The 121,896-nt window shown below is 37.0% G+C and overlaps 17 protein-coding genes and 1 pseudogene across 28 annotated transcripts; 12 read left to right on the plus strand and 6 right to left on the minus strand.

Annotated features, from left to right (window-relative positions):
- Window positions 1–2,073: 2,073 nt before the first annotated feature.
- LOC111490137 (putative serine/threonine-protein kinase) lies at window positions 2,074–7,880 on the plus strand. Its single transcript, XM_023138644.1, has 7 exons — window positions 2,074–2,440; window positions 2,811–2,900; window positions 3,023–3,135; window positions 3,462–3,672; window positions 3,981–4,218; window positions 6,778–6,928; window positions 7,334–7,880. Exons 2-7 carry the CDS (start codon window positions 2,825–2,827, stop codon window positions 7,655–7,657), a joined length of 1,113 nt encoding a protein of 370 aa, XP_022994412.1. The 5' UTR covers window positions 2,074–2,440; window positions 2,811–2,824; the 3' UTR covers window positions 7,658–7,880.
- A 480-nt stretch (window positions 7,881–8,360) lies between these two features.
- On the plus strand, window positions 8,361–15,890 carry LOC111490088. 2 transcript variants are annotated; one of them, XM_023138567.1, is made up of 13 exons: window positions 8,361–9,139; window positions 9,824–9,923; window positions 10,119–10,458; window positions 11,075–11,187; window positions 11,580–11,675; window positions 12,268–12,361; window positions 12,453–12,557; window positions 12,666–13,273; window positions 14,071–14,336; window positions 14,614–14,761; window positions 15,010–15,107; window positions 15,191–15,272; window positions 15,514–15,890. In XM_023138567.1, the coding sequence occupies exons 1-13, from the start codon at window positions 8,616–8,618 to the stop codon at window positions 15,595–15,597; spliced, it is 2,658 nt and encodes an 885-aa protein (XP_022994335.1). In that variant the 5' UTR covers window positions 8,361–8,615; the 3' UTR covers window positions 15,598–15,890. The 2 variants fall into 2 exon arrangements, with proteins under 2 accessions (XP_022994335.1, XP_022994336.1); XM_023138568.1 differs by having other exon boundaries at window positions 12,684–13,273.
- Window positions 15,891–18,346: 2,456 nt separating this feature from the next.
- LOC111490189 lies at window positions 18,347–20,622 on the minus strand. Of its 2 annotated transcripts, none has more exons than XM_023138711.1 (4): window positions 20,482–20,622; window positions 20,223–20,338; window positions 19,419–19,618; window positions 18,347–18,773 (listed from the first exon to the last, which is right to left on the minus strand). In XM_023138711.1, the coding sequence occupies exons 2-4, from the start codon at window positions 20,307–20,309 to the stop codon at window positions 18,518–18,520; spliced, it is 543 nt and encodes a 180-aa protein (XP_022994479.1). In that variant the 5' UTR covers window positions 20,310–20,338; window positions 20,482–20,622; the 3' UTR covers window positions 18,347–18,517. The 2 variants fall into 2 exon arrangements, with proteins under 2 accessions (XP_022994479.1, XP_022994480.1); XM_023138712.1 differs by having other exon boundaries at window positions 20,223–20,364.
- Window positions 20,623–25,817: 5,195 nt separating this feature from the next.
- On the plus strand, window positions 25,818–27,684 carry LOC111490108 (polyphenol oxidase, chloroplastic-like). Its single transcript, XM_023138601.1, has one exon. It carries the CDS (start codon window positions 25,818–25,820, stop codon window positions 27,522–27,524), a length of 1,707 nt encoding a protein of 568 aa, XP_022994369.1. The 3' UTR covers window positions 27,525–27,684.
- Window positions 27,685–29,426: 1,742 nt separating this feature from the next.
- Window positions 29,427–36,079, minus strand: LOC111490082 (uncharacterized protein At4g04980-like). Of its 2 annotated transcripts, XM_023138559.1 has the most exons (10): window positions 35,619–36,079; window positions 35,437–35,496; window positions 34,962–35,156; window positions 34,580–34,675; window positions 34,332–34,458; window positions 32,300–34,256; window positions 32,034–32,199; window positions 31,780–31,944; window positions 29,987–30,139; window positions 29,427–29,913 (listed from the first exon to the last, which is right to left on the minus strand). In XM_023138559.1, exons 1-10 carry the CDS (start codon window positions 35,682–35,684, stop codon window positions 29,704–29,706), a joined length of 3,195 nt encoding a protein of 1,064 aa, XP_022994327.1. In that variant the 5' UTR covers window positions 35,685–36,079; the 3' UTR covers window positions 29,427–29,703. The 2 variants fall into 2 exon arrangements, with proteins under 2 accessions (XP_022994327.1, XP_022994328.1); XM_023138560.1 differs by lacking the exon at window positions 35,437–35,496.
- A 3,240-nt stretch (window positions 36,080–39,319) lies between these two features.
- On the plus strand, window positions 39,320–40,004 carry LOC111489938 (vesicle-associated protein 1-4-like). Its single transcript, XM_023138342.1, has 2 exons — window positions 39,320–39,822; window positions 39,908–40,004. Exons 1-2 carry the CDS (start codon window positions 39,320–39,322, stop codon window positions 40,002–40,004), a joined length of 600 nt encoding a protein of 199 aa, XP_022994110.1.
- Window positions 40,005–46,976: 6,972 nt separating this feature from the next.
- On the plus strand, window positions 46,977–48,208 carry LOC111489940 (annotated as a pseudogene).
- Window positions 48,209–48,934: 726 nt separating this feature from the next.
- On the minus strand, window positions 48,935–52,932 carry LOC111490124 (serine carboxypeptidase-like 31). Of its 2 annotated transcripts, XM_023138625.1 has the most exons (10): window positions 52,617–52,932; window positions 52,046–52,153; window positions 51,838–51,933; window positions 51,124–51,216; window positions 50,953–51,035; window positions 50,579–50,869; window positions 50,365–50,495; window positions 49,598–49,693; window positions 49,377–49,482; window positions 48,936–49,285 (listed from the first exon to the last, which is right to left on the minus strand). In XM_023138625.1, exons 1-10 carry the CDS (start codon window positions 52,888–52,890, stop codon window positions 49,139–49,141), a joined length of 1,425 nt encoding a protein of 474 aa, XP_022994393.1. In that variant the 5' UTR covers window positions 52,891–52,932; the 3' UTR covers window positions 48,936–49,138. The 2 variants fall into 2 exon arrangements, with proteins under 2 accessions (XP_022994394.1, XP_022994393.1); XM_023138626.1 differs by lacking the exon at window positions 50,953–51,035 and having other exon boundaries at window positions 48,935–49,285; window positions 50,579–50,829.
- A 6,621-nt stretch (window positions 52,933–59,553) lies between these two features.
- LOC111490147 (caffeoylshikimate esterase-like) lies at window positions 59,554–65,654 on the plus strand. Of its 2 annotated transcripts, XR_002719495.1 has the most exons (2): window positions 59,554–60,717; window positions 65,643–65,654. XR_002719495.1 is itself a non-coding variant. In XM_023138655.1 (1 exon), exon 1 carries the CDS (start codon window positions 59,675–59,677, stop codon window positions 60,650–60,652), a length of 978 nt encoding a protein of 325 aa, XP_022994423.1. In that variant the 5' UTR covers window positions 59,554–59,674; the 3' UTR covers window positions 60,653–60,724. The 2 variants fall into 2 exon arrangements, 1 of the variants encoding a protein (XP_022994423.1); XM_023138655.1 differs by lacking the exon at window positions 65,643–65,654 and having other exon boundaries at window positions 59,554–60,724.
- LOC111490172 (protein GID8 homolog) lies at window positions 61,623–64,643 on the plus strand. Of its 3 annotated transcripts, none has more exons than XM_023138688.1 (7): window positions 61,623–61,799; window positions 62,050–62,166; window positions 62,385–62,544; window positions 62,665–62,771; window positions 63,521–63,652; window positions 63,833–63,989; window positions 64,309–64,643. In XM_023138688.1, the coding sequence occupies exons 2-7, from the start codon at window positions 62,116–62,118 to the stop codon at window positions 64,428–64,430; spliced, it is 729 nt and encodes a 242-aa protein (XP_022994456.1). In that variant the 5' UTR covers window positions 61,623–61,799; window positions 62,050–62,115; the 3' UTR covers window positions 64,431–64,643. The 3 variants fall into 3 exon arrangements, with proteins under 3 accessions (XP_022994456.1, XP_022994458.1, XP_022994457.1); XM_023138690.1 differs by having other exon boundaries at window positions 62,061–62,166; XM_023138689.1 differs by lacking the exon at window positions 61,623–61,799 and adding an exon at window positions 61,831–61,849.
- Window positions 65,655–72,345: 6,691 nt separating the features above from the next.
- Window positions 72,346–76,126, plus strand: LOC111490191. Its single transcript, XM_023138714.1, has 2 exons — window positions 72,346–72,869; window positions 75,534–76,126. The coding sequence occupies exons 1-2, from the start codon at window positions 72,549–72,551 to the stop codon at window positions 75,714–75,716; spliced, it is 504 nt and encodes a 167-aa protein (XP_022994482.1). The 5' UTR covers window positions 72,346–72,548; the 3' UTR covers window positions 75,717–76,126.
- Window positions 76,127–76,570: 444 nt separating this feature from the next.
- On the minus strand, window positions 76,571–77,917 carry LOC111490165. Its single transcript, XM_023138678.1, has one exon. The coding sequence runs from the start codon at window positions 77,636–77,638 to the stop codon at window positions 76,811–76,813; it is 828 nt and encodes a 275-aa protein (XP_022994446.1). The 5' UTR covers window positions 77,639–77,917; the 3' UTR covers window positions 76,571–76,810.
- A 4,993-nt stretch (window positions 77,918–82,910) lies between these two features.
- On the plus strand, window positions 82,911–89,953 carry LOC111490084 (katanin p80 WD40 repeat-containing subunit B1 homolog). Its single transcript, XM_023138562.1, has 18 exons — window positions 82,911–83,260; window positions 83,602–83,732; window positions 83,937–84,054; window positions 84,300–84,526; window positions 84,610–84,712; window positions 84,887–84,957; window positions 85,125–85,199; window positions 85,307–85,450; window positions 85,549–85,732; window positions 86,007–86,549; window positions 86,632–86,688; window positions 86,783–87,348; window positions 87,835–87,960; window positions 88,691–88,765; window positions 88,891–89,003; window positions 89,106–89,222; window positions 89,307–89,375; window positions 89,490–89,953. The coding sequence occupies exons 1-18, from the start codon at window positions 83,236–83,238 to the stop codon at window positions 89,548–89,550; spliced, it is 2,805 nt and encodes a 934-aa protein (XP_022994330.1). The 5' UTR covers window positions 82,911–83,235; the 3' UTR covers window positions 89,551–89,953.
- A 1,224-nt stretch (window positions 89,954–91,177) lies between these two features.
- Window positions 91,178–94,532, plus strand: LOC111490126. Of its 2 annotated transcripts, none has more exons than XM_023138630.1 (5): window positions 91,178–91,602; window positions 92,071–92,120; window positions 92,292–92,369; window positions 93,130–93,679; window positions 93,810–94,005. In XM_023138630.1, exons 1-5 carry the CDS (start codon window positions 91,453–91,455, stop codon window positions 93,876–93,878), a joined length of 897 nt encoding a protein of 298 aa, XP_022994398.1. In that variant the 5' UTR covers window positions 91,178–91,452; the 3' UTR covers window positions 93,879–94,005. The 2 variants fall into 2 exon arrangements, with proteins under 2 accessions (XP_022994398.1, XP_022994396.1); XM_023138628.1 differs by having other exon boundaries at window positions 91,182–91,602; window positions 93,754–94,532.
- A 2,418-nt stretch (window positions 94,533–96,950) lies between these two features.
- LOC111490131 lies at window positions 96,951–103,492 on the plus strand. Of its 3 annotated transcripts, none has more exons than XM_023138635.1 (15): window positions 96,951–97,273; window positions 97,862–97,967; window positions 98,090–98,197; window positions 99,089–99,124; window positions 99,334–99,444; window positions 99,583–99,666; window positions 99,740–99,858; window positions 99,976–100,077; window positions 101,000–101,116; window positions 101,199–101,264; window positions 102,279–102,345; window positions 102,432–102,485; window positions 102,703–102,789; window positions 102,912–102,956; window positions 103,041–103,492. In XM_023138635.1, the coding sequence occupies exons 2-15, from the start codon at window positions 97,923–97,925 to the stop codon at window positions 103,215–103,217; spliced, it is 1,218 nt and encodes a 405-aa protein (XP_022994403.1). In that variant the 5' UTR covers window positions 96,951–97,273; window positions 97,862–97,922; the 3' UTR covers window positions 103,218–103,492. The 3 variants fall into 3 exon arrangements, with proteins under 3 accessions (XP_022994403.1, XP_022994405.1, XP_022994404.1); XM_023138636.1 differs by lacking the exon at window positions 96,951–97,273 and adding an exon at window positions 97,461–97,713; XM_023138637.1 differs by lacking the exon at window positions 99,334–99,444.
- Window positions 103,493–103,829: 337 nt separating this feature from the next.
- On the minus strand, window positions 103,830–106,123 carry LOC111490128 (PAP-specific phosphatase HAL2-like). The gene is made up of 3 exons (XM_023138632.1): window positions 105,737–106,123; window positions 104,503–105,193; window positions 103,830–104,297 (listed from the first exon to the last, which is right to left on the minus strand). Exons 1-3 carry the CDS (start codon window positions 106,050–106,052, stop codon window positions 103,994–103,996), a joined length of 1,311 nt encoding a protein of 436 aa, XP_022994400.1. The 5' UTR covers window positions 106,053–106,123; the 3' UTR covers window positions 103,830–103,993.
- A 3,751-nt stretch (window positions 106,124–109,874) lies between these two features.
- Window positions 109,875–112,061, minus strand: LOC111490156 (syntaxin-124). The gene is made up of 2 exons (XM_023138667.1): window positions 111,402–112,061; window positions 109,875–110,494 (listed from the first exon to the last, which is right to left on the minus strand). Exons 1-2 carry the CDS (start codon window positions 111,878–111,880, stop codon window positions 110,062–110,064), a joined length of 912 nt encoding a protein of 303 aa, XP_022994435.1. The 5' UTR covers window positions 111,881–112,061; the 3' UTR covers window positions 109,875–110,061.
- Window positions 112,062–118,114: 6,053 nt separating this feature from the next.
- On the plus strand, window positions 118,115–120,534 carry LOC111490106 (armadillo repeat-containing protein 4-like). Of its 2 annotated transcripts, XM_023138598.1 has the most exons (2): window positions 118,115–119,810; window positions 120,280–120,534. In XM_023138598.1, exons 1-2 carry the CDS (start codon window positions 118,265–118,267, stop codon window positions 120,291–120,293), a joined length of 1,560 nt encoding a protein of 519 aa, XP_022994366.1. In that variant the 5' UTR covers window positions 118,115–118,264; the 3' UTR covers window positions 120,294–120,534. The 2 variants fall into 2 exon arrangements, with proteins under 2 accessions (XP_022994366.1, XP_022994365.1); XM_023138597.1 differs by having other exon boundaries at window positions 118,115–120,509.
- The last annotated feature ends 1,362 nt before the right edge of the window (window positions 120,535–121,896 follow it).

A 121,896-nucleotide genomic window follows, 5' to 3' on the forward strand; every position in this document is an offset into this window, starting at 1 on the left:
TTTATTTATCAAAATTATACTATAAACTCATAAATAAAAATATATATATTTTAAAAAGTTACAATATAGTTTATCAAAGACGTGTTAAATACTAAATATAATTAACCTATATTATATTACTATAAATTATTTTTCCATGGTATACCCGACATCATCATTATTAATTGAATTATTTTTGTGATATTTTACGATTGTATGACTGACGACGATATGTAATGGGTCAAAGTGGACAATATCTGTTAGTGTTGGACTTGAACTATTACAAATGGTATCTAGAGCCAAATGTCGGGTAGTGTGCTAGTGAGTATGGTGCCCCCAAATGAGCTAAGGGAGTAGATTGTGAGATCACACATTGATTGTAGAAGAGAACGAAATATTGTTTTAAAACCATGAGGTTAATAGCGATAAGTAACAGATCAAAGCGGACAATATCTACTATTGGTAAGTGGGTCAAAGCAGACAATACCGGCTATGCATGGGCTTCGAGTTGCATTTTTATATATATATATATATATATATATATATATAAACAATAAAATGAAAATGTATGGTAGATATTTTTTTAAAAAATTATAATAAATAAAAATGAAGAAAATAATTGGATTGAAAGATGGTTTGAAAATGTGGTGTATTATTTATTTAGTGAGGGTAAAAGAAAAAAACTAATAAATCCATATACTTCAACTATATATATAAATAAATAAATAAATAGTTTCTAAAAAATTAAAATTTAATGCTACAATATACTATTTAATAATTAAAAAAATATAATTTAAATATTATAATTAGAGCTCAAAATTAACTAATTTATTATTTTTAATATAATAAAAAAGAAATTATATTTATGCTAGAGACAGACAGAATATAAAATTAGATAGAGATGGGAACATGGTCGTATAATTTGGTCCCGACCTCATTTATCTAAGGTAAAAAATGTTCCTCATTGTCTCACACATTCTTTGTAAATAGGAACTTTTTTCTATTTGGGACGGGTGTCGGAATAAAATAGACATAAATTAGAAATGAGTATTTATAACTTTTTCTAACAAACAAATTTTAATTTCACATAAATAATAATAATAATAATAATAATAATAATAATAATAATAATAATAATAATAATAATAATAATAATAAGTGTTATTTATGTTTGGAAAATTAAATCTAAATAAAATATATTTAATAAAAATTACAATAAAAATAATTGGATTGCATCACCTTTTCGACCAAAAAACCCTCTCAATACGCAAGAAACAAGAGAGACACGACAAAATGAAGTGAAAAAATAAAAAAAAAACTAATATTGAATTTTTTTTAACGGAAATATTGAATTTTTAGGTAGAAAGTTTGAATTTTCGCCGGAATTAAAAATATAATTAAAATAAATGGATAGCAAAATAGAATAAAATAAAATGAATACCTAATTTTTATATCTTTGACAAATTTTTTTAAGACCAGTTAATATGAAAATCTTTTATTTAGTTATTTATATGAATTATGTATTTTTAATAAAATTTAAAATTACAAGACCAAAATAGTATATATATATTATTTATTTTAAAAAAAATCTAGAAGTATTTTAGAGTTAAGTTTTGAATTCAAACTTTTATTTAAGAATTTTATTTCTTGAAAAGTCAAAAAATATCATATTTAAAATATATATATAAAATATAACATTAACATCTTTAACTTTTATTAAAAGAATTATTTTTTTTTATTATTAATATATGAAAAAAATTAGACTTAATAGATTATTTTTAAATCTTTTAATATTATTTTTGAAAGTTATGAATATTTTTTAAATGTTTTTAAAGATATTAATAAAAAACATATTTTTGGAAAATTTTCAAAGTTTTAAATAATATTTTTGAAACACTCACAAAAATTTGAAAGTATTTTTGAATTAAAGTATTAACGGTATTTTTATTTTTATTTTTAAAATTTAAAGGTGTTTTTTTGTGAGATTTTAAAAATAAATTTTTATTAATTAAATTTTATTTATTCCCCAACAGTGAGATTTTGTTGTTTAGTTTACTGTTAAAGCCATCACTTTCGCTAAGAGGGGGAAAGGCGTGAGTGGTTTTTGGCGAACCGAGCAGGTGCAGGTGAGAACACGCAAAGATAAGCAAGGCGACATCGCGACGGATTCTTACTTACTGACTGAATGGGGTTGGTCGAGCTTCGAACCAACGAGCGCCACACCGCCCGCCACCCTTTGTCAAACCAAAAGAGGAATTCTTTTTATAAACAACAAACCAATTACTTGACTGTTTCTTCTTCCGTGAAATCGGGACAATTGGCTGCATCCGGTGATCCCTCTAATTTCTGCGCGGTCTATTTCTTTGATGAAAGCAGCAGCAGCAGCAGCAGCAGTCCGGTGAATTGGAGACAGAACTGGCTTTGAGCCTTTGATGGAGTATTGATTTTCGTTCTTCAGGAGGTAATTCTTCTTAATCATGCTGTATTTTATCTGCAAATCTGATGGCATTGCCGGATTTTTGGGGGTTTTTGTATAATATCCGTAATGGATTCAAGATCGATTAATAACTTAGTTCAGTTTTATGTTTGTTTTTTAATCTCATTTGACTTGATGTTCAAGAATCGACGATTGTTCCCTTGGTGGACTAGCGTATTCGTGTGGTTATTTGGTTACTAAAATCTCATTTCCCTTCATAGTTTAAAGATTTTGGTTAAGTAGTTTTGAAATTTTAAGTTGGCCATAGGAATATCATAGTTGCAATCTTCTCAATCTGTGTGTTATGGTAAACTATCTGATCGATATCATTTTTGCTTTCCGAAAATGCTTACAGCAATACGGCCAAGTATGAGTTGCAGCTGCTTCGGCTCCTCTAATTTGGAGAAGAAGCGGATCTCTACTCGTGCTGATAAGGATTTGGACAGTAAGGACTTGAATAGGATTTCAATTTTCCGTCATATTTTGTAAAGAACTTATGCATGCTGTTGGGCTTAGTATTGTATGTTTGATGTGATTTTCTTTTTGCTTTGTTTTTCTTTTGCCTAGCTGACTTGCCTGAGAATGTTAAACAATTCTCCTTCAATGAATTAAGATCTGCTACAGAGGATTTCCATTCAAATAATAGAATTGGACGCGGAGGCTTTGGAGTTGTTTACAAGGTAAAAAGAATTTGTTTATGTCAAGTGAATGCTCAGTCGTCTAGTAATTCGATCATACGAGGGGAGATTGTCTGCAGGCACTTCAACTTTTCACATGGTTTTTGCATCTTTTTGTAAATTCTTTGCTTCTGTCGGTTGTCAGTCTGATTTTGTGTTGTTTAGAAGTTATAATGGAGGCATGTAAGAATCGAGCTGATATCAGTCATCTGGCTAACCTAATGATGTGTAATTTGAGTTACTTTGATATTATGCAGTACTCAGAAGTTATTTCTTTCCCTTCTTCCTGCATGTGTATTGAATCTTACTGTACGGAAATTTTTTGCCAGGGTGTATTACGGAGAGGAGTACAAGTTGCAATAAAGAAACTTGCTATAGAGTCTAAGCAAGGGGCTCGGGAATTTTTGACAGAGATCAAAACCATTTCAAATGTCAGGCATCCAAACCTTGTTGAGTTGATTGGATGCTGTTCTCAAAATGCTAACCGGATTTTGGTCTATGAATATCTGGAAAATAATAGTCTCGACCATGCCTTGTTAGGTATTTAAGATGACTTCCAATCAAACAACACTTATCTTTGCTCTTCTTTATTTTATTTTCCTTTTGGAGATGAGTAGGCTCTTTGGGGTGGGGTTGGGAGAGGGAGGACAGCATAGGTCTGTTTATGTTATATGCCCTTTGAGCACTTTCCATGTGGTTTGGGAGGATGCTACCTCTTTCTACCATTCCACACTCAAAGGAATCTACGAACTTGCAGCTTTGTAGTAATTGTGATACTCTTAGAATTTCCAAATACGTGAATAAGCATTGCAGGCAATAAAATTATTTTCTTCTTTTCTTTTGTGTAGATCATAAGAATACGGGTGTTGTACTGGATTGGGGGAAGAGGTCCTCAATTTGCATTGGTACTGCTAGGGGCCTTCAATTTCTTCACGAGGAAGTCGTTCCACATATTGTGCATAGAGACATCAAGGCTAGTAATATACTCCTTGATAAGGACTTCAATCCGAAAATTGGTGACTTTGGATTAGCTAAACTTTTCCCGGATGATATTACGCACATTAGCACAAGAATCGCAGGAACAACGTATGTCATATTACGAGCTTTTATTTTGTTGTTCTTTGTTTTTTAATTCAACTATCCATACTTCTATTACATTGTTTTCTTAATGCTTATGTTACATCTTACTTTGATATTGAATTGTATTAATGTTTGTAAATCAGTCAGTTGTGGATAAAATTGCCTCGATTTGGTTTTGGAGAGATTATTTTCTATATTGTTTCTCTTGATTAGAAATCTACATTTACTTAGTATATGGGTTGTAAGGAGGAATATTGGCTAGAGGTTTATATTGACGACTTCAAGTATGTAGCGTAGAAGAGAATACAAAGAATGCAGAAAGTACATTCTCAAAGCACTGCCTAAGGTGGTTAAGTTTACTATATATATATATATAGCTTTACTAGATATAACCATCTACTATATATAACCATCTACCATATATAACTTTATCAGGTATATCCATATACTATATATAACTATCTACCATATAGTATAGCATTTTACTATACATATTTATTTACTACTTATGACCATTTACTTTATATGTCATTTACCATATATAACTTTACTGTGTATAACCATGGAGTAAGTTATAAATAAGCAGCAGACTCTATAACCTAACCGTTTGAAGCTAGGGTAAGGTTTTGGGGGAAATTGTTGTGTGGGGAGCTTGGCTATGGAATTCTTTGTTCAGTTCCCAATAACATGAAAACACAAAATATAACTATATTGCAATATCAAAAAGAAATTACAATATTAATAGCCTTTTGAGAGGGCTATCTTTTTCTCAAAGTCCCAGACTGAACCATCCCCAATATAATCCTTCTCTCTAAGATCTTCAACTCTCCCTATTTTATAACCGAGCCACCCTTGGCTAATTACTAATATGCCCTACTACTATCCTATTGATATTCTCAATATACCCCTAGTATGTACTCTCACATTCTTTCTCAAAAGAGTTTTGTAATTGCTTTTCTCTTTGATTTTCCGAATTTGAAGTGTTCCTTGTTGCACCTCGAAGATTTTTGTATATTTTATTTTCTCTAACGATGTATCAGTTTGTTGTTTAAGTAGAAAACACCAATTTTTGTCTAATTTCTTTCATTGCTTGAGGTGAACTTACTCGGTCCTTTTTCTTTGTATGGATTGAAATTTTTTTACTACCAATCAAGTTGCTAAGTTTCCTTTCTAACTGATGATTATCTTGATAAATTGCATCTATTACAATCTATTCAAGCCATGGAACTTCTTGAAGCTATTTGTAGTGGTAAATTATTGGAATTGGTGAAGTGGTTCTGGTTATTTCAAAAATTTCTATCATCTTGTTTGATTGACAGTCTTTTTTTTGGATTCTCCTTCATCAATTCAGATATAGCGAAGAGATGTAGTGTTATAAATTTACAACAAGTCTTGGCAGTAAGGGTGAAAGAGAAACGGTTGCCATTGGGTAGTGAAGAAAGACAGGATTGGAAACTGTTGCCATTGGGTAGTGACAAAAGACAGAATTGGAGGAGATTTGATTCTTAGGTTATGGAGTCTGCGCGAGATTTATAGTTTACTCAATGATTATAGTAAAAACTATACAATATATCATAAATAGTAAACAACTATGTATAGTAAAAAGTTAGTACTATATATGGTAAATGATATAAAACGGTACTAAATAATTATAGTAAAAAACTATATCTCCATAAATAGCTTATATTACTAGATGGCTATATATATTAAACTGAACTATATATATACCCCTGATTTATATTTATATTTATATTTATATATATATATATATATACTCCAGTGCTTTGAATGTACTTTCTGTATTCTCTATATTTTCTCGTACTGGACGTGTATTCTCTATATTTTCTCGTACTGGACGTACTTGAAGTCATCAATATAAACATCTAGTCAATATTTCTCCTTTGACATATTATAAAATTTGTTTCTGCATCCTTTTTTTCATAAATAAAACTTTATACATTTGTGTGGTTTATACATGACACGGCAGCCCTACAAGATAAGGTAGGGAGTGGGAAAAGCATAGCAAGACAGGCTAAAAAGAATGGTAAAAGAAAAAGAAATCTTATCTGGAACATCATTCAGGTGCCTTCAGGAAAGAATTCCGAGGTTCCAACAGATTGGGTTTCATCTGTGGGTCTTAGATTTGCTAATTTGTTTAGAACTGAATTACTCCAATTCCTTGAGACTGATATGATAGACAAGTCGTGCATGCATTACGCCCCACACCCTTATTCGGTTGTGGTTGAATTAAATTTTGGGTGAGTGTGCATGGAGGGGTGTTTTGAGTTTACCAACAGGATGTGTTCCATAGACTAATACATTATACAAGGACCACTGGTTTCGACCAGTGATCAATACGACAATTTTTATGTGACGATTTTTATTTTCTCCCCTGGAGAGTCACACTAAGAACTCTTGAATGGTTTGCTGTCTCAACCAGGTTTAATTCAATCTCACGTTTTTGAGTCATATATCTTTGTTATGCTGCAAGATCTCAGCCGATGAAGAGAAAATTCATCATTTAATGTGTTTTGTTGTATTGATGTCATTTCTTATTGTCTGCAGTGGTTACTTGGCCCCAGAGTATGCACTGGGAGGTCAGCTAACTCCAAAGGCGGATGTGTACAGCTTTGGAATCCTCATCCTTGAAACAGTTAGTGGTAGACGTAGCAGTACAGTTTTCGGGGGAGGAATACCAATACTCTTGCTGGAACAAGTATGCTCGTTCGTTCATATCCAAATTTACACCGTCCTTGCGTTCTTATATACTGCCCATTTCCACTAGTATTTAACTGTCTTAACATAGCCGTTGGCCTGGCTTCGGGTACGCAATATACCCGATCGTCGCCTAAGACTCAAAATTTATGAATTTGTAGATTCTCGTTTCGAGTTTTGAGTTCTTGAGCATTGAGTGATTGTTCCATGCCTTAAATCTGTTGAAGAACATGCCAAATAGATCCTATCTAGATAGAAATTTTCAAGTTCAACACAAAATCTTGTATGAAAATTTGATACTAGAATTCTTAGTTCAGAGCATTTTGTTTTCTGTTCTTATATGGAATCTATTGTTTTTCTTTACCAGCTATGTTGTTGCTTACCATCAGTAATTGCCGTGAAACAGGTGTGGGAGTTATATAAACAAGGAAAACTTTTAGAAATAGTGGATTCTAGACTAGGAGATTATCCTCAGGAAGAAGTGCTTAGGTACATGAAAGTGGCTCTTTTCTGCACACAAGGGGCTGCAAGTCGACGGCCAGTGATGAGTCAAGTCGTCGACATGCTTACGAAGAAGATCAAGCTTAACGAGAAGCTACTTACCGCACCGGGGTTCTACGGAGGCTCGAGTGACGTTCCTGGTAGTAGCAAGAAGACGATCTCCAGCACTTCCACCAGCAACACGGCTTGCTCTGCAGTCGTCTCTATAACTCAAATCACCCCCAGATGAAGAGGCTTAAGCCACAACTTCTGCAAATTATTACAAGTTAGCTTGAGTTCATGGATATTAGTTTAACTTGATTCTGTTGTAGCATCTCATTGTTCAAATTATTGGGTAAATATTAGCTTTGTTTTGTTGGTTGAGACACCAAGTTGCTTTGCAACTTATTAAGAACTTTTATCACCTGGCAGTGGCATTATGGTAATTTTGCTAACATCGTTCACCGTCGAAATGAATGGCCTTCACCTGACCTTTCGGAAGTTCGAAAATGAACAATTTTAGATGATTTGTTTCTAATAATTGACGATTTTCAAATGGAAGATCTAGAGTCGTGTATAGAAATTTACACAAGGACGATTATATATTTATATAATGAGAGACAAAATTCATAATTCAAAAACTAAAACGTTTATCAAATTGATACACTTATAAAAGTGGATAACATTCGTATAAAACTTAAAATTCAGTCCTTATAATTTTAAAAATTAGAAATTTGACCCTGTAATTAGATAAAATTTCATAAATATTCATTATATATACTATTTTTTTAAATATTTTTATCAAATTATAAAAATTAATTCTGTTATATATTTCAAAAAATTATCCGACAAAATTCGTAATTAAAAAAAAAAAAAAAAAAAAAAACATAGCAGCAAAACATACAAGGTAGTTTAGAAGAGGAAATTACGACATTAGCCTTATCTCACGCCAATTGAATCCAAAAATCAAAACCCTGAACCAAACATATTCTTCATTCATACTGAAAGATTTCTGAGAGCAGGTCTTCGATTGTTTTCACTCTTCCACCAACTCCGTCGGATTTTTTTTTGCTCCGACGATCCTCCCGATTTCAGAACTCCGGATTCCCTCTAATCGCCCTCAAAGCCCCTTGCTTTTCTTCAATGTTACGCTCCAGAGCTGGAAGATAAGCTAAGCAGCTAGCTAATTGGTCGCCTGGGATCCAGCGATGATAGTCAGGACGTACGGCCGTCGGAATCGTGGTCTTCCGAGGTCTTTTTCCGACTCCTCTAGTAACGCCATTCACGATTCCTTCGGTGATTCTCTATCTCAGGAAAGTTCTCAGGACCCGCTATTTGGCATCGCTTTCTCGTCACAGGACTCCTCCACTAAATGGTCCACTTACGATTCTGAGCCCTACGGTACAAATTCCTCCCAGGGTTCGTTTTCAGCGAAACCTGTACGGTCCTCTTTGGACGATTCACTCAACAGAGGCAACAAGAAGTCCAAGAAAGTCAAGATTGATAAAAGGGAACTTGAGATTCTTCAGTGTTCTCAGCCGGCGATTCCTTCTACATCGACTTTGATGGAAGCCCAGGAGTTTGGGGAGATGATGGAGCACATGGATGAGGTGAATTTCGCTTTGGATGGGCTTAGGAAGGGTCAGCAAGTTCGGATCAGAAGAGCAAGTTTGGTATCTTTGTTATCTATTTGCTCTACTGCGCAGCAGCGGCGGCTTCTACGGACTCATGGGTATGTAAAATTGTTATGCACTTTTGGTTACTCACAGTTTATAGGTTAGGATCGGAATGCAGAAAACTCTTCAATTCTGTAATTTGTTTGCTAATGCTCAAGTCATGCAAGGTTTTTCTCCTTCATTAGAAACGCTTTTTGTTCCTCATCCTTTCCCCAAATTGCTCTTTAGAAATCTCTTATGATCATGAATTCTGTTGATTTAATGAGAATTACAGGAGTTAGTAGTGAAAAAAATTGAAAAGGTTAGTGTGTCCTTAAATTTGAATTTTACTGGTAATATATCAAAACTGCGGGGAAACATCTGTTTAGGACCGTTGTAGTGTTCCTTTTGCTTTCTCGACTACGCTGGGCATGACATTGGCTCGAGATCTACCAAAATTTCTCACATGGTTATTCCCCCAACTCAAAATGTTGGATTTATAAACGAAAGTTCTTAGATTGGGCAAGGAAACAAACCTTTCATTGGAAAGTTCAATGGAAAAGTGAAGGAAAACTAAAGGACTTAACAGACCCCTCCATTTGAGACGCCTGCAGGCACCTCGAGTGCTCTACATTCCGCGTTGCCTTTCTGATGGCCACACAGATTGTACTTCTGGTTGCTTTATCTTATATTTTATGTTACTTCATTTTTTAGTGCTAGATGTTGCCAATTTATATCTGAACTCAGGCATATTCTTTTAGGATGGCGAGGACCATAATTGATGCTGTTTTAGGTCTTAGCTTCGACGACTCAGCCAGCAATCTAGCTGCTGCGACTCTCTTTTACATTTTGACCGGTGACGTAAGTGATCCTGCTCTTTAACATATTATATTCTTATTAATAATTGATATCGACGATCTATGGTTTTTAAGATTATGGTTCCGTTCGCTGAACTGTAATCAATAATGTTTACTTCTTTTGTGTTAAGCTCTCGAATCACAGACATGTTTTCTGATAATGATAAGGCTCTGAAAGTATTTCATTTCACAATCTCAGGGTCAAGATGATCACCTTCTGGAATCACCAAATTGTGTTAGTTTTTTAATTAAATTGTTGAAACCAATTCTCTCTATGGCTACTGAAGTGAAAGCACCAAGAATTGGCCATAAGCTTTTAGCACTTCGAATGGATTCTGATGCGTTACAAAGTACAACAAAAACATTGGACTCCAGTTCTTCTGCAATTTTTTCAAAAGTTGAAGAAATTCTTGTAAGTTGCAAGGAGATAAAATCAAGATGCATAGACACCAGCACAACTGATAGACCAGAATTGTGTCCAAAATGGATTGCATTACTGGCTATAGAGAAAGCTTGCTTGACTACCATTTCCCTTGAAGGTATCTATCTATCTATCTATCTATCTATCTATCTATATATATATATATATATGAATTGAATAAGTCATTAACCACAATGAATGAAGCCTCCTGATCCGGGCTTGATCAACGAGCTTGAATATATAGATGCTCAACTATTGTTCAGATACCATTTTTGGATTTCTATCCTGCTAACATTTGAAGAGTTTCTTTTTAGACGTTCGACTATGAATGCTCTGTTTGCTAAAAGTTCTTTCTATCCGTAACATCATGCCTTTTTTAAAGATCACGGGGATTGGGTTATTGACAATTTTCTATGTAGTTTCTGTATATGATCTAATTACTAATTTTATATTATCAACTCACTTTCTTTGAGGGTAACTAATTTCTCGTTTCTTTGAAAAAGTTATGGATTTGAATCTACGGCTTGAATGTCATTATCTTGCAAGAGTTACTGCAGATGGTTTAAATAGTTCACTATCGTTCTTGGTGTCGTAGCTAACTTCACAACCATACGTTCTTTCTTTTTGGTTTTTAATTTTACTTCGTATGTTAGCCATGATGTTTCACATGTCTGAACTATGCCAATACAGTGTTCTATATGCTAATTCTTGTGAATCTTCTGTCATCCTCTCAGAAGCATCTGGTGCTATAAGAAAAACTGGAGGCGACTTTAAGGAAAAATTACGAGAGCTAGGAGGACTTGACGCTGTCTTTGAGGTTGCTAAGGATTGCCATTCAAATATGGAGGTGAGCTTGTATGTTTTTTGGGATCTCATTACTGTTTCATTATACAAATCTGCAGTAGCTACAATGTGGGGAGGGAAATTTAGGGAAGGATCCATGCCAGTTCTTTGTTTGGGAGGGTGGGGATGAAAATTCTTAGTTGCAGTTTATGTGACAAGATGAGATTTGCATTGGTGTCCCTTTTATTAGGCTCTTTTTTGAATGCCTTGTATATTCTCACAATTATATTTAGTTAAATCAATAGGTATTCATCCCATTCCCTTTCCATAACATTGAATATAGGGGTTTTCCTTTCTAACCATTTTAGATCAAATACTTGCGGTGTATGAGAAAGATCGTCTTTTGGACGCACTTTATTTTAGAATTGTGTAAAACGTATTTCGCTGTCTACACAGGATGCAAGACATGAAAACTCTCTGCAGAGCTTGGTGCTACTTTTGAAGTGCTTAAAGATAATGGAAAATGCAACGTTCCTTAGTAAAGATAATCAGGTATGCAGAAAAGTCATTTTTCTCTTCATAAATTAACCAAATTCTCGGTTCTTAGGTGTGATATCCCACATTGGTTGGGGAGGAGAACTAAACACCCTTTATAAGGGTGTGGAAACCTTTCCCTAGCAGATGTGTTTTAAAGTCTTGAGGGGAAGCTCGAAACGGAAAGCCCAAAGAGAACAATATCTGCTATTGATGGACTTGGACTGTTATAAATGGTATCAGAGCCAGACACCAAGGAGGCTGTTCCTTGAAGGGGGTAGACACGAGGCAGTGTGCCAGTAAGGACGCTTTACCTCGAAGGGGGGTGGATTTGGTGGGAGTCCCACATTGATTGGAGAAAGGAACGAGTGCCTGCGAGGATGTTGGGCCCTGAAGGGGGGTGGATTGTGATATCCCACATTGGTTAGGAAGGAGAACGAAACACCCTTTATAAGGGTGTGGAAACCTTTCCCTAGCAGACGTGTTTTAAAGCTTTGAGTGGAAACCCGAAAGGGAAAGTCCAAAGAGGACAATATCTGCTAGCTGTGGGCTTGGACTGTTACATTAGGACTTCGTTTCAATTCATTTCTCTAATTCACATTAATGACAGAGTCATTTGCTTGGAATTAAAAGAAACTTGGAGCGACAGGGAACACCACAATCTTTCACGGAAATCATGTTAAATATCATCAAGATTCTTTCAGGTAACTAATTACTGGCGGTTTTCTTTTCAGTCTCATCCAATATTTCTTTTTTCATAGCTATGTTATATGGATCGATGACATGTACTTGTAGGTCTGTATTTACGCAAAAGTTCTCCTGCTGGTTTAAATAATGAGAAGTCGGCTCATCTCCTTGATGGGTCCTGTAATACGTCCAAAGTGTTTGCGGAGGCAGATGGTGAATATCATGGTTTTCCAATTTGAACATGCTGTTTTTATATATCATAGCGCAATATCTCTTTCGAGATGCAGCACCTCATATTCCATCGCGGTAATTTCCATGTAGTTTCTCTTACATTTGCAGCAAACAGAAAGATAACTCTATCAAGCAGTAATTCAAAGACATGGTGCAACACCAAGAGTACTACGTTTGACACGAGCTCCATTATATCCCAGAACATGAGGAGTGCCACGACTCGGTTAGACAATTCTCTAACAACTTCTGGAACTACCAGGACTTCGTTGGTGAATACCAGTTTCTTCAAGATGAGTCAGAGATCTTCCACATCTGGTTCATCCAGTGTAACATCAAGAAGCGCGGATACTGGAGCTACTCCTTTGAATAATCAACCTGTGGGGAAAATTAATCATCTTGATTTCATAGAAGGTTGTGAGCTTGCCCTTTCAGAGGACCAGGATCCGTTTGCTTTTGACGAGGGTGATCTTAAACCCTCGAAATGGGAGTTACTTTCAAAGAAAGAAAGTAAATCTCGGGCTAAAAAAGCGGTGGTCAAATTTAGAGATCTCGAAAATGGACGTAATTCTCAGGTGATGACACGTGAGAAAGAATCAATTGGCGGAGAAAGTCATCACTTCAATGAAAGTTCGTGCTTAACGCCCTTTAGTGAAGAGAGGTTCAGTCTAGTAGCTGACTGCCTTCTTACTTCAATCAAGGTTTACTAATATTATTTGAACTTTTCTATTGCATGGTTTACGCATTCATACAAATTGAGGTTTTTAATGTTAAAGTTCACGGTGATTATTGAGTCGAATACCTTCTTTTTGGATGCCTTTATTGATTACTGTAACGGCCCAAGCTCACTACTAGCTGATATTGTCCTCTTTGGGCTTCTCCTCAAGGCTTTAAAATGCGTCTGCTAGGGAAAGGTTTCCACACCCTTGTAAAGTGTATTTTGTTCTCCTCCCCGACCAATGTGGGATTCTCACAATCCACCTTCCTTCGGGGCCCAGCGTTCTCGCTGGCACTCGTTCTTTTCTCCAATCGACGCGGGACCTCCACCAAATCCACCCTCCTTCTAGGCCCAGCGTTCTTACTGACACACTGCCTTGTGTCTACCCCCTTCGAGGAACAACCTTCTCGCTGGCACATCGCTCGGTGTCTGGCTTTGATATCATTTGTAACAGCCCAAGCCCACTGCTAGCATATATTGTCCTCTTTGGGCTTTTCCTTTCGGGTTTCCCCTCAAGTCTTTAAAACGCGTCTGCTATGGAAAGGTCTCCACACCCTTATAAAGGGTGTTTTGTTCTCCTTCCCAACCAATGCGAGATTCTCACCCTTACTTCCTATGCCAATTGAAATTTACAATTCGTAGTGGCCATGATTTGTCCTTCTTGGAGTATGATCTGCCTCAGTTTTAAATTTATGAAAGATTTTCTACTCCCATGGATTTGGATAACATATTACTAGTTACTCTGTACACATTCTAACTAGACTGTCCTCTCTTTTACAGGTTTTGATGAACTTGACCAATGATAATTATGTTGGCTGTCAACAAATTGCTTCCTGTGGAGGAATGGAAACTATGTGTTCACTGATTGCCAACCATTTTCCTTCATTCTGTTCCACTTCATCCACCTTAAATGACTTAAAAATGCATACATCATATCTCAAATTTGAGCCTTCGAACGACAATCACCTAACCGATCAAGAGCTTGATTTTCTTGTTGCGATTTTGGGCCTGCTTGTGAACTTGGTGGAGAAGGATGGTCATAACAGGTCCATGTTGCTTCAGTTTTTAATACATTCATTGGGCTTTCCATCTATTATCCTCTTCATCGATTCATGTGTTTTTCGAAGTTCATTGTACATTACTATTCAGTAGGACGATAACGGTTCCTCCCATCATAAGCACTTGTATCGCATTACTTGAATGCTCCTGAATTAAGCATCTGGAAAAATGAAAAAAAAAAAAAAAATGATTGCTTGCTAATGCGTTTGATTGTTTAACTTAACCTTCACATATCGTCTAATATAACTAATATAACCGTCGCAGGTCACGGCTTGCTTCGGCTAGTGTTTTGATACCCAGCAGGCATGGACTAGAACAGGGTCATAGCAATGTTATTCCACTTATATGTTCCATCTTTCTGGCTAATCAAGAAGCAAGCGACGGAGTCGGAGACGGGCAGTCTTTGCCATGGGTCAGTACTTTTTGATTACTTCTCTTTTATCTTTTTTGTTAATGGGCTAGTTAATAATTTTTTAGTTAGTTTAGATTTGTGTAATTATGGCTATGTGGGTAGGATTAGACTGTAGTTCTGTGAGGTAAAAAACCGTGAGGCTGATGCGGATACGTAACGAGCTAAAGTGGATAATATTTGTTAGCGGTAGGCCCATGTGTAAATCACGAATGGTAATGGTTTTGGATTGACGTGATATCATTGAGCAGAATGAGGAGGTAGCTCTTCTTGAAGGTGAAAAGGAAGCGGAAAAAATGATTGTTGAGGCTTATTCAGCGCTACTTCTAGCATTTCTTTCGACTGAAAGGTTAGTGCCTTTCTCTTAATCTTACAACTGAATAAACTTCTCTTGAGGAATTTGTTCATGGATTTTTGTTCTTGTTTTCTCAGCCATGGCATACGCGATGCAATCGTCGACTGTCTTCCAGAACACAAACTATCAATTCTCGTGCCAGTTTTGGAGCGATTCGTGGTATGCACATATTCATTCGACTTGCCATTCCTAACGAACACGCATGAATCTGGCATTAAATGAAAACATGAAATACTCCCAAGATGGATGATGGGTTTTTCTGGGAATGATTATTTGATTGCATATTCATCATCCATTTCATGGCAATCTGTTCGATCTAACACGATGCATAAACTGTGTGAAATGACTGAAAATTCTTGTGTAGATAATATCATTTCTTGTTCTTGTTCTTGTTCTTCAGGCGTTTCATTTGACATTGAACATGATTTCCCCGGAGACACATAAAGCCGTAACCGAAGTGATTGAATCATGTAGAAAGTCCTGAGAATTGAATCATGGAGATTCTGTAAATTCTTAACCTCCGTAGGATTTCTTATCCTTAATTCATACCCCCACAGAAATAGAGAAAGCAAGCGGCAACATACGGACGAACCCAGAGGGCTTATCACTCATGTTGCTTTCTTTCTTGTTTAAAATTTTCAGAGGTGTCTCTTTCTCTATCCGTTTTGAGTTCTTAATTTTTTTTTCCTTCTAATTTTTTGGTAGCTTTTCTTCTTCCTTGTATACAGAAAAAACTATAGTGAATGAAATCATTATTCGTTTTCGAGTTCGTAATTTTTAACCCGTCTCTTCGTTCTTCCATATCTTTCAAGAACAGGTGCCCTCGATTGTTCCAAAAAAAAAAAAAAAAAAAGGAACAAAGGAATCATGGCCCACCAGAACTATGGCATCCAAGTCAAGTTGAGTAAAGTCAAACTGAGGTAGGTCGATTGAGTAAGGTCAAACTCAGGTAGGTCGATCATCGCTCATCCCTTGTGTTCGGAAGAGAGGACTGATTTTAGTTTGAGCTCATTGTTTGATGATTCATAATGAATTTGATTCCTAACCCTTTCTTCTACGGATGAATTTAATTAAAATAGCATCATAAAATATTTTTTTAGTTAATTAATTATTGGAAATGTGATATACAATTATGTAAATAAAAAAAATATTAACAAAATTTCTCTGATAACAATAATTTGAACTTATTAAAAAAATGAGATGCTTCTTTGTTAATTTTAATTTTTTTTTTATGATATTTTAAATAATTTTTCTAAAGAATAAATTTTGGGTATTTTACATTAACATTGAGCTAGTTGTTCTTTGAAGTCATCCCCTAATGTCAAAGAAGTGTCGAGATCAGCATCTACTCAAGAAGAGAGCATAAGGCTGGACAGGACATGGACAACACAATGAATGAAGTTACAACATGACCAGCAAAGTGTTAGCGTAGCATTTGTCACATGATGGAGGCCAGTTGAGAAGTTGGCTGAAATGTAGTGTCAACACGGGACTGAATAACAAGCTTCTAAGTCTTGATTTCAAAAAGAGATGTGGCTCTAACGAGAGAATGTCAAGTTACAAATCTCTAAGAAATTCATTGAATATGACAGTTTGGGCTATGATGGCAAGCGCGCTCCCCTAGCTAAGATGATGAATGTCGATGCTAGTTTTTTTCATAGTTTGTCTGGTGAGTCTCGGGCCGAGTCCAAAAGTGGGTGAAGTTACGTCCATGGAAGGATAGCCCACAACCATTGGGCAACTTGTTTTTTGTCGTGCTTATATTGCAAGTCTCGGAGACTGAGAGAAGGTCTGACAGTGGGATAACCCATAAGTTGTGCACAAATTTCTGTTTTCATTCTGAAAGCACGAACCAGTCAACGGATAAATCGAACAACCAATTTGATATTCGGGTCATCATTCGAGACGATGTCGAGATTAAGTGGGGGAGAATGTTACAATCAACGATACGACTGTGCCTCGAGAAAGTCATCGAGGACGATGACTAGGTTAAGTGGGGGAGAGTGCCACAACCTTACTAAGAGAAAGTAAGTTGTGACCCCCACACACAAGACAAACAAGAACTAGCCCCCATCCAGCCATGTGAGTGCCAAGATTGAGAAGTGCCACGATGCAACCGAAGAGGATGGTGCATCATCTAACACACCAAGAATGTGCATTGAAGCTAAGCCGAGACATATGCAAGGTTTGAGAGAAAGGCGACACAAGTGTCGAAGACAAGCTCGAAGATGGCTGGGTAGGGCCTCGAGTCATAACCTCATAAGTTAGGTTTCAATATGATTTTTGGCATGTGGCTCTGCATTTAAGTCTCTTTGTATGAAAGATGAAAACTCACCAAATTTTGTGTCAATCGGATACTTGAGGGACTACGCACGGGGCTGTATGTCCGCTCGCCAAAATATCGTCTACTCGAGAAGGATTGAACATGACATAGTATGTATTATAGAGGGAGGCATGATGTTAACTCTCCACCACCTCTGGGCCTTGTGACCTAAGTGAGCTACCTGTGGCACATGCGTGTCACAGTGAGGGCAAGTGGTCCAAGACGAGTGTCTTGGACGACTTCCTTTGAAATGGATTTTTCAGGGACAGTACCGAACGACACGAGTGTGTCGGTATTGCGTCCCAGCCCATGTGTTGGAGGTTGGATTATGCATTCGCTATCCGAAATGTATGCCATAAATGGTTTAGCATGGACGCGGGAGAGTCTAATGCTCTAGCAAACATGAATGAATGGATGTTTGGGATGTCCAGCTAATATGATTGACACATGGGTCAATTCCCCACGGATGTGTCCAAGCAAGCCAAGATGGGCCAAGTTGTCCCGAGACATGGGATGACATCACGATGCATGGGTCGTGTTGTTGGAAATTGAGATGATGATGAGATGCGACATTGTTGTGTTCCAAACGATTGAACATGCACGCATGTATAAGCGGCGTGTGAGGCCGAACAAGTTTGGATTCCACATAAGTGATGTTTGAATCGAATGGAGAAGGCAAACATCACAATAGTCACACTCAATGACATTTTTCCTCGGACAACAACTTTGAATGCAAGCTTCCATGATCTATAAACGTTTTCGTCGATAAATATCATTGAAGTTCAAGGTTCAACCTAATATGCAATATGAGGTACTGAGACGGGTGATCGACACGCTCACGATGGTAGTAAGAGTAAAAATGAAGACAAGGGCTAGCTCAAATACTAAAGAAACATAGTGACACAGCATATAACACAAACCACCACATGAAATCTTCACTCAACTATAAAATGATCATATTTGTACATCTGAGTTCAACAAGTAATCTATCTCTCTCCGTTGTTCATTTTTTCATATCAACAAGTCACACATACTTACCAAAATCCTATAAATCCCAAATTGATAAAGAAGCTCCTAGCCTTTACATGCTTGCCATTCTAATGCCAGTGTCCTTAGCAAAGGAGGACGTCTGGTTATGAGCCTTGGAAAAGCTAACATAGAACAGCTCTGATGCTACACATGTGAAGACGATAAAAGCAGCCCCAGCCCCGAATATTCCTCTCCTCAGCATCTTGCACGAAATTCGCTCGTTCATTATAGAACTCACATACTTGGTATGGTACGCATTTCGAACCGAAGCAGCCAACAGACAGATCTCAGCAATCAGAAAACATACCCTGAAATGTCCATGCAATGCAACCCACCAAGCATAAAGTTCAGAGTTTGACTTTGATCCTCAGAAATTGAAAACAAACAAATGTTTTGTATAGCTCAAATTTAACAAGTAATAGACCAGCTTCATGTTTTTCTGTACATTCTAACATGTTTAATGATCTTGAGTGTCATAAAGTAAGCATTTCAAATAAGAGTATAATGATTTTGACCATTTACGAACACATTGAAGAGCCATTAAAGAAATATCATAACATGAGGGAAAGTTGCAACATCCTCCAACAAGGGAATGAACTCGTAGTTACTGTGAATTGATGTGGTATATTCATATCATAACATGTGAACAGTAAGAACTAGCATTCGTATTGAGACTCGAACTCATAGGGAAGAAAATTTATGGATGGAATCAAATAAGCAGTATTTATAGACCAAGTATACTTGTAATGTCGAATTGGGATCAACTAGGACAAAAATAAAGCATTGAGTCAAAATCTTCTTTGATCTCAAGGTAATAATTATGAATAGTCATCGACTCCCGAAAAAGGATAGAAGAATGGGACCTATTATGGGACAAACAATGCATTACACGATTTTGCAAAGCCAAGCACAACAAAACTAGTAAAATGTGAAGGTTAAGCAATCATATGTACCAGCAAGTGATGAAAAGGGTAATTGCCCAAGCCCTCGAACCGCTCGGTCGCAAAGCTTTCCCAAAGCATAAGCATCGACTTGCCACCATAACGATCACTTGGCTGGCAAACAGGACCAGAAGTGAACCCACACCTAAGCCAGTTGCAATATCAGAGTCATAGGCACAGAATTTAGAATTGCCTGATGTAACGACCGTGGCCTGCCAAAGGAGGTAAGATACACACATCATACTCATACTCCACTCCTATCTTCACTTCCAAATAATATTATGATCATGTCATGAGCCCTAACCTAATATCATTATGCTCAACTCGTCTCACAATCAGAAACCATGATGGTTTAAACTCCTAACACAAAAATGATTCATAAGGCTTAAATTACTGCAGGCCACAGGGTGCAGAATATATCAATAACCAGATTTGCTTTCCAATTTGATAAATAATAACCCATTCCATCTCATATCAAGCAGAATTATTAGCTAAAATCTGTCTCTTCATTGTATTTCATTTCAAGTTCATCCAAAACATTTCATGAGTCGATTCTCCACGCATTTGATTCTGAAGATTTGAAGAAGTTCAAAATTTGTAGCTAATAAACAAATCATGACCTAAACCAATCAATAGAGAGTTTCTATACAAAAGCTACCCATTTGAAACTAAACCCAGAAGTCACCAGCCATTTGAGCATAATCCAAAATGAAAATCACTAAGCGTTTCAAAATTCCAATCACAGTTTTCATAAAAATAAGATTCACCGAAGAATAAAAGATTAATAGATTGTTCCAACAAATACATAAAACTTACAGTGGTTCTTCTTTGCTCTGCAGCAACAGCAAGCGCAAAAGCAACCAAATCAAGGACAAACACCACAACTACAACCAGCATACCCATGTCTCAACGATCCGACAATCTAAAGAAACCTTACGAACAGAACAAATTCCGGTAACTACAACGAGAAATCCAAGAACGAAAACAACAAGAAAAACTTGGTAATCGTCGAACAAACTGAAATCCAAACTCAAAATTCAAAGAAAAGAGAAGGAAAAAAAACTTCAAAACTTACTGGATTTCACTTAAAGATTGGATTATAAGGAGAACGAATGGGAAAATCAAAGGGCCGTGAGCTCTGCAATAACTCTGTTTTCTGTTCGCCTTTTCTTTAAGCGCGGGTAGAAGAAAGGAAAGTGAATGACATTTCTTCCAGCCGATTATTTTTTATTATTTAATTTATATAATTTCTTATTTTTACCTTTTTGAACGAAAGGAAGGTTCGTTATGTTTAGTCGCGTGTTTGACACGGCTTCGAAAGATCGTCAATTCAGTTGACAAATGGTGGGGGCGTGAGATGAACGTAAAGAAAAAATCGCGTGGGATTTTCTTTGGCGTTAAGGAATTGATTCTGAGCCGTCGATTCGGATCATTCGGAAATCAATGCACGTAATTGCACAACACAATTTATGTGATCCTTAATTGGATAGAAAAAAGTTATTGGACTTCCAATTTTACAGTTTAATTTTTTCTTAATAATTAATACTCATTAAATATTTTTAAATATACTAAATTAATAAAAATATTCATAAATTTTATATTTTAAAATTTTAAATAATAATTAAAAAAAATTCATAGAGACCATTAATAGGTAAAAAGGGTTGAGTAAAGAGAAAAAGCTAAGGTAAGTTGAAAAGCTCTTGGAGTAGAGAAGTGAGTGGAATTTGTGGACTAAAGTTGATGGGGTTGGATTTCTTCCTATCTACTCGAGGCTCGAGCATACACTGACGTTGTCTGCAAAATTCAAAAGTTTCATAGTTTATTTGTTCGTTGGGTTAGAATAAGTATTACCCAATCGCTGTTCTGCTACTGTAAGTGTCATGTCCCACATTGGTTGGGGAGGAGAATAAATCACCATTTATAAGCGTGTGGAAACCTTCCCCTAGCATACATGTTTTAAAGCCTTGAGGGGAAGCCCGAAAGGGAAAGCCCAAAGAGGACAATATCTGCTAGCGGTGGATCTGGGTTGTTTCTAGGTCGTTACAGCAAGAGTGCGATTGTGACAAGTGGCAGCGGTGGATTTGGGTTGTTACAAATGGTATTAGAGTCAGACACCGAACGATGTGTCAGCCTTCTCGCTGTTCTCCAAAGGGGGGTAGACACGAGGCAGTGTGCTAGTAAGGACGCTGGGCCCCAAAGAGGGGTGGATTTGGGGGCGGTCCCACATCGATTGGATGAAGGAAAGAGTGCCAGCGAGGACGCTGTGCGTACCACGGAGGAGAACAACCGAACGATGTGCCAGCCTTCTCGTTGTTCTCCAAAGGGGGTAGACACGAGGCAGTGTGCTAGTAAGGATGCTGGGCCCCAAAGGGGGGTGGATTTGGGGGCGGTCCCACATCGATTGGAGGAAGGAAAGAGTGCCAGCGAGGACGCTGTGCGTACCACGGAGGAGAACAAATCACCATTTGATTGTGGGGGGTAGACACGAGGCAGTGTGCTAGTAAGGACGCTGGCCCCAAAGGGGGGTGGATTTGGGAACGGTCCCACATCGATTGAAGGAAGGAAAGAGTGCATTTATAAGGGTGTAGAAACCTTGTGGGGGGTAGACACGAGGCAGTGTGCTAGTAAGGACGCTGGCCCCAAAGGGGGGTGGATTTGGGAACGGTCCCACATCGATTGAAGGAAGGAAAGAGTGCATTTATAAGGGTGTAGAAACCTTCCCCAGCCGTGTTTCCAGCTTTGAGGGGAAACTCAAATAAGGTAATATCTACTAGCAGTGAATCTGAGTCGTTTCTGGGGCAAGAGTGCGATTGTGACAAGGGATAGAGTTGATAAGTGAATGAATAACCCATAACAGTGGGCCAAAAAGCCATATAAAATTCTTGGAATCTCATACCCATGAGAAAGGAAGAAAATACCTTTTGCAATTTTAATTATTAGGTTATGGGAATCTTCAATCTTCACTTTGCATCTCAACTTAATAGCTATAGAACAATATGATCCATATCTCTTTATATTTGGGGTCCCATTTTGTATGCAAATCTCATTAAATTAGGTTTTTGTTCCCTTCTCCTTATCAATCATTATTATTATTATTATTATTTTTTTAATGGGACATTACATTACTTATATAATAAAGCCATTATCTACTTGCATATTAGATCATGTTTAATTTAATTATTATGATGAAATAAAGCACTTTTTTTTATTTAAAAAAATGTAGTGGGTTGTTAATATCAACTAATTATTATCTAATTATTATCACAAGGTTTTTGAAATAGCATGACATGATTATTAACTACACAAATATACCTTTAAAATATTTATAAATGTTAGGGATAGAGATACAAAATAGATATAAATGCAATTATTCAACACTATTCTATGCCGTCACGACAGAAGATAAAAACACATAGAATAGGGTGGGACCTATCCTTTTAAAATATTATAGCATGACTTTAGATAGTCTAACACTCGCTAACACCTCCTCTCGAACAAAGCACGCCTCCACTTAATCGAGGCTTGACTCCTTTGGAGTCTTAGTCATTTTTTACTGCCTTCGTACCTTCAAGGAGGCTTGACTCCTTTTTGGAGTCCTTTGTTCGACATTTGAGGATTTGCCAATCTATTGGCACGGCTAAGTTTAGGGCATGGCTCTGATACCATGTTAGACGAACACGACTCTCCACAATGGTATGATATTGTCCACTTTGAGCATAAGCTCTCATGGCTTTGCTTTGGGCTTCCCAAAAGGCCTCATACCAATGGAGAGTGTATTCTTAGATTATAAACCCATGACCATTCCCTAAATTAACCGATGTGGGACTTTCATCATCCAACAATAAGTTTGTGAATTATGCACAGATAATTTCTATACATTCTTTCATACCTAACATAACTTTCATAACCTAGTCTAAGAAATTTTATGAATCATAGATTATCGGTTTCATAAAAATTTTATACAACATGACATGATCACATCATAGCATGCTGGACCATAGAACACACCTCATCATATATAATACAGTTCATCCACCCAAGCTGATAATAGAGCCACATACTTGGTTGACCTAGGTCGAACTAGTATAGCTTTTATACATGACATAGCTTATCATAACATAACATAACATAGTATCACATATCATTCATATATATGAAACGTGTTAGGTCACGAGGCACGCGTCATCATACATAATACAATTCATCCAACAAATCAATAGTATAGCCACTTACTTAGCTGGCCTACGTCAAAGTCACTACTCTCTTAATGCTATCTTAACGCTGTTCTTCCAAATTTAATTCATTAGGCATACTAACTTTAAATGCCTTTGAAGAGTTGAAGTTAGTAAGGAAGGGTCCGGACCCAAGTTGGATCAGCTGAGAAGCCAACTTGAGGCCATCAAAAAGTGTACTTTTCGATTGGCTTCGAACCGTTGAAGAGAGCAATTGTTGTAATTTAGTAAGGTACAGAGTAGTCCTAAGTCTCAATTTGAAAAGAATTTGGGTAGAAGCTCAAATGCCACTCCTCACTTTGGCCTCATGGTCCCTTGTTGGGTCGAGTGGTTTAAGGTTGAACATAGGTATTTATATGTTATTGGGTTGGGGGCCTTTGTCAATATGACTTTAAAGTACTTTTATGCATTACTTATTCACTTTGACCGATAGTTCTTCCTTTTATAAAAGCTATTTCAAATAAGAGGCTATCATATATCTCACTCGACGGTGATGTGCTACAAATCATTATATCTAGCTACTCATGATTCCGCTTCAAAACAAATCTTTTCTTACTGCATCGGCTCCATATAGGTCAAAGTGAGATATTGAGTGCAAATAACTTATCTTTTGACGAGTAATCAAATTCCTAAACTAGAATCATTTCTCGTTGGGAAGCAACGCTCCATCTTAAGCACAAAGGAATAACGACATGATCTCATCTAACCCCACGTAGCTAGCTTGAAAATCGTAGTCTTAGCTTAGTTTAACTTAGCTTGCGTTTGGTTAACCAAACTTTACTCAAAGTTATAGACGGTTATTTATTAGCAAACACATAATCTTGTCCCCAAAGTTCATCTCAACCTACTACTACGCTTACTTCTTCCAACGCAACCTAACTAAACTAATTACTAGGGCTAAACTAATTTAGGCTACCAAACCACAAAAGTCAAAAGAAAAAATGTAGAGCTTGAACTTGATATGAAATTACTTTTAACCCGTTGAAATTTTTATATAATGGATAATATTATACTACAAATAAAATAATTCAAATAATTATAATTACGAGACATTAGGAATAATTTTTCCCGTTTAGCCTTTAGATATATATATATATATATATATATATATATATATATATATATATATATATATATATTATATAAAATAATTGTATGGAATTAGTTATATTTGTATTATACATTTAGATATAAAAGTGATAGTGTTAGGGTTGGCAATACTAGTAGTAGTAATTAAGGGCATTACTATAGTATTAGTACTATATAGTAATTAAAGGCATTATTATTGTACTATTTAGTAGTAGGAATAGCGGTACACGGGCAGTCCTATTGTCGTCGAAATTAGTATATTGGGAAGGGTATTATTGGTATAATTTACAATATTGTTTGTTCCGAGTCAAATATGTTTAAATTTCAAGTTTTTTGTTTAAGCCATCGAAAAGTCATGTTTGTTGTTGGTATATATATAGTAACCATACCATCTAGCACTATCTAGACGACTCCTCTTTTCTAGAGCACATCGCTAGTTCAAAATATAAAACTCTACTACGATTCTTTACTATGACTACACATTCGAGGCTCGTAAAAAGCCATTCGAGGCTCACAACTTCTTTATTTGACTTTAACACTTGAATCACTATGATTATACTTCCGAGATTTACAACTTTTTTGTTCGACACCTAGTCACTATTGACGGGAGTATACCTTACTTACCCTTGATCTTCATCTTAATTAGCTTCACTATGATTACACATTCGAGGCTCATAAATAGTCATTCAAGGCTCACAACTTCTTTATTCGGCTTCGACACTTGAGTCACTATGACTATACTTTCGACACCCATAACTTCTTTATTCGACTTCTAAGTCACTATTGATAATAGTATACCTTAATTACCCATGATATTCATCTTAATTAGCTTCACTATGATTACACATTCGAGGCTCACAACTTCTTTATTTGACTTCTGCACTTGAGTCATTAGGACTACGCTAATTTCGAGACTCACACCTTGTTTGTTCAATAACTGAACCACTATTAGACATAGTATCCCTTATTTACATACCCAGTACTCGTTCTTAGTCTTTGTATCGGCTACTCGTTTAAGTCATTGGCATTGCAATCACACATATGTGTATATATATATCCCATCAAAATCTCCAACATGCCACTCAAAACAATGGCTTCTATATCTCCTCTTCTATCCATTCTCCCATATTCCCAAATCAAAAACCAAACATCCAACCGTCAAAACAAAAGCCGTGGCATCAACCATGTTCCATGCAGAGCCTCCAATGGAGACTCCACAAGCAAGTTTGATAGAAGAGATGTGCTGTTTGGACTGGGCGGACTTTATGGTGCAGCTGCTCTAACCAACCAACAAAGCCCTGCGTCCGCAAAACCTTTAGCACCCGACGTCAACAACTGCGAGCCAGCCACAATAGTTGGCAACGAACACATCCCATGCTGCCCTCCCAAAATCCATGATATCATTGATTTCATCCATCCACCACACACAACAAAACTCCGCATTCGACAACCCGCCCATTCGCTTACTCCAAAGCAACAATTCAACTTCGAAAAAGCCATTCATATCATGAAACGCCTCTCCCCCAACGACCCTCGTAACTTCTACAGGCAAGCCGATGTTCATTGTGCCTATTGTGATTATGCCTACAAACAATTAGGCTTCCCAAACGCCGAAATGCAAGTCCATTGGAACGCTTTGTTCTTCCCATTTCACCGAGCTTACCTCTACTTCTTCGAGAGAATCTTGGGCCATTTAATCAACGAACCAGATTTCGCCATACCCTTTTGGAATTGGGATAATAAAAAGGGTATGCAAATGCCAGAAATCTACGACCACCCAAATTCGCCACTCTATGACAAGTTACGTAATCAAAGGCATAGGCCGCATAAATTGCTTAACCTTAACTACCATGGAGACGACAACCCTCCATACGACGTCGTGGATTGTAATCTCCGGTGGATGCATAAGCAAATGATAACGGACGCCGATACTGCTGAAGGGTTCCATGGAAAGCTACTCGTAGCATCTCAAGAAGCTAATGAAGAAACTGGCATGGGTACCATTGAGAGATCTCCTCATAATAATATTCACAATTGGGTTGGCGATCCAAACGCCAAGAACAATATGAACATGGGAGTGTTTTACTCGGCAGCTCGAGATCCGTTGTTTTATGGCCATCATGCGAATGTGGATCGCATGTGGAGCATTTGGCAAGGGTTAAAGAATGGGAAGCCAAGAGATTTTAATAACCCCGATTGGTTGAATTCCTCGTTTGTGTTCTATAATGAGCATAAACAAGCTGTACGCATCAAAGTTAGTGATTGTTTGGACACTAGAAGGCTTGGATATGTTTATCAATATGTAGATCTTCCATGGCTGCATACTAAGCAAACCCCACGTCTAAAAAAGCAGCTAAAAACAACGCAAGCTCCACAAGTTATTAAATTTCCTCAGGGTCTCAATTCAATGGTAACCACAACGGTGAAGAGACCGAAGAAATTAAGGGATGAAAAGGAAAAGAGTGAGAAAGATGAGGTATTGGTGATAGAAGGCATTGAATTGGATAAGAGATATTGGGTTCATTTTAATGTGCTTGTTAATGTTGTTGATGATGGCTCCGATGTGTGTCCGGGGAATACTGAGTTTGTAGGAACGTTTACGACCGTCCTGCATGGTCACAACCACCGTGGAAAGACGTCTTTACGAGTTGTGATAACGGAGGTGCTTAAAGAGTTGGGAATAGAGGACGATGAGAGTGTGATTGTGAGGCTTGACCCTAAGGTTGGTGGAGACAAGGTCACCATTGGAGGGATGAAGATCGAACTTCAGCCAAAAGGTCAGCCAAAAGGTCAGTAGGCGTGGTGTTTCAGTTACTTCTAAGGACTTTGTGTAGGATATGGAGGCTGATGACTATTTATAATAAAAGATCGAGCAAAAATATATAGGGTAGATATTTCAGTTAAATATGTTAAAACTATATGTAGTAAACTGAAACCATATATATAACCCAGGAAGGCACTGCTTTCAAAATGTATTTTCTTTCATTTTCTAAATTCTCTTAAAGTCATCAATAAAACATTTAACTAATATTTCTCATTGAATTTTCTCTCTTTTGTACTTTGTGTTCATCTAAATCGAGTGTGTGCATTGTTGTACAATCCTAACAAGTAGATGGTAGATCTCTCTTTTATTCTTTGTGTTCATCTAGATCGAGTGTGTGCGTTATTGTGCGATCCTAACAGGTAGATGATAGAGGAAGTAATAGAGTTAGAGGTAGCAATACTAGTAGCAGTAGTAATTAAAGGCATTATTGTAGTATTAGTACTCGTTAGTAGTAGGAATAGTAGTAACGACATTATTATAATAATTGAGATTAGTATATTGGTGTAAGAGCTCAAACCCACCGTTAGCAGATATTGTTCGCTTTGGCCCGTTACATATTAGCGTCTGCCTCACAATTTTAGAACGCGTCTACTAGGGAGAGGTTTCCACACCCTTATAACAAATAGTTTGTTCCCCCTGTCCAACCAATGTGAGATCTCACAATCCACCCCCTTGAGAGCCTAGCGTTCTTGCTAGCATACCATTGTCCAACCAATGTGAGATCTCACAATCCACCCCCTTGAGAGCCTAGCGTTCTTGCTAGCATACCATTAGAAGTCTAGCTCTGATACCATTCGTAACAGCCCAAGCCCACCGCTAGTAAATATTATTCGCTTTGGCCCATTACGTATCGACGTCTATCTCACGATTTTATAACGTGACTACTAGGGAGAGGTTTCCACACCCTTATAAAGAATGTTTCGCTCCTCTCTCCAACCGATGTAGGATCTCACAGTTGGTAAGGGTATTATTAGTGCAATACATAATATTGCTACCTATAGATATGGATAGGTTTTGTAAAATACAAGTTCTTGTTTCTCCTTAACGTGACATGTTGTCGTTTGAGTTTATTGTGAGCGTCCACTACTTTTCGAACCAGAACTAACAATCCTTCTCCTATCTCGTCTACTAGGGAGAGGTTTCCACACCCTTATAAGAAATAGTTTGTTCCCCCTGTCCAACCAATGTGAGATCTCACAATCCACCCCCTTGAGAGCCTAGCGTTCTTGCTAGCATACCATCAGAAGTCTAGCTCTGATACCATTCGTAACAGCCCAAGCCCACCGCTAGTAAATATTATTCGCTTTGGCCCATTACGTATCGACGTCTATCTCACGATTTTATAACGTGACTACTAGGGAGAGGTTTCGCTTTGGCCCATTACGTATCGACGTCTATCTCACGATTTTATAACGTGACTACTAGGGAGAGGTTTCCACACCCTTATAAAGAATGTTTCGCTCCTCTCTCCAACCGATGTAGGATCTCACAGTTGGTAAGGGTATTATTAGTGCAATACATAATATTGCTACCTATAGATATGGATAGGTTTTGTAAAATACAAGTTCTTGTTTCTCCTTAACGTGACATGTTGTCGTTTGAGTTTATTGTGAGCGTCCACTACTTTTCGAACCAGAACTAACAATCCTTCTCCTATCTCGTCGTTTGAGTTTATTGTGAGCGTCCACTACTTTTCGAACCAGAACTAACAATCCTTCTCCTATCTCGACTTTCTTCTCGAGCTTCTTGATCGTCTCGTTTTTATAACTACAAGATAACCACTATAAGCATGAGTTATAAAGCTCTCATATAAACCTCTTTAGAAGTTCAATATATAATAGGATGATGAAGCTTAAACATAAGAAATCCTTCGCATGGTTATGAACTTTACGTATACATTCGAACTCATGATTGGTTTTCAGTACATATTTCGAGTTCGGAGCAGTTGTATTTGTAAATACGTACATATATATGTATATACACGGTACGGATAGCATAACTGACATTAATTACATAATTTTTACAGGGTCCTATCCGGACAGAGGAAAAAAGTTAGGCAACGTAAAGGCCATGCTAGATATGGTGTAAAACCAACTGCTAATCTCGTATGGTTCAGTGATTTGTAAGCCAAAAATAAGAAAGGAGAAGAAAATCATTGGTTCTGAGATTCACTCTCTATTTCTAGAGCCAATTCTCGGGTTAGCCTATCAGCTCGCTCGTCGTGTCCACCGGCGAAGGTGTAAACTCGGTATGCGAATTGAAACGCTTTCCATAGCATCTTAGAACTTGCAGTGTTCTTATTATCGGGTTTGGCTCCATTTTTTGCCTTCTCCTGTGCTGCTGCCTTCAACTCTCTTGCTTCCTTTATCAACCACAGAAATGAAATTAGTTCATTTTTTTACTTTTTTTAAGTGCCAAAGTTTCAGTGAGAGCACCTTCAAAGCCAACTCCATGCAGCTGGAAGAGAGGTCCACCATTGATTCCTTGATCCGTATCAACACGTTGAAGTCGAATTGAATACCGTGACTCTTGAATCTCTTTGCTTCGTCGTCCTTGGTTCGTTCAAGTGCATCGAGATCTCCTTTAATCTGTATGTTTATAGCATAGTCAAAATGTGAGGTCCTAATTGGTTGGGGAGGAGAATTAAACATTATTTATAAGAGTCTGGAAACATCTCCCTAGCAAACGTGTTATAAAAACTTTGAGAAGAACCCTGAAAAGGAAAGCCCAAAAAGGACAATATTTGTTAGCGGTGGGCTTGAGTCATTACAAATGGTATTAGAGTTAGAAATCAGGAGATGTGTCAGCAAGGAGGTTGAGCCCGGAAGGGGGTGGACACGAGACGGTGTGCCAGCAAGAACGCTAGGCCCCAAAGGGGTTGGGGATTGGAGGTCCCACATTGATTGGAGAAGGGAACGAGTGCTAGCAAGGACGCTGAACCCCGAAGGGAGGTGGACTATGAGATCCCACATTGGTAGGGGAAGAGAACGAAATGTACTTTATAAGTGTGTGGAAACCTCTCCCTTGCAGATACGTTTTAAAAACTTTGAGGGAAAACCCGAAAGGGAATGCCCAAAGAGGACAATATCTGTTAGCGGTGGGCTTGGGCTGTTACAAACGGTATCGAGCAAGAAACCATATGATGTGCCAGAGAGGAGGCTGAGTCTCGAAGGGGGTGGACACAAGGCGGTGTGCCAGCAAGGACGTTGGGCCCCGAAGGGGTGGATTGGGAGGTCCCACATTGATTGGAGAAGGGAACGAGTGCCAACGAAGATGCTAGGCCCCGAAGGGGGGTGGACTGTGAGATCCCACAACGGCAGGAGAGGAGAACGAAATGTTCTTTATATGGGTGTGAAAACCTCTCCCTAGCTCCCTAGCAGATGCGTTTTAAAAACCTTAAAAGGAAGCCTGAAAGGGAAAGCATGGAGAGGACAATATCTGCTAGTGGTGGGCTTGAGCCATTACAAATGATATCAAAGCCAAAAACCGGGCGATATGCTAGCAAGGAGGTTGAGCTCCAAAGGGGGTGGACACGAGGCAGTGTGCCAGCAAGGAAGCTAAGCTCCGAAGGGGGTGGACTCGAGGCGGTGTGCCAGCAAGGCTGCTGGGCCCCAAAGGGTGTGGATTGAGGGGTCCCACATTAATTGGAGAAGGGAACGAGTGCCAGCGAGGACGTTGGGTCTCGAAGGGGGGTGGATTGTGGGATCCCACATCGGTTGGGGAGGATAACGAAACATTTTTTATAAGAGTGTGGAAACCTTTCCCTAGCAGAGAATATCTGCTAGCAGTCGGTTTGGGCCGTTACAAATGGTATCAGAGCCAGAAACCGGGCAATGTGCCAGAAAGGAGGCTGAGCCCTAAAGGAGGTGGACATAGGCGGTGTGCCAGCAAGGACGCTGGGTCTCGAAGGGGGTGAATTGGGAGTGCCAGTGAGGATGCTAGGAGGGTGGATTGTGAGATCCCACATCGGTTGGAAGGAGAACAAAACATTTTTTATAAGAGTCTGGAAACCTTTCCCTAGCAGACACATTTAAAAACCCTTGAAGGGAAGCCCAAAGGGAAAGCTTAAAGAGAACAATATCTGCTAATAGTAAGCTTGAGTCGTTACAAAGAAGCAATGGATCTAATGGTTCATAGATGACATGGTGCAATATCTCAAGCACTTTTCTAAAAGAGAAACTCGTTAAAAATTATAAATTTAATCTTATATCAATACTTCAAAGACTACCTTAGAGAAGTAGTTTTCGATTCGATCGAGAAGCTGTCCCGCAGGCGAAACGATCTTCCAATTCTGTAACTGATTGACAATTGCATCTAACTTTAAGTATAACGCTGCTGCAGTCCTTAAATTTTCCAACTTCTTACAGGGAAATCCTTCGAACCTTGCTAGTACCTTCAACAATGAGAAAGTGCATCCTATTCTTTTGAATAACACTTTGAAAGCAACAATTATAAACATGGCAACCCACAATTCTTACAAACCTGTGATTCATCAGTTAAATTCTCCAGGACAGACTCCACGCTCCGGTGGAAATCGATCAGCTCGTTCATGTCCGATGACTGGAAAGTTGAAATTTTCGGTTTAAGCTGGTTGATTGCTTTTGCGTGGTTTTTAACATCTTCTTCAATTTGTTGGAAGTATGCTGATCTGAAACACCCCAAAAGAGACAACATTTGTGTTAAGCTTCATGTTTCAGTGTTCTGTTTCTTTAAGATGTTTGTTAGTGTATGTATGCATAGTACGTTACCTTTTTGTCATCTCCGCCAATGCATCAGCCATTCCTTGTTTTCCTCCGGCACTGCTACCACCACTGCCTTTTTTCCCACTAGATCCCCTAAGATTTTGATTGGATCCCTCCACCTTCCCTTTGAGTGTCCTGTACAGATTTCCCAACTGATGAGACCTCTTCAGTCTAGTAGCGGCTTTCTTGGAGCGCAGGGATCGAGCTGCACCACCGGGAGGGGGAGGTGGTGCACCCATGCCACCGCCTTGGGGCATTGGAGGTGGGGGTGCTAGAGCTGCACCCCCTTTTGAGGGCGCCATCGGTGGAGGTGGGGGTGCTAGAGCTGCACCCCCTTTTGAGGGCGCCATCGGTGGAGGTGGGGGTGCTAGAGCTGCACCCCCTTTTGAGGGCGCCATTGGTGGAGGTGGGGGTGCTAGAGCTGCACCTCCTTGTAAGGACGCCATCGGTGGAGGTGGTGGTACAGCTCCTCTAGCATTTGATGGTGATGGTGGAGGTGGGGGTGGCACAGTCGCAGCTGCACCCCCATGTAAGGGTGCCATCGGTGGAGGTGGTGGTATAGCTCCTCCAGCATTTGATGGTGATGGTGGGGGTGGGGGTGGCACATCCAAAGTTATCAGTGTTCCTACTCCCTTCGATGGTGGAGGAGGCGGAGGAGGTATCATATGAGCTGCTGCATTTGGGACTACCTTGATCTGAGGCAATGGTGGTGGAGGAGCTAGATGTGGAAGTTGTTGAGACAGTACTGCATTTTGCTGCATCATTGGTGGCGGTGGTGGCGGCGGCGGTAATGCTGACGGTGTCGGTAGTTGGAGGACGACTGCAGAGGGTTCCGGAGCATGTACCGGAGGAGGCAACACCAGGGGTAGAGGTGGTGATGGTAATTCTGGTGCAGGCATCTCTTCAACAGTTGCAGCAGCTTGGGAATCTATATCATTAGCTCTCTCAGTAAGTTCCTTTTGGCTAGCTGCCCTGCTCAATATCAACTTCTCTTCTTTGATATCACTCACTTCCATTTCTTCATATCTATCAGCCTTTTGGCTAGCCACCCTGCTCAAATCCTTCTCTTCTATGGCAACACTGACTTCCATATCTTCATTTCTATGAGTCTTTTGGCTAGCCACACTGCTTGAATCGCTCTCTTCTTCGGCAACACGGACTTGGATATCTTCATTTCTATCAGTCTGTTGGCTAGCCACCCTGCTCGAATCGTTCTCTTCTTCGGCGACACGGACTTGGATATCTTCATTTCTATCAGTCTGTTGGCTAGCCACCCTGCTCGAATCGTCGGCAACACGGACTTCCATATCTTCATTGCTATCAGCCTGTCGGCTAGCCACCCTGCTCAAAACGTTCTCTTCTTCGGCAACACGGACTTCCATATCTTCATTGCTATCAGCCTGTTGGCTAGCCACCCTGCTCGAATTATTCTCTTCTTTAGCAACACTCACTTCCATTTCTTCATTTCTATCAGCCTTTTGGCTTGCTACCCTGCTCAAATCCTTCTCTTCTTTGGCATCAGCCTTTTTAGAGGAGATGAGCTTGTCATCCACAGCAGTCATTGATTCCTCAACGATCGCCACTCTATTTGGGGCGGGGCAGACGTTTACTCCATAATGACATAACTTGGGGAGCAAAAGATGCTTAATATCAATGGGGTTCAATTTTTCCACTGCTTGTACTCTAAGAGACCACAAAAGGGGAGAACTACAAGATATTTTCTCCTTTTCATAAGATTTTCTTAGACTGTTTCGAATGTTTGTAAGAACGGATGTGGGCGTTTCGGGAGAAGAACAGCAAGAGCTATTGGTTTCAGAGCAGGATTCGATCGAGCTCGTGCTCTTACCAAACGAACTCGTCCGTGAATAAGAGGATTCCTTTGCATTAACGTAATCGTCCATCACATCAAACCTTTCGTTCGCCATACTAACGACACAATCAATGATAGCCAACACAGATTCAACTACATAAACGAAACGCTTTTATCAACTATGAACCTAATATTCTCTACAAAAACACAAAAAACTTGAAAACTCACCAATTTCATTGAAGCTAGAGTTTTCCTGCAATGATTTCAAATTATATTTCGACTTGTCCTTCCATTCATGATTCATCATCCACGAATCTCCAATCAATTTCAATGCCGTGCAGAAGTACGACAGACTCTGTACATAACATTATTTCCTCAAGTTTCAAACAACCAACATCAGATAAATTCAAGAGTTCATCCCATAATCCAGACACCAATGCTTATGCTTATGAAACCACAAGATCTTCGTAACATACCTGTTCGATACACGTCTCCTTCATTTCGGAATATTGGATATCTGAAATGATTTCCGGATAGAGCTTTTGAAGATCTTCCATCGTTCCCACCACGAGCTGCCAGAATCCATCACCAATGAAAGATATTTCAAACAAAAGATGAACAAAATAGTCTTCAATGAATCAAACAAATAGGAGAAAGTTGTTGGTCTACCAAAGCAATCTACAAGTTCTTGGATTATAAAAACATCACAAATAGTGTCGTTTTTACAACTCTGAAAAGTTCTTGATGCCTTAGCCATTAAGCAGCTGGAAATTTTACTTTCCATTAATATTGGATCATTGGGTGTCTTAAAGTTTCTCAAACAGATTGAACTTGAAGAACAATTCAACCAAAACTTACCTCATTTATAGAAGCAGAAGCTTCTAAAGAAGGCAAGTCAATGATATCTCTTAGAACCAAGATTTTCTTCCTCAACTCCATCACTTGAACAAAATTGTCTTTGCATCTCGACGATTTCTTCCTTCTAACAACTTTAGAAAGCTTTGATTTCTTCGAATATTTCTTCGACAATGCGTAAGACGAGCTCCTCATTGTCTACAAAAGAAAAAAAACATAACCCATGTCAAAGGCTTTTGGTTGTTTTTGTTTGATCTTACGTTAAAGCTTCAAAAACAAGATGAGGATGCATCATTAAGTTGAAAAGTTGTGAGGAAAATGTTTCTAGGAAACCAGACAAACAAACAACCCTTTATGTTTTTTTCCATCCAGCTCAAGTCTTCGTGTGTGCTGATCATCATAAAATCTGAGGGGCTCATAAATTTATGAACAATACAAGGAAAGATGAAAGGAAAGAACGGAAGAAAAAAACTTCGACCTTATTTAAGCAAACCCAGTTCCCGAAAGGACAGATTGAAAGGGAAAGAGAAGAATGGCTCTGGAAATGGATTGTTGAGCATTAGAAGAACATAAGAACAACAAGAACATCAAGAACAAGAACAAGCCATGGATTGTGAATATACATATAAGAAAAAGATGCAACAAAAGTGAAGAACAAACCTCGAGGCCATAGGCCTTCTTACGAAACAGCAGAGGACCTAAGCCACACCAGCCACCGGTAGCCATAAAAATGTGGCCAAAACAAGCCTTGAAAAGACTTGATTGGCACAAAAAAAAACGAATCCAACGCAAATGAAATAATGGGTATGAAGAGGATTTCAATTTTGAACACCAAAAATCACGTATTCTCTTGTAAATCTCTCTCTGATCAACGGTATTTGAAGTTTTCTCAAAAGGGTTTTATGTACAAACAACAGAAAAGAAAAGAAAAGAAATGTTCTAATGATTATGAACAAACAACGAAACAGAAACAGAAACGGCGTAGGAATGAAGCATTTGGGTTAGGATTGATGGAAGATTCCAATGAAGAAGAAGAAAAAAATGAGCAAATGGAAATCAGAGCAGGGGAAGTTTGTGTATAATCAGGGAAGGCAGAGGAGTCGCGGGGGATGTGAAGGAGAGGTGCTAAAGCTTTGGGGCTTTGGTTCATAAATTTAGGTTTGGTTTAATTAATCCATTTGAATGACCTCCTAAATTACGGGAATTTGACAGCCAATTCCAAAGTAAACTGATTCTCCGAACTTTTTGGAACACATTTTTGGTGTTCTTCTTAACAGTTTCTTTCGTTTTTTGCTAATTTTTTTGTTCCCTCCAACCTGATTTGCTTTAACTCTCTTCTCTAATCTACTTGGAAGGATTCTCAATCTAACAAATCTCTTCATTTTAAGTTCCAACTCGTGAAATTAATAAAAATATTCTTATCTTTGACTGTGTTTTAAAAATATTCTTAAACTCTTCAAAAAAAAAAAAAAAAACATCTAGGTATTGTCTATTTTTGTCGGTTAATTACCACTTTCAACATCAAAGTTTTTAAAAAGCGTTTGTCAGATAGAGATTTCTACATTATTATAACAATTTTTTATTCCTCTTTCTATAATACTCATGTCATTAATATCTTATTTCAAAAATGCCTTATTTGGTTAATATCTTTTAAAGAATTTTAAAACTTTTAAAATACCTTTTAGTTTAAAAAATAATCTTTTAAAATTAATATTAAAAATGAAGATAATCTATTGAAGGTAAGATTTTTTTTTTTTTTTTAACTTTTTAATGCTAATTTAAAATTTTCATTGGTATTTTTTCAAAATAATAATAGTAAAGGTATTAATGAATTTTTTATAAAATTTTTAAGGATATTATTAAAAGAAATTTAAAATTTTAAAATTTTAAGACAAAAATTTATAAATATTTTATTTTCTTAAAATTTTTCACAACCGACTTTGTTTTGTCGGACAATTGTTGTCCTGCTGTCGCTGTAATTAATATGTATAACAAAAATATATTAAAATTATAGGATCATTATTTAAAGTAGGATTTTCATTCTAAGTTGAATTTTCACGCATCAGTCAAATCAAGAATTCCTATTTTTTCTTTACTAAATCAGTGACATATTTGCACGAAAAAATTATTTGATAAAGTTACTATAATGTGACCGATAATTTTATACCATTACTCGATCATAAATCGGGAATTTAATCAAATACAAACGCTAAAAAAAATAAATAGTAAAATTGCGATAGTTTTAAAAGTTAGAATTCATCTTATAATTGCAAAAGAGATCATATCACTCAGAGAACTTGACCAACTTGGACTATCCAACCTAAACCATAAATGTTGGATTCGATTCACTAGTTGACATTTTTTTTGTTTGGTCAACCCGACCAAACTTAAAATAGAAATACAACTGAACCCTACCCTACCATTCTTTTAAGATTATTATGAAGACTAAAAATATTTGATGTTTATGATCGATGTTACTGATGCATTATGACTTGGGAATGTATAATATTTTATGAAATTTTAATTATTAAAGTAATAAGTGAATAAATAGGATTTTTTTTAATTTTTTTTTTTAAAAAAGACTCAACCCAAAAAAATATATAGAGAGAGAGAGGGTTGGGTTGACTTATGAACTCTATTCAAGTTATTCGTGTAATAACTTGAGATCACTATTACCAGATATTGTCTACTTTGATTCGTTATGTATCACCGTCAGTCACTGTTTTAAAATAGGGAGAGGTTTCTACATCGGAATTTTCGTTCCTCTCTCTCCAACTAATATGAGATTTTACGATCTACCCTTCTTGGGTCCAGTACTCTCGTTAACACACCGCCTAATTGTGTTAAGGTTTGGAAGCGGTTGAAAACAGGAAGTTGCGGTTGTTGTGATACTCGATTGGACTTATCACGAAGAAACTTATCACAATGGATGATCAGTGACTGTAAAGGCTTCACTGATTGAGTTAGAGTTTGGCTTTAAGTTTAATACTCTCCTTTGGTATAAGGGGGAATATTAGGAATACCAAGATCGGTGTTCTATACCATGTTAAGAATGAGAAATAAAATTGGGATGATGTGATCTTCATTGATATTCATAACATTTAAATAGGATAAAGTTACTAATTAATATCAACCAATAACAAAAATATAAATTAACTAAATCTTGATAAAAATAAAATAAAATATATTACTAATCAAATCGTAAATAAAAATATTTAAAATATATTATATAATTAATTATTATAATATATTCTAATAAAAAATCGTACTTTTTTTTAGATCTTCCGTACAATAGATTTTCGTCACCAAAATATACGATTAATGAAGGCCCCACCCCCTGTTGATATGACGCGCCCCAACCATTAGGCCGATGCCACGTGGATCCACGTGGATCTTCTATAAATAAAAGTTAATATCAACTATATACAATGTATTAAATAGAAAATTTAGTGGAAATTTCTTCATATATTTAGTATACATAAAAACCAAATTGTTTTTTAATTTACATTTAATGTATAATATATGCCCATACATTAAAATATATTATTTTAATGTTTATTCTAATATGTTGTCTCTAAAAAAAAAAATTTGTAACGACCCATGTCTAGAATTCGAAATCTTAATTAAATATTTGATGATCTCGATATCCTCTTGCATCTCCTATGATATGGTTACGTTATCTATTCCTCGTTTTTTAATAGTGAAGACTATACCCATATACTAGCACGAGTCCTTATAGCATGTTTTTTCCTCATTCACTCATAAAACAAAATTCCTATGATTGAGCTATAAAAAAGGGGGCGTTATGCTAATACTTACAGACTAACACGAGTTCTTAGTCATCCTATTCTCATATTGCTCTCAATCAGATGCGGTCTCTTTTACTCGGGTGTCACAAAAAGGTAAAAAATTTCCTCATCCAACAAAATGTAATAGAAAATATTTAATAAAAAAAAAAAACTAAAAACGATATAGTGACTCGAAAAATCTCATTAACACAATCCAACCTAATCGGTAGTATTTGAGTTGTAATTGTCAAAATGGTCATAAAACAACCTAGGACTTTGTCATAGGGACTCTTCATGTTCTTTCCTCTATATTGGGCGTGTTTGAAGGATTTAAGTGAATATAATGTTTTATTTTAAGGAGTCAAAATTACAACTGCGAAAGGACTCACTTGAATCTCTTATAAAAGAAACATGCAACGAAATTCTTGTTCTTAATATTCTAATTCAAACCTAATTTCCTTTTGAATCCTCTCCCCAATTAAACTTCCCATGAAACTCAAACCCTCTAAGCCTCTCCTTATATAAACTTCTCTTCCATTACAAGTTTCCTCGAACAAAAACAAACTCAAAAACATGTCTTTTCGTTATGTTCAAGCACTGCAACGTTCTTTTTCGCCTGTGGTTAGGTCGAGAATCCTCAGCCACCCGAGCGACTTTCGATCGATATCACGAGATTGTGACGTGTTCATAAACCATCGAGGCATCGACACCAAAAAAAACGTAGCTGGGTTGCTCTTTGATCATCTTACTCGAATTGGGCTCCGACCCTTTTTAGATAGCAAGAACATGAGACCTGGGGATAAGTTATTCGACGAGATTAAAGAAGGGATCAGGATTTCTAAGATCGGGATTGCAGTGTTTTCGCCACGGTATTGCGAGTCTTATTATTGTTTGCATGAACTTGCCATGATGGTGGAGAATAAAAAGAAGATCATACCAATCTTCGTCGACATTCGACCGTCCGAGCTTCATGTTAAGTATAGCCATAGCTGCCCGGAAACTGAGCTGCAAAGGTTCAATTGGGCACTTGGAGAAGCCAAATACACCGTTGGACTCACTTTCGACTCCATTAATGGGTAAGCTTTGTTATCAAAAACAAGAAATCTTATTGCATAATGTTGAAGCTAAGATCATTCATGTTTATTATGGCCATTTTTTTAGGGATTGGTCCAAGCTGTTGAGAAAAGCTTCAAACGCCGTCATTGATAATCTGATCGCCGGCGAAGGTGTTCTGATGTCGGAAAATCAAGCAGCGTAAATATGATAAAAATTCGTTCAAATTCTTTGATAAATTAAGTTCAGGGATCATTAATTTCTCCGAATGTGGAAGAAAATTTCAAAATTCCCATCAATGTCTATCGTTACAAATGAATGTATATTGAATTCAAATTTATTTTTCAAATATATTTTCAACTCTTATTTTCTATGACTTGACTATGAGCTTGAACGTGTGAATTCCATATTCTAACAAGAATCCATACGTATTAATTATGTTTGATAAGAAATATATATATATATATTCTTAGTTCGATAAGAATTAAACCGAAAGAAAAATAACAAGTAAATGGGAAGGATTTATATAAGAAAAAGATACATAATATACCATTTTCATCAATTTAACCTAGTTTATCTAGTCAAATCTGTAACGACCCATGTTCAAGATTCGAAATTTGAACTTGGTACTTGATGACCTCAACATTCTCCTGTATCCTCTATGACATGGTCACATTACTTACTCTTTCGCACCTGAAGGTCTTGACATTTCCCATGTACACTCTATGACATGGTTTCGTTACTTACTCTTTCGTACTTGATAGCCTCGACATTTCTCATGCACCCTCTATGGCATGATCAAGTTACTTACTCTTTCGCACTTGATGATCTCGACATTCATCTGTATTATCCTCTATGACATGGTCACCTTATTTATTCTTTTGCACCGGACAGTCTTGACATTCCCCCTATACCCTTTATGACATGGTTACGTTACTTATTCTTTCACACCTAATAGCCTCACTATTTTTCTATATCTCCTATGATGGTTACGTTACTTATTCTTTTGCTACTAAAACTTTATTACATGTATTAACATTTTTGTTTATGAATAGTATAGTGAAACATCACTAATGTAGAAATGATGGAGAATATTCCTTTTGAGTTAAAGTTATAGTTAAATTAGTTATGGAGTTGACTTTATATGAGATTTGATTGACATGAACATCTCAATTTAAGGTTTTTATGTTCATATTTTTTGCAATTTCAATACCTTTTCATGGTAAATGTCCACCTCCCAAGTGTATGCTAAACAAGTTTTTGTTTGACATTTTTGTTTGTCAACCCTTAAGTCCTTAACAAACTTAACTTTGTTTTTTTCTTTTCTTCTTTTTTTTCTTTTTTTTTAATTTTTTTTCTTTGACTTTTATACCTTTTATATGGTTAAATTTAGAGAAAAATTATTATTTCTCTAAAAAAAAAATGAATGGATTATTTTTATTTTTTATTTTTTACACTAATCAGTTGAGTTTTATTTAGATTAAAATTTTGAATATAATAAAATATTTAATTAAATATAATTTAAACCCTAATCTTATGTTTTTTTCTAGAAACTTCGGCAGAATATTGTTTTTTTTTTTCTCTCTCTTTTTTATAATTTGGAAATTTAAAAGGAAAATTTGATTATTCAAAATATATTTTCGAAATGTAAATTAACTTAAAAAAGAAAAGACGGCGGATGAATAAGTTTGACTTTTAAATTTACTTAAACTACAAGTTTATTTTCATACTTATTTCCTCATAAAGTTTTTTTTTTTTTTAAATCTTTTTTAAATAAATAATCAAATTTTTAGTCAAATTTCATCAATAAAAATAAAATTTAAAACTCGGGTCTAATTTGATAACTATCAAATTACATTGGTTTACCCACCACGACTTCCATACTCATTTACCCACCACCTTATTGATATAAGCCGTCATTTTCACTTCATTCATTTTTCTTAGTCGTTTTATCTTTAGAATTACGTTCATTTGGATGTAATTTCGATTCATTCATGTACCTCTCATCTACTTAATGTCAGTAATTTAATAGAAATTAACATTTTTAATATAAAAGTAATTGAAAATTATGTAGCTCTTAATTTTTATTCATATTTTAATTAGCACGTGCTAAATTCTACATGACCATGTTCCTCAAAATGAATTGGTGGATGTTACGAAAAAAATGTATGTTTTTTTTCGTAGGAAAAGGAAAGTTTTAGGTCGATGAGGTGTGGGCCCGTGGCGCGTCGGGTGTAAATTGGCTGGTGGATTTAAATTATTATTTTTAAATAAATTATAAAGTCGTGGATTAATCAATATCTTAATTTAGCCGCATTACAATATTTAAATCCATATTATATTATATGTTTTTAAAATAAATGTAAATTGTGCGCCAGGAATTTCGGAGAATTATTCCAGAAACTTCCAAGAATTATGGAATGAAAAAATAAATAAATAAATAATTCCAGCGATAATCTCCCATATTTTCCGTGGAAATTGCCTTATTAATTTATTAGTATAAATATCAACTATTTATTTATATATATATACACACACAAAAGGTTAGAGTTATTTATTTATTTAACTCCATCTACAAAATTCTAGGATGAATTTGAAAATAATCTTTAAAAAAATCAAGTTAAAATTATTTTGATGATCAAATATGTCGAATCCGAGTAAAAGAGATGTATGTGAATAAACCGAGATCACATCTGAATGAGAGGTATTGACAATGAAACAACCCAAGTCCACTACTAGCAAAATGTACGGAGAAGTTTCCACAACTTTATAAAAAATGTTTCGTTCTCCTCGTCAACTAATGTGGGATCTCACAATCTACCCTTTTCAAGTTGCAGTGTCTTACTGGCACTCGTTTACCTCTCCAATCGATGTGTCGGGATCTCACAAAAAATTATTATCTATATCAACAAAATGCATCTTCTTTTTCGGTAGCTCAATTGTAGAAACTCCATAGTTAAACGTGTTTGGTATGAAACAATTATTAGTTGGATGACTTCTTGGAAAATTTTCTAATATGCAAGTGAGTGAAGACAAAACATACTAACATAATCCTAAACGTGGGACGTTACAAGTACCAGAATTCAACGCTTTCGAGAGGGTGTTCAAAAAGTAGGCGAATTTTGCAGCCCATCCGAATTCAAAATGTGGCCCGTGAGATTGGGCCAAAGCCCTTGGGCCCAGGCCCATACATCTCATGGCCCATGAAATTGGTACTAGGTTTTGGTAAACAAGAAATAAAGAAAGAATAATATCACAAAAGCTTGTTTCTTTTTACAAATAATAATGAAATTAGAGATATTCTTTTGAATTACTATACTCTTTATTAGAATCTAGATTTAATACTTAGTACTATCCGAAAATATTTATATATAAATTTATACAATGAATTTTCTTCTACGTTCTTACAATTCTGATATTCATTCGGAGAAATTTTATTATTTCTACATAATTTATTTAACCTAAATTGAACAATATTGTATCATCAACCGTTCGATAAAACGATAGCTAAAATTTACCGAAAACGAGTAGAAAGCAATTTGGAAAATAATTTGATAACTTTAAGCGAAGAGGAGACTCACGAGCGTCCCTACCCATTTCCTTTTGTTTTGCATACTGTGTAACTCATTGTGAAATTCCACCTGGATTGGAGGGAAGAACAAAATATTCTTTATAATGGGTAAATTTCTCTCATAGTAACGCGTTCTAAAACTATGAAGCTGACAATACGTAATGGGTCAAAGTGGACGATATCTACTAGTATTTGGCTTAAGTTATTGCACCCATTATCTTATATTTTTACGTCACTAATGTAACATCTTAAAGCTAAATCGGGTTTGTGTAGATTACATTCGACTAGTTAAAATACAATAGATTATCAAAACCTAACTTTATGGGATTAAAGAGTACTTGAATTTTTATCATTCCTGAGATCGATAAGCTTATAATTAATACGAATCAATCAAACTTACACATTATTTCTAATCCTCGAATTCGACGCACTTAACTCGTGAATAACATACTCGATCGAAGTTCATAATAAGAGGTTTTAGTATGCGACTTGTGAAGCATGCCATATCTGCAGCTCCTGCCGGGTTTCCGATTGCACCCCACCGACGAGGAGCTAGTGGTTCACTATCTTACATGAAAGCTGTCGTCTTCTCCTCTTCCAGCTCCGATCATCGCCGAGCTTGATTTGTACAAGTTCGATCCATGGGAGCTTCAAAGTAATGAACTTTATCGCTTTTTCTTAGCTTTATTTGAGGTTAAAATGAAATGGGGTTTGTGGGTTATAGTATTAAAATATATTTTATATAGCCGTTAAAATTTTTCCCTCGTTTGGTTAGTAGTATATTAAATAAGTTAGTTGAGTAATATATTTAAATGTTGTAAGCATTAATAAAGATTGGACCTTCAATCTCACTTCTATTTCTCATTCTTTAACATGATAGGTAAAATACAGTGTTTGGAAGCAAGAATAGTATCTTTTTTATTCTGAGAGAGCGAAAATATCCGAATGGGACAGGCCGAATAGGGTGACAGTTTCTGGGTATTGCATGGCGACGGGAACTGATAAGACTATTGCGACCGCTAATGGAACTTAGAAAGTTGGCGTCAAGAAAGCCCTCGTCTTTTGTGGTGGAAGGCCTCCTAAAGGTGTCAAAAACTAATTGGATCAAGCCTCTCATTCTCAAGTTTTAAAAATATTTTTGAACTTTCAAAATTTAAGAATGAATCATGGACATTTTCTTTGTATGGATTGTGATCACATAGTATTATTGGAGTCTATATTGGCTAATTTAAGGAAAGAGCATGAGTATATAAGTGAGAAACACTCCTAAGGAATCAACCAAGAGAAAAACTCTTGATGTTAAATGTTAAGAAATCAACTCAGAGGAAAGCTCTATACCAAATCCTAAGGATTCGGATTATCTTGTTCATCAAATATCTCAAAACAATAACATTTGTTTAAAATTTGAATCAGTACACAAGTAAGATTGATCATGTCAAACTTGAATGATTCTAAAATATGTCATCTAAATTACATAAAATTGCAAAGAAGAAGCTCAACGAAGATTAGCTCTAGAGCGGCAGCGGAAGGAAGAAGAACAATATCATGAGTTCGAGTTGATTCAGAAACAAAAAGAGGAGGCAGCTCAGAGAACTAAGCTAGATGATAAGAGTTTTAGTTGTGTTTTGCTCGAAGTTATTGAAGAGTCAAAAACTTACCGATTCTATGATATAGAAGCAGCAAATTAAAATATTGCGGAGGAAAATATTTGGGTTATTTCCTCTGATTCTTTGGCTGACGATGGCTCTCCAAGCTTGATGAATAAGGTCAGGAATGGGAGACCACCAGGATGAGAGACTATGCAATAGGAGAAGATTTTTGTGAAGGAGATGATGAAGCTCACTCGGCCATGTTTACCAAACTTAGCTCATGGCTAAAAGAAGGCACAAATGCTCATTTTACTACGTTTTCAAGTCTCTTTTACCATTACAACATACATGGTTTTATATAATATCAAAATGAAACCCTTCCATTAAGCATTTAAGAGTTATAACCTTAGTATTTTTGTATTAATGAAACAGTGTAACAATCCATTCAAAATTTATAACCATGATTCTTGCATCTTTTTTAATGGGGCATGAATTGAAACATTTTTTTGATAATTTTAACAACATTTTCTTCGCGTCTTCCTTAAAGTTTATATTGCATTATTGATGTCTTGGTTCATATCAGATACTATCTCTATTGGTATGAGGTCTTAAAGCAAAATCATAATAGCTTATATTCAAAATGAACAATATATACTAATGTGGAGGTTTGTTATTTCCAACATGGTATCATAGTCATACCCATATCTTAACTTAGTCACGCCAACAGAATCCTCAAGTGTCAAACAAAGAAGTTATGAACTTCGAAGGTATACGCATAACGACCAGGTGTCAAACAAACGATGTACTTTGTTTGAGAACTCGAGAAAAAGAGACCTCAAAAGAGTTGTTCTTTTTAGCTCTCACATTTGTTTTAGCAATCATAGAACAAATAGTATCTTTATAATGGAGTAGAAACATTATGTTATACACTAAAATTTCTCTTGTTCAGCCAAAAACATCATTAATTAAACCTTGTAATACGAATACATTAGCTAAAACCACTTCCAAATCAATCATCTAGAAGAAGGTAGGGTTTGTCCATTCAAAAACGAAATAAAGAACGCTAATGAACTGCTTGGCATGTTAGATAAAACCTGGGTTTTTTCAGTTGTTCCTAATTTAGATTCACACGTTTGCAGAATACCTCCGTTTGACCATTTGACAAAACACGTCAAATGGATCACCAAAGTTTTAGACGGAAATTTTTGTAGGAAATGACACAGATTTAGTTGGCCACTCTCCCACCATTTTTAGGATAATTTATATTTAAATAGAAAATCGGTTTCCTCTCACCGAATTTCTGTAGCTGATTATCGAAAAACAACATGGCATAAAGGATGGCACTGCATGCCCAGCTCCCCTAAATGTTGCAAACGTTAGGCCAGCATATTCCTGGTACCACCCGCTCACCTACGCCCAGTCGAACACGCTCAGCTTTATTTGATAATGATTTTGTTTTAGTTTTCGAGTCTAAATCCCGTTTGAGAATCGAAATCATTACCTGCTTCTCATGGTACCAAGACCTCCATGCCTTCGTAATTGGTAGACCGAGTGAACTAAGACTGTATCTTGTCGACAACACGGGAACTCTTCCATCGGTATCTCCACTGTTTCCATAACCAAATTTAGTTCAATTTATTTGATGAACATACTTAAATCTCTCTAATTCAAATTAGATCTTAGTTAAGTAACGTAGAAATGTGTTTAAGGTGTTTTAATTACCTGTAGATCCATACCCTAAGCCCAGCTGCAATTAGCTTCTTGTATATAGGAATCATCGAAGGCTTTGAGTCTGACCAGTTTTCGAACATGGTGATACTGTTTTTCAATCTCATCAATGTCAGTGCACGTCAAAAGATTAACCCGAATGGGTCGATGTCACGAACTTCAAAAAGTTTCATTCTTTTTTTTATAAATTTTATATTTTATTTCGAAAGATATGCTAGAAAAAGTTCTTTCGTTGAAATAAGATGAAATTTGACACTACAGTTAAAAGTATACATCATTTACAACGTAAATGGATGTGGTAGTTCACGGGTCAAAATTGGTTTGTTTAGATGATTTACATATCGCTATTAGTCTCAGGGTTTTAAAACATGTTTGTTAGGGAGATGTTTCCACACCCTTGTAAAGAGTGTTTCGTTATCCTCTTCAACTAATGTAGGATCTCACAATCCACCCTCTTGGGGCACAACGTACTCGCTAGCACACCGCTTGATGTCTTACTCTAATATAATTTGTAACGGTCCAAGTCCCACCGTTAGCAGATATTGTCTGTTTTGGCTCGTTACATATTGCCATTAGCCTCATAATTTTAAAACGCGTCTGTTAGGGAAAAGTTTCCTCACCCTTGTAACGAGTGTTTCGTTTCCCTCTCCAACTGATGTGAGATCTCATAATTATCGAAAATACTGTAATGGTATGGTGCTTTATTATTTCCTTTGTTATTTAGCAAATATGATTGAGATTAAAGAGAGATAATCCATGAAATGTAGATAATTGTTATCGTGCATACATTTACAGTAAAAATCTTTAGAACTCCCTTTTATAAGTGCTAAGAGTTTAATATTACTTTTAAACATTCCTGAATATTTTAAAACATCCTACTGATAATTTGTGGGTATTTAAGTTAATTTGGGATATTTGAAATTTAACAACAATTGGACAAAAATGGTTTTGAGGTTTGATTATACTATGTATGATGTAGCTTGATGATTGGGTTTTATGTCGAATTTCATGAAAAACACTGCACAAGCATAGATAATCATAGAGTGCGAAATGGAGAAACTTTCTATGGCGGCGGCGGCGGGGAAGCAGCTGAATCCGGTAGTTGGCGGAGGACACAAAGGCGGCGGGAACTGTTACTTGGACATTGTCGCCTTATCAGGCGGAGGTGACGAGATAATTAATCATCAAAACAGTTCGAATATCTCGCAGTTACCTTCGTCGAGATGTAGCTCAAAAGCCGCCAAACGTGGCAACCTTTGGGGCGGCGGCGAAACCGCATCCAACGGCGGCGGAAAGCCACACCGGCTCGATCTTATCAATAGCTACAACGGCGGCGGGACAACCGGAACTGAAGAAAATACGATTTCGTACGTGTCACTTCTCAACCAGCTTCCGGTGCAAAACGCAGCGTTTCAACTGGCTGCGCCGCTTATTGGGTCGTTAAGCGACGGCGTTTTGAGGTAACAGTTTCATCTTCCGACCACCATGAATTGGAACTCTTGGATCAATTTTAGGCACTAATGTAAAAATAATAATAATAAAGCAATTTAGGAAACAAATTTAGAAAATTCTCTCAATAATAAGAGACTACAGGTGGGTGTAGGGTTGTAATTATGATAATATTAGAGATTTATGATATCATTTATCTTATAATTAGTGAAATTAAATTAATTAATGACGCATCAAAAATATTTATTTATCCGTTTTTTTTTTCATCATCAAAAAATGAATCATTGATATTTTATTTGTATAGACATTTCCCATAGACTATCACCTTGAGGATTGTTGAAGTCTTGCATTGATTAATTTTAAGAAAGATCATGAGTATATAAGTGAGAGACACTGATAAGGAATCAACAAAAGGAAAAGCTCGGGTGTCAGATGATAAGGAATCTAACACAAAGAAAGTTTTGATACCGAAGGAAAATTCTTCAATGTGGCATGAATTAAAACATCTTTTGATAATTTTAACAATATTTTCTTCACATCTTTCATGAAATTTATATTTCACTATTGATGTTTTGGTTCATATCATACACTATCTCTACTAGTACGAGGCCTTAAAGCAAAATCATAATAGCTTATATTCGAAAAGGACAACATCATACTAATGTGGAAGTTAGATGGTATCATAGTCATACCCATATCTTAACTTAATCATGTCAATAGAATCCTCAAATGTTAAACAAAGAAATTATGAGCTTCGAAGGTATAGTCATAGCGACCCGATGTCAAATAAACGGTGTACTTTGTTTGAGAACTCGAGAAAAAGAGATCTCAAAAGGGTTTGTTCCTTTTAGCTCCCACGTTTGTTTTAGCAATCATACAACAAACATATCTATAATTGAGTAGAAACATTCTGATACACTATAATTTCTCTTGTTCAGCCAAAACCATCATTAATTAAACCTTCTAATACGAATGCATTAGCTAAAACCACTTCCAAATCAATCATTTAGAAGAAGGTAGGGATTGTCCATTCAGAAACGAAGCAAATAACGCCAATGAACTGCTTGGCTTGAAGCATGGCACTGCATGCCCAGCTCCCCTAAATGTTGCAAACGTTAGGCCAGCATATTCCTGGTACCACCCGCTCACCTGCACCCAATCGAACACGCTAAGCTTTATTTGATAACGATTTTGTTTTAGTATTCGGGTCTAAATCTCGTTCGAGAATCTGAATCATTACCTGCTTCTCATGGTACCAAGGCCTCCATGCCTTCGTAATTGGTAGACCGAGTGAACTAAGACTGTATCTTGTCGACAACACGGGAACTCTTCCATCGGTATCTCCACTGTTTCCATAACCAAATTTAGTTCAATTTATTTGATGAACATACTTAAATCTCTCTAATTCGAATTAGATCTTAGTTAAGTAACGTAGAAATGTGTTTAAGGTGTTTTAATTACCTGTAGATCCATACCCTAAGCCCAGCTGCAATTAGCTTCTTGTATATAGGAATCATCGAAGGCTTTGAGTCTGACCAGTTTTCGAACATGGTGATGCTGTTTTTCAATCTCATCAATGTCAGTGCACATCAAAAGATTAACCCGAATTGGTCACGAACTTTTAAAAGTTTCATTCTTTTTCTATAAATTTAAATTTCATTTCGAAAAGTAGACTAGAAAAAGTTTTTCCGATAAAATAAGATGAAATTTGATACCACAGTTAAAGTGGAAGGAATTACCTAATATCATTTACAACACCATTACGTAAATGGATGTGGTAGTTCACGGGTCAAAATTGATTTTTTAGATGATTTATGTATCACCGTTAGCCTCACGGTTTTAAAACGGGTCTTTTAGGGAGAAGTTTCTACACACCGTTATAAAGAGTGTTTTGTTTCCCTCCCCAATGTGGGATCTCACAATCCACCCCCTTTGAGGCCCAACGTTCTCGTCGGCACATCGCCCGGTGTCTGCTATGATATCATTTGTAACAACTCAAGCCCACAACTAGCAAATATTGTCTATTTTGACCCGTTACGTATCGTTAGACTCACGATTTTATAACGCGTTTGATAGGGAGAAGTTTTCACACCCTTATAAAGAGTGCTCCGTCCTCTCTCCAACCGATGTGAGATCTCACAAATATCGATATCTCTTTTAAGATGATAACAACGATCTTAATTTTGGACCCAAAAAATAAAAAAAGAAAGGAAAAATGAACTACATACTTGCAAATGCTCCAATTTTTGAGGCGATGCCCATCACTCACATGGAGGGCTTCTTGCACATCGGGTCTATTATAAAACGTTTTCGCATAGCCATCAAGGCACGGATCGTATCCACCCATCATTCTCGGCATCTGTTTCATCAAACAAAAACACATTAACTACATGATATCATCCACTTTAAACGTACTAAAAAGACAAGAAATTTCTCGACGACCATGGTATTGGAACGCTTGATCATAAGCGTTTGCATGGAATTGCCATCAGCAGATGCAGAATTGGCCATGCAAAGAGACGTATAAAGACTATAGATATCAATTTCTTTGTATTGGCTAAGCAATTCATCAACAGCATCACTACAAGTATTATTACTCCAAGTATCATTGCTATTAAAATCACAGCTTTCTCTTATAATTTTATGAGTTTCATCAGAAATAACTGCGTGGCTCCATGCATAATCCACCATCCCTCGCCAATCATCACCATCAGAAGTTTCAGGGTTCCCCAACTGTGAAGAATCAATCAAAAATCATTATAAAATATGAACCACAAATCAAAGATTTAGTGGAATTATATATACAATGAACATACCAAAACCCCATGCAAATCGATGTGAAAGGAGGAATCTTTATTCCTATCATGGATGAGCTCAGCCAGCTCAGGAACATATTTGCCTGTTTTTTTTTACAATACATTTGATGTGATTAATAAAAAAAACACGACATGAAATCAAGTGATTATTGGTGGGAAATCGATGAAAACCTGCGTAGCTTTCTCCTGCGATGTAAAATGTATGGTTTCTGTAGGATGGAAACTTGAGGAACCAGTTTTGTAGAAAGGTATAAGCATCGTTTGCTGTCCAAAAACATCACATAAAATCATGTTATATTTGTGAAAGAAAGAATCTTTCGATTATAATACTCAAAAGTTAGAAATCACGATTCTCCACAATGGTATGATATTGTCCACTTTGAGTATAAGCTTTCATGGCTTTGCTTTGGGCTTCCCCAGAAAGCCTCGTACCAATGAAGATGTATTCCTTATTTATAAACCCACGATCGTCCTCTTAATTAGCAAATGTGGGACTCCCTTCTAACAATGTTCGCCTCGAATCAAGTACACCATAGAGTCTCCCCTGAGGCCAATGTAGCTCTCGAACAATTTCCTCTTAATCGAGGCTTGACTCCTTTCTCTGGAGCCCTCGAACAAAGTACACTTTCGAGACTTGAGTCGTTTTTTACTACACTTTCGAGGCTAGCAACTTCTTTGTTTGACACTTAGGATTCTATTGACATGACTAAGTTAAGGGCATGACTCCGATACAATTAGGAATCACAGACCTTCACAATGGTATGATATTGTCCACTTTGAGCATAAGCTCTCGTGGGTTTACTTTGGGCTACCCCAAAAGACTTCGTATCAATGAAGATGTATTTCTTATTTATAAATCCATGATCATTTCTAAACACCCATTACCTGTAAATTCGTTGCCCAGATTATGGTAATCGGTAGTTGTATTTGTGTATGAAAAGCCGACACCAATGGGAGATTCCAAAAACAACATATTGGCCTCTACATCATATCATCATCATTAAAGTGTATTCTTTTCTTAAATTTTCAAAAAAAAAAAAAAAAAAAATTGAAAGATTTGGATAGAGATTGATAATGTTTTTATTTGAAATACCTTTATTCCAAGAATAGTCATTTAATTTGAGTCCATTTGCATCATTGTCCACTATGAAAGGACCAATCTCTTGTGTTGCTCCATAACCCACAGAGGAGCACCCAGGACCTGAAACCCAACCAAATAAACAAGAATCGTTTGTCACCTCACCTCAGAACAACATTGAAGCAATGGAGCATTCATTTTTATAATATAAATAGTTTGTAATGGCTGATCGATTGTAGTAGAGTTTTATTGGACTTAGAATGTAAATAGCTTACCGATCGTGGCATAAATCTGGCCATAAAGTTTAACTCACATTGGCTAATTAAGGGAATGATCATTCGTTTATAAGTAAGGAATACATCTCCCACCAAAAGCAAATCCACGAGATTTTATGCTCAAAGTGGACAAACCGTGATTTCATACCATGACTCTTAATTTAGTCATCTTAATAGAATTCTAAGAGTCAAGCCTCAATTTAGAAGGTTCTATGGATCTCATAGAAGCTATAAGAGTTTATGCTCAAACTGAACAGTATCGTATCGTACGATTATAGAATTGAAAATAGTACGATGAAATGATTGATTACCTCCGTTGAGCCAAAGAACCAAGGGTTTTTGGTCAGGGTGAGAGGCAGCCTCATAGAACCAGTAAAACAATGCCCTGCCATGGGGCTCGTGGACGGTGACATAGCCGGCGAAATGGCGGAATCCGACGAGGGGTTGGCCGGGCAAGTTAGTGACGAGGTCATCTTGTCGGGAGGGATCAGTGTGTAAAGGCCATTGTGTTTTAGCCAATCCCAACGCAGGCGGCACAAGCAGAGCACAGACCACAAAAACCGTGCCCATTATTGAAAGCTTCATAATGGTAAATAATATGTTAAGGAGAAGTGTTTGTGAAGCATTGGAAACACACCCACTTCACCATTTATACACTCCAATTTTCTGAAATGAATTGGAGAGAGAGAGAGAGAGAGAGACATGTTGTCTTCCACGTGGCAAAACTGTGTTTATTTGACGGTGGGTGTTGTTCTTTTCTTTCCTTATTTGCATTTTTGGTTTGGGTTTGGGATCATATTTCAACCATTTTTTTAGAAGGCTTGTTTGATCTTTAGATGTTCTTCAAAATTTTTAGAACAAATTAGAATCAGTTCTTCAGCTGTTTTCAAATTAGTTTTTTTTTTTTTTTTTTTTTTTTTTTTTTTTTTTTTTTTTTTTTTTTTTTTTTGTTCAATTGGAGATAATCTTTTCTAACCATTTGGTTGTTTTTAGGGATGCTTTTCTTGCATGGGAAAATTAAAATTTTTTTTTGTTGTAATTTAGGTTTGAGTAACTTCCTATGAATTTGTAACCGTAAATATTATCCGTTTCGACTTGTTACTTATATTGTATTGTCGTCAGTCTCATCGTTCTTGAAAATTTTTATAAGGAATGTTACGTTTCTCTCTCTTATTGACGTGGGATCTCACAATCCACCCCCTTTAGGAGTCAGCATTCTCACCGATCGTTCAGTGTCTGACTTTAATACCATTTGTAATAGCCCAAGCCCACCGTTAGCAGATAATTTACTTGTTACGTTTCGTCGTTAGCTCATGGTTTTACCTTGTAAGAAATGCTTTGTTCCACTCTCCAACCGACGTGGGACCTCACAATTCACCCCTTTAGGGTTCCAGCGTCCTCGCTAACACACTATCTGCTGTCTAGCTCTAATATTATTTGTAATAGCTCAAGTCTGCCGCTAGCAGATATTTTACATGTTATGTATCACCGTCAATCTCACAGTTTTAGGACGTCTATGTTAAGGAGAGATTTTCACACCTTTATAAATTATGCTTCGTTCCCCTCTACAACCGATGTAGGATCCTACAGAATTTCCTTAACAACATACCATAAAAAACAAAACATGTGCTTGTCTGTAAAGGCAACCGTCACCTAAATATAATTCAACTAGTCATAACATACAATTTTGACATACAACTTTGTATGAACGAAGTCCTAAGGATTGTAAACTTGCTGTTGTTTTGATTTCCTTTTGAGGAATGCTTTTATGGAGATCCATTTCAAAAGTAAACAACATGCAACTGAGATTACTTTTAGTACTGAAGCGTGTGGTAATATCACAGTGTTTAAAAGGAATTTTGCAGAAGCCACTATCGATTCTAAGCAAAAAGGACAAAACAATTACGACATTTATAAAACACTGTTCTGTCCAATTACAAAGCCAAAAACCACACACCTTCTTTGGTCATGTTTCATTGTTTGTTTAGTTGGTTGAGCTGGTATACAAGTCCACTATTAGCAGATATTGTCCGCTTTGATCTATTTACGTATTGCTGTTGGCCTTACAATTTTAAAATGCATCAATTAGAAAGAGGTTTTTACACTCTTATAAGAAATGTTTGGTTTTCCTTTCCAACTGATGTGAGATCTCACAATCCAATTCCTTGAGAGCCCAGTGTCCTTCTAGCTCTAATATCATACGTCACGGGTCAAAACAGACAATGTCTACCAACTATCGACTTAGACAGTAACAAATGGTATCAGGGTTAGACACTGGACAGTGTGTCAACGAGAATGTTGTGCCCCCAAAAGAGTGGATTATGAGATCCTACATCGGTTGGAGAGGGGAAACCTCTCCCTAACAGACATTTTAAAACCGTGAGATTGACGATCATATGTAACTGGTCAAAGCAAACAATACTCCTAGTGGTAAGCTTGTAGTATTACAAATGGTATCAAAGCCAGTTAATAGATGATACGAGGTATTTGTCGAATTAGGACTAGATCCTCTCTATAGTAGATGCATTTTAAAATCGTGAAGCTGACGACGATACATAACGGGTTAAAGCAGGCAATATCTACTAGCAATGTGCTTGAGTTGTTATAACTGAAAATTGAGACGAAGAAAAAGGTGGTTCTAAGAAAACCGAGATCCCGATCATCGTCATCACAAAGTGGAAAGATGGAATTTTGTGGCGAACCCTTTGGTGGGTATGGCTCTTTTTTTGAATTTGGATCTGACCAAAAAAACCCATCAAATTTAGGTTATGTTATTGAAATAATGACTAAGCTTCCAACTTTTTGTTTAGTTGAATTATGAGATGGAATTCATTTATTTATCCAAACTTTATTTAAAAAAAAAAAACTCGAACTCGTTTTGCTTTATGTCTCTCGTTCTTCTTTTATCCTTAAATAACAGTAGCATTTTCGGGATTTAGACATTATCCATTTTGTTTCTTAATTGGGTATCTATAATTTCTTCTTTTTACTATTAAGATAACATATCTTGGTTGTGATATTACATCGTCCACTTTTTAGGTTTAAACTCATATCGAGCAAGCTTTTGATAACTTTGAATCGGAAGGTTAGGTGATCTTCAACTAAAGATCAGGCAAACATGCTAAATTAGAAAATTTGGAAGTGAAAATGTTTGTGAAAGCTTAGTAGGGTTTAGTTGCATTTTTTTTTTCAATTTTGCGACCACAAATTTTGATAGACATTGCTCAAATCTTTCTACCAACAACACTCCTTCCCGCATATTTTATTCACTCGAGTATTTGTTCATAAAAATGTTTATGAAAGAACGAATGTACGATCTACATATCATATGATTTAAAGTTATGGGGACCTCATGTATTTTTATGTCACATGCATTGGAGTACTTCTCTTGTTATGATAAATACAGACACATACACTACAATATTTATGTTTGACATGATATCATACAAGCTTCTTTCCCTCCATGGCTCTAGCAACGTCGTGCGGTAATTGAAGGGCAAGTCAGAAGATATGTATATGCCTGCCTAGTGGATCAATGTACACGTATATGGGTCATGTGTAGAGAAGTATTCGGTAATTGAAGGGCAAGTCAGGAGATATGTATATGCCTGCCTAGTGGATCAATGTACACGTATATGGGTCATATGTAGAGAAGTATTTATGAAAGATTTTAAAATTTATAGGATCAATGTACACGTATATGGGTCATGTATAGAGAAGTATTTATGAAAGATTTTAAAATTTATAAGTCACTCAACATAGAATTGTTGTAAGTAAAGCATGCATAACTATGGAGTTCTCAGCCATCCTACTCTCAAGATCGCTCTTATTCGGATGTAGTCTTGAGAGCGACCCTTTTGAACTAAGACCACATTCTCTAGGAATGCACCTATACCAAAAATTATCTTATTCTCAAGATCGCTCTCATCCTTTTCATGTATCATTCATTTGAGGTATGAATAGATATTATATTCATTTAGTTCATCTCCCATACTAGTACCCTCTCTCATCTTGATTCATCCTAATGAGTATTAATAAAAGTTTGTCTTGGGTAAGAAAAGATTTGGGAACCTTTGAATGAATTAGAAGTGGATAAATGTTGAAATAAAAGTTAGGAATGGTTGGGCAGTGGCCGCCGGCGCCGGCGCAATAGTAGGGCTGGGTTAGGCAACGCATGGCCTTAATGGGCGACACTAGGGCTTAAATGTGAGTGGTTATCTGACCGTTGTGGGGCAAAAGTGTGGGGCAAAAGCCTATTCTCCCTTTCAAATTAATGCCCCTTTTACTCAACTAGTGCTTTTAAGAACAATTTTTTTAAGAAAAAAGATTGATAATTGACCTAAAGTTTTTTTATCCACACGTTTTCTTTATAAGAATTATTCTTATTTTTGAAATTTTGGGTGATGTTAGTTCCTATAACGATCGCGTTGGTTTGTCCTCGAACTACATCTTACTGGGAGAATGACCTCAACATTTCCCTCTATTCTCTACGACATAGTCACGTTACCTACACCTCGCTTCCTTCTAGCATGTTTTGTTCTCACTCTCGTGCATCTCATGAAAATTTATGGGAGATCACTTAACATAGAATTGCTCAAATCTATTGTATCTGTATGAAGTTACGAGAATGACTTATGAGATAATGTTAGTATAAACATAACTCAATTAGTTTAAATACATATTTTCGACAAAAAAGTTCTAAGATTCAAGTCCACCGTTAACAAATATTGTTCGCTTTAGCCCGTTATATATTGTCAATCTCACAGTTTTAAAACACGTTTATTAGGAGGCTCAACATCGTCGCTGACACATCACTCGATGCCTAACTGTGATATCATTTGTAGCAGCCTAAGTCCACCGTTAGTAGATACTCTAATACCATTTGTAACAGCATCATTCTACCGTTAGCAGATATTGTTCGCTTCAACCTCACTGTTTTAAAATATCTATGTTAGGGAGAGATTTTCACACCTTTATAAGAATGTTTCGTTTTACTTTCCAATCGACTTAAAGATTTTATAGTAATATAATAAATATTAAATGAATACAAATAAAAACCAGCAGATTAATTACTTTTGTCAAAGGGAAGAAAAAAACAAACAAAAGCGTTAGCAAATATTCGAGTCTATCCTGAATGGATGATGGGGCAAAAAAGAAGTCATTGAAAGGTATTGATTGTAAGTGATGTCAAAGACCAGCTGCCCACTCAAACAGCGCCAAGCCAATGCCATTCCCGATGCCACAGCCACTGCCACTGCCACTGCTAGCTAGCAATGGCATACGTAAAATGAATTGGCCTTTGATGTGACTCTTAAAAGCACCAAATTTTGCCAAAACGTACACTAGTTTTCTTTTCACGCACTTCCCTCCATTTGCTGCATCTGATCTGAATCATTCAGCTTTTTTTTGACATGTTCTGTACATATCCACACCTACCCACTTCCTCCAACCCTTCCTTCATCTCCATTTTCTTCCCTTGTCTTTTTGCCTTCTTAAACTAGAAAGACTTAGGCCAATGGGTTTATCATACCATCTCTGATGCGATATTTCATGTGGGTTAGAAGGAAGAACGAAGTATTTTTTATAATAATGTGAAAATCTCTCTCTAGTATACGCATTCTACAAATTCTGAGATGAAGCTCGAAAAAGATAGCTCAAAGATGACAATATCTACTAGTGATGAACTTGAGTTATTACAAATGCTATCAGAGCTAGACACTGGATGATGTGCCAGTGAGGAGGCTGAGCCCTGAAGAGAGGTGAACACGAGACAGTGTGCCAGCAGAAATGCTGGTCTCGAATGGGGGTAAATTGAGGGGTCACACATTAATTGGAGAAGGAAATGAGTGTCTGTGAAAACCCTGACCCTAAATGAAGGTGGATTGTGAGATCCCACATTGGTTGGGAAGGAGAACTAAACATTTTTTATAAGTGTGTGAAAACCTCTTCCTAGACATCACACATCAGTAGAGGAGAGAGAAGAGGAGAACGAAACATTTTTTTATAAATGTGTAGAACCTTTCATTAGCAGGCATCCCACATCTCTTTAAGAATAGAACGAAACCTCTCTCTATCGAAAGTGTTTTAAAAATCTTGAGTGGAAAGTTAAATAGGTAGCGGTAGACATGGGTCGTTACGCTTTTGGCAACATGTGAAAAAAGACACCCTTTTTGCTACTTAGGTTGGGAAAATCGTAAGTTAAGTGTGTTATGAACCACTCAGTTACTATACTTTTTGGTGCTTGTTTTTCATCTTCCATCAGTTTTGGTTCTGTTTTAATGACGTTTTGAGTATACAATTCGATGCCTGGTGTTGGGACACAACTCATGGTTATGTAAAAAGGCTACCCATCACCTCATTTTCCCTTGCCTTTTTATCTGTCTTCCACCAGTTTTATTGGCTTCTTTTTCAGACTTGTTTCTTCTGTCTTTTGAAATTTCAACCATCATATATCATCAAATAATTTTATAGACTTTGTATAAGTTGTTCAAGTTTCATGAACAAACCCACAACAAATTTCAATATTGGTGTTCAAATATTCGTTCATATACCTATCAAGTTGAGTACTGATGTCGTTATTCATATTTTTTTATCTTCCTAGAAAAAATTTCAAGGAGTAATCCTACTTAATTGGTCTAAGTCAAACACGTTTAATTTTGAAGTTCTTACAATTGAGTCATAAAAAGAAAGTTGCATCGTGTTTGTATATATAGTTATGGACTCAGTTTATCCACGTATTCCTTCTGAGCTTTGGTGTCACATGTCCACCTACATTCAACTTGGTTTGCCCTTGAATCACATCATACTATGAAAGGTTCTAATTTTATACTATATGTAATGTCCTATGTCCGTTTCCCTCAAGGTTTTTAGAACATGTCTAAGTTTCTACACCCTTATAAACAAAACTTCATTCAGATATTGTTTTCAGTCTTGATTCATTCATGTTCGACTCAAATTTTTTTTAAACAAAAAGAATTATTTAAATAAAATTGGTAAAATTTAATAAGTGAAATTTAATTCTGCTAGCAAATATGGTTTGCTGTACTTGTGACAGAGTAAATGTTTTATTCTACTCTCCAATCAATGTAAGATCTCACAATTCACCCATTTTGGAGGTCGGCGTCCTCATTGACATACCACCCCGTGTCTAGAAATATTATCTGCTTTGCCGGTCACACGTAACATTTCAGTCTAGCAATAGTTTGAAAATTTCAATTTTATTTCTTTAATGGTAGAAAATAATAAAATTTGTCAACACGTGAGGGGAGAGTGACTCCGAAAACGGAGTACAGTTAATCCGTTTTGGTTCTTTCCGTTCAACGCCAATCACAAACCCTAATCCAAAAATCCCAAAATTCCTTTGGGAGAAATGTCCCAAAACCATCACCAAAATCCCCAATTCTTTCTGAATTACTGGGGAAACATCTCCGAGGAAGATCATTACGCTTCTCAACGAATCAAATCCTCCAAATCCTTCTACACTTCCCCTCGCGGCCTCAAGCTCTTCACTCGTTCATGGCTTCCTCTGCCTCCCGTCCTTCCCCGAGCCCTCATCTTCATGGTCCATGGCTACGGCAACAACATCAGCTGGACCTTCCAAGCCACTGCCATCTTCCTCGCCCAGATGGGTTTCGCCTGCTTCGCTCTCGACCTTGAAGGCCATGGCGGATCCGAAGGTCTCAAAGCCTTCGTCCCTAATGTCGACTCTGTCGTCCACGACTGTCTCTCCTTCTTCCGATTCGTCAAATTGAACCCCCAATTTCAGGGTCTGCCCGCCTTCCTCTTCGGTGAGTCAATGGGCGGCGCGATTTGCTTATTGATCCATTTCGCGGACCCCGAAGGGTTCGATGGCGCTATTCTCGTCGCACCCATGTGCAAAATCTCTGATAAAGTGAAACCCATTTGGCCGATTCCTCAATTTCTTACGGCAGTTGCGAGGTTTTTGCCGAGTTTGGCGATTGTGCCGACGGCGGATCTGTTGGAGAAGTCGGTGAAGGTGGAGGAGAAGAAGATTGTGGCGGAGATGAATCCGATGAGGTATAGAGGGAAACCCAGATTGGGGACTGTGGTGGAGCTTTTGAGAGTTACAGAGGATTTGAGCGGGAGGCTGGGCGATGTGAGGCTGCCGTTCATCGTCGTCCATGGAGATGCGGATGTTGTTACGGATCCGAATGTGAGCAAATCTCTGTATGAGGAAGCGCAGAGCGAGGACAAGACGATGAAGATTTATGAGGGAATGATGCATTCTATGCTGTTTGGGGAGACGGATGAGAATGTGGAGATTGTTCGAAATGATATTGTTTCTTGGTTGAATGCGCGATGTAGGAGTAGGATAAGTGTTAGATGAATATATTCAAATTGTTTCGTTGATTTTAAGGAAACTTCTTGTTCTGGGAATTTGATTGTTACATTGTCGGTAGAACTGATGAAATGTTATGATAATTTTTTTGGTTTCGGGTAAATTAATAAAAATATTCATAAATTTTATAATTGGTCTTTTTAGAAATTTTATGAAGGGAAGTTGGAATAAGAACTAGCATGAAAATCAATCCATTCTATTATGATCGGTGTCTCCTTGAGTTGCGGGTGGTGAAGAGTGGACATAGGGACCCGAGTCAGGGTACATATAGGGACTGGGTTAGGGTACAACGTAACTTAGACCTGGTAAAAAATTACTTAGACTATTTCATTTACAGTGAGCCCGTGTGGTAAAAAATTACTTAGACTATTTCATTTACAGTGAGCCCGTGTGGTAAAAAATTTCAACCCGTGTAGTAAGAAATAAGAAATTTCAATTTAATATCTTTCAAATACTTTTGTTTTTTTTTTTAATTAAATATATTATTAAAAATTTTGAAATTCGATATTTTCAATAACTTTTTAAATATTAATGTAGTATTTTTTTTAATATTTATACCATGATTTATATCTTAGTTATAAACTATTAAAGTATGTTTTCAATCAATTTATTTATTTTTTATGAGTTTGTATAATATATTTCATGATTTTTTTTTCTCTAAAATATATAATAACATTTTTTTTTTGTTAAATTACCATTTAATTCCTAATTTTTTTTATATTTTTATCTATTTAGTGCGTGACTTTTAATGAATAATGAATTATTATTAGCTTTTTCTAACAATTTCAGAAAATAAAAGAGTAATAATACAATAAGATAAGAGTAATTAGATATTTTATTTATTTGTTGGAATATTTATAAAATTAAAATGGAAAATAAAAAGTTGGTATATTATTATCTATATAAAGGGTTTAATTATTCACAAGCAACGAAAGTCGATTGGGCCTGGTTGAGTGAAGCGGACACGAAAGGAACCGAATAAGACCCGTGAAGCCCAGACCCGGATCCATTAACTCGGAGAATTTCAACTCCCCGACTGCCCGCGTTTGAGGATCGCCGGAACGCCATTTGCAATCCACTGGGAGCAGCGAAGATTCTTGATTGATACCTTTTGAGAGTAATTTATCTTTCAGAGGTACAATTTTCTTCGTGATTTTTCTCCGAAATGAGTTTGTTGGATTTATTGTAAGTTTTCGACCAGTCTTTTTTGTTCGTCTCTCTAAATTTACTGGAATTAGGGCCTAATTCCTTAGTCAGATTCGTTCTCTGTCTTTCCATTTTTGTTCTTGGGAGCTTGAGAGTAGTATTTGGAGTCAGCTAGTGTTTGTAATAGCGTCGGATTATGATATCAGTAATCGGATTTTCTTTTCTTTTTTTAATCTCAGATTTCTTCTAGGTGAGTTTGCGGTTTTGATTGTGTATAAATCGATGGATTTGAAGGCAGCGCACTGATGTCATTGTTCTGGATTGTAATTCGTCAATTTGCAGAAAACGAAGCGATGGTATATGACTTCAAGCGCACATTCTTGATTGCATAATCAAACAACAGCCTTTTGTTTTTTATTCTAGTTTTGTGTTCTTTTAAGGAAGTGAATTTAGAGTTCACCACTGAAAGGGCTACAGATCTTTCAATCAAGATTCTTTCTTCAGGATAGGTTTATAGTTTGTTATAGTTCTTTTCCCCCCATAATATGATTCGGCCTTTACTTTACTCTCTCAGGCCACGTCAAAGAAAGTTATTACAAGGGAAGAGTGGGAGAAGAAGCTTAACGACGTCAAGATTAGGAAAGAAGACATGAATAAATTGGTAATGAATTTCCTCGTCACTGAAGGTTATGTTGATGCAGCTGAGAAATTCCGGATGGAGTCTGGGGCTGAGCGTATCCATTAGTTAATTCAGTAACTAAGGCCCTCTTTTCATTTTTGTTTATGTGGAATGTTGATTTATGTGGAGTTCTTGAGATTTGCCTTTCTATTTGCTTCTCCTTATGGATATATAGCAGAAATTGATCTTGCGACCATAACGGATAGAATGGCCGTCAAGAAGGCTGTACAATGCGGTAATGTTGAGGATGCAATTGAGAAAGTGAATGATTTGAATCCCGAGGTTTGATTCCTACACTGAAAACTTTGTTTGGTGGTTAGAATAGATGTTCATCAACATCTTTAGTAATAAACGTATAGGACGAATTATGCTCTGCAGCCTTTTGTTATGTTCTCTTCATGCACATACCCGGAACATGAAAATATTTAACTGCTGTTGGCTTCGCGTGATGAATATTCTTAATTTCACTTGGAAATTTGAGTGCTTTATGACATGTTATATGCTATAGACCAGCTACCAATCAAAGATCTTTACATACTTACCGCCTTCCCTGTCTTTGTAATTTTCATGTTCATTGAACCAAATCTTGTGTGTACATGTGATATTAGATGCTGTTGGTCTTTTTAGCATCTACTCATGGTATATAGCTTGATGAACCTGATGACATGGATTTTAACGATCGATTAGGCAATTATCAATAAGATTTTCTTCTTTTTCCTTCCTTTCTGAGGATGTGATTTCACTCCATTTGTGGTTTGAGCCTAAGTGATCTTTTTATTCGTAAATATGTATGGAATGGGAAGTTGGATTCCCAATTATCTTATCAAACAATAATAATTTATTTAAAGAAAGGAAAATAGTAGTACACATGCACACGACGAATAAATGTCATTTGTTGCTATCATGTTAGCTACCTGATCAAGTTTCTTATGGTAACTGGAAAATAGTTGGATATTGTTTGTTTGATGTTCTCTCTTCAGTTCTTGATGTTATATTATCTAAACACACATCTAAAGTAAACTATCTTGCAGATATTGGATACAAATCCCCAATTGTTTTTTCATCTCCAACAGCAAAGATTGATCGAACTAATTCGTAATGGAAAAGTAGAAGAAGCTCTTGAGTTTGCTCAGGAGGAGCTTGCACCAAGGGGAGAAGAAAATGTAACTTATGTGGCTTTCGCTTTCCACCTTTCTATCATCATATTGTAGCTTATGATAGATCAATAAAGTATATAAATGCTCATGTACTCGTTGACATTTGAAATGTCTTATGTACACTTCAACTATGGATTTCCCTTCACCTTCACCTTCTCTCCAAAATAACCCTTTTACTTCTTTCAGCAAAGCTTCTTGGAAGAGTTGGAGAGAACAGTTGCTTTACTTGCTTTTGAAGATGTTTCCAACTGTCCGGTGCGAGACCTTCTGGACATCTCTCAGCGCCTGAAGACAGCAAGTGAAGTTAATGCAGCCATCTTAACAAGTCAGAGTCATGAAAAAGGTTAAAATTCTTGCCACCATTTGCATTTGAAGTGCCTAACATTAAAATAGTATTCTCTTTCCTACTTGGGAAATGCTGCTAGATCTCTGCCATGTCCAATAATAACATCATGGCAATGAGAATTGAACCTTTGCTTAATATCAGTACTAGAACAAAATCATTGATTTTGATCTCAACTCTAAAGGACACACGATAATATTTTGAGTAAGCAGGCGCATCAATGGCAGACCAAAAGAAGTCAAGAACAGTCTAGTTTTGACCTGCAACCTGATTTAGTGTACTTACGGCTAACAAATTACAATTTGTTGTCGTTTTACAGATCCGAAGCTGCCAAGCTTGTTGAAGATGTTAATGTGGGCACAGGACCAACTTGATGAGAAAGCAGCGTATCCTCGCATCAATGATTTATCCACGGCTATGCTTGAAGATCCTCCTATTTGAATACGTCTTCCAAAAGAACGGTGAAAGAGATTTCTCAGCGTGTTTGATTGGAAGAAATAAAATCACGTAGGTTGATCATTTGTAGTTTCCTTATTGTCTTTCATCATCTTCATTTTAGAATTTCCTTAGTTACATTACTGGCCTCAAATGCTAAGATGGTTGTGTACAAAAGATTATCAAACCTTTATTCTTCAAGTGTCAAATTGTGTGCAACATGTTTGTCCCGCTCACCTTCCTCGCCTTACTTAGAATCTTACAATAATACAACCAAAATTCTTTCCATTTAGGCAGTGAAATGAAAAGAAAGCTTGCGACTTTCTAAACCTCTCTATCCTATTCAAAAGGACATAATGATGAGAAGGAAACAAGCTATGTACATGGAGAAATTGTAAGGATTGCCACAATTCTGAAGTGTTCATACTTGGATGCATCATCAAGAATATCCTCGCTGATTTTGGTGTGCCCATCATCAAAATTAAGAGCATAGCTACTAGGATCGTACTGAAACCTTAGTGGCCGCTTGCTTCCATTCTTGATGGCCTTCTTTAAAGCAGCCCTCACCCTCCAGAACAAACTCATACATTGTCTTTTGCCGTAGGCATTCATCCTCGCCAGCCCTCTACTGCCCTTCAGTTTCATCCCAAGCGCGCAGGACCCGTTCGATGAAATTCCCCAGAGAAATGGCTGCAGATTTCTTGAGAAATTAAAGGGCGTTGTAAATGAGGAGAGACACTCCCTTATACTGCTTGGATGGGAGGAGAAGAGAAGATGCATATATTATAAGTAAAAGCGTTGGAGTTTTGAAGAGAGTGGGAGGAGTAGAGCGCAAGCTTGTTGTAATGAAGGCTAAAATTCTATCATTAAGAGGAGGGGGATTGGTGGGGAAAATAGGACATGGTTGGCGCAGAGGTGCGGTGGGCAGAGAGCCTCTCCAATGTCGTATCACTATCAGAAACTGTTGTTGGCTTGGCTGCTGGTGCTGCCGCTTCTGGTAGAAGCCACTGCTTTGAGCGGTAATTTCCTAACCCATTATATTAGCAAACCATATGATATATATATATATATAATTATATAGTTTTAGTGTAACAGAATTTCATGTCAAATTCTTCCCTATAGACAAATTAGAACTATATGCAACAAAATTAAATAAATATGGCTACTGATAGTAAATATGGTTTTCTTTAAGCTTTTTCTTTTGGGTTTTTCCTCAAGGTTTTTAAAATGCATATTCTAGGGAAAATTTTCTACACCCTTGTAAAGAATGGTTTGTTCTCCACTTCAACCATGTGTAATCTCACAATTCACCCCCTTTACTCAATGTCTTTGTTAGCAGTCGTTCCTTTTTCCAATAGATGTGGGACCCCCTCCCCACACTCACCAATTTAACCTCTTTTGGGGTCAGCGTTCTTGCTATCCCTCGTTCTCTCATCTATCGATGTGGAACCTTCCACCAATTCACCCCTTTAGGGTCCAATGTCCTTACTGGCACACCACTTCGTGTCTTCCCCCCTTTAAGGCTCAACCTCCTTGTTGGCATATCGCTTGATGTCTGGCTTTGATACCATTAGTAACGACTCAAGCCTATCGCTAGTAGATATTGTTCTCTTTGGGCTTTCTCCTTACTTCTCCTTATGGTTTTTAAAACGCGTCTGCTAGACATAAATTTTCACACCCTTATAATGATCTTTTTGACCTTTCCCATCCATATGGGATTTTACTCTGGAATGAGATGATATTAATAGTGAGTGGCAATATTCCGAAGGATATTTGATTTTGTGGTGTTCTAAAGAGGGAGACTGGCAGTGGGAGTGGGAGTGGTAGTTCTAATTGAATAAGGGTGAGGGGTTGGATTTTACAGTCTCTACAGACAAGGGGTAGCAGGCATAAATGAGGGAGGGTGCCTCTTCATTCATCAATCACTATCAAAAAGAATTCCTTGTCTTTTCTTTTCTTCTTTCAATCCTTACTATTTTGTCTCTAACTAAAGCCATTATCAACCATGGTAATTCAATTTCATAGCTTTGTGGGACCTTTCACCTTCTTTCTTCTCTTCTCTTCTTCACCTTTCTTACCCATCCCCTTGCTTTTTCCTTTTTTGTGCTCCCAATTTCCTTCCATATCAAATCCTTGATGTATACGAAATGTTTTACTCGACTACAAGTGCTCAAAACAATGTTTGAGATCTCCCACATTTGATGGAGAAGAGAACGAAACATTCTTTATAAGGGTGTGAAAATCTTTATCTAGTAAAGAAAATTCAAAGAGGACAATATCTACTAGCGGTGGGTTTAGGCATCGAAGTTAGGTTTATGAGCATTGAAAACAATGTTCATTGATATAGGAATTTGAAGCAAAGTTAGGTTTATGTCCAAAATGAATAATATATACAGAATCCAACTCTGGGGAGCTTGTTCCTAATCTACTCGAGAATCCTATTCCTTCTACCGGCGAGATAGTTCTAGGTGTTAATCTTTTTCTTTCCTAGTACAGAGTTTCTAAGAGGTATAGAGTTTAATATTTATGCCTAATCAGTTAAGCTATACTAAAAAACCAAATAAGGACTCCCTAAATCCAGCCTATAATGAACCAAACTAGCCTTATGAACTAAGAGCTTTCTATGGAAATTGAGTGGAAATTGAAAAAACCTAGAAAGATTCATATGATAGGTTCAAGAACAAAGAGGTGATGACTTATGGTTCTGAATGACTTGGTCATGTGGAGATCTATGGTTAATGCTCCGAAGAAGAAGGGTTTGTGTGAATAAAAGCTAGAAAGATATCCAAATAGATGATTATTTGAGAGGAGTATTGTTATTATCTAATTTATAAGGGAGGTTCCGTGGTGTTTCGTTTGAGAAGAGTATTGTTGAGAATGTGACCAAAGTCTCCTCCGTTAATTTAGTAATAACACGATTATGAAACTATAACTCAAGGATAACAACTCTATTGATATTAGTTTCTTTTTAAGTGAATTCGAAAGGAAATCTATGAAAGTTTACGTCGAAAGTGAGTTTAAGTTTTCTTTCGTTTATTGGGTCATGGGATTTTCTCGACAACGAGTGGCCCAAGTTGAAAGCCTATTTGTCTTTGGACCAATTGGACCATGGATAGGTTGCTTAATAGAAGAAACTAATTGTCTATACCATACTATAATGAACTATGACCAATGAACTACGACTACGTTTAATTTTTTTTTTTTTTTTTCATTTGTGGGTCAACTTGTTGTCTAATTAAATAAATTGACCTAAAATATTCTTTTGGACCAACTCGATATTTTGGATTGATTGCATTGATGACTCGAACAATTCGAATAGAGTTCACAACCTAACTTTGTATTTTCGGGTTAGGTTGAATTAATAGTCTTTCTTTTTTAATTATTTTTTTAAAAAAATTCTACTTATCCACCGTACATAGGTCATTAATAACTAAAATTTCATAAAATTGAAATATCAAATATTTATAAGTCACAATGTATCATTATCATCGATTACAAATGTTCTTAATCTTTTTAACAGTAGAATAGGGTCAAGGATTTTAACCCTGTTTTTAGATTGGTTAGGTTAGTCGGGTTGACTTAACAAAAAAAAAATTGTTGGCCCACAAACCGAACCAAATTTTAGATATTCAAAAAACTCAACCATATCCAAATCGAAAAGAACCGAACCAATACTTTGGACTAGTCAAGTTATTAGATCATATGAACACCTGAGGTGAGATTTTTCCTAGATTTTAGTAGCAATCACGTCAATCACAAAACAACTCCAATTTAAAATATAAAGATTTGATTTTTTCTGAACTTTAGAAAAATAAGATTTATTAACAACTTTATTGGGTGCTAATACCACATTTTTGAAATTGTTTCCATTATATCATATAATTTAGTTCATAAATGATAAATCAATTAAAGTTCATAAATAGATTTATAGTTAATAACACACTTTATTGGCTGCTGTTTGTCCCCCACCCCCCAAGTCACACCTTTCATTTAAATAATATTGCCATTTTCCTCCAATATCACGTCCTAATGAGAGCGATGCTGAGAATAGAATGATTAAGAAAGGCTTAAACGAAAGGAAAGCTATTACCTATACCAACAAGTTGCACCTCCTTTTTCGATGGCTCAAGCATAAGAAATCCAGGATTAAATGTGATTTACTTAGAACAATTCTATGTTTGGTGATAAGTTTTCTTAGGATGCATGTGAATGAGGACAAAATATACTGAAAGAACCCGTGTTGCTATGTGAGAATAGTCTTTACTTTTATGAAACGAGGAGAAGGTAACCCTGCATCAACTTTTTATTCTTCAATTCTCGAGTTTTGTATGAGTAGGAATTTGAATTTTGAACCTTTTGATGACTCATTTGTTTTGGATTTTATTGGGTATTCTTTTTAGGTACTTTTTCATAATTTCTTTCTTTTTTGTTCCATCAAATATTTGCCTTTTCTTCACACTAAAAATAAAAAAATAAAAAATCACTTTTAAAATATTTTGCCCTTTTTCTTTATTAAATTATATCCATAGTCAAAAAGCATGCTTTATATAATAAAATCCATTATATGTAACTAATGGGCATGGTTTATAATAATGTTAAGTTCATAAAGTTGAATTATTGAGCCAAACAAAAGTCCCTTCCAATCTTCCACCGCTCCTTCTCTATTATTCTTTTCAAAATTAAATTTTAATATATTTTTAGTTCTTTTCTACCCGGAAAGATTATACCCATCTCAATTTTTGTGTCAAGAAGTATGCCCGATCCATTCAGCCTTAGAAGCTTCGTCAAAGCAAAGGTTAACGTTGTTGGATGAAAGTCCCACGTCCGCTAATTTTGGGAATGATCATTGGTTTAAATCAAAGAATATGAAGTCTTTTAGGAAAGCCCAAAGCAAAATCATGAGAGCTTATGCAGTAGATAATATCATATCATTGTGGAGAGTCATGTTCATCTAACAAACATTGTGAAGTCGGGAATAGGTGGATCCCACCCAGATTAAGAACGGACTTCTTTAAAAAGTAAATTATTTGTTTACGAGAATATAATTTTTTTTTGAAAATACAAGGACTGATTATAAAAATAAAATAAAAACCCCTAAAAAAATGGTATTGGTTCATATAAATAAACTTATATTTATATATATAAAAGGACAATATCTAAGGTGGGCCAGAGAAAAGGGATTGAATGGGGCCCATGAGAAGGCTTTTCGTACACTTAAGCCCATAGGGATAGGGCTGGTGTTGGTAGGGAGCCCAAATCCGTAACAGCTAGGCCTGCTATGGGCCCATCCCATCAAAAGCAGAGTAAAAAACAATGCCGCCCTGTCTCTCACTCTCCCTGCACCCAAACAAAAGATTAATGCATAAAGTATACCCAACTCAACTCTCTATTCACGGTCGCTATCACATCTCGACTATTAACTTTTAATCTACGATACAAATTTAATTTCAAATCAATAAGTCGAAAACATATTAAAACAACGGCCCATATTTGAGTTTCTTTAGTTTGACACAATAGGTAAATGAAACGACAATAAGATAAAAAGAGGGTGTTTGAGGTTTTAAGTGATCACCGTGAACAGTGGTCATACACCTGTTACGACTATAATGTCCCAAAATGTACTATAGATGAATACAACTAGTCGTGAAATCTTCCTACCTTTTTTTTTTTTTTTTTTTTAATTAGTCATATAACGTTACTTTGTTTAATTATTTCAAATGCTCACGTTTTCTAAAATATTTCTTGCAAACGTGACTTGATGTTCAAATATATGCTGACGACGTTATCAGAAAAGTCTGAATTTTTCACGACTAACTTATTCGCTATGTTAGAACAAGTGCAACACAATCCCCTGTCGTTATTTTGTGCGATTATTGTCTCACTCACACTCCACACACTTCATATTTTTTCTAATTTCTCAAATTTAAATCATTATAAATAATACATAAAAAAAACAAAATTGACTCGTGGACTTTTTGACTGTTTTAACGGCTGGGATCCATTTTCCACCGAGCGGTAAGATCTGGACCGTTGATTGCAATTACAAGACAAACTTAAGGAACTTGATGCTCCAAATGTTTGTCTACGGTCTGACAAGCTGGAGTGAAGCTGACATGTTGTACCAGTGTAGTCCTTTTTTGTCCCCCACCCATTTATTTTTATTTATTTATTATTCATAGCTTCTCCACGTGTCGGATTGTGAGTGGTGAGACTTTCGGCCCGGGCACACGACCCGACACGGGGGCATGTGAGAGTGTGGGTCCGGTTTGATGGGATTCGGTCCGCAAACAAGGTGGGTCGGATCTAGTACCTTTATTTTATTTATTTATAAATTAATTTTGGATATTTTTTAGCTTTTTATTAAAATATATTAATTTTAAAACAATTTCTTAAACTTTTTATTAAAAATATATCAGTTTTGAAATTATTTTTATGATATTTTAAGTTACGCCCATTCCCGCAAAGGCCAAAAGGATAATTTTTTTGTTTTTTGTTTTTTATTTTTTTTATTTTTTATTTTTTATTTTTTATTTTTTAAAACCAATTAAATAATGGTAGTTTTTTTCCTTTTCACTTTTATTTTTAAAACATTAATATAAGTTGTCTTAGCACAAAAAAATAAATTTATAGTATTTAATTTAGTGTAGAAGTGTTGGAGGGGAAATGGCAGTTTATGTAATTTTATGAGAATTGAAGGGGTAAATGGGAATTTGGAGTCGATCCAAAGGCTGGGGGAAGGAGGAGTGATTTGTTGGGCTGGGCCCAATGTTGGCCCATTTTACAGCCTATGTGTTGTCCTCTGAGGAACCATCATTTTATTAATTATTATAACGTTTCTTCGGTCTCAATAATACAAATAAAAATTATTATTCCTCGTCTAAGGGAGCTGAAATTTTTTTAACTGTTCAAGTTACCATTCAACTTATGGCACCACAGATGAGACCATCGACCTCTAGTTAATATTATCAGCTTTGACTAGTTACGTATGATTATTAGCCTTATAATTTTGCGATTAATGTACAATTTTATAATTCACCATTTATCTACTTTGGGGTTCAACGTCCATCAACTTCATGGTTTTCTCCCACTGATGTGGAATTTGACAATTCACCCTTTTATCTTCTTTGGAGCCCAACATTCGTCAGTCTCATGGTTCTCATCGATGACGTGACATATGATAATTCAACCCCTTCTCTCCTTTGGGGCCCAACGTCTGCCAACTTCATGGTTTTCTTCAACCGAGGTGAGATCTTACAATTCACCCCCTTCTCTCCTTTGGGGCCAACATCCGTCAGTCTCATAGTTTTCACCAATGGATGTGGGATATGACAATTCAACCCCTTCTCTCCTTTGGGGCCAACGTCCATCAGCCTCATGATTTTTCTCTAATCAATGTGGAATTTCACAATTCACCCCTTCCCCCTTGGACCCAGTGTCCTCGAATGTTGACACACTGCTTGATGTGCCCACCACTAGCAGATATTGACCACCTACTGCTAGTTTATATTATAAGCTTTTGTCTGTCATATATTGTTATCAGTCTCATAGTTTTCTCCAACTAATGTGCAAATCATCACAAACCTCCTTCTTTTCTATTACAATTTCTGTGGATATATATATATTGCACTTTTCATATTAAAAGAGGTAGATTAGAAATGACATTTCTTTAGCTTTACTATTTTTTTCAATCGATGTGGAATCTTACCATCTGGGATGGGACGACACTGTCTAATGTGTTGATTGCTAGGGATACCATTAATTTTCCCTCCCCAAATGGTGAGAAGTGGTGAAAATTGGTGACTCAAAAAGGAAATCTGAAACATTGCAGAAATTGTGAGGGCTAAACCAAACCATTTCCGAAAGTGACAGTGGAATTACAAATTCCAAAAGAAAGCAATCCAAATTCCAAAGCTCTGTTTTCACCCTCCGCTAAACTGTGTTGGTGTGATGGTAGCCCACACCCTTTCTTTCTCTGTCTCTCTCTCTCTCTCTCTCTGTTTGGGGCCTATATTACAACTTCAGTACCTGCTCAAGTTCTTGATAACATCCAAAAGCCTCACTGCTCTGTGTCCCTCCCATTTTCTCTCCCTAATTCACCTACAATGACCTACAAAACCACCAGCCATGCCGAATCGCCCAAACTTCTCTGAAACTCTTCACCATCGCAATATGGGTGAGGAAAGCTATGGATGGTCCCCAACTGGGGCTCCTCTCGACGTCCAGAGACAGGACCACTGGAGGCACTTCGACAACTCCGTTGATGCTGTCTCTTTTGGTTTTGTTGCTACCGCCATTCTCGTCTCAATGTTCTTGCTTATGGCCATCTTTGAAAGGTTTTTGCGACCCACTCCCTCAGCTTTCTCTCACGACGGTGGCCGGAGGAGCCACCTTGGCCCTGAGGCCCAGATGGGTTTTGCTGCAAAGCTTGGCCACCCCTCGCCCAAAGTGAGTTTCCCCAATTTGTTCCTAATTCGTCTGCAGTTTTTAGAGTATGCTGTCTTTGGCAAATTTTTTTGAGGTGCTTCTTGTTCATTGTTGTTGGATTGTTGTATGTTCTATCTTTAGTTGGCTGTATGGGGATGCCATTGTTGCTCATTTGTGATGGCCCTTCTTCAAAATCCTTCTATATATCTCTCTGTTGTTCAAAGTTCTTGAAGTCTTGAATTCAAAATGGAAAAGTTCTCGTCCTGTACTTGTCAACTGAGACAACCCATGTTGTAGGACTTGATATCAGAACAACTTGCTTTGTGTCTATCTTTGTCTTTCCTTCCAAATTACAATTTTAAAGGGTACCTTGCAGTTTTGAAAGTTCAAGTTTATCTTGTAGTTCTTGCTTTCTTCCTGAATTCTGCAGTATTGTTTATGAGCACTGAGTTTTTATCACAGCACATTACTGTCTCCTAATTATGGACTCTAGGCAAGGACCGGGTAGTTGTTTTGTGTTTGGGCTGTTACAAATGGTATTAGAGTCAGACACCCGGCGATATGCCAATGAGGAGGGTGAGCCCCGAAGTGGTGGACACGAGTCGGTGTGCTAACAAGGATGCTGGACTCCGAAAGGGGGTGGATTGGCGAGTTCCCACATCGATTGGAGAAGAAACGAGTGCCAACGAGGACGCTAGGTCCTCGGGGGTGGATTGTGAGATCTCGGACAAAACATTCTTTATAAGAGTGTTGAAACCTCTCCCTAGCATACATGTTTTAGAAACCTTGAGGGGAAGCTTGAAAGGAAAAGTTCAAAGAGGACAATATGGGCTAGCGTAAGCTTTGGCACGTGGTCATTTGTATGGCCACTTTCCACCAAGTGCATTTAATGTTCTGCCTCACTAACTTACTCATCGAGTCAATCCCAATGCCTTCCATATCCCACATGGCCCTTCCATATCCCACATGGCCCTTATCTCTGTCATGGCTCGTTCATATTCTCAAACAATCAAGTTTGATAGACGAAATTTTTGAAATCTTACAACGTGATAAATGAAGAATGCCGACCAAATGTAACAACTCAAGTCTATGGCTAGCAAATATTATCTTCTTTAGGCTTTTCCTTGTGAGTTTCCCCTCAAAGTTTTTAAAACACGTCTATGTCTATTAAGGAGAGGTTTCCACATCCTTGATCTCACAATCCACCCCCTTCGGGACCCAATGTCCTTGCTAGCACATCGTCCGGTGTCTGGCTCTGATACCATTTGTGACAGCCCTACCCCACCGCTAGCATATATTGTCCTCTTTGAACTTTCCCTTTCTAGCTTTTCCTCAAGGTTTTTAAAATGCGTATGCTAAGGAAAGATTTTCACACCCTTATAAAGAAATACTTCGTTCAGCTCTTTAACCAACGTGGGATCTTACATAAACCTTGTTGATATGATACATTTCATAATTATTATCATGTGACCCCTCTTTAATCTATGGATACTTCTTGCAGCCTTCTAAGAAACATATAAGGCCTACCTAGTGGACCTGTCTAATTGCTCAATCACTGGGATTGATACGAGTAGGTATATGTTTTGGACACTAACAAGAACATAAAAAAGACATATTTGTATCTACCTAGAAGTTGTTAGAGTTGTGTGGATATAAATAGAGTCGGTTTGGGAGTTTGGGAGGTAGCTAGAATTTGGATAGTAGTTTTTGTGAGATCTCACATCTGTTAGACATGGAACGAAGCATTCTTTATGAGGGTATGGAAACCTCTCCCTAGTAGATGCATTTTAAAACTGTGAGGTTGACGTTAATATGTAACAGGCCAAATCAGATAATATTTACTAGCGGTGGGCTTGGGTTGTTACAAGAGCTAGTCACTGGATGGTGTGCCAGGGAGGACGCTGACCCCTGATGAGGGTGGATTTTGAGATCCCACATTGGTTGGAGAGAGAAAGGAAATATTCTTTATAAGGGTGTGGAAACCTCTCCCTAGCATATGCGTTTTAAACCTGTGAGGCTGACGGTGATATGTAACGGGCCAAAGTGGACAATATTTGCTATCGGTGGGCTTGGGTTGCTACAAATGGTATTAGAGCCAATCACCAGACGGTGTGCCAGCGAAGACGGTGGCCCCCAAGGAGAGTGGATTGGAAAACAAAACATTCCTTATAAGGGTGTGAAAAACTCTTCCTAACAGACACGTTCGAACAATATCTATTATGAGTGGGTTTGGACTCTTACCGTTTTGGTTTTGGGTGAATCCACCTCTATTGCAGTGCTTTTATTTAGTTTCCATTTCAATTTATAGTTCCTACCAAAAACAAAACATTCAGATGGCAAAACATTTAGATCTATCTACCTTACCGACGAAGCTACGAGCAATGTATGAACTCGATCGTATGTGCACCCTTATACAAGTGCAAACTTGAGATTAGTTAGTCCATCTAGTGCATGCTTGGGAGTAGTTTTATAAGGGTCAAAATCACTTTTATCGTACCGTTTCTAATTATTTTGGATCGGACAGTAAGTGATTTTCGTCGTTCTAAATCACTCCTAAACATAAACATGTAGGTACTTCGCTACACTGAGCAGTGAGCACTACACTGTTGGCTGTCTTCTGAGTATGCTGGCTTTTTATGTCTTTAGCTTTGTGTATCACTTCATTTTTGTTGTGTTTATATGCAGATGACTGTGTATTCCTATGGAGTTTCAGTACTAATGCCTGGAGATCATATTCCAACCTACATTGCCCACCCGGCTCCCGTCCCGTGCCCCCCCGAACGAATTCCATGGCCACAGCTACAACAAAACACCATATCCTACGCCACCACCAGCTCCCATTTCACTGAAACTTCAAGCTCCTTATAAGCTCAAACAAACCAAGCATGAGAAAGAGGTTCCTTAGGTTCTTATTCTGTACATACCCTCACAACCCTCCTTCAAGGTAGCAAGTTTCACATTTTTATGCCTCCCACAAGGTTTAGCTTTTATCTCTTTCAAGGCTCTTGGCTTCATCCTCTCAGCAATCATATAGAAAATGTAAAATGGTTGTCGAACAAGCGAACTTCGAACGTCGAGATATGTATGAAATCCTTGAGCTTTGAATTCAAACTCTTGAGCTAAAATTCTCGTCTCTGCTAAAGATCAAAGAGTTCATAAACTCCCAAATGATAGATAACTCTTCACTGTATATTATTAAGCCAGAGAATCCAAGAAAATGACAGCATATACACAAAATCTTATAAAATGACAGCCATTTCTTCTCATAGATCTTGTCTGAATTCTCCAGTTTTGGACTTGCTCTGTTTTTTTGTCGGTTCATATACAGAAAAGCAAAAGTCAGACGCAATGTTAGAAGAATTGTTACTACCAATGGTGAAGAAAGTAAGTTAATGATGGTGATCGATCCTTCGTCTCCACTCGAACTCTGTTCTTCGATTCAGAAATCATCGCTGGGCTGACTCAAATTTACTTTTTCTTTCTTCCTTTTTGTCTTTAACTGATGTAAGAGCTAGTTCTGAGAGTTCAGAGTGTTTGTACCATAAGAAAAAACAGAGCCCATTAGTAGCTGCTTTGTTCATTTTGGAATACCATAAGAACTGATTAGCACGTGTAAAGCTAACACTAACTAAATTTTTGATATCCATTTTTGTGGCCTAAGGAACAGAGCAACCCAGAAATTAGATATTAAATAAGAGAGAGAGAGAGAGAGAAACAGAGCAAGAAAAAAGGTGCAAATTTGTTGCATAATTGCTAGAGATTCATTTTCAGAGAAAACAGAGACTCACCTAACCAATACGGCCTGTTTCCTTAATTGACCATTCAGACATTCATTATTTACAGCTGACTACAATTTCCAGACCAAAAATAGGAACCCCACCGTTGAAGAACTCACAAAAACAGAGTACAGGAAATTGAATGGCACTGCTCGACGGTCCGGTGAACTACGCCGTCGTCTTCTGTCAGAGGAAAATGAAGCATTCCAATGAAACAAGTGGGTTATCGAGGGATTCGTTTGTTGTTGGCCATTTTCCCTCGATCGTTTCGTTCTGTGGAGGCTGAGCCTGCCCTGTTTCTTTCCGGTAATAGTCTCTTCCGCCGGTTGCTTCCCGTCCGGGCGACATTCCGGATCTTCGGACAGAAGGGCTCCGTCCTGCCGCTGTTCTCGAGGCTACGCTGTCGATCCGGGTGGTGGCAGGGGATCTCGACCGCCGATATGAATTCTCAGTGCTGTTATGCAGGCGTGGCTCCGGCCTTAAACTCCGCCGGGAAAGTCCTTGCACCATGTCTCTGCTCTGCACCAACTTCACAGTTCCGCCGTTAATCCGGCCTGGCGACTGATTGGATTTTCTCGTTGGCGATTTCCCCACTTGTCTATCCCTCCCAAGAACCCAATCATCGGAGTTAGGCCGGCTTTTGGGCAATTTCGCCGGAGATCTGGAAATCCTCTGACGAATCTCTTCGTAGTCATCCACTTTTTCTGTTACAGTCGTAGTAGACAGCGTTTCGCTAAAGCTGCAAACGTCAGAAACCTCAGAAATTTCTTCAGTCGGGTGAATGGGTATTCCGCCATTGATCCTCCCAGAGAAGGATTCCCCGGTTTTCCTCTCCCCAAACGACGATTTGGGTTTGGGGGTTTCGGAGAGAACTTCCTTGACAGACTCTTCTTCCAGCGGCGGAGGAGCTCTGTTTCCAATGGCGGTGGGTTTGGGATAGGAACAGCCAGATCCAGAATGGTGCGGCGGAGAGGATGAATTAGAAGACCTAGAAGAACTGACACAGCAACCCATTTTCTTCAAAATGGGTTTGGAGTTACAGAGATGGGGATTCACATTGAAGGTCAGAGAAGGTTCAGAATCATTGCGGGTTTTGAGGAAGAAGATGAGTGGAAAGTGAGAGAAGTTAGAAATGGATGCTCTGATTCTGGTGAAAGCTCACGCACTCACGCAAGGAGAGAACAAAAGAGATCTCCCCCGCAGGCCCCAACACAAAATGGCCATCATTATCATGGGATTTAAGCTAAATTATGTTTCGACCCCTCGCCCAATTTCATAATATGATTTATTTTTATATTGTAAATCAATAAACAAATAAAATAGAGGTTTTCCTTGATAGGGACCAATCCCCACATAGAGATTCCTCGTTCCCGACCTCAATTTCCAGAAATGAGGAATGAGATAGAGACGTAGATGAATAAGCCCCACGAGGAAAGGATAGTGAGTGCATCCCTATTGTCATCCATACTCTCCCGACCTTAATTTTCCGTAATGAGGAATGAGATAGAGACGTAGATGAATAATCCCCATGAAGATAAGGATAGTGAATGCATCTCGACCATGCTCTATTGTCATCCATACTCTTTGAGTACAGTTACAGAGCTAACTGATAAATAAGTGAATGTGATTCAGTCTTCTGTTACAACGAGCTTAATTAATTATAATATATTTTCTTCTCTAGCTCTAAAAAAAAAGTCAATTTAAGATTACACGTAAAAAAAATAAAATAAATAATGATTAAGATAAAGATAGTTTTGGCATGTGAAGTGGAATAGGCATATTGGGTACCTCCATGTGCTTCATTATTATTCCTCTTTAACAACTCCAAACATTTTTGCAAGTATTATATGAAAAGGAAGAACAATAAATAGCTCTCTCTCTCCAATTATTTTATTCATTTTGTTTTATTGAAATGAAAAATAATGCATAAATTTCATTATATTTCATCTACTAACTTAGCTCAAAAATATAAATAAGGAGCAAAAAGAATTTTTAAATAATAAAGCGTCTAAATAAGGTAAGCCCCGATGCCGATGAGGTAGACTGACCTTAATTAAGTCTAGACAACTAAGCATGGACTCACATAACCTATACAACCAAAACCCTATAGGCTAGACTCGACCTCTTACTAGGTCAAGCTAGTTGGTTCAGGTAACCCTTAAACCTTAAGATCTCAATATTTTGTCTTCACTCACGTGCATTTAAAAAAAAATCAAAAGCTCACTGAACATAGAATTGTTCCAAGCAAAACGCGTTTAACCATGAATTCCTATGATTGAGCTACAGAAAAGGTAGGTATCCATTGTTATTATAGGTAGTGGGTTTCAATTCTTTTAAGTTTTTCTTAGTCATCCTATCCTTAAGATTGTTCTCATTTGAATGTGGTATCAATTCATTCATGTGACCCCTTCTTTATTCGGGTGTCATATGCTCAGCTTTCGCCTTGATTCGTCTCTAAACCCCGTCTTCACTCTTAGAAACAAAAAGTAAATAATGTAACCATGTCGCAAAAGATGCAGGAGAATGTCGAGACACATATGTGCCGAATCTAGACTTTCCAATTTTCATCTGACGTTCATTTGGTCTTTCCTTCAACACCTTATGTGTTTTCCTGTAGGTTAAATAATCCTTAAGTTACATCTTCAGACATCCAAATTTTTTTCCTTCTTACTCCATGACTTTGAAAGTTGTTGCCTCCACAAATCCCATGACTTACGAACCGAAGGGATCTGATATCACTTGTCATGGGGAAACTTAGATAGAAAAAAAGAGATCGGACACCAAAAACTACACTAGTTTGCCCCCAACTCGAAATTACATCTCGTCTTCTACAATGCACATCCTACCAAAATATCGAGATTACAAAAAGCCTCCAACTTTGTTACACAACAACTTTCAGTAGTCCAACAAAAGCTATCGACTTTTCAATACCACAACTCGGTAGCTTAGATAGATAAACAACTAAGCACAAGAGAAACACTCTTTTTCTCTGGTAGTCTAAACTATCGTTGGTTTTTTCGTAGAAGTTAAGGAGATCACAAAAATGAAGAAGGGGAGTAAAGGAAGCTGAGTTGTTTGGGACATAAATTCTTGGATTTGTGAAAGGTCATGACACCTCATGGTATGAGATGTTGGCTGCCTCCCCGACATCAATTGTTTCATTATTTTTTTCACTTTGTACGAAGAAGATGAATGTTTTTTCCTCCTAAAGATACAAAAATGTTTAAATTCATTGCAATTTTGTTATGATTATTATTGTTTCCATCAATGTTTGGTTATTTTTTTTATTTGAATCGGGATGTTGAAATTTATAAAAAGGTCGGGTTTCAATCAATGTTTGGTTTTTTTTTTTTTTTTTTCAATCAATGTCCCTATTGATCGACGAGCATTATAAAAAGGTCGAGACTTTTACTTGCTTAAGTTCACACTTCGAAAGAGAGGAAGGTTGGGTCAACTAGGTTTTCTAGGTGACCAACGTTCTAACATAAACACTAGTTGGGAAGAAGATCACCACCTTACCACTAGATAAACTAGTACTCGATCACTATCCGACCCATAGATAACCTAGAACTCGATCACCACTCGATCAATAGATAACCTAATACACTTTTCTCGAGTGGTGGACAAAAGTCATGAGACACCTGCCTAAGGACATTCATGACCTCATGTTCTTGATAAAACGGTGATATCAACGAAAAAAAACGAGTCTCCTAAATTTTTAAAACCTAAAATTGCTCTACATTTTTAAAAACAAATGGCTTAGATGTTACATATTGATTGATTCCCAACAAATAGTATCAAAATCATGCTAAAAATGGAAGCTTTCAAATAGGGGTATTCATATAACTCAAAAATTTGATCAACCCGAACTATCTAACCCAAACTATAAACATTGGGTCGGGTTAGATTTTTCTTCTGTTTAAGTTGAATTGAACTTTTAAAAATCGAGGTTGACATTTATTTTAGTCAACTTGACCAACCAACCTAACTTAAAGATAGAGGATTTGGTTCGGTTGAATTGTGAATTCTATTAGAATAGTTCGAGTCACCAAAGTCGAAGGCTCATGATATCTCATATTAAAGTTGGATCCATCAAGCTAAGGCCGTATGAGAATTGGCTGGCCCATTGCACTAGGCCCAAATTTAATCCATTAGCTCAATTCAATTCAAAAATATTATTTATCTTTTAAAATCCGCAGATTTTTATTTTTATTTTTTAAAATTAATTACTTAAAATATATATTTTTATTTTAAAAAAAGAGTAACTTGGTCGGTAATCCTTTATTTTAAAAAACTATGATTTTAATATTTATATATATATATATATATATATATATATAGAAAAGCAAATGTTTTTGGACTAATTAGCCAAAGTGATAATTAGAGTATTAATTAGCCAATTAGCAGTAAGAGAGAATTAATAAATTGATTGATTTTAACGTGTCAACTATAATTTCCTGCCTTTATTAGAAAGTCATTATTTGATGTATTTGTGGGTTTGAAATATTAATATTATCAAATTATTGGATTAATTAGCCAACAGGTCAGGATTCAGAATCTGGATTTGAGACTTGTGTATCCCGACATTCCCCTATCTTCCCTGCAACATGAGTGAAGACTATCATTACCGACCAACACGAGCTCTTCCACGGCATGAGTTGCCCTCACATACAGTTACCCAAAGCAAAGCATGCTTGACCATAAAGTTTCTATGATTGAGCTACCAAAAAACAAACTGTCCCTGGTTAATATAGTCATGAACTTTCAATTCTTTTAAACATTTTTTAGTCATATTATTCTGTTTTTATTTGGATATGATATTGGTTCATTAAATATTTTATTAATAAAGAGCCTGGAATTTTCAGTTATATTCCACGTATGTTTTACCTATTCATCATTAAAAAAAAAAATAATAATAAATCACACACAAAATTTAAAATTTATTGAAAATTATATTATGAAATCAAATATATACATTTAAAAAAATTTAAAACTAAACTAATAATTTAATTATATATAGAAATATATTGGTAAGAACAATTTTTAAAGAAAATCTAAGCTCCTTTAATTATCTATGAATTCAATTATACGTCATAATCAAATTTAAAATAGAAAAACGTGAAAATATAAATATAGAAATATAAAATATATTGGAAGGAATCTTTTGGCCGTTTCAAACTGAAATGAATAGCCAACCATATGATTTTGACAAAAGTATTTCTTTTATTATTATTATTTATTTATTTTTAAATTTTTTAAAATTTATATAAATTCGGTCAAAATTAAAGTTTGACTCGTCCTCTACCATACATTTATTTATTAGATTGAACCATTGGTTGATTTGTTAGAACAGATAATTAAATTTTTATATTCAATTTGCTAATAGATCTTGTGAGATGAACACGACTCTTCGCAATGGTTCTTTGAGCATAAGCTCTCATAGCTACTTTCATCCATTGAACAAAGTACGTCTCCCCTTAATCCTTAATTGAGGCTCGACCCCTTTTCTTTTGGAGTCTTAGCCGTTTTTGTTCAACTCTTTTTCTTTTGACTTCGAGGCTCACAATACTTTTATTCGACATTTGAGGATTCTATTGGCATGACTCTGATGCCATGTTAGATGAATACGACTCTCTACACTGATATGATATTGTCTCCACTTTGACATAAGCTCTCATGGCTTTGCTTTGAGTTTCCCAAAAGGCCTCGGAGATAGTATTTTTTGATTATAAACTCATGACTATTCTCTAAATTAGCCGAGGTGAGACTTTCCGCCAACAAATCTGACTCAAATTCTAACAAAAAATTTGATTCAATGAGTCAAATTTGAGAATTGACCTCATAAACTTTACCGTATAAGATGGATCAATATGATTATGTAACGACCCATACCCATAATTAAGAATCTGAATTCAGCATCCAACGGTTCACAACATTTTCTTGCATCCCTTGTGATATGGTTACATTACTTATTCCTCGCTTCTTAGGATGAGCAAAGGATGAACAAGCATGCTTGGCCATGAAGTTCCTATGATCGAGCTATTGAAAAGGAAAGTGCATCTTGATGGCATAGGTAGTGACTTTCAAGTCTTTTTAGTCATCTTATTCTCAAGATCTCTCTCATTCAGGTTGAGTTTGAGTCGGGACCACTAGTCAGCTAAAATTTTAAAAATATTTTTTTTTTAAAAAAAAGAAATAGATATGAGGAAATGAATGTATGAGCCACAAGAAAATAGAGGGGCGTGATGCTTGGGGCCAAGGAAAAACAGAAGGGTATTATGGTCAAATTGGAAACACACAAAGAAAAAAGAAGGGTAATACGGCAATGGTTCTGTCACGGTCTGAAATGGAGATGAATTATATGGTTCCCATGTCTAAAAGCAAACAGCCATTCTTTTTCTTCCTTTTAATTCCATTCTACCATTTCACCCCACAATCTTTTCTCCACCGATATCCCAAATCTTGCTGAATTTCAGTTCTAGTTTGATCTTATCACGGCGGTTTCTTACCTCTTGAATCTTCAAGTGAATTGAGTTCAGTAGCACACCGCCGGGGTTTTGTTTCTCCGATCTTGTTCTACTTCCCACTTGTGTTCTTAGTTTGTCTCGACAATGGCGAAGCGTGGATATAAGCTACGTATCCTTTGTAATCTTAAGTATTATGATTATTGTTTTTCTTTTGCTCAGACGTTTAAAATTAGCTTTAGTTTGATGATTTTCAATCGTTTTAGCTTTATCCTCACTGGGACCAGGTTTCTCAGGTGCTTACAAGCTCCTTGAATCTAACCCATAATCCGATTTTAGAACTGAATTGATAGCACTAGGAATTTGGATGCTCATTTCTTATGTTCTATGCTTGATTTATCGCATAAGAAGTAGAAATTGTTTTCTGCTAAGGAGTTCAATTCAACTTCAATCTGTAGTGTCATGAAGAAACTAAAACGATATGAAGTATTTTCTTGACCTATTTGAAACTAGAGGAAATTGCGGCACACTCGGCTAATGTAAACTGTCTGAGTATTGGGAAAAAAGCTTGCCGATTGTTCATAACTGGTGGAGATGATCACAAAGTCAATCTTTGGGCGATTGGAAAACCCAACTCTTTGATGGTTCGTTGAATGCTTCCTCTTCCATCTTTTTTATACGCAATCAGAAAGTTGGGTTCTTATTTTTTGAATTTATTCATGAACTTATTTGATGGTTGCATAAAAGAATTGTATATTTTTTATCCTCACAATGTGCTTGATGATTATTTGCTTGTAGTTATGATTTCTCTAGTGATAGACTTGGAGTGTTTTCTTGTTCTTGTGCAGAGTCTTTGTGGTCATACTAATCCAGTCGAATCGGTAGCTTTTGATTCATCTGAAGTTTTGGTGCTTGCTGGAGCTTCTTCTGGTGCAATAAAGTTATGGGATCTTGAAGAGGCTAAAAGTAAGTTTACTCGACTAGTTTCTTACTTTGACGAAATCGAATATTAAACTGTTAGAGAAATGGTGTGATTTAGTATTGTGTCGTGTTAATGAGTACCTATTTAAAACATGGTTTCCGTGATGGCTTGACTTTTCATTGTTCATTTATAATACCTTCAGATTTCCACCTTCAATTGTAAAGAAAAGCATCAGATTGATTTCCTTCATTGATAACCTCTGATCTTTTGCAATGTTCTTGAAGTGCAGTAGTTCGCACTCTTTCTGGTCACAGATCGAATTGCACAGCAGTTGAGTTTCATCCATTTGGCGAGTTCTTTGCATCAGGTTCTAGAGACACTAATCTTAAAATCTGGGATATCAGAAAGAAAGGTTGCAGTCACACATACAAGGGTCACACTCAAGGCATTAGTACGATCAAGTTCACGCCAGATGGTCGCTGGGTGGTCTCCGGTGGATTTGATAGTGCTGTGAAGGTAATAACGAGTCACACTATTAAGTGTGGTAACTTTCTATCGTCGTCATATAATGGCAATAATTTTAAGTTTCTCTTGCATAGGTATGGGATCTAACTGCTGGAAAGCTGTTGCACGATTTTAAGTTCCATGAAGGGCATATTCGGTCCATAGGTTTTCATCCACTTGAGTTTCTCCTCGCGACAGGTGAGTGAAAGAAAATGAAGCAATTGATGCTTAAGTGGGAAGTTTCTTGAATACAAAACCATTAGTTTCTTGGTACACTGCTTGTATATATAATACGATACTCGCATATTCGAATTCTAATATTACCTGCTCTTTACCGCAATACCTCTCTGAGTAAAAAGTGACTGTGTCCAGGGTCAGCTGACAAAACTGTGAAGTTCTGGGATTTGGAAACCTTTGAATTGATTGGATCAACAAGACCTGAGGTATATCTATTCTTTAAAAGGAAAAACAAGTTGCATTAGCTTTGCAATGGATGTTCAGTTTCTAGTGCTTCCTTTAGTTGCAGAGACTGTTAAGTTCCATGTTTTCTGTGCCGAACCTTTTTCAACCGTTTTTTAGAAGTTATTTCATTAGCATATCTTTTTTACAGGCTACTGGAGTTCGTGCAATCACCTTCCACCCGAATGGGAGGATCCTGCTTTCTGGTCTGGATGAAAGTTTGAAGGTGAGGAGTGTTACTATTTCGCAACTTTGTGATACAGAATAAAGTGTTGCTACCTCCAAACATGTATCGGCACATTAACATTATATCTCTTTTCTCTGATACTGAAGGTATATTCATGGGAGCCTGTCATTTGTCATGACTCCGTCGATATGGGATGGTCAACACTCGGTGACCTTTGCATTCATGATGGGAAACTTTTGAGTTGCTCATTTTATCGAAGCTCTGTTGGAGTTTGGGTAGCTGATATATCGGTATACTAACCTATATCTTTTCAGAAACTTGTTCATACTGTATTTATGTGTTTTGTATTATTATTACACACTTATCGTTCAAGTATTCTCAATTCTAGAATATTGAGCCTTATGGAGCTAGTTCAGTATCTGGGCAAAAGGAGCCAAAAGAACAGAAATCTAATTCTGCTTTCAAGAACAGTTTAGCTTCAAAAAGCTTTGGAGCTGCTTTGATGACTTCAAATTTACAATCTCTGTCTCCTGATTATGAAACCAAGGAGATAAAGAATATATACATAGACAGTAAGTCCTCATCCTTTGTCTGCAAGGAGGGGTCGTGTTAGAGGTGTTATGCAATCCTTATATGGGAGATATGTCTCTATTTGTGATGTATGTGACTCTTGGTATTATTTTCCTCAACATACTTTGAATTTTCAACTGCTTTGGGTAGAGTCATTTTTCGACACCGAGAAACAACTAATGATTTTGTGTGACATGTAGCTCACTTTGTGCATGCTTGTCTGCCTTCAAACTTTGTTTTAAATCTAGTTTCTCGTCTCTTTTATGTTTATGATAGCCACCGGTGGAAAGCCTGAGGCGGAATCTTTAAGCTCCCCAAAAGTTGTATTTGCATTGGGTTCAAGGGAGATTATCTATGATGCAAGCAAAAAGCAAAGTCCTGCATCAAGAGCAGAAACGAAATCTATTGAAGTATCAACAGTCAAACCCCCGGTTATACCTTGTGATAGTCCTGAGGTTAAAGACTCCGCAAGCTCTGTAAGGGAATCTATCACATTTTCCAAAACAAGACGTGGTATGTTACTCAGACCAGCTCATGTAAGAAAGCCATCAAATAGTAAAATGGATCTCGAAAAACTGTCAGTGTCAGTTGATTCAAGTAGAAAAACTGATCTTGAGAGACTAGCAATTGTAGATTCTGTAAATATCTGTCATACCACCAATGATTTGAATAAAGCTTCAGAACCAAACTTCGTAACACGGGTTGTATCGGAAGAAACACAAAAAGATTCTCATAGAACAAATTCTGATATCAGAAGTATCGAGACGTTTGAAAACATTCCCCATGTGTCTTCTGAGACAACTTCAGAACAAGAAAGCTGTAAGATGTTGTCCTTTCCTTGATATTAAAATTGTTTATGTAGTTTTTCTCATGTTAATAGTATTTTCCCCGAAATTTGCAGGCAACAAACCAGTTGTTAGTAGAAAGGGGACAAACTCTGTTAAATTTGTAAATGGAGGTTTGTCATCTTTGTCCTCTTAACTATTTGTCACTGACAGGAAATATCAAGTAAACGTGTGGGAAATTTTTGGTCTTATATCCTATTTTTGCAGTTGCAGTTGTTCCTGGAAGGACACGCACTCTTGTCGAGAAGTTCGAAAGGAGAGAACAAACTATTGATGTACAGACGACAATTTCACCATCTTATGTCCTCGAATCAGAAAAGACAAAGGAGCAAACTAATAGCTATGAAGCACAGGTGGTAACTCCTCAGATCCTTGAAACTGAGAAGTCACACGAACAAGTTAATACCTATGGAATACAGGCAGTGGCTATACCTTCTCACGTCTCCGAAACAGAGAAGGCACGTGAACGAACTAATAACTACAAAATGCAGGCAGTGACGATTCCTTCACACATCTCTGAAACTGAGAAGGCAAGAGAACGAACTAATAACTATGAAATGCAGGCAGTGATTATCCCTTCACGCATCTCTGAAACTGAGAAAGCAAGAGAACGAACTAATAACTATGAAGTACGAGCAATGATTACTCCTCGTACCCCAGAAACTAAGAGGATGACTACTGACTATGAAGCAAGAACAAGAAATAACGATGAAAAAATGACAACTCCTGTCACTTCTCTTGTCCCTGAAACAGATAGAACAGACAATTTACAGGTATGGTACTTTGAAACATTAAATAGGCACTTAAATTATGATGACATCTGTTTACAGCATTTCATATGGGCATCCTTTTGCAAGACGTGTTTTAAAACCTATGAGATCCCACATCGATAGGAAAGGAGAACGAAACATTTCTTATAAGGGTGTGGAAACCTCTTCTTAACCGATGCGTTTTAAAACCTTGAAGGGAAAGCCCAAAAAGAACAATATTTGCTAGCGGTGGGCTTGAGCTATTTCATCTCCTTCTTCTTCTTTCTCTTTCTCATCTATCTTCTTAGTACTTAGAATTTTGGGTTACATTTGAAGTTATTTGAAATGCTATGCATTTGAGAAATTTGTGTGTTTCTGCTGGAGAATTGTTTCTAAGCTGGCAGAAAATTGCCAATGCCAAAGAATGCTCACAAATGCGAGTCAGATGAAGATACTTATTTAAATTGTTTGTTCAAACTAAGTAGTTCTGTGTTTTTTGCTTAATGGCAGAAAGGAGAACCTCAAGCTTCTGGAAGAGATTCTCCCTGTGCAAATGATAGGGATGTCATTGAAGACATAATGCAATCTCATGATGTATTCTTAAGTAGCCTTCGATCCCGGTTGACAAAACTGCAGGTAATTTTCTTTTTCCATGCAGTTCATTTTTTGTATTACGACATGAACTGACATGAAACTGTGAGATCTCACATCAATTGGAGAGGGGAACGAAACATTCCTTATAAGGGTGTGGAAACCTCTCCCTATCAGACATGTTTTAAAACCGTGAGGCTGACGGTGATACGTAATGGGCTAAAGCAGACAGTATCTGCTAGTGGTGGGCTTGAACTATTACAAATAGTAGTAGAGCCAGACACCGAGTGGTGTCCTAGTGAGGATGCTCGGCCCCCAAGGTGGGGGGTGGGTGGATTGTGAGATCCCACATCGGTTGGAGAGGAAACGAAACGAAACATTCCTTATAAAGGTGTGGAAACCTCTCCCTACCAGACATGTTTTAAAACCATGAGTTTGACAACGATAGATAACGGGCCAAAGTAGACAATATTTGCTAGTGGTGGGCAGAAACAAATTGTGAACTACAACTGTGGCTTTTAACTGCGGTTTTCTTAACAGTCACTTGGGGGGCGGGGGTCATTCAAAAGGAGAAAAAACAAGGGAAAAAACACAAGAAACATTGTATTTCACCGAAAAAGCATGCCGACTAATCAATGAGCTTGGTTTGAAAACAACTTTGTTCTGTGACTTTTATGTCTGTGAGGATTGGAATACAGCTGATAAATCTTAAAGGTTCTTTTTTGGACCATTAACTTTGCTCGAACATTCGTTCATATCAACGACTATACTGCAGGTGGTACGACACTTTTGGCAGCAGAATGACATGAAAGGTGCCATCAATGCCATGACAAAACTCCCGGATCATTCTGTACGTATCTTTTGAGTTAGTTTATCCATGTTGCTTTTTTATTTTATGCATCTTCAGTTTCACAAGCAACTAGTATCTTCTCTGTTCTCAAATGGGGCTTTTCTAAGAACCATGTCATGATGCAGGTGCAAGCAGATGTGATCAGCGTTCTCATCGAGAAGATGAATGTCCTTACTCTAGATTTATTCTCGTGCCTACTTCCCATACTCGTGGGTTTATTGGATAGCAAGATAGAAAGGTAAGACAATGGCATAATGCACGTTGAAAAAACTGCTAATTTCATCAGTTCAAACTATCTTCCTTAAGATATAAGTTCTTATGGCTCACATTGTATCCATAGGCATGCCAGTTTGTCCATGGAGATTCTCTTGAAGCTTGTAGCAGTTTTTGGTCATGTTATAACCTCAGCAGTATCAGCACCTCCAGTAGTGGGTGTTGATCTTCATGCAGAGCAGAGGTGAATACATCTTGTTTTCACGACGTTTCAAATATGTATTAACCGAACTAAATATCGTGTTATCTGCTTGTATCTCGAACTCAGGGTACTTTGCTGCAAGCAATGCTTCACCCATCTGCAGAAGATTCAAAAACTTCTTCCATCATTTGCAAGGTATAATCATTTTCTTCTGGGAAACTGTCGATCAACATCTCAACGTGAATCCCGAGTGCCCAATAGGACATTACCGCTCAAATAACTCATTTTTCCTGCATAATTTTGCTGCAGGAAAGGTGGTTCACTAGCAAGAAGTGCTCAAGAATTGAATCTAGTACTTCAACAATGTTAAGTTTCGTTCACTATGTCAAATTTTTGGCAAAGAACAGATAAATAGTTAGACTGATACCTCCAATAGAAAGAACTTGGAGATGCAACACCTTTACAAGTTGAAGCCATAAGCCATGTCCCACAATTTTGTGATTCATAGAGGGTGAAGCCGAGCAGAAAGACAATGGAAAACCTTAGACGACGAATGTGAAGTCGGCAGGGCGGGTTCTTCAGACGGAACAATGGAAGCCCTCCTCATTTTGATTCTTCATATTCCAGGTATTGTTTGTATGTTCTAATCAACATCTTGTAAGTATGTGCCAATTCAAACATGTAATGCATGGAGATATTGAACCCAAGCATATGTGTAGAGCTGTTTCCTTGTGCTTAAAGAATGTTATGTCGCTGATATGCCCTATGCCCAATTATGATTGTAGCAGTAGCAGTGGCACATAGGAAAGTTGATGATACTTATAATAGGAAGGCAACTAGAGATGAACATAGTTTAATCAATAACAAGGATAAAATTGGTAATAAATGACAAAACAAGAGTGCTCAAAGTCCATAAGTCCAACTTGACCCGAACCGGGCCGACCTGAATTGGCTGAATACCTATAACGTCTTACTTTTTGACTTCCATTAGCTAATATTGGAGTGTACGTGATGTATGCCACTCATTTTTTTCAAAAACATAAATTAAGGGTGTCCAAATGACCTAAGAACCCGAACAACTCCAAGTACTCAATCCAAACCTTAAAGATAGGGTTGAGTTAGACTTTTTTTTTACGTTCGTGTTACCTAATACAAAATTTGAATATTATGAATATTTCACTCTTGTAACTGATCTTAGTAATACGTGTATGTTTGATATTTGAATAAAATAATTAAGAAAAGAACCATCTGAATTTTTTAGTTTTGAATATTATGAATATTTGAAGTTATTAATACATGTGAATGTTTGGTATTTGAATAAAATAATGAAGAAAAGAACCATCCGAACATCCCAACTCAACTAAGGTTTGAGTTGCTTGAGTCACCAACCCAATATCGAATTGGTCAAAAGATTTTTCCAATCCAATTCATGTACATTCCAATTCTCCTTAAAAACTTGTTCGAGAAAGTGTACTTCTGCCGTTTATTGTGAGAAAGGATAATCCTCATCTTAAATGGAAAGTTAAAATAATCCAAAATATATTCAATTCTTACTATATTATGTCAAAAATATATTTAAATTTAAAAAATAAAAAAAATACATTTATGGTTAGTTTTTTTTGTATGGAAACCTTTAATTTTTTTTTATTTAAAAAAATCTATGATCTTTCAATAGTATTTAAAAATACTATTAAAATTTTAAAAAATTTCACTAATACCTATCCATTTTTTTAAAAAAAGTTTTAAAAAATACTTAGGTATCATTAACCACATTAAACTTTATAAAAATGTTAAAAACTATTTTTAAAAAATATGGTAGTATTATCAATTAATCTATTGATATCTATATATATATATTTCAAATAAATATGTTTTTTAATGGAAAAATTAAATACTATGAATTTTTTTTAAAAGATTAAATTATTTGTTTTGAATTTAGGTATTTATTTATTTATTTATTTATTTTGCTCTTCAAACCCCTATTAAAAGCAACGAGAAACCCCAATTCTCGCGATCACCAATAAAACCCCAAAATCCTTTATTCACAAATAACCAATTTTTGTTTACCAAATAAAAAAAAGAGATGAACTGAACCCTCAACCTACCCATCACCGTCCTCGCCCTTCCAAATCCGCTAATTCGCACACCGGAAAACCATCTTCCTCCTTCAATACCTCTCCCTTAAACCGCTTTTCGCTTTATTTTGAAGACCAGCTAGGGTTCCGGTGACTAATACGGAGCGAATTCGTTCGTCGGCGCTTCTGAGAGAAATATGGGAGCGGAGGCGATACAAAAGCGGTGGGATACATGGGAAGAACTTTTATTAGGAGGAGCCATACTCCGCCACGGAACCACTGACTGGAACCTCGTCGCGGCGGAGCTCCGGGCACGGATTGTTCGTCCGTGCGCCTATACTCCCGAGGTAACTGCAATCTTTTTTTTTTTTTTTTTTTTTTTTTTTTTTTTTTTTTGCCTTAATTATTTTAAACAAATAACACGAAGAAATTGTGTAATTTTCCTCGCAAATTTCAGCTAATTTATTCAATAAATTTAATAATTAAAAATTAAAATTTAAAAAGAAAATTAAAGATATTTGATTATCGAAAAAAAAGGATGTACTCTGATTCCTCTCGTGTTCGTTTCTGTTATTATTTTATTCCTTAACAAAAAAATAAATAAAAATCTTGTTATTTTGGGATAAATGCGTTGACCTGTTCAATTCAACCATTTGAACAGTGTATTTATTTAATATAAATTTAATGGTAGAAATTTGATAAAAACTTAATCAAACTATAATATATATATATATATATATATATATATATATATATATATATATAATGGAAGTTTATAAATAATTTTTAAAAAATTGGTATGTTCATATTTGCAGGTTTGTAAAGCCAAATATGAAGATTTGCAGAAACGTTTTGTTGGATGCAAGTATGGGCAAAGTTTGGAATAACTTTCGATTAAAATACTTCTGAAAGAAAAAAGTTTTTATATCTTTACAAATTTTCAGAACTATTTTTGGAGAATAAATTATAAAAGATTCTCAAAATTATGTGTTTGGAATCTGAAATATAAGTTGTTTGTTGGGTATATCATTAATAGAGCTTGGTATGAGGAGCTTCGGCGGCAACGAATCGTGGAGCTAAGACGAGCTCTCGAGCACTCTGAAGACTCAATAGGGTCAGTATTATGTTTTGTTGCTCATAAAGGCTAATGTTTTGATTTGAAACTGTGAGATCCTATATCGGCTGGAGAGAGGAACGAAGCATTCCTTATAAGGGTGTTGAAACCTCTTCCTAGTAACGCGTTTTGAAACCGTTAGGCTGATGGATATGTGGACAATATCTACTTGTGGTAAGCTTGGACTGTTACAAATACTATTAGAGTTAGACACTGAGTGGTGTGTTAGCGAGGATGCTGGCTCCCCAAGGGGTGGATTGTGAGATCCTAAATTGGTTGGAGTTGAGAACTAAACATTCCTTATAAGGTGTAGAAACCTCTTCCTAGTAGACAACATTTTAAAACCATGAGGCTGACGGTTATACGGGCCAAAATAGACAATATCCGTTGGCGGTGGGTTTGAGCTATTAGAAATAGTATCAAAGTCAGACACTGAGCATTGTGCCAGCGAGGTTGCTAGGCCTCCAAGGGAGTAGATTGTGAGATCCTAGATCGGTTGGAAAGGGGAACGAAGTATTCCTTATAAGCATTCCCAGCGAGAACCTTGGGCCCCCAAGGGAGGGTGGATTGTGAGATCCTACCTCGGTTGGAGTTGGAGAGGGGAACGAAGCATTTCTTATAAGGGTGTGGAAACCTCTCCCTAGTAGACGCGTTTTAAAACGATGAGGTTGACGGCGATACGTAACGGGCCTAAGTAGACAATATCTACGAGCGGTGTGCTTCAGTTCTATAGTAACTAATAAGGTTGAATAGATTTCAGGTCATTGGAATCAAAGCTTGAGGCTCTTAAGTCTAGGAGTGGAGACAAGTCTCTTGTCAATAGCTCTGATAGATCAGAGTCTTGGGGAGTTGTTCATAAACCAACAAATGAGCTATCTGCTGGTAGCTTTACACAGGAAAACCGAACGTGCAGCTCGGTCGAATGTCGGTCAGCTCCGTTTTTGGCTGATGAGACGGAGATTAAGCCGGAAGCGTCGCAGTTACGGTGTCTCGAATGGGGCAAAGTAGGAACAGTGAAGAAGAGATCAAGAGGGAAGAGAAAGAGGAAGGATTGTAGTAGTAGTAGGGATGTTAAGGAAGGAAGTACCGGTGAAAATAACTTGTCTGAATCAGCTAACCCTTCAACTGTTTCTCATTCTAAAGATAACTCGTGCTGCAACTCGTTTGAGCCACGTGAATCTTCTGATGCAAATGAAGCTAGCAGAAGCTCAACCATGGACGGAGTCGATGTTGATGTTCTAATGGCTGCTTTTAATGCTGTTGCTGAGAACAAAAGTGCCTTGGTATTTCGTCGACGCCTCGATAGTCAGGTACAATGCAACAAAGATGCTCTTCCTTTCATTTAATTGTGTTCATTGCTGATGACCATGTGAATATGCAACAGAAGAGAGGAAGATATAAGAAACTAATACGGCAACATTTGGATATTGAAACAATAAGGTCAAGAGTTGCAAGTCATTACATAACAACGCAAAAGGAGCTATACAGAGACCTGCTGTTGCTTGCTAACAACGCCCTCGTTTTCTACTTGCCGAACACGAGGGAGCATCGGTCTGCAGTGCTTCTCAGACGCCTCATTACGAGTACATTTCAGAAGCTTTTCAAAAACTCCCACGAAAAAAGAACACAAACCCGTGATCAGATGGCAAAACCACATCGGTTGCAGCCTGCGAAACGTAAGGAATCTAGAAAAGAAGTCAATCCAGGGGATGCCAAAACTCCTAGTGGGAATAGAAGGAGAAGAAGCAATGCTAATTCTCATTCCTCAGTGGGATTAGCGAAGACAGAAACTTCGGCTTCGACAGTAAAGAGAGAGCCTCGTGGGACGAGAAAGAGTGTTGTTGGGACGTCGAAAAGTGAACAGTCTGCAGCAACGGGCGTTCGGGGAAGAAAACGAGGGAGAACGAAGTAAATGGTAAGAAATTTTGAAGTTTGCTGTTGTAGATTCTGAGCTAGAACTTGTAAGTTGATTGTAAACCAGGTAGCTTTAGGCTTTAGAAAGATAATGCGAGTGAAATGGAGGAGTACTCATTGTGTCATTTGGTTAGCTTGGAATGATTTATATTTTGAGTTTATCTGTTTCTAAAAAAGCAAATGGAATGTGTTTCGTTTGATGAAGAACATGAAACTCATTTTAGTGATGCAAAATTTAGAATAACTGAAGTAGCTTTTGTTTTATTTGATGATATCTGCCTTTGTATATGGAATTTGTTCATAATTATCCCTTTGAATAGTCAACAACTTTTGATGCCTTTTCAATGCCTAAAAGAAATTAAAATTTAGCCTATAAAAAAAGATTTCACATTGGTGGGTGGAAACTTCTTTAAATGACTCATGAGGTTGATGGCGATATGTAACGAGCCAACGTAGACAATATTTATTAGCGGTGGGCTTTGGGACATTACAAATGGTATTAGAGCTCGACATTGGGCTGTTGCTAGCGAGCATGACGATGATATGTAATGGGCTAACACGGACAATATTGTTAGCAGTGAGCTTTTGGACAAATGGTATCAGAGCCCGACATTAGGCGGTTGCTAGCGAGGATGACGATAATATGTAACGGGCTACAATATTTGTTAGCAATGGGCTTTTAGAGCATTACAAATGGTATCAGAGCTCGATAATGGTATCAGAGCTCGATTGGGCGGTTGCCAGCAATGCTGGCCCTCAAGGAAGTGAACTGTGAGATCCTATAATATATGTTCCTGATAGGCTTTTGTAATTGTTGGATAATATATGTTCCTGATAGGCTTTTGAGACATTACAAATGACAATATTTGTTAGCAGTAGGCTTTTTGAGCATTACAAATAGTATCAAAGCTCGACATTGGGCGGTTGCCAGCAATACTGGCCTTCAAAGAAGTGAATTGTGAGATCCCATAATTATTGGATACTATTTGTTACCGGTGGACTTTTGAAACGTTACAAATGGTACTAGAGTCGGGCGACCTTTTTTAAAATCATATTTTTAAACTTCTTTTATACTTTCTAAAAAAATTTAAACTTCTATACTTAAAAAATTAATAAAAATAATAATTTTATTAATTGAGTCCATTTAAATACTTAAATGAAGGGAATAATTAGCTATAACTCAAAAAGTGATAATAATAATAATAATAACAGTAAATTCCATGCATGATTGACACGTGTACCACATGACCCCACCAGCCCAGGTCCACGCTCTCGACACTTGCATTTCCTGTCCTACACTTTTCTTTTTTAAATTATTTACCATCCAAATATAAATATTAACTAATTCCTAATATTTTATAATTTCAATAATTTAACGCCATCTAGTGCGATACCTGCATGACAGTTAAAAGATGTACGGCTACGATTTTCTGACAGATGTCAGGTCCAAGATTCGCACACGTGACATGCATACGAGGTTTACATTTTAATATTATTAATAATATTCCTCTAATTCAAATAATTAGCATCATAATCAAGGTTGCTCTTCGGCTTATTCAAATAATTACCTACGAATTATATTTTATTTTAATTGTTTTTATTGCCTTTATTGTGTATTATTATTATTATCTCGATTTAAAAAATCCCTAACTTTTATAAATAATAATATTTTTATTTTTTTTATAAAAAAATCAAACATTAAAAAAATACTAATGAAATTTTAAAAGTAGTATTAACACTTTTAATTTTTATAAAAATAATTTTTATTATCGAAGAAAATTGTCGATTTACATCTTATAGATAAATCTCTGAATTTTTTTAAAAAAATTTCTAAAAGCGTAAGGATGTTAATTTCGTTTTGAACATATATAAATATTTTCTGAAATTTGGTATTAACAGTTTCCTCCTTATATTATATTAAAAAAAGTTTTTTTGAAATAAAAAAAAGGTTTTAAATTATTTTTATTATTAAGGAATAAATATTAAATGGTTTTGATGAGTGGCAGAGGCAATAAATGGAAGAAAAAAGGACATTACACATGAAAGTCGCAATGACGGAGGTGGTGGTAGTGATATTTAGGAATTAAAAATATTAATTATAGTAATTCATTTTCTAATATTCTCGAATAATTTGATTCAAATTGTTTCTATTGAAACAGGTGAGTGGAGATATCATATACAATGAATTTATAGCATTGAGCAATCACTATTAGTGAATGAAGTTACCTGATATCTACTGAAATAAATTTCTTGTTCTCATTTAAATGCTTTATTTTTAGCTCTTAATAATATTAAGTTGATTTCCAATGGTTTGATTAATGAAAACCCATTTTTGTTTGAGTTTGGATTTTGAGTTTGCTGTTTGTTCTCTTCTTTCTTTAGTTGTACACTGACACGTGAGAGGAATCCCATATCGGCTAATTAAAGGGTTGATCATGAATTTATTAGTAAAGAATACAATCTTTATTTGAAGTCGAAACTAAACCGAAAAGTGCGTAAATCTATACTGAAAAGGGATAATATGGTACTAATTGCGAAACTTTTTGGGTTGATGTTGATGTTGATGCAAAATCTTGATAGGTAAAGTTCGATTACCAAACTGGGTTTGAAATGTGATCACAAAATTAAGAGAAGAAGAAGCAAGGGGGAAAAAATGGAAGGACATGCAGAGAAGAGAAGCTAAGATGCCAAATGGGAAAGTGTTTTTGCTTCCCTTAAAACGTGGCGCTTCCTTCTATTTCGTTCTTGACTCACTCCATTGCTTTCACCCTTTTCTCGCTCTCTCTTTCTCTTGCTCTGTTTCTCCGTCGTTTTCATTTTTTTGCTCATCGACCCCTTTCTTTTCCCCCTTTTCATGTTTTCTGTGATTCTTCACTGTTTTTGATCCACTGGGGCGTGACCCTTTACTGGGTTTAGCCAAGGATCTCTGTTCTTTGTATTTCGCGTTTCAGCTGGACTTCTACAGCTCTCTGTAACTGGGAATCTTGAAGGTAAATTTGTAGTTCTTGGGTCGATTTTGTATGCAAAGATCTGGCCCCACCGCCCATTTTTGGACCTGGGGTCGGGCCCCCTTGCATTGTATGGTCTGTTCGTAAGTTTGGGTTTCGAAATGGGGAACAACTTTGAGATTTTAGCCTAAAGCATGCCTTAATCTTCCCATTTTCTGAAGCTTGCTTCGTCTTTGATTTGGGAATTTGGATCTTGTGGTTTCTTTCTTCTAATCCTCATAGATTAGCATCTTAAATGAATTGTGGGTATTATCATGAGATGGATAGCACATATTGTCTACTTTAGGCCGGCCGTTACGTATCACGAGGTTTTCATTCCATCACTCAAGTCTGTGCATTCTGCATCCGAAGAGGACAGGGGAGTTGCTGCGTGCAAGCTTCTCTTGCTTTGTTTCATTCTTATCTCAGCTGTCCATGATCATGTGACCAACCATTTTACATTTAGTCTTGGATTTGTGTTGGGGTTTCCTTTTATATAACAAATTATTGTTCTTAAGCTTGTTAAGCTTCTGTTGATTGGATTGCTTTTGCTTTGGTTACTAATGATGTGATTTCATCTTGTTTGTGTAGTTATGGTGACCTCTATGAGCTCAATATAGGAGGGCTTGATGTCTATGAAGCCACATAAATCATGGGCCATGTTCAGAAAAAGGATAGGAATCAACCTTCTGATGGGGTTTGTTCATTACTTTTTGCTATTAGGTTTTAGGTTTAGTGGAACTATGATTTGAACTTTTCGAATAAGATGTACCCGTTCTGCCTATGCTCGAGTATCCTAAGTGTACGATGGTTGTGTAGGGCAAATACGGCTTCAAAATGAAGCAGCTTCCATTTATGGGTGTTATTTGTACTGTAATGCTGTTCATTGTATACAGAACTACAAATTACCAATATTATCAGACAAAGGTAAGGTTGTTTTCATTGTATGGGAATTTTATGTTTGTTTGGAACAGCTGAAATCTGATATTTTTTGCGAGATCCTATATCAATTGGAGAGGAGAACAAAACATTATTTATAAGGGTGTGGAAACCTCTCGTTAGTAGACGCTTTTTAAAAATCTTGAGGGTAAGCCCGGAAAGGGAAACCCTAAGAGAATAATATTTGCTAGTGATGGGTTTGGGTGGTATAGAGCCAGACACCGGGCAATTGGAGATAGGGCTCCCACATCGATTGGAGAGGGGAATTAGTGTCAGCGAGGACACTGGGCCCGAAGGGGTGTGGATTGTGAGATCCCATATCGGTTAGAGAGGGGAACAAAACATTCTTTATAAGGGTGTGGAAACCTCTCCCTAGCAAACGTGTTTTAAAAACCTTGAGCGGAAGTCCGGAAGGGAAAACCCAAAGAGAACAATATTTGGTAGTGGTGGCCTTGGGCTGTTACAAATAGTATAGAGCAAGACACCTGGCGATGTGCCAGCGAGGAGACTGAGCCCCAAAGGGGGGTGGACATGAGGCGGTGTGCCAGCGAGGATGCTGGACCCCGAAGGGGGTGGATTGGGGAGTCCCACATCGATTGGAGAGGGGAACAAGTGCTAGCGAGGACATTGGGCCCTAAAGGAGGTGGATTGTGAGATCTCATATCGGTTAGAGAGGGGAACAAAACATTCTTTATAAAGGTGTGGAAACCTCTTCCTAACATACGCGTTTTAGAAGCCTTGAGGAAAATGTCTATTTGATCATACACTGTTAAGATTTCACCTTTGAGGTTCTCATCTGTAGTGAATAGATCATACACAGATACTCATCCAGTTTGGTCTATAAGTTCAAGCTATACTTAACTCTTTTTCCCTCTACAGATTGAAACAATCTTGCAGCCCTTCGAGAACGCAAAGGTAAAAATCCTGTCATTCCTGCCCATGTTTGACGATATCGGTTCCCTCCCTGCCTCCCGTTCCTGCCCATGTTAAAAATCCTGTTATCATAAGTATTTAAATTTTATTAAGTAGTCAAGAAACTTTCTTGCTGCATCTACATGCTTGAATAAGGAGCATTGAAAATAAATTCTCACCATCTTCACCAATTCTTGTAAATGCACTTTTAGGACTTCATAGAGGAGTCTAGAACCTTGAATGAATTGCCTCGTGGCATAGTAGAAGCTAGATCAGATCTGGAGTTGAGACCTCTATGGGGAACTAGTAGTTCGAGGTTACAGGTTGAGTTCTATTGCTATTTTGTTTCGTAAGGCTTATACTACAATGTGTTCTAGGTTGAGTTCTATCGCTATTTTGTTTTGTAAGGCTTATACTACAATGTATTCTAGTAGTTCATGTCATGCTCGTATAAATTTCAGGCTGATGATTACAGCAAACGTAATTTGCTCGCAATTCCAGTTGGCATTAAACAAAAGGATAATGTTGATTCTATTGTACAGAAAGTATGATCTTGCTATCATTTGATATTAATCATATTCATTGGAGTTATTCTGTATCTAACTCCATTCATTCCAGTTTATTCCAGAGAACTTTACTATTATACTCTTTCATTATGATGGCAATGTCGATGGATGGTGGGATCTTGACTGGAGTAACGATGCTATACATATAGCTGCTCGAAACCAAACGAAGTGGTATGTTCGACTCCTCTGCATTTTGCCCCTCTATGACTAAGAAATCGCCAATCGTGTATGGACTTAGAACGGCTGCTGCTTGATTTTAATGGTTTCTCGTCTTTTGTTTCTCTTCAGGTGGTATGCAAAGCGCTTTTTGCCACCGGCAGTTGTGGCCGTTTATGATTACATATTTCTTTGGGATGAAGATTTGGGGGTCACAAATTTCAATCCAAGAAGGTATAGAAATAAACTCGTTTATCTTTAAAGGTTCTTATCATGAAATCATCAATACTCTCCCTGTTATTTGAATCGTTCTTTCCCTCGTAACTTGATCTTTCTTTGGCTTCATCACATTTATGAGATCCCACATTGGCTGGAGAGGGGAACGAAACATTCCTTATAAGGGTGTGGAAATCTCTCCCTAGTAGATGCGTTTTATAAATGTGAGGCTGAAGACAATACGTAACAAGCCAAAACGGACAATATCTGTTAGCGGTGGACTTGGGCTGTTACAAATGGTATCGAAACTAGACACCGAGCAGTGTGCTAGCGTGGATGCTGGGCCCCAAGAGGGTGGATTGTGAGATCCCACATAGGTTGGAGAGGGGAATGAAACATTCCTTATAAGGGTGTGGAAATCTCTCCTTAGTAGACGCTTTTTAAACCCGTGAGGCTGACGGCGATACTTAATAGGCCAAAGTGGAGAATATCTGCTAGTGGTGGGCTTGAGCTGTTGCAAATGATATTAGAGCCAGACACCGAATAGTGTGCCAGCGAGGCCGTTGGGCCCCAAGGGGGGTGGATTGTAAGATCTCACATCGGTTGGAGAAGGGAACGAAACATGCTCTATAAGGGTGTGGAAACCTCTCCCTAGTAAACGCGTTTTAAAACCGTGAGGTTGACGGCGATATGTAACGGGCCAAAGCGGACAATGTTTGCTAACGGTGGGCTTGAGCGGTTACAACATTGTAGTATCGTTTCAAGTTGTCCCGATTAAAATTTATGGAAAATATTAATGTTTGACCTTTCTCATTACCCAGGCACATATCAACCATGTACACACACCTAACCTATCTGCAACCACCTAACCTTACTAAACAATTGCTAACTGCATCAGACCCTCACATTAGGATGAAACATCTCATTTGATAAATTTCAGTTACCTGGAAATTGTGAAGTCTGAAGGGCTAGAAATATCTCAGCCTGCATTGGACCCGAATTCGACTGACATACATCATAGAATTACTCTTCGTTCTCGAGCAAAGAAGATGCACAGGTAAAAGGAATGGTTTAACAGAACTCTATGAAGCATACGTAATCCACATAAATTCTTATCTAACGTTTAGTAGTCCGTGCAGACGAGTTTTTGGTCGTAAAGGCCATACGAAATGTTCACATCACAGTGAGCAGCCACCTTGCGTTGGGTAAGTGATTGTTGGATGCACTTACGTTTTCTCGCAAATGCTATTTATTTCGTCTATTATAATAAAACAAATCACATTACTTTTCTACTATGTATTTTAAAAAACATTCGGACACGTCGAACAAAAACTTAAAGTAATATCTCGGTTTGATTCATCAAATATAAATGCAAGCAAGATTAGTATCTCTTATTTTGTGAGATCCGACCTCAGTTGGAGAAGAGAACAAAACATTCCTTATAAGGGTGTGGAAACCTCTCCCTAGTGGTGGAATTGGGTTGTTATAATGGTATCAGAGCTAGACACTAGATGGTGTGCCAACGAGGACGCTGGGCCTCCAAGGGGGATGGATTGTGAAATCCCACGTCGGTTGGAGAAGGAAACGAAGTATTCCTTATAAGGGTATGGAAACCTCTCCCTAGTAGATGCGTTTTAAAATCGTGAGGCTGACGATGATACGTAACGAGTCAAAGCGGACAATATCTATTAACGGTGGGCTTGGGCTGTTACAATGGTATCAGAGTTAGACACTGGGTGGTGTGCCAACAAGGACGCTAAGCCTCCAATGGGGGTGGATTGTGAAAATCCCACATCGGTTGGAGAAGGAAACGAAGCATTCTTTGTAAGGGTGTGGAAACCTCTTTCTAGTAGACGCATTTTAAAATCGTGAGACAATGATACGTAATGAGCTAAAACAGACAATATCTGCTAGCGTGGATTTGAGTTGTTACAATGGTTTCAAAGCTAGACACCGAGCGGTGTGCCAGTGAGGATGCTGGGCTTCAAGAGGGTGGATTGTGAGATCCAACATCCTTTGAAGAAGGGAACAAAACATTCCTTATAAGGGTGTGGAAACCTCTGTTTAGTAGAAACATTTTAAAACCGTGAGATGACAATACGTAACGAGCCAAAGTTGACAATATCTGTTAGCAGTGGACTTGGATTGTTACATCTTTCGTCTCGGTTTCCTATCTGTATGGGTAGATAAACTAAAATTTGAAATATTCCCGTTTCTAGATTTGTAGAAGGTATGGCTCCTGTATTCTCGAGAACGGCTTGGCATTGTACTTGGCATCTTATACAGGTAGTTTCTTTAATCTAGATCAACAATTGAGCTTCCCCTCCCTAACCACCCCAGTTTCATTCTAACATGTTATTTTGTTTATCCAGAATGATCTAGTCCATGGATGGGGAATGGATATGAAACTTGGCTATTGTTCACAGGTAAGGCTTTCTTGTTCATGTGTCCCTGAACTAGCACACCCCTCACACCCCTCACACCCCTCACACCCCTCACACCCATGCCACCCATCATGTCCATATCACTGCTCCAGTATCTCGAGAGATTGACACAGCTTAAATTGAAACAGGGCAGCTAAGAAATCACTCTCCTCCTGTTATTCTCATCTTCCCTTTCGAAATTTGTTAACTTGTTCTGCAGGGCGATCGGACACAGAACGTGGGAGTAATTGATAGCCAGTATGTTATTCATAAGGGCATACAGACTTTGGGTGATGGTGAAAGCAAGGTAATTTCATATGATCGGGACCGTTCTCGATATGCTTAATTTTACTGTCCAAGTTTTCTTGAAAATCTGCAGAGTACTCAAATGTAACCATAAATTCTAAATCTCTTGCTATTTTTACTCAGAAACATAGCCACTCCATACCAACCGGCGACGATGTTCGAGCCGAGGTTAGAAATCTGAAGTTAATTACATGGTTTCCTTCTCATTATCAGTTCCAATATCATAATGAGTTCTGATATGAACATGAGCAGATAAGAAAGCAATCGACATGGGAACTTCAGATCTTCAAGGATCGATGGAACAAAGCAGTATCTGAAGACGAGAATTGGGTCGATCCGTTTAAAGAACAATCATTGAAAAGTGACCAAAGACGGAGGACACAAAGAAACCACCACCGCAACCGCCGCCACCACCGCCACTTTGTTTAGTATCTAGCAAGCAAGCATCCTAGCAGAGATTCATCAACATGGGGGTTGTCACTTCCTCCTCCCCCCTAGCAGAAAGAAGAAAAGAAAGAAATTTGTAACTAATGGTATTGTTCTTCTTATCCCTAATGCCAACTGTTCTGCTTTTGACATGATATATACAATCAACTGGCTTCTTTCTAACTACCCATTGCTCTTTCTCGAGTGTTGTCAATTGTGTTATACTCCTGTTGGCACTACTAGTGATTCGCCATCTTATTCAAGTATTTATTATTTCATCAATTTTTGTAGTATAAGGGATGGAAACGTCTGACATGTCAACGAAAGTTTACCTTGAGATCCTACGTCGGTTGGAGATGAGAATGAAACATTCTTTATAAGATTGTGAAAATTTCTCGAGATCTCACATCAGTTGAAGAAGAGAATGAAACATTTTTTTACGAGGGTGTGGAAATCTCTCCTTAATAGACACGTTTTAAGAAGACTATCGGTTAACGGTGGGTTTAGGCGGTTACAATTTTATTCCTGGTTTGTGCATTTGGGTTTAAATTCAACGATTAAAATGAAAGGATGTGTAATAACAACTCGAGTTTATGGACCCTTTGCAAAGTTTCCTTAGAAAAAGTTTAAAAGATGAAGAGGCTTCATTCAAACTATAGACATGAGCACGATTTTACAAGTACAAGCCTATACGGCAGCTTCCATGGAAGTCCTAGGAGAGATTTATTGAAAAGTGTCCAAAGATGGAAGTCATGATATCATATAATGAAGCCATGATATCATAGACAAGACGAACTCCAGCTAGCGTCAATAGCTCTGATTATCTTATCATGCAGGTTAGCTCCAGAGCAAGCAATGACTCCTCGATCGAGACGTTCCAAATACATACCATTCGAGAAGTTGAGCGGACGACCTCTTGCATCCGTGACAACACCACCAGCTTCTTGTATGATAACCACACCGGCTGCATGTTCCCATATCTTCTCCTTGTAACCAGCCTTGGCAAACTTCATGAAGATTTCAGCATCACCACGAGCTATGGTTGCATACTTCGCCATGCTGTACACTCTCAATGGTTGGTTTCTACAGCCAAACATCATAATCATATGGTCTTCAAAAACAGGGGACGATTATGGGTGTATAAGTAAATAATACATATCCATTGGTACGAGGCCTTTTGGGGAAACCCAAAACAAAGCCACGAAAGCTTATACTCAAAGTAGACAATATCATACCATTGTGGAGATTCGTAGTTCCTAACAAATAGAATACAAGAAAAGCTCTGTACCTAAGTCCGATGCTATGAGCAAGTCCTGCTGTGAATGAATGGCTCGAATTTGCTTTCTCAACTGGCTCGCAAAACGTCGCTATAGCTGGATCGTCAACGGAAGACAGTTGAATTGGTATAGCATAGTTTGGCCATACTAAGCTCTTATTTGCACGAACTAATGGCTGCATCCACGCTACACCGCTACCCTTTTGAGCATAAACCACGCAGCCTTTGTCCCAACACTCCGATGTTGCAGCTGATAGCTTCGATATGATCCGATGGTAACGAGGATGGTAGCATAGCCATTCTCTTCTCATTGGGTAATTTGGACATCCCAGGACACCCAGCACCACCTCTCCATCTTCTATCAAGGCTAGAGCTACAGCATATTGATCGCCTCGTATGAACCCCAACGTGCCATCCACAGGGTCAAGGGTCCAAAATCTTGCAGTTGATCCATCAGATGAGTGGCTGCATTGGGCGATGGCTTCAAGAACCTCAGAAGTAGAGAGGGTTCTTTCTGGACGTTCCAATCCAAAGCGATGGGCTTCAGAAAGACACTCATTTACGGTTTCCACTACACATTCCAAGAGTTGGCCTGCATCAGGCTTGGAAAGAGTCTGGACATCTTCTTCAGCAACAATTGACACGTTTTTACTCCCAAAAGATTTGGATAGAACCCAGCTGATAATTGCCTGAACGCTCCAATCTGAAAGCAAGAAACCGACAACTATGTCTGAAATGAACTAACAAACAAACAGATATTATCCACTTTGAGCATAAGCTCTCGTGATTTTGCTTTGGGCTTCCCACAAAAAGCTTCGTACCAATGGAGATACTATTCCTTGATTATAAACCCATGATCATTACCTAAATTAGCCAATGTGGGACTCCCTCCCAACGATCCTCAACCATCCTCCCCTTAAACAAAGTATACTATAGAGCCTCCCCTAAGACCTATGAAACTCCTCGAACAGCCTCCTCTTAATCGAGGCTTGACTCTTTCTTTAGAGTCTTCGAACAAAGTACACCCTTTGTTCGACATTTGAAGATTCTATTGACATGACTAAGTTAAGGGCATGACTCTAATACTATGTTAAGAATCATGACTCTCTATGTATGATATTGTTCACTTTGAATATAAACTCTCGTAGCTTTAGTTTTGGTTTTTTCAAAAGGCTTCGTACCAACCTGTCACTCCTTTTCAACAATCTAACCGTTATGCGAAAAGAAGAAAACCCAAACGAATTACCAGCGACAGTAACAGGGGAGTGGTCATCCTTGGCTTGAATATGGGCGTTGTTGTTGAGCAAGTTGCTCTGAACTCGCTGACAAAGAAAGCAAGCCATCTGAACAGCTCCAACAGAGATTTGAAGTTCTTGAGAAAGTGATTCCGACCCATAAATCAAAGGACCGAGCTGTTTAGATGTTGTACAAGAAATGCGAGATGGGAGCTTGGGGGAAGAATTATGGAGGTCTGCATAGTTGGGTATGTTAGTGCTGTTCATTCTGCTCAAATGGAAGCTATGGCGGACATTAATGGCGAATTTTGCAGTATGTAAGGGCATAATCAGTGGAGGGGGAAGAGGAATTCAAACAAAGGGAAGCTCGGAAAGGAAGGAGGGCTTGAAGGTAGCTGGAAGAGGAGCAAGTGTATATATAGTTTCACAAGAGAGGCTGAGAGGCTAGGAATGGGCCTGTTTGAGAAATCTCTCTCTACTCTCGTTCAATTAGATAAATAATTAATAATCAATTAGATATAATTATTAAAAATTAACTTGAAAATGACGTCTTTATCATGTAATAAGTGTACATACCTTTCAAGTTTAAACTACTACCTTAACGAGTCTTTTTTGTAAACAAAGTCGTAAATAGGTCATTTAATCAAATTTTCGCGTACCCGACACATAATACAAATCAATTTAGGGATTCTAAGTCTATTTTGCACTTTAGGTGGTCAGTGCAGAACCATTCTTCAAAACTCGAGAAAGTTTAGCTACTTTCATCGTTGATGAACACCTGCGATAATAAAACTTCTAAAACATGTTTGTGATTAACATCTCGGCATAATACACGTCTTAGTTTCGTTAAGAGTTTAAAACTCTTCCTAATCTTTACATTACAAGATTCCATTGCTTCCGGATTGGTTTTGGGGTCACTTTCAAAATCCAATAAAATGCTCATGCTTTTGCTTATCTTACGATTACATAAGGCGAACATCACTTTTCAATGTTGATAGATTTCGGCTCCTTTGGATAGCAATATGTTTACAATCCACTTTTTTGAGGGTCCAGTCCCATCGTTATAAGAAATGCTTCCACTCCTCGTGAGGGTCTGTATCCTTGCTGGCTCAAGTCCACCGCTAATAGATATTGTCTACTTTGACCTATTACGCATCGAAGTTAGCCTCTCGATGTTAAAATGCATCTACTAGAGAAAAGTTTTCACACCGTTATAAGAAATGTTTTGTTCCCCTTTTTAACCATCGTGGAATCTCACACTAAGCAAGATGTTCGCCATTAGATTAGCTTCGATGTTACTCGCAAACAAATATTTGAAAGGGTAAAAACTAAAATGGTCTATTAATTTACTATTGATGGTTAAAATTCTTAGAATGTTTTCATTCTAATGGTAACTTTATAAATGGGAAAGAAAACCCCAAGTTCCCATCAAATCCAACACAAAAAAACAAAATCAAGTTTGAAATTAGATTTTTTCCATTTACGTATGTCAAAAAAATAAATAAATAAATAAATAAAGAGTCATTATGAGCTCATAATGACGTTATTTTGTTAAACATAAAGTGGGAGACTTGTTACGCTTAGTCCGTTACATATCGTCATCAGTTTCACAGTTTTAAAATGCATCTATTAGGTAGAGATTTTCACATCCTTATAAGGAATGTTTCATTCCCCTCTCCAACTGATATTGGATCTCGCAATCTACCCTTTTGGAGTTTCAATGTTATCACTGACTCATTGTTCGGTGTGTGACTCTGATACCATTTGTAACAGTCTAAATCCACTTATAGTAGATATTGTTGGCTTTGACCCATTATGTATCGTCGTAAGCCTCATAGTTTTAAAACGCGTCTGTTAAAGCATGTGAAATGAATGAGATATGACAAACTCACCAATAATGGATTGAAAAAGAAGGCAAGCTTATCTTTGTTGCTTCCCTTTACATTTTTATGCCTAATGCTTTTGCTCATCTTAGGATTACATAGGAACGACATCACTTCTCAATAATAAAAGATCGAGTTAGGTCCCATTTGGTAATATTATCTTTTGTTCTTGATATCAATGTGTTCATGATGATGTGTGCTTATGCATACCCTCACGAAAATAGACCATATTTATCTAAAAAATTGTATCAATTTTGGTAACTTTTCATTATTTTATATACATTAGGGGTGTACATGGACTGAGTGGGTGAATCAGACTAACTCGAATAGAGTTCACAACTCAACGTGACACAATCTAATCCAAACCTCTTTTGTTTTTCCACCACCAGCAGATATTTGTCGCTTTGGCCTGTTATATATCGTCGTCAGCTTTACGGTTTTAAAACGTATTTGCTAGGAGAGATTTTCCCACCCTTATAAGAAATGTTTCGTTCTCCTCTCCAACCGATGTGGGATCTCACAAATTTTATACCCGTAAGAATATTGGTCCAAAGTTGATGTCATCAACAGGAAGTTAGCCTCCATTTTTGACTTTAACATTATCTCTAGATTAACTTAAATGTCATTGATTAAGACACATTAGACTATATATATGAATTTTCCACCATAAGCTAATTGGTTTAGTGTTGATTAATAATCTAATTATATTTTCAATTCATAATATTTTTACTGTTTTATTTCAATTTAAAAGACGATGAAATAAAGTAGACACTGAATGATGTACCAAAATATTCCTTAAAAGGATGTGAAAACCTTTCTCTAATAGACATGTTTTAAAACCGTGAGGCGAGTACGTAACATGCACTATAAGAGTATGGAAACCCCTCCTTAGTAAACACGTTTTAAAATTGTGAGGTTGATATGTAACGGGTTAAAGCGAACAATATATGTTAGCGTTAAAAATATTAAATGATCAAAAAAAATTGGATTAATTCGGTTTAATTTGACCGTTTGAGTTGGATTATGAACTTATTTAGATTGAGTTTTTTTTTTTCAAATAAATGAAAACTTTATGGGTTGAGTTGGTCTAAAACTAAATTGGGTTAAACCCAACCAATCGATTCAAGTTAAATCCCCTCCTACCTTCTCATATGATACGATCCACGCCCTTTAAAAGGGCAACTTTCTTAGTATCATAAGTTGGAGTTTCATATTGACTAATTAAGAAGGAGATCATAAGTATATACAAATAAGGGTCACTACACTATTGTTGCGGTTCATTGTTCTTATTAGTTGCAAGATCCTACATTGGTTGGGGAGGAGAACCAAACATTCTTTATAAGGGTGTGAAAACTCCTTCATAGCCGACATGAAAACTCAAAAAGGACAATATCTGATAGCAATGAGCTTGGACCGTTATAAATGATATCAAAGCCAAACACCGGGCGATGTGTCAGCGAGGAGGTTGAGCCTGAAAGGGGGTGGACATGAGGCGGTGTGCCATCAAGGACGCTGGACCTCGAAGGGAGGTGAATTGTAAGATCTCATATCGGTTAGGGAGAAAAACGAAACATTATTTATAAGAGTGTGGAAACCTCTCCATAGTAGACACGTTTTAAAAACTTTGAGGAGAAGTTCGAAAGGGAAAACCCAAAGAGGACAATATCTGCTAGTAGTGAGCTTGGATCGTTACAAATGATATCAGAGGTAGACACAAGGCGATGTGTCAGCGAGGAGGTTGAGCCCCAAAGGGGGTGGACACGAGGCGGTGTGCCATCAAGGACGCTGAACCTCGAAGGGGGGTGGATTGTAAGATCTCACATCAGTTAGGGAGGAGAACGAAACATTATTTATAAGAGCGGAAACCTCTCTATAGCAGACATGTTTTAAAATCTTTGAGGAGAAGCTCGAAAGAGAAAACCCAAAGAGGACAATATCTGCTAGTAGTGAGCTGGAACCGTTACAAATGATATCAGAGCAAGACACCGGACGATGTGTCAGCGAAGAGGCTGAGCCCCAAATGGGGTGGACATGAGACAGTGTGCCATCAAGGACGCTAGACCTCGGGAGGGGGGTAGATTGTAAGATCCCACATCGGTTGGAGAGAAGAACGAAACATTCTTTACAAGGGTATAGAAACCTTTAAAGGAATGTTGTCATGATCGGGGTAAATTTTGATCGGTTGGCGGAGGAAATACGAAATTTCTTTATTTTTATAATGAATTGAATGGATACAAAATGAATGAAAATAAATAGAGATGAAATTGTTGTATTTGATGTTTGGCTGTACATTCATGTTTCCAGCAACTAAGAAGACATCCAAATCCAAAGCTGAGGATCCAATTGCAAGAAAATTTCTAATGAACACATTTACAGCTATGTACCAAACCCCCAACCAAACCATCCTCAGAAAACGCCTCTTTCACTCACACCGACCAACCAAACAAATGTTTCTACAACAAATGAGGCAAAATCACATTCAATATTGGTAGCAGAAGAATGATGAGTAGAACGATACCCAATATGACGGCATAGCAAGTCCATTTCCTTGAGCTTTTCTGATACTCGCGAGCTTCTTGGAGTTGCTCTGTTCCTCTTCTCACAAAGGAGTTGGCATGAGCCACATGGCTTTCGATGTCATTCAGCTGGTGCCCTTGGGCCTCCACCAGTGCTGCCATGTCCAAGAATATCTGATGCAGCTCAAGCAGATTCTTCTCGATCTCCTTCACTGCGTCGTGTCGTTCTTGAATCTCTGAAATGGTATCCATTATTTGACCTCTACCCTGTTCTTGAATTGCTTTCTGCAGGAAGCTCTCGCTTTCCCCACTTGATATCAAATTCTCTATTGTCTCTTCGTCTGCCTTCTGCCCTGTCACTGTGAAGTACCTATTACCAACAAACAAACGCAAACAAATCTATGAGAGCCTATGCTCAAAATGAACAATATCATATCATTGTGAATGTTTGTGATTCTTAACATGTCCTTAACTTAGCCATGTCAATAGAATTCTCATTACTAAACAAAAAAGCTGTGAGCCTCGAAAGTGTAGTCAAAAGTAACTTAAATGGGGAACAAAATGGGAAACAAAGAATATACTTCGTTCGAAGACTCTAGAGAATAGGAGTTGGGTCTCGATTAGGGGAGACTGTTTGAGGGCTCCTTAAGTTGATTAAGGAGAGACTATTTGCGGGCTTTATAGGCCTCATGGGAGATTTTATGGTGTATTTTATTCGATGAGAGGATTGTTGAGGATTGTTGGGAGAGGAGTCCCAATGATCACTAATTAAGATGTTAATCATGGATTTATAAGTAATGTATATATCTCCATTGGTACGAGGCTTTTTGAAAAAACCAAAAGTAAAGTCATGAGCATTTTATGTTCAAAGTGGACAATATCATACCATTTTAAAGATTCGTGATTCCTAACATGATATTAAAGTCATGCCCTAAAATCCTCAAATGTCGAACAAAGAAGTTGTGAGTCTCAAAGGTGTAGTTAAGTGTCGAACAAATGATGTACTTTATTCGAGGGCTCTAGAGAAAAGGAGTCGAGAGGCTCGATTAAGGGGAGGCTGTTCAAGAGGTCCATAGGTCTATTAAGGGCAGACTGTTCGAGGGTTCCATAGACTTCATGGATTGTTGATAATTGTTGGGAGAGGAATCTCACGTCGGGTAATTAAGGGGTTGATCATGGATTGATTTGAAGGAATACATTTCCATAGAAGTAAAACTACTGGAGCTTATATTCAAAAGGGACAATATCGAACCATTATAAAAATTGTAGACAATTACCTGCGCTCGACGGTTTCTTTGTACTCGGCGTTCATTCGAGCTCTAAGCCCTTGAAAATCATCCATAACATCCTTAAGCTTCTTTCCCAAGCCGCTAACAACAGAGGTTCTGGTACGATCAGCAGAGGAGCCAGGGCCACAGCCAGGGAGGTTCCGATGAGCAGCATTAGAACGCTCAAGAGCCTCAAGCTTTCCTTTGATCATTTTCACACGCTTTAAAACCAGACCCACATCGCCCTCCATTCTGGACCTCAGCTCCTTCATAGTCTTAGCATTATGCACAATCTTACACTCCTCATTGTCCTGCTGCAATTTCTTGTACAAACTCTCCACCTGTTTCATGTCATCCTTAACATTCTCAACCTCCTCAAAGAATTTGTCCAAATTCACGCTCTCATTCCCAGGCTCCATGCTGTCCAGAAACGCCTGTTGCTTCAGATCAGTGTATTTTTTGAAGGAATTGGAGAATAAATCATTCATTTTGATTGGTTTTTGCTTGGTTTTTGTCACTCAAATGTTGTTCGAAATGGGTTTTCAAGGGGGATTATGGGTGTCCTTTTCTTTCCCTAGACGAAGTTGTGGGTTGATTGGCTTCGTCCAATGAGGAAGAGAAAAGGGTGGGTTTGGGGTGAAGGAACAACCCAGAAAAAAAGAAAGAACAAAAGAAAGTGAAGTTCCAACACCCCAAGATGGGTATAGAGAAATTAGAGAAGATTTGTGAATGGAATTGGTGTAATTAGAGATTTCAATAGGGATGAGCGTTTGAAAGGATTGGAGGGAATATCAACCACTTGGCGCCATTGTTCCTCATGCTCTTGACTTGGTCCTTTCTTTCCCTCAAATTACTCATCATTGCCTTCATATTTTTGTCCAATCAATTCTTCACGATATCATCAACACAAACATTTTAAATTTTCTCTTCCAAATTGTGGTGATATCATATAGAAATAGATGTTGATACGGTCTTCGGGTCGATGTGTGGTAATATGGTTAAATTGGGTGTTATGGTCGAGAAGATTTAAGCTTGACAATTAAGTATTATGATACATGATATGTATTTGCATGACTGATCTGTAATAGTAACGTTATTTATAGAGCATTATTAATACTCAATATTTTTTTTAAAATAAAAATAAAGATACAAAATTCTTTTATTGGTGGTTTATGGAGCTCTCCACTATTCCTGGACTTTGTGGCTTAAGTGAGCTACCATGTGGCACATACATGTGTTACAGTGTGGGCGAGCATGCCGAGACGAGTGTCCTGGGAAACTTCCTTTGAAATGGGTTATTCAAAGATAGTATTGGGTGGCACGAGTGTGTTGTGCCCCAGCCCATGTGTTGGAGGTTGCTACAGACATCCGCTATCTAGTACAGTATCCGTAAATGACATGACATGGATATGAGAGGGCCAGTGTCTCAATAGTACCCAAATGGATGAATGGATGGATGTTCGGGATGTCGTGCTTAAATGGTTGACTTTATTGCATGGGAAATTAAAAGGAATGACGAAATATTAAATAATAAAAATAAATAAAAACCCCCGGCAAATAATAAAAATAAATAAAAACCGCCATTGCCGGGAATCGATCCCCGGCAACCTCGCATAACATGGGGGAATACATATCACTATACTACAACGACTAATTAATTATTTTTCACGTGTAAAGTTTACTACTATATTAATCGTAGTTAAGCTTTTATTGGGCCGGCATGAGAAATTAATGGGCCACACCCGTGTGTCATGGGGGCCCACTACATCACCGTCCTATTTTGGGCCACGTACCCATAGAATCCACGTGGTTGTGAAGATGTAATTAAAGGGAAAACCGCAAATACCGCTCCCTTGACTTAATTTTTTTTTTTTTTTTTGTAATTATTTAGTCGAGAATATATATTTTACTCGTTCGGCTAAGTTTCAAATTTATCTGTATGGTTTAGTCAAACTCAACTAATCGTAGCTATCATTTCTATATCAAAGAATATGTTAATATTTTCTATTCGACTGATAACGAGTTCGTGTATTCCAATTTAGTTAACTGTGTTATATATACATTATGGGTCTTAGTATAAAAAGTTGATATTCGACTGATAACGAGTTCGTGTATTCCAACTCAGTTGACTGTGTTATATATACGTTATGGGTCTTTGCATAAAAAGTTGATATTCGAGACGAATTTGATGCAATCGTACATTTTTGACATAATGGGTGGGCTTGCAAGGTAGTGTGAAAAAGAAAAGATAGTTTTTATCTTCAAAGCTAAGCCACACTCCATACATTTACATATGTTCTCTAACTCTCTCTTGTCCCATTTTTTTAACAATTTCACTTCTTTTCTACTCAAAGGTTGTTCCATCCCCATCACTCTTTCTACCCTTTTCGTACCTAACACTCTCTCCCATGACGGTGTCTTTTCTTACAAAATTGACTATACTCGAAATAATTTCTAGGGTTACGAGAGTATTATATTCTCTTTCTGTAACAGCTCAAGTCCACTGTTACCTACCATTTGTAATAGTCTAAGCTCACCGCTAGTAGATATTGTTCTCTTTGTGCTTTCCCTTTCGAACTTCCCTTCAAAGTTTTTAAAATGCGTATGGTAGGGAGAGATTTTCATACCCTTATAAAAAAATGTTGTGTTCCCCTCTCCAACCGACGTGAGATCTCACAATCCACCCACCTTTAGTGTCCAGCGTTCTCGATCTCACGATAATTGTGAGATCCCACATCGGTTGGAGAGGGGAGTGAAACATTCTTTACAAGGTTGTGAAAATCTCTCTCTAGCAGATATCTCACAATCCACCCACCTTCAGTGTCCAGCGTCCTCGATCTCACGATAATTGTGAGATATCACATTGGTTGGAGATGGGAATGAAACATTCTTTACAAGGGTGTGAAAATCTCTCCCTAGCAGATGCGTTGCTAAAACTTTGAGAGGAAACCCGAGAGAGAAAACCCAAAAAAAAGACAATATTTGATAACAGTGAAGTTGGGCTGTTACAGTTTGTTCATACGATAGTTCTATATTTAGATCGCATTAGTATTATTTTTCACATTGTTTTTAACGTATACCAATTAAATGAGACGAGTATCCATACGTGCATATGGGTTCGTTAAATGTTTTCCTATGTAAGTGAAAGACAACACAAATCTTTCACCTCACTCAACGAATTGCCTAACACTTCACATTATTGCACTCCCCATCAAACATTGGTTGCCAAACAAACCAACAAACCCCATTTCCTTTTCCTTTTGCTTTATCAAACAAATTAATAAATGGGGTTTGAGTTTTGGTTTTTGGGTGTTGAAAAAAATGAAAACTTTAATATGAATGAACATGTTTGGAGTGAATATATGGGTCGCTATTAGGGTTAGGAAGGCATGTGCAGATGTTGCAAAGGGCCACAAATGAGAGAAAATCAATGCTAACTTACAACAAATACGTTTCATTAGTCCCACCAACATGTTGTCCTACGATCCCCATACTAACTCTTTTGCTTTTTTTTTTAATTCTTTTTATAATTGGAACGAGACAAAGTTACCGTTAGCACTCGAGACATCTAAATCGACACCGAACGAGTTCTTCTTCTTCTTCTTCACATGGTGATGGTCGGGACAACCTCAAGTTTGTCATATAACTCAACACATATTTTTAAGTCGTAGTTGAAAGCGGTGCAATTTTAGTCGTTTCTTGATAGTTGAAAAGTTGCATGTCCTCTATTCATCTTAGTAATCGTTTATTTTTAGATGTTTATATAACTTGAGAATCCGACGGATTGGGACTACTCAACTCACACCATAACTGTTGAGTTGGGTCGACATTTTTTTGGTTAGGTCAATTCGACCCACCTAAAAATATGATTACAATACAATCTAACTCTACTCTAATTTTAAGATGATTACGAAGGTAAAGAATATTTTATATTTGTGACAGAGGTTAGTAATAGGTTTGTGACTTTTGAATATAACATGTATTATAGATAAATATAATTTTTTTTAAAAATAATTTTTAAAAAAGAACAACCCGACAATCCAACCAAATAATAAAAAAAGTTGAGCTGTTTGTGTCACTAACTCAACCAACCTAAAATTTCAAAAATAAATTTCAACCTAGTTCAATTCCGTTGGATTAAAGTGCCACATCATCGGTCTATAATCAAAGAATACTATCTCCATTGTTACGAGACTTTCTCTCCATTTTTATGAGACCTATTGGAAAAGCCCAAAGCAAAGCTATGGAGCTTATGCTCAAAGTGGACAATATCGTACTATTATAGAGAGTTGTGTTCGTCTAACAAATCCAACTCAACGTGTATACACTCCTTTGCCTATTGTTTATTTTTTTTTTTTTTTTGGATTTGATCAAAAGGATGGTTATGTTAAGGGGGGTGGTCCGTGACGGGAAGTGACAGATTTGTCTTTTGTTGGGCCATCAAAACCGTACATTTCTCTTAGGTTGCTTTCTACTTCAAAGCTAAATCAATGGTTTGTTACGCTCTACAACAGACGTGGAATCCATATAAAATCTCACACCCTTATCAGAAATCTTTTGTTTTTCTTTTCAACTGATGTGAGATTTTACAATTCATCTCCCTTGGGAGCTCAATCTCAACCTCATCGTTGACACACTGCTCGATGACTAGTTAATAAATACTGTCTGTTTTTACTCATTACATATTATGTCAGTCTAACACATCTATTAGAGAGAAACTTCTACACTTTTATAAGAAATGTTTTGTTCTATTCTCCAACGGAGGTAAGATTTCACAATCCACCTCCTTAGGGTCTCAATGTTCTAGCTAACACACTGCCCAACGACGGACTCTGATACCAATAAATATATATATATATTTGTATTATTAGGTGGAGAAAAGGGCATTTTAGTCCTTTGAAGCTTTGGTCAAAGGGACAAATATCTTAAATAAGTAATAAAAGAGAGGTGGTAATTTATAATGGTTCTTATAGATGAAAATTTAAGAATAAAAATAAACAAATAAATATTTATTTATTTTTAAAATTATTTCATCATAAATAGTAAATAAATAAATAAATAAGGTTTAATTTCATGAAAATGGGAATAAATTCTTGGACTCCATTTAATTTTATTAAATAATAATTTTATTTTGAATTACATTCTAGTAATAATTTGAGCATGATGAGGAATATATTATTGAAATATAAATGTATCTCAATAATAATAAAAAAATTAATATTTTTTAATACTTTTAATATTGTGGTAAAATAATATGGAAAAAGTAAAAATGATTGTTCTAAGGTTTTTACTTTTTTTTTTTTTAGTAAGTTATAAAAATCAATAATTATTAAAACAAATTAAGAGAAAATAAAAATTTAAGAAATAATTATGTGAATATATTTTTTTTATTTATTTATTTCTTATAGAAAACAACTTTTAAAAGTTGCTTTTACAAAGCATTCTCATCATCACACACAGAAAAAAAAATATAAATAATATAAATTAAGTGAATTTTTATTTAAAAAGGTTAAAAATTAAAATTAAAATTATTCTTATACATCAACAATTTGTTTTTAATTCAATAAATATAGCGTCGTGGAATAAACTTTTAAATTTTAAATACTTTATTTTCTATCATAAACTTATTATTTTCATTTTAATTAGGTTAAAGCTATATTTTTAAAAGCATAAGATGCTAATTTTTTTTTTAAAGTTAGCCCAATTTTTTTTATTTATCGTATGAATTTATATTTAGTAAATAAGTATCAACTCATGCCCATGATTCGAAATTTGGATTCTGCACCTCATGACCCCGGTATTCCCGTACATCCACTACGACATCGTCACTACTCCTCGCTGGAAGACTCTTCCCACATACCAACACGAGCTATTCCAACATATTTTATCCTCACTCACATGCACCCTAAGAAAATTTGAGGTCACCCAACATAAAATTGGTCCTACACTTGATGACCCCGACATCCCGCTGTAACATGGTCACTACGCCTAGTTGGGAGACTATCCTCACACCCAATATGAGTTCTTGCTACATGTTTTGTCCTCACTCACCTGCATTCTAGGAAGATTCCAGGTCACCTAATATAGAATTGATCCAAATAGAGTACAATGTCCACCTTCAATTATTTTAAGTTTTTCTTAAATATTGATTTTGTAATAGCCCAAGGCCTAAATTTTGCAGATATTATCCACTTCGATCCATTACGTATCATCGTCTTTCGTGGGTATCATCGTCTTTCGTGGTGACGTGGTTTTAAAATGCGTCTATCATGGAGAGGGTCCCACTAGTGTTTTTTTCATCGTCTTATAGCATTTGTAAGAGCTCAACCCCAATCCAACACTCGCTAGCAGATATTGTCTGCTTTGGCCTGCTACGTACCATCGTCCCACCATCATCCAGAAGCGCTTTAAAACCAAAGACGCTTTAAAATCGTGAGACTAACAACGATACATAACGGGTCAAAACGAACAATATCTACTAGTATTAGGCTTGTTGTTATTAATGGTATCAATCCTTTATATATGGTCTAGGTACATTTATGTGAGCGTCACAAAATTAGAATAAATTTAGGAAGAAAAAAAAAATCCTTTTTTAAATTCGGAGGTACAAGAAGGAATTTGGAGTATTTTCCAATTTTGACCTTAATTAATGTGATATTGGATTTTTAATCCTTTGAATTAAAATATAGTTATTTATTTTTCTGTTAAAAGAAGACATGGGAAAGCCTGTAGTAACCACAGACCTGCAATCTTGATAAGTAGCTCTGTATCACGGAGTTTCCGTTTTGCTTCCACAGAACTGACTCTTCGCCGGGGCCTGCACCGCCATCTTGCCGGAAAATGATTGTTCTCCGTTTCCAGTGACTACTAAAATGAGAAAAGAACGGAATCCCAGACCTGCGGAAACGGACCCGACGAACTCACCGGATGTCGCACTCGACAAGCCCAGTCTCCGGCAAGTAATTTTACTTATTTCTTCCTTGATATCTCTTTCTCATTCCGTTAAAGTATTTGCCTCCAAATGGAAATTAATCCGTGACAAGCTTGAAGAATTAAACTCCGGCTTAATCGCCGCCGATAACTGTGATTCCGACGAAACTCCCGCAATCTCAGACTTAATCCGGAAGATTATTGGAACGGTTACGGAATGCGACGATCTCGCTCGCCGCTGTGTTGACCTCTCTTTCAGTGGGAAGCTATTGATGCAAAGTGATTTGGATGTAATCTGTGCGAAATTTGACCGCCATGCGAAGAAGCTTTCGGAAATATATACTGCGGGCATTTTGTCGCAAGGCTTCGCTATCGTCGTTTCTAGGCCTGGCCTTGGAGCTTGTAAGGATGATATGCGGTTTTATGTGAGGGATATTGTAACGAGAATGAAGGTTGGTTGTTCAGATCTGAAGAGGCAAGCTCTCGTTAATCTTCTTGCCGCTGTAACTGAAGACGAAAAGTACGTGAAAGTGATAATCGAAATCGGCGAGATAGTGAATCTCCTAGTTAATTTTCTTGGTTCTCCGGAGACGGAACTTCAAGAAGCGGCGTTGCAAGTGCTTCATATAATTTCTGGATTTCATTCTTATAAAGCAGTTTTAGTCGGGAATGGGGTAATTGCGCCATTGATTAGGGTTATGGAATGTGGGAGTGCGGTGGGGAAGAAAATAGCCGCAAGGTGTTTGTTGAAATTCACTGAGAATTCTGAAAATGCTTGGTCTGTGTCTGCTCATGGCGGAGTGACAGCTCTGTTAAAAATCTGCTCCAATTCTGATTCTAAAACCGAATTGATCAGTCCTGCGTGTGGGGTTTTAAACAATCTTGTTGGTGTTGAAGAAATTAAGAGATTTATGATCGAAGAAGGAGCAATTTCAACGTTCATCAGGCTCTCTCGATCTAGAGAGGAATCTGTACAGATAAACTCCATCGTTTTTCTCCAAAACATAGCATATGGGGATGAATCAGTAAACAAATTGCTGGTTAAAGAAGGTGGAATTCGGGGATTAGTTCGTGTTTTGGATCCAAAATCTTGTTCCTCATCCAAAACCCTAGAGGCAGCGATGCAAGCAATTGAAAACATCTGTTTCTCATCAGTTAGTTATGTAAATATCTTGATAAACTACGGGTTCATGGATAACCTTCTTCATTTCTTACGAAATGGGGATGTTTCTCTTCAAGGAATAGCTCTGAAAGTTGCAGTAAAGCTAAGCGAGACATCAGAGGAAGCCAAAAAAGCAATGGGGGATGGAGGTTTCATGCCAGAATTCGTCAAGTTTCTTGGTGCAAAGTCGTTTGAAGTTCGAGTAATGGCCGCCGAGGCTCTCTCGGCGATGGTCATGATCCCCAAGAACAGGAAGAGATTCGCTCAGGACAATCGAAATGTAGAGACGCTTCTTCAAATGCTGGACACAGAGGAGGTAAATTCAGGTAACAAAAGGTTCCTCTTCTCAATATTAAACTCATTAACGGGAAGTAGTAGTGGAAGAAGGAAGATTGTGAATTCTAGGTATATGAAAAACATCGAAAAACTTGCAGAATCTGAAGTTTATGATGCCAAAAAGCTCATCAGGAAATTATCCACAAACAAATTTCGTAGTCTGTTAAATGGAATCTGGCATACTTGAATCTAATCTCCCTGTTTGTTAATACCCCTCTCTTCTTCTTCTTCTTCTTACATGATTGTTTATTGAATCCATACCTGATTTGATTCACAATATTTGTTCATTCAAAAACTCAAAAAAACTTGGAGTGTATTAGAGTGTAGGAGGGAGTCCAAATGATCTTTATAAGTATCAAAAGCAAAGTTACTGAGACTTTGTTGCTCAAAGTGGATAATATCATATTATGGTAAAGATTTGTAACTTCGAACCTAGCTCTAATTTAATCATTCTTGAAGAGCTAATCCATTAAAGAGAGGCACATGGGGAAGAGAAGACATTGAATAGAACAGAGGGGACGATGAGGAGTTGTAATCAAGCATCTGCCCATCTGCCATCTTCGGACATTGACCCTGAAACGACAGTGAACGTGCTGTATTTTTCTTCTGTAAGTTCCTTTTCTATATCCCGTTTGTTGTGGCAGACTTCGCTAGTTTCTTATAGTATCAACAAAAATTGATGTAACTGCTAATTAATGTGATTATAAACCCTAATTAGATGGATTAGATTCGTTCATGTCAGGTCCATGGCGGTTCAAATTCAGATTCGGCCATCTCTGTCATAAATGTATATAAATATATAAGGTTTTAGGGAGGATGAGTAGTGGACAATTGGGAAGCACACACCGTAGAGTTTATGGGTAGCGGATATTATTCTTTTTGAATTTTTTTTTTTTTTTGAACTTTTACTCAAGGTTTTTAAAACACATCTGGCTTGGAAAAAGTTTCCACACCCTTATAAAGAGTTTTTGTTCCTTCGTTTCTTTCTCCAATTAATGTGGGACCCTTGCCTAATCCACCCCCATTTGGGAACGAGCATCCTCGCTTAACACATCGCTTGAAAACCTAGCTATGATACTATTTGTAAAAATCTAAGTTTATTGTGAGTGGATATTGTTTTTTTTGGACTTTCTCTCAAATTTTAAAAAGTCTCTTATAGGAAGATGTTTCCACACTTTTATAAGAAATGTTTCGTTCTACTCGAACTTAATTAATGTATCTAAAACCTATGACCAAAATATCAAAGCTAAACTGAAGTGTATGAGTTGACTATCACCATAAGAACAAACGAGCAAAAACTCTTTAATGAACGAGTTGAGTATCTTCATATTTCAACACAAATAATTTCAATTTCAAATCTCTGCTCCTCGCTCCATTGAACAAATTTTCAACCTCGAAAAAGCATAACCACGCATTCACAAAATGGAAGTAATTACAATGTTATATGCTAAGCTTTTAATGCATTTTCAAAGTAAACCAAGAAAATTCGAAGTGTATTTCTTTGACTTCCACCTCTTTACACTCATACACTTGGTGGGTATAGTATATGATATCAAATCTAAAACTATTATTTTCCGTTCTTTTTCTCGACTTGACTTGTGCTATTTTATTTCGTTTGATACAATATTGAATAGGAATATTCATATGACTAGATAATCTAACCAACTTTAATTAATTAACTCAAACCAGGAACATTAAGTTTGTTATTTATTTATAATTTTTTTTTTTTCAGTTTGAGTTGGGTTGAACTCTTGAAAAATCAAAATTTTGAGTCGATTGGTGGGTTAATAATTTTTTGATTATTGAATCGATTCAACTAATTCGAAAATAGGGTTGCAAACTAACCCTACCATTTTAACCGATGTTAGTGATGTATTGTGACTTCCTAAATATATGATATTTAAGAACGTTCTATTAGATTTTAGCTAAAAAAAATATAACCCAACAACGGAACTAAATCCAACTTGAAAGAAATTTATTCCCGTTTCTTACCTCAATCCAAATTTTTGGAGTACTAAAAAAATTATCGAACCCAATCCAATCCAACTCAACTTATTATACCTCTAAACCGAAGAC

This window comes from Cucurbita maxima, unplaced genomic scaffold (genome assembly GCF_002738345.1).
Source record: "Cucurbita maxima cultivar Rimu unplaced genomic scaffold, Cmax_1.0 Cma_Scf00015, whole genome shotgun sequence".
NCBI classification, from domain to species: Eukaryota; Viridiplantae; Streptophyta; class Magnoliopsida; order Cucurbitales; family Cucurbitaceae; genus Cucurbita; species Cucurbita maxima.

Coding starts and splice junctions, on each gene's coding strand:
- LOC111490106 (XM_023138597.1), top strand. CDS start 118,265: ATGAGAAAAGAACGGAATCCCAGACCTGCGGAAACGGACCCGACGAAC.
- LOC111490156 (XM_023138667.1), bottom strand. CDS start 111,880: ATGAATGATTTATTCTCCAATTCCTTCAAAAAATACACTGATCTGAAG. Junction 110,495..111,401: donor AAAGAAACCGTCGAGCGCAG/GTAATTGTCTAC, acceptor TGTTGGTAATAG/GTACTTCACAGTGACAGGGC.
- LOC111490084 (XM_023138562.1), top strand. CDS start 83,236: ATGGCGAAGCGTGGATATAAGCTAC. Junction 88,766..88,890: donor CAAAACTCCCGGATCATTCT/GTACGTATCTTT, acceptor GTCATGATGCAG/GTGCAAGCAGATGTGATCAG. Junction 89,376..89,489: donor CTTCTTCCATCATTTGCAAG/GTATAATCATTT, acceptor ATTTTGCTGCAG/GAAAGGTGGTTCACTAGCAA.
- LOC111490191 (XM_023138714.1), top strand. CDS start 72,549: ATGCCGAATCGCCCAAACTTCTCTGAAACTCTTCACCATCGCAATATG. Junction 72,870..75,533: donor TTGGCCACCCCTCGCCCAAA/GTGAGTTTCCCC, acceptor GTTTATATGCAG/ATGACTGTGTATTCCTATGG.
- LOC111490126 (XM_023138628.1), top strand. CDS start 91,453: ATGGGAGCGGAGGCGATACAAAAGCGGTGGGATACATGGGAAGAACTT. Junction 92,121..92,291: donor AAACGTTTTGTTGGATGCAA/GTATGGGCAAAG, acceptor TATCATTAATAG/AGCTTGGTATGAGGAGCTTC. Junction 92,370..93,129: donor CACTCTGAAGACTCAATAGG/GTCAGTATTATG, acceptor AATAGATTTCAG/GTCATTGGAATCAAAGCTTG.
- LOC111490172 (XM_023138688.1), top strand. CDS start 62,116: ATGTCATTGTTCTGGATTGTAATTCGTCAATTTGCAGAAAACGAAGCG. Junction 62,772..63,520: donor TGAATGATTTGAATCCCGAG/GTTTGATTCCTA, acceptor ACTATCTTGCAG/ATATTGGATACAAATCCCCA. Junction 63,653..63,832: donor CACCAAGGGGAGAAGAAAAT/GTAACTTATGTG, acceptor TACTTCTTTCAG/CAAAGCTTCTTGGAAGAGTT.
- LOC111490147 (XM_023138655.1), top strand. CDS start 59,675: ATGTCCCAAAACCATCACCAAAATCCCCAATTCTTTCTGAATTACTGG.
- LOC111489938 (XM_023138342.1), top strand. CDS start 39,320: ATGTCTTTTCGTTATGTTCAAGCACTGCAACGTTCTTTTTCGCCTGTG. Junction 39,823..39,907: donor ACTTTCGACTCCATTAATGG/GTAAGCTTTGTT, acceptor CCATTTTTTTAG/GGATTGGTCCAAGCTGTTGA.
- LOC111490088 (XM_023138567.1), top strand. CDS start 8,616: ATGATAGTCAGGACGTACGGCCGTCGGAATCGTGGTCTTCCGAGGTCT. Junction 10,459..11,074: donor GACTACCATTTCCCTTGAAG/GTATCTATCTAT, acceptor TCATCCTCTCAG/AAGCATCTGGTGCTATAAGA. Junction 12,362..12,452: donor TATCATCAAGATTCTTTCAG/GTAACTAATTAC, acceptor ATGTACTTGTAG/GTCTGTATTTACGCAAAAGT.
- LOC111490137 (XM_023138644.1), top strand. CDS start 2,825: ATGAGTTGCAGCTGCTTCGGCTCCTCTAATTTGGAGAAGAAGCGGATC. Junction 2,901..3,022: donor TGCTGATAAGGATTTGGACA/GTAAGGACTTGA, acceptor TCTTTTGCCTAG/CTGACTTGCCTGAGAATGTT. Junction 4,219..6,777: donor ACAAGAATCGCAGGAACAAC/GTATGTCATATT, acceptor TATTGTCTGCAG/TGGTTACTTGGCCCCAGAGT.
- LOC111490131 (XM_023138635.1), top strand. CDS start 97,923: ATGGGCCATGTTCAGAAAAAGGATAGGAATCAACCTTCTGATGGG. Junction 102,346..102,431: donor GTACTTGGCATCTTATACAG/GTAGTTTCTTTA, acceptor TTGTTTATCCAG/AATGATCTAGTCCATGGATG. Junction 102,957..103,040: donor GCGACGATGTTCGAGCCGAG/GTTAGAAATCTG, acceptor GAACATGAGCAG/ATAAGAAAGCAATCGACATG.
- LOC111490082 (XM_023138559.1), bottom strand. CDS start 35,684: ATGGCTACCGGTGGCTGGTGTGGCTTAGGTCCTCTGCTGTTTCGTAAG. Junction 34,676..34,961: donor CTTCTGCTTCTATAAATGAG/GTAAGTTTTGGT, acceptor GGATTCTGGCAG/CTCGTGGTGGGAACGATGGA. Junction 34,459..34,579: donor AGGAGACGTGTATCGAACAG/GTATGTTACGAA, acceptor TGTTATGTACAG/AGTCTGTCGTACTTCTGCAC.
- LOC111490165 (XM_023138678.1), bottom strand. CDS start 77,638: ATGGGTTGCTGTGTCAGTTCTTCTAGGTCTTCTAATTCATCCTCTCCG.
- LOC111490128 (XM_023138632.1), bottom strand. CDS start 106,052: ATGCCCTTACATACTGCAAAATTCGCCATTAATGTCCGCCATAGCTTC. Junction 105,194..105,736: donor CTCCCCTGTTACTGTCGCTG/GTAATTCGTTTG, acceptor TCTTGCTTTCAG/ATTGGAGCGTTCAGGCAATT. Junction 104,298..104,502: donor GCTCATAGCATCGGACTTAG/GTACAGAGCTTT, acceptor GTTTGGCTGTAG/AAACCAACCATTGAGAGTGT.
- LOC111490124 (XM_023138625.1), bottom strand. CDS start 52,890: ATGAAGCTTTCAATAATGGGCACGGTTTTTGTGGTCTGTGCTCTGCTT. Junction 52,154..52,616: donor GGTTCTTTGGCTCAACGGAG/GTAATCAATCAT, acceptor GTTGGGTTTCAG/GTCCTGGGTGCTCCTCTGTG. Junction 51,036..51,123: donor CGCAGGAGAAAGCTACGCAG/GTTTTCATCGAT, acceptor AAAAAAAAACAG/GCAAATATGTTCCTGAGCTG.
- LOC111490189 (XM_023138711.1), bottom strand. CDS start 20,309: ATGGGTATGCTGGTTGTAGTTGTGGTGTTTGTCCTTGATTTGGTTGCT. Junction 19,619..20,222: donor CAGAGCAAAGAAGAACCACT/GTAAGTTTTATG, acceptor CTCCTTTGGCAG/GCCACGGTCGTTACATCAGG. Junction 18,774..19,418: donor ACCCTTTTCATCACTTGCTG/GTACATATGATT, acceptor TGGACATTTCAG/GGTATGTTTTCTGATTGCTG.
- LOC111490108 (XM_023138601.1), top strand. CDS start 25,818: ATGGCTTCTATATCTCCTCTTCTATCCATTCTCCCATATTCCCAAATC.